The sequence below is a fragment of the Scyliorhinus canicula genome, chromosome 9 (genome assembly GCF_902713615.1).
Source record: "Scyliorhinus canicula chromosome 9, sScyCan1.1, whole genome shotgun sequence".
Classification (NCBI taxonomy): Eukaryota; Metazoa; Chordata; class Chondrichthyes; order Carcharhiniformes; family Scyliorhinidae; genus Scyliorhinus; species Scyliorhinus canicula.
In genome coordinates, this window is record NC_052154.1 from 168,977,694 (window position 1) to 169,099,589 (window position 121,896).

Consider the following 121,896-nt stretch of genomic DNA (forward strand, 5'->3'; position numbering starts at 1 on the left):
TCACTTTGCAAAAGCCTGCCAGGCCTGATCTCTCCCTAAAACGTCTAGGCCCAGCATCGCTGCCTGTCGGGGCCGCCCTCAGCTGCTGGGCCATCCGCCATGTGCAACCCGTGGGCGCTGCCATCTTCGCCACCATCTTCAATTTCGGCAGCCACGTGCGACCGATGGGAGCCACCATCTTTAACACATCCTCCAGCCGCCATCACCGACGCCTCCCACCACACGCAACTCATGGGGGCCGCCACCTTGGGACCATTTTGCAGATTCCCAGGAGCCCTGCTCACCCGACCGTTCACTGGCTACCACTACCTCCAACCGGCCTACTGACCGTTTTCCGAAGCTCGCCTCAAGCATGCTCGACCAGTCCCGGCCGCAGAAGTCTATGATGACCGCCGGATCAACGGACACGAGAAGGCCTATCATTTCGACTCCGGGAGCACAGACAGCTTCATTTACCCAGAGACGGTAAGGTGCTGCTCCCTCCCGATCTTACTCGCGACCCAGAAAATCTCCCTTGCTTCCGGATCCCATGCAGTAGAAATCCGGGGTACTTTGTCGCGATCCTTACTGTACAAGGCGTAGAGTACACTAACTTCAAACTCTACATTCTTCCCCATCTCTGCGCTGCTCTATTGCTGGGACTCGAGTTCCATTACCACCTCCAAAGCCTTACTTTAAAGTTCGGTAGACCCCTGCCCCCCCCCCTCCCCCTCACCGTCTGTAGCCTCGTGACCCTTAAGGTCGCCCCACGCTCGCTCTTTGCAAATCTCACCCCGGACTGTAAGCCCGTCGCTACTAGGAGCAGACAATATAGTGCCCGGGACAGGGCGTTTATCAGGGCGAAGGTCCAGCGACTCCTGCGAGAGGGGATCATGGAGGCTAGTACCAGCCACTGGAGAGCCCAAGTGGTGGTCGTCAAGACTGGGGAGAAGCACCGGATGGTCATCGATTACAGCCAGACTATCAACCGGTACACGCAGCTCGATGCGTACCCCCTCCCCCGCATATCTGACATGGTCAATCAGATTGCGCAGTATCGAGTCTTCTCCACAGTCGACTTGAGGCCGGCCTACCACCAGCTCCCTATCCGCCCGGAGGACCGCCAATACACTGCCTTCGAGGCAGATGGCCGCCTCTACCACTTCCTCAGGGTCCCTTTCGGCGTCACCAATGGGGCCTCAGTCTTCCAAAGAGAAATGGACCGAATGGTTGACCAGTACAGGCTGTGGGCCACGTTCCTGTACTTACACAATGTCACCATTTGCGGCCATGACCAGCAGGACCATGACGAAAACCTCCGGCACTTCCTTCACACCGCTAAACTCCTGAACCTCACCTATAATAAAGGAAAATGCTTTTTCCGCACAAGTCGCTTAGCCATCCTTGGCTACGTCGTGGAACACGGAGTCCTAGGGCCCGAACCCGACCGCATGCGCCCCCTCATGGAACTCCCCCTCCCCCACTGCCCCAAGGCCCTGAAGAGATGCCTGGGGTTCTTCTTGTACTATGCCCAGTGGGTCCACAATTATGCGGACAAGGCCCGTCCACTTATCAAATCCACCACTTTTCCCCTGACTGAGGCCCGACTGGCCTTCAATCGCATCACGGCAGATATTGCCAAAGCTGCGATGCACGCTGTGGACGAATCCACCCCATTCCAGGTGGAGAGCGATGCGTCGGACTTTGTTCTGGCCACTACCCTCAGCCAAACGGGCTTTCTTCTCCCGTACCCTCCATGCCTCCAAAATTCGACACTCCTCAATCGAAGAGGAAGCCCAGGCCATCGTAGAAGCTGTGCGACATTGGAGGCATTACATGGCTGGCAGGCGATTCACTCTCCTCACTGACCAACGGTCGGTTGCCTTCATGTTCAATAACACACAGCGGGACAAGATACTGAGGTGGAGGATCGAGCTCTCCACCTACAACTACGATATCTTGTATCGACCTGGGAAGCTCAATGAGCCCCCAGATGCCCTATCCCAGTGCATAAGTACACCGACTCCCGGCCCTCCACAATGACCTCTGTCACCCGTTTTTTTCACTTCATCAAGGCACGCAGCCTGCCTTACTCCATCAAGGAGGTCAGGTCCGTGACCAGGGACTGCCAGATCTGCGCGGAGTGCAAGCCGCACTTCTATCGGCCAGACAGAGCACACCAGGTAAAGGCCTCTCGCCCCTTTGAGCGCCTCAGCGTCGATTTCAAAGGGCCCCTCCTCTCCACTGTCCGTAACGTGTACTTCCTCAACTTGGCTGACGAGTACTAAAGATTCCCCTTCGCCATCCCGTGCCCTGACATGACCTCTACCACCGTCATCAAGGCCCTGCACAGTCTTTTCACCCGGTTCGGGTTCCCCTCCTACATCCATAGTGATCGGGGATCCTCCTTTATGAGCAACGAGTTGCGTCAGTTTCTGCTCAGCAAGAGCATTGCCTCCTGCAGGACGACCAGCTATAACCCCCGGGGAAACGGACAGGTGAAGAGGGAGAGCGCGACGGTCTGGAAGACCGTCCTCCTGCCCTATGGTCTAGGAGCCTCCCAGTCTCCCACTGGCAGGAGTTCCTCTCCGATGCACTCCACTCCATCCGGTCGTTCCTGTGTACAGCCACCAACGAGAATCCTCACGAGCGTATGTTTGCTTTTCCTCCGGGGTCTCACTCCCGTCCTGGCTGGCAGTCCCAGGGCCCGTCCTCCTCAGGAAGCATACGAGGAGCCCATAAGTCGGATCCTCTTGTCGAGAAGGTCCTGCTCCTCCATGCCAATCCACAATATGCCTACGTGTCATACCAGGACGTGTGACAGGACACTCCCTTCTGGATTTGGCACCAGCAGGTGCCCCAGCGACCACCACCATCACCACCCCCGACCCTACACCGTCTTTCCCCACCTACCTCACGAACTAGCACCCGCAGGCCCACTAGCGACCATTACCACTACCTCCGCCCATACTCTGCACCCCCCCTTCACCGACTCAACAACTGGGTGAAGAAGAGGACAACACACTCCCGGATGCGCAGGTCTCGATACCGGTGCCCACACCACAGCCGGGACTGAGGCGATCACGGCAGAAGGTCAAGGCCCCCTACAGACTTTTTTTTTTAAATTTAGAGTACCCAATTACTTTTTCCAATTAAGAGGCAATTTAGAGTGGCCAATCTACCTACCCTGCACATCTTTGGGTTGTGGGGGTGAAACCCACGCAGACACAGGGAGAATGTGCAAACTCCACACAGACAGTGACCCAGGGCCGGGATTCGAACCCGGGTCCTCAGCGCCGTAGGCAGCAATGCTAACCACTGTGCCACCGTGCTGCCCTACCCCCGACAGACTTGACCTTTAACACCACTTCATCCCCGTCGGACTCTTTTTTTTTTTTTATAAACAGGGGGTGAATGTGGTAAACCACTGTGTTGCATTGTACATGCCTGGGCTTGTCCCGGCTGGCTTCACTTGTGGCTCCTCCCCTCAGGTTCATGTATAAAAGGTGGCTAGTCTCCACCTCCGCCCCAGTTCAGGACCAGAGGCCAGGAGGCTAACTGTTTAGTGTATTAAAGCCTCAGTTACATTCATCACTCGTCATGTGCTTATTGAGGCATATCACCACCCTTGCTGTACTTTCCATTGCCATGACCTAGAATATTTTGAATAGTCTTTCTTTTAGTTTAATGTTGTCTCTTACCTGTTAGATGTCCCCAAAGCTTCCATCGCCTGCTATCTTCTTGTATACCCTCTTTTATTAGTGTAGTGATTGCATCCTTCATCACCAAGACTGCTCCTCCCCTGTACCATTTCCTCTATCTTCTAACCTAGTACATTTACTCTCCACCCGATAGTCATTTCTCGGTAATGGTCACTATATCATGCCCTCCTTTAATTTGCACCTGCAATTTGTTCCTCAGACATTTGTGTAAAGAACACTTATTTGGGCTACACACCCTTATCCTGTCCTTCTGCTCGAATATTTAACCACCACATTCCTTACTTCTCCCTCCTGTAATTAGGTTTCATCTTTTAATTTTCCCTTTACCCACGGTGCCTTCATTTGATGATCATGCTTCCCTTCAATTTGTTTTGAAACTATTACTGTACATATACTATCGTTTCCACCTGAGCCCTCCCCCAACATGTGGTATCTTAAAGTCCTTATGACCGTTCTATTTATCATTTCTGCTCAGACCCCGGGTATCAAAGTAATTCAAGTGGAACCCGTCCCAACAGTTCAATTTCCTCCTGTCTCAGTAATGGTGTCAGTGTCCAGGAGTTCTAAAACAGTTTTTCCGTTTTATTACAAACTCAAAATGCACTACATTAAAAGCAACACTGTGGAGCTATAGCTGATATTTGTTTCTGAATAACAATCATAACAGTTGGGGCGCTTGATAGTTACAAGGAAGCGAGGAAGGATCTAAAGAGAGAGCTGAGATGAGCAAGGAGGGGACATGAGAAGTCTTTGGCAGGTAGGATCAGGGAAAACCCAAAAGCTTTCTATAGGTATGTCAGGAATAAAAGAATGACTAGGATAAGAGTAGGGCCAGTCAAGGACAGTGGTGCGAAGTTGTGTGTGGAGGCTGAGGAGATAAGCGAGATACTAAATGAATACTTTTCGTCAGTATTCACTCAAGAAAAAGATAATAGTGTGGAGGAGAATGCTGAGACCCAGGCTATTAGAATAGATGGCATTGAGGTGCGTAGGGAAGAAGTGTTGGCAATTCTGGACAAGGTGAAAATAGATAAGTCCCCGGGGCCGGATGGGATTTATCCTAGGATTCTCTGGGAAGCCAGGGAAGAGATTGCTGAGCCTTTGGCTTTGATTTTTAGGTCATCATTGGCTACAGGAATAGTGCCAGAGGACTGGAGGATAGCAAATGTGGTCCCTTTGTTCAAGACGGGGAGTAGAGATAACCCCGGTAACTATAGGCCGGTGAGCCTAACGTCTGTGGTGGGTAAAGTCTTGGAGAGGATTATAAAAGATACGATTTATAATCATCTAGATAGGAATAATATGATTAGGGACAGTCAGCATGGTTTTGTGAAGGGTAGGTCATGCCTCACAAACCTTATCGAGTTCTTTGAGAAGGTGACTGAACAGGTAGACGAGGGTAGAGCAGTTGATGTGGTGTATATGGATTTCAGTAAAGCGTTTGATAAGGTTCCCCACGGTCGGCTATTGCAGAAAATACGGAGGCTGGGGATTGAGGGTGATTTAGAGATCTGGATCAGAAATTGGCTAGTTGAAAGAAGACAGAGAGTGGTAGTTGATGGGAAATGTTCAGAATGGAGTTCAGTTACGAGTGGCGTACCACAAGGATCTGTTCTGGGGCCGTTGCTGTTTGTCATTTTTATAAATGACCTAGAGGAGGGCGCAGAAGGATGGGTGAGTAAATTTGCAGACGACACGAAAGTCGGTGGAGTTGTAGACAGTGCGGAAGGATGTTGCAGGTTACAGAGGGACATAGATAAGCTGCAGAGATGGGCTGAGAGGTGGCAAATGGAGTTTAATGTGGAGAAGTGTGAGGTGATTCACTTTGGAAAGAATAACAGAAATGCGGAATATTTGGCTAATGGTAAAATTCTTGGTAGTGTGGATGAGCAGAGGGATCTCGGTGTCCATGTACATAGATCCCTGAAAGTTGCCACCCAGGTTGATAGGGTTGTGAAGAAGGCCTATGGTGTGTTGGCCTTTATTGGTAGAGGGATTGAGTTCCGGAGCCATGAGGTCATGTTGCAGTTATACAAAACTCTAGTACAGCCGCATTTGGAGTATTGCGTACAGTTCTGGTCGCCTCATTATAGGAAGGACGTGGAAGCTTTGGAACGGGTGCAGAGGAGATTTACCAGGATGTTGCCTGGTATGGAGGGAAAATCTTATGAGGAAAGGCTGATGGACTTGAGGTTGTTTTCGTTAGAGAGAAGAAGGTTAAGAGGTGACTTAATAGAGGCATACAAAATGATCAGAGGGTTAGATAGGGTGGACAGCGAGAGCCTTCTCCCGCGGATGGAGGTGGCTAGCACGAGGGGACATAGCCTTAAATTGAGGGGTAATAGATATAGGACAGAGGTCAGAGGTGGGTTTTTTACGCAAAGTGTGGTGAGGCCGTGGAATGCCCTACCTGCAACAGTAGTGAACACGCCAACATCGAGGGCATTTAAAAATTTATTGGATAAGCATATGGATGATAAGGGCATAGTGTAGGTTAGATGGCCTTTAGATTTTTTCCATGTCGGTGCAACATCGAGGGCCGAAGGGCCTGTACTGCGCTGTATCGTTCTATGTTCTAAAAGAATATCTCTTGAAATCATTAAGTTCTGACAAAAGAAACTGATAAACACATCTGTGCACGAATTTCTTTCAGAATTTTGAATTAAAATTAGGGGCCTGGTTAAATTGTGCATATTTTATTTGTCATCACCATGCAGAGCAATGTAAACTGGAAACAGAGGAGAACAGGAAAAAATATACACTGGTGCACATTTTTAAAGCATTTAATTCAAACTAGGTTTAAATCAAGAGCAGATTTATGCATTTACTCAGAAACGATTAATTTTTGGGGCACTGATATTTCAGTGGTATTCTCAGTTCATTCCCACAGCCGCATTAGCTAAATAGCAAAGTCTGTGCCAGGATTGGCCCTGCAGCATCCCAAGAGAAACATGCAGTCGTTGCTTTCTTCCTGAGAGTTTCAGTAACAATGACATCATCCTTTTCGAGCCTCGCTCGAGAGCAGCTGATGCGGAAGGACCCCAAGGACAATCTGAATGCAGATGATTCAAGCCCACCCTCACCCGCTTTTCTAAAGATCTCTCTCTTGTTTACAAGACTGTCTGGATTACCCTGATGCACAGCATCGACAATGCCAAACAACAAATACTAAATCGACTTTAATCATACTAAACACCAAGCATATGTACAGGAAGAACAAACTGTGCAACTACTTCTAGATTTATAAAGTATTCACCTTCAAAACATACCTAAAAATTGAAAGCATAACCATATTAACAGACACATTGTAGTATACAGCACAAATATTCTTTTTAAATAGACTGCTGAGGCCTACAGTAGCATTTTTCATAACAAAAAGTTTATTCAGAAAATAACATACCTCCACACTGTTGTAATACTCATTTATAAACAAGTAGTGTTAGAAATGTAAAGAACATTTTCATTTAGCCAATCGATTGAAGGCAAGAAAAAGAACACTATTAAATGGCCTCCTTTGGTGCTGCTACTAGTCGATAATTCTATGTTCTTGGTACAATAACTGAGCAATACAAGAGCTCTATGAACAGAAGATATGATTGACGCAAGTATGAGAATTTAAGATACTTTTTGAAATATATATCTACAAAACTCAAGACTTAAAATTTGGTGTACTTGATAAACTTTAAAGTATGGTGAAGAATAGTGTGTAACACATAATTAATATTCAAATCAGAAGTGTGTTAAACGTGATATTAATCACGAAATTAGAGAAAGCAACTATTGGCTGCACCATTTTTATATACCAAAACGCAGGAGCAAGATTAAGTGCATTTCCAATAGCTAGACTTTAATACATCAAATAGGACTTTGTTCAAAACGCTTTCAACTGCCACCAGAAGCCGTGTGAATCACTAATTTTAATGGTCAAAAGAGGAACCTGTTAACCACACACATATCGTGTTCGAATCAATGTAATACATGCTTACATTAAGATATTGAATTAATGCAATCTATATACGATGCTGCGTGTTAAACTGTGTCTTTGTTTACAGTTACATCATTAACTAACGACTCTAGATATCGCCTGAAATATAGTCGCATCCTTTTAAATCTACAAATAACTACTTCGATACATCACGTTGCTCGCCAATAAATATCTACACTAATAAAATTGCCTAACTACAGGGCTCAAAATGTCTAAACCAAGTGATGCTGTAAAATAAAGACTGGACAAAGCGAACTCCATTTGCAAGGATTGCGAACTGTCAAACGGCAGTTCAGCATCATCACTTCCTGCAACAGGAGATGACAATAAGGCTGCCTTTATCTGGGCCAAAGCTACCGAATCGTGTCTTCTACTCGGTTCCGAAATACTTCTGCCGAGTGGCCGTGTATTTTTAACGTGTCAGCAGCTGAAAAGTTTGAAGTTTCCGCTTTCCCTCGGCGCCAATCACAGTGGTGAGAGGGAGAGAGATTGTGAACAAGAGATATAGATATTTTTTTAAGAGGGAGACGCTCACCCGAGAGCTCGTCCGGCTCCAAGCCGGTCTCGATATCCAGACCAGAGATGACGAAGTAATCGGCGAAGCGGCAACCGGCAGCGGCGGTGCTGGTGGTGTTGTTGGCGGTCATGGTTGAGCGTTAGGCGGGCATCCACTGGCTCCGGATCCCCGGCTCGAGCTCCCCGTCGCCCCGGTTCGCGCGCCGCCCCTTCAGCCTGCCTTAGCGCGCGGCGCGCAACGCTCGCACCCCAGGCTCGAGCTGGAACCGTTAATACAGCGCTGCACTGCATGCCGGTCCGGGCTGTCCACAGCCGCCCACCCCCTTTAAAGGGGCGACCAGTCCCCGCCTCACAACCGAGTCTGCACCACCTCCACCCCTCACACACACACACACACACACTTCCTTCCCATCCTTCACCTCAGCACAACACTGCTCTTATTCACATCAGAGCTCATTTCCCCATCTGCAGAAAAAAAAACGTATAATGCAGATTTATACCCATTTCATTTCCCATTTGTAATTTGGCAGAAATGATTTTGTTTTTCACCCGCCAGTAGACTATCAATCGTGCCATAATTCATTGCATTGCAGATCGGGCGCGGCGGGGGGGATGGGGTAAACAACACCCTGTTATGTGTTTTTTCGTCCATCTCTGGTTCAGTGCCAACTGCAACATTTTTCTTCATCACATAAAGAATGCTTAAATGCTGATTTTTTAATTATTGCTTTGGTTTCTCGCCTTTTGGAAGCCCAAAACAGATTCAGGTTTAATGATGCTGTACTGCGCATTACTCACCATCGACCAATCTGTGCATCAGGAAGTAACGGTCAAAAGACCCAAGTTTTTATCAGAACTATCTTCATTTATCACTTTTGATATTGCTGATTTATGTATCTTGTCTAAATTAATTCGTCACGCCTTCGTGAGACTTGCTATTGCTCCTATTTCAATTCTCGCCGACACACTAGGTAAATGTACGTAGAATCAATTTAAGTGCAGGATACATGGATTAAAATTAGGGGGAGCAATGAGTCCGTGTGATTAAGCATTATTCGCAACACAGAAATAGGCTATTCCGTCCAATTAGTCCATGTCGACATTTACCCTTCATGTATGCATAATCATACTTACCTTGTTTTATCCCTTCAACCTTCCTTTATCTATCTATCCAATCTATCTTGAACGTTAACATAATATTTGCCTCAACCACTAATCTTGGAAGTGAATGTGTAACGAATTTCCTCCTGCCTTCTGATCTCAATATCTTACATTTAATCTTGCCTCCATGACGCTCAGTCATGATGCCTCAACTACTGGATTCTACCTGACTACCTCATCCCATTCTTCCATAATTTTAAACACTTATGCCATATCGTCTCATAATCTGTGCTGTACTATTTAAAAAAGATAAATTTCAGAGCAACAATGCCAGTGAACAATTCTCTTACCAAGTGAACACCATAGAATATTAAATATGATTGCAATAAGAACATTAAGAAGAATAAGGAACATATAACTGCAAACCTGTAGTCAGTCATCTGTTTCCTGTCCCTCTCCTGCCAAATACAATTCCATGTTATCGTTGAATCTAATCTTCTTGCTTGGTCCTCTGGCCAATCTATAATAGATCGTCACCTCATTATCCTCCTCTTTATTATTCTTTTGATTAATTTCCAATTTGCCCCTGATCTTCCAAATCCACCTGTTAAATGTTTACTGGCAGCTGCACTCACAGCGTGAGTTAATGGGAAATACTAAGAGGAGGGCTCAGATACATAGAAACATACATAGAAAATAGAAGTAGAAAGAGGCCATATGGCCCTTCGAGCCTATTCATAATAATCATGTTTTTTTTAAATTTATTCTCTTTTTTCACATTTTCTCCCACATTTACACCCAGCAATAAACAATTATCAGTAACGAATGCAATGTCAATACCCATATCAATAACAACGATCCCATCCTCCCACCAAACCGCCAAATATTAGCCCGCATGTTAACATAAACAAATGACAAAAAGGAATCAGGAATCACTCATAGTCACCATTAACACATACAGTCACCCTCCCCCCAACCCTCCCAGCTCCCCCACTAATGTTCAATGTAGTCTAATTCTTAAAAGTGCATAATGAATAACCCTCACAAATTGTAGTTCAAATTTGACCTTCTCAAGCATCAAGAATTCCAGCAGGTCCCCCCACCACGCCAGGGCACAGGGTGGAGAGGTTGATCTCCACCTTAACAGGATCCGCCTTCGGGCAATCAACGAGGCAAAGGCTACAACATCTGCCTCTGCACCCGTTTCCAAACCTGGCTGGTCCGACACCCCGAATATAGCCTCCGAGGGCCCAGGTCCATGAGGTCCAGTTTCACGTGCACCACTTTAGTAAATACCTAAAAAACCTCTTTCCATGGGCAGCACGGTGGCGCAGTGGATTAGCCCTGATGCCTCACGGTGCCAAGGTCCCAGGTTTGATCCGGGCTCTGGATCACTGTCGGTGTGGAGTTTGCACATTTTCCCCGTGTTTGTGTGAGTTTCGCCCCCACAAAGATGTGCAGGTTAGGTGGATTAGCCACATTAAATTGCCCCTTAATTGGATAAAATGAATTGGGTACTCGAATTTTATTTTTAAAAACCTCCTTCCAGTAATCCTCCAGCTTTGGACAGGACCAAAACATATGAATGTGGTTTCCGCCCCCCCCCCCCACCCCCCACAACGTTCACACACATCTTCTACCCCCTCAAAGAGCCGGCTCATCTTCGCCCTTGTAAGGTGTGCTCTATACACCACCTTCAGCTGTATCAGCCCCAACCTCGCACACGAGGTGGAGGCATTCACCCTCCAGAGAACCTCACACCAGAACCCCTCCTCCATATACTCTCCCAACTCTTTCTCCCCTTTGCCTTGATCACTTCCAGCGGCGCCTTCTCCTCTTCCAAAATAGCCCCGTAAATCACGTACACTACCCTCTTCTCCAGTCCCCCTGTCGTCAGCACCTCCTCCAGCAATGTGGAAGCCGGCTCTACTGGGAAGCTCTGTATCTCCTTTCTGGCAAAGTCTCGAACTTGCATATCTAAATACTTTGCTCCCAGCTCCTTCAATCCTGCAAACCGACCCCCAACCAACCATGGCAAGTTAAAACATTGAATTCATTTTATTGAAGCAGTGAATATGACCATGAAAGCTACCATTTAAAACCCAACTGGGTCCTTCAGGAAAGAGGCTTGGCAGTTCAACCTCGTCTGGTACACATGTGACTCCAGTCCATTTGATTGGTTGACTTTAAGAAACCCTCAGTACAACAAAGTATGAATGCTAAGGGGGGGGGGGGGGGGGGGTGGTTCCGTTCAAAACCAAAAGGCAGTGATTTTAAAGCAAGCCATCAGGACAGGCATTAAACGAGAAAACATGAAACAGACCAGGTATTAGCAAGTTCCTTACAACTAGGCACTCATTGGTTTTAGAACAATAAAGCAGTTCTCTATTTCAGCAGCGAGTGAGAGAGACTGTTCCTTCCCCTTCAAAGGTCAAATAATTTCTGCCCAGCTCTCTCAGAAGCATCACATTCTTCCCAAATACGGTAAAAATGTTATCAACAAAATGTCTTCACTAATTTCCTCCCTCAGCCTTTACATCAAGCAACTGCTCATCCTCCATCTCAACTCTCCTTTGAGTTCAGGCAGAACACTGTCCTTGGCCAACCCACAGGTTGCCAGCCAGCCAATCAAACCAACTTCCTCCAAAGCTGGTTCTTGAGATTCACTCGATGCCAACAGGTTTGTTTCCTCCTCTCCAAAATACAAAACTTGGAACACACTGTCCTGACTAGTAGGCTGCTTCAGCTTAAGAACTCTGTATAAAGGCACATCCTGATCATGGATCTACAGACCAAAAGTAATAACATAAAATAGAAACAAAGAGAAATCAAAAGGAACAACTCTAACATCCAACCCTTCATTACACCTTGATCTTCCTGTTCTCTAGCCACCATCCCAGGCTTGGCTCCCTGTTAGGTTAATTCTCTTGTTAACCTTCCCATCCAGTGTATCAGCTGAGTGCTAACATTTACTAAGCTCCTTCTTTTCCACTCACCTCTTCAACTGCTGACCCTCTAGACTCCAGTGGCAGATCATCTCTCTCTTTGCACATCTCCCTCCAGAATGACAGTTACTTGTTCACAAGGCTTTTGTCATCAATTAATTTATTGCTGATGATTACATTGACATTGTGGTCTGAACAGAAGCCCAGGTGAGAGGTGATGACACCTTCACCCTTAATGAAGCCTCCTTGCCTGGCTGCACTTTCCCCCACCCAGCCAGCCATGGCTCTTATCGTCAGATCACACCATAACTTTACCCCCTACTCATCTGGCACGTTGCCCTCCTTTGGGCAGCTCATCCTGTTCCATCTCTCTCACTTCTTTTTCAAAATCATCATTCTACACCGTCCTCCCAAATTTGGTAAAAATGTTTTCAGCAAAATGTCTTCACTACTTTCCTCCCTCATCCTCTACATCAAGCCACTGCTCATTCTCAGTGATTTCAACCCCCATCTCAACTCTCTCCTTTGAGTTCACTACTCTCTTATCCTCCCCAAATCTCTCCCTCCATTAAGTTTCCCAATCCATATTCAGAGCTACCACCTTAACCTTGCCAGCCCATGTGGTCTTTCTCACCCCCTCTTTTTAATTACTGATATAGCCATCTCTGATCACTTCCATGAATCATTTACCACCCACATCTTCATTCCCTGCCCCAACTCTATGTCCTCCTGTATCTGTGCCCAAGAAATCTATCCCTCAATGAATTTACAGCTGCATTTTCAAAATCCAAACAGTCTAGCCTTCACCCCTACTTTTGCCATATTTCTGGAGATACTGATTTACTTGACTGTACCCTATTCCCCAATAAAACTAATTGATGCCCTACTCCCCAATGTAAAGACCCCTCCTATTTGTTTCCTGTTTATTCTCTTATTTCCCCTTTTTCTTGCTGTTACCATTCTGATCCATGGATGAATAATGGACCTGTGACCTTAAGGCAAAGCAGCTTGTAAGGGGCCTTTGCCTTTAAATTCAAGCAGAGGATTGTAGCAACAGGAGAGATCAGTGATGACACAATGTGATTGACTCAGCTGATGGCCAATGAATTGGCCAAAAGGGAAAGTGCTCTGCCAGGTAACAGGTGGTGATTGGACATGATATATGCTTTTCAGTGTCACAAGGCTTGTTTTTTCATTTCACTTTAGATTCTGCAGGCTGAATGGAGGAATCTGACCATCTCACTCCAGGTAATTCTCACCAAAAGGCCATTGTGAGAACCACATTTCTCGAAAGAAATGGCTGTTCCAGCAAAATCCAGAATCTGATCACTCTCAATCTCCAGAAAAGGTTGATGTGAAGCAGAGACCAGAATCTGATTATTCTTGTAAGAACAGGCTGATGTGAAGCCAGAGGCCTCTCCTGGGAAAGCTGGGAGTAAGATATACTACTGAGCTGCAAAGAAGATCATTACAAGCCGTAGACCAGAGACTTTAAGCACTGCTCATACTGTGAAGAAGGTGCATTGTAGAACCCATCATCTGAAGCAAGGACTTTTGTGTTTTGACCTTAATCCTTATTATTTTCTCCCCTTCTCCCCTCTGTGTTTGTCTGTCTTGTGTGTGTGGGTAGAGGGTTGGGCAGTTAAAAGGGGAGTTAGGATTCACTTGCAGTTAACTAGTTGTTTTACTGCACATTCAAAACTCTGGTTTTGAAACAACGTCCCCTCCTGGACTCTATGTTAGATGATATCATAAATAGTAATTGTGTTTAAGCTTACAAATTTGGTGACTGTAATTTTAGGACAGCCAAGGCCCAAAGGTCTTGTGTATTTTCACATGAATTATTGGTTAAATCATTTGTGTTGTGACTCCGGGGCCTGTGGGACTGGAATTGACCGCACACTAGCCCAGGGGGCCATAACACAATAAAATTAATATTTTCTCTTACTATGGCTATTCCATGGTGGTATGGTCCTCGCCTCCTCTCTTTAAATCGAAGGGATGCAAACTTGACAGGATATTGTGGCTATCTGGCCATCCACCGTCAGATCTGGCTGGACCACTTAAAAATCTATCAGGTCCTGCTCTCAGTTGCTAAAACTGCTCACTATTCCAGGATCACCCTGGAATATGAAGGTAATCATCAACATTTTTTCTCTACTGCAAATCTCTCCACCCTCACCTCCATAAGTGAAAAAACCTCATGAACCACCTTGTCACTAAGATCGAGACAATCCAATTAATTGATTCTGCCATTGTCCCTCCCTTCTGCTAACCTACTTGGCTAAGCTTCCTTTAGTACTCACCCCTCCCCTAGCTCTGAACACAACTCTTTCTCCAGTTTCTCTCCTCCTCTGCGTGTCCTGTGTAAGCTTATCTCATTCATGAGACCCATCTGCTGTTCCCTTGATCCTATTCCCACTTAACTACTGATCACCCAACTTCCCCTCCTGGACTCTATGTTAGATGATATCATAAGTAGTTCTCTGCGTTCTGGCGTCCCTTTCTCTTTTAAATCTGTTGTCATTACCCCACTCCTCAAAACTTATTCCTTGACTCTACTGTCCTCACAAATTACCGTGCCATCTCCAAACCCTCTTGCCTCTCCAAAGCCCTGGAACATGTTGTCATTTCCCAAATCCATTCTTGGAGCTCTATGTTTAAACCCCTCCAATTAATTCTTTGCCTTGCCACAGTACTGAATTAGCTCTTATCAAAGTCACATGTGATATCCTACATAACTATGACAATGGTAAACTTTCCCTCCTTGCCCGTTTCATCCCGTCTGCAGCCTTTGACAAAGTTGGCCACAATATCCTCCTCCAATACTTCTCCACTGTTGTCCAGACTGCTCTCACCTGGTTTCATTCTTATCTATCTAATTGGAGCCAGAGTTACTTGAAATGTCTCCTCTTCCTTCTCCCGTACAGTCCGTTATCTTCGGTGTCCCCCGAGGATCTATCCTTGGTCTCCTCCTATTTCTCAACTATATGCTGCCTCTCACAATATCATCTGAAGGCACAACATTAGTTTTCACATGTACATTGACAAAATTCAGCTCTACCTCACCACAACCTCTCTCAACTCTTCCACTGTTATCAGGTTGTTTATCTATCTTTGAGTATTGGCTGAGCAGAAATTTCCCTAGTTACTGACTCCTTCCCTCAACCTGCCAACATTTTGAACCAATATGTTCTTAACTTTGGTGTGATATTTGAACCTGAGATGAGCTATTCATGGTAGCACTGAGACTGCCTCTCCCCACCTCTGTAAAATCACCCGCCTTTGCCCCACTTCAGCTGATGTGCTACTGAAATCCTCATTCATGCCTTTTTTACCTCTAGACTTGACTATTGCAATGACTTCTGGTTTATATCCCACGTTCTGCTTTCCATAAACATGAGGTTATCCAAAACTCTACTGTTAATGACTTTACTTACGCCAAATCCTGTTTGCCTGTGACCCTTGTGATAGCTGGCCTATCCTGGGTACCAGTTAAGTAATGCCTGGATTTTAAAATTCCGATCCTTGTTTCCAAATTTCTCCGTGGTCTCACTGCTCTCAATCTCTGTAATCTCCTCCAGCCTCACAACCTTCCGAGATATCTGTCATTCTCCTAGCCTGTTGTGTGTCCTCAATTCTAATTGTTTGCAGCAAGTCCTGTTCCACAATCAGCTCTGTGCCTGCTGGCATACATTGGTCTCTGGTCAAGAAATGTCTTCATTTTAAAATTCTCATCCTTGTTTTCAAATCCCTTGCCACTCATCATCTCTGTAATTCCCTCCAGCCTCACAATACTCAAAAATATCTGCACTCCCCTAATACCTGCCTCCTATAAATTAGCAAATTGAATTGCTCCACCATTGCTCACCTTCAGTTACCTCAGTCCCAAGGCTTGGAATACCCTCCCTACATTTTTCACAACCTGCCTAGACTGTATGCAGAACAGTATTTTTCACTGTACCTCGGTACAGTTGACAATAAATCTAAACCTAATCTAAATCTACACTTCTCTGCTTCTCCACCTAGCTTTCCTCCTGAAGTCATTTATTAAATCCCGATTCTTTGACCAAGCTTTTGGTCATCTGATAATATCTCCTTATATAGGTCAGTGTCATACTTTGCTTTATAATGCTGTTGTGAAGTGTCTTGGGACATTTCATTACTTTAAAGGTGCTGAATAAATATAAGTTGTTGTTGTTATTCATGTGTAGGAGCACAGAGTGAGACTAGGGCCGTGCGACGATGATCAAGTGATAAGTTGGGAATTTAGTACAGTTTGGAAATCTCTTGTAATTTCTTCGTAAACTATAATTTTGATTAACAGTCAGACTCTGATTTGGAACTATAAACTCCAAGTTAGTTAGTATTACAATCCCAGACCAGACCCTAACAGTGGCTAGGATACTAGACCGAAACCCCAATATTTTAGTTTATTTTGTAAGACTGTACTGAAAGAATGATTCACTCCGGGAGTGATTGCATGAAAAAATAGGACTTTGGTATTTAAAAAGAAACTTTATTATGAGTACAATATTAAACTCTTTAAATTCACACACAAAAAGAACAGTTTACAATTACCCCTGAACACTACTACTCAATTCCCCATTAAACAACAGGAAAAGAAACATACAGCTCTCAATCCAGCTTAAAAATCAGCAGGGCATAGAGTAATACTTTCTCTTTCGAACAGATTTGGACCCCAGTTAGAATCCCTGCAGACTCTGGCTGAATATCTTCAAATAACTGCTTCAACTGGATTGTTTCAGGCTCTTCCTTGTCTTCAGACAAGACTGTTCTGTTTTAAAATATTATTACTCTGTTCTAAACTATCATACCAGGAAAGAAAACGGTCTTTACTCGTGGTCAAATAAAAACATGGGTTGCCAGATCTGACTTCAACTCTCCTCCCAAAAGTTTTCTCAGAAGATTCTCTCTCGCTTAGCTCCACCCAGCACTGACATCTTCTCCCCAAGCTGAAAAAGCAATGAACTTTCCAGGGACTGAAAGCACATTAACTCCACAGGGACTGCCCCCAGTCAAACCACAGTGCCTTAGCCCAGACTGAAAAACATATTTCTCTGTTAATTTCACCTTCTGGCTTCTAAACGCTCCAGGGACCTGCAAAACAGAATCCTTTTTAAATAAACCAGGACCACTGTAGTCAATAACACACTCACCCCAGGTTTTTAACCCTTAAATTGTCCAATACATTTATTCTATTTTTTAAAAATTTTATTCTCTTCCTTTTTCACATTTTCTCCTAAATTTACACTCAACAATAAACAATAATCAGTAACGAATGTAATGTCAATCCCCATATCAATAACATCAATCCCATCCTCCCACCAACCCCAGATATTGGCCCGCATATTAACATAAACAAATGACAAAAAGGAATCAGGAATCACCCATAGTCACCATTAACACATACAGTCACCCTCCCCCCAACCCTCCCAGCCCCCAACCCCCCTAATGATCGATGTGATCCAATTCTCGAAAGTGCATAATGAATAATGCCCATGAAATGTAGAACCACTCCATCCTTCCCCTCAGTTCAAATGTGACCTTTTCAAGCGTTGAGAATTCCAGCAGGTCCCCCCGCTACGCCAGGGCACAGGGTGGAGAGGTTGATTTCCACCCTACCAGAAGTCCAATACATTTATTATCCAATTTTCCTAAAATCTTCCGGTCATCACTTAGTTTAACATAAACTTCCTGGCTATGGCAGTTGTCTGTAAATAACCTGAAAATAGTTGCCTGAATAGGTGTTAAGTACTGTATCAGGAAGCTGTCTTAGCAGTTGTAACTGGAGTGTGAGTCATCAGCCCTCTATAAAAGCAGACCGGCTTTGGTACTGCAGAGTGCGAGCACAGAGTGAGACAAGCACCGAGTGCATTGAGGAATGAGTGCTAAATTGGACATTTGCTACACGTTCATATTCATTGCAGAGGGTAAAGGAGGTGTTGCTTTTTGTATTATTTTTCAGCCTCCAGTAGCTGTTGTCTCCAAGCTGTGTGATTTGTGATAAATTAACAATCAGTTTACCCATTAAATAAATAAGATTAAGCAGACATGACAGGGATGGTGGTGTGCCATGGCTGCAACATGCGGGAATCTATGGAATGTATTACAGTTCCAGACAATCATATCTGCGGTGTTTGTGGCTTGAGCAACATTGACCCAGACTCCCTGAACTGGAGTCAGATTTGCAAACATTGCAGCCAATCAGGAAATTAGGAGATATTCTGGATTGTGTTCCAGAAGACAGTCACTCCTTAGGTTAGGTAGAACGTTATAGTTGGTTAATGATCAGGGTCAGGAGAGTGTGATGGTGAGTCGGGTAGGTATGAAAATCCAGCAGGTAGTCATAGAGGAATCTCAACCCTTCACTTTGACCAACTGGTATGACGTGAAGGGAAGGTCCAGCTGGTGTGGCCTCTTAAAACTGAATAGCTAGGATGCCACTAGAGTAGTTTTACATAAATTAGTTCATTAAGGATTGAGATTAATTATAGGAAGTGTACTGAGTAATCATTACTAACCGTTAAACATGTATTTTTAGGACATAGTAGTAATAAGTAATCAAACTCTGGCTACAAGCGGTGGCCACAATGCATGATGGGATTTAGGCTAGCTAACTTGACCATGTTTTTGAAACACCAGAGATATGCGATCAGCAAATTACTAGTAAACACAAGTTTTTATCAGTGTCCTCCGATATCCTCTGGAAGTGAAAAGGAAGTCACTTTTGATATCCTGGATTTCCGAAAAAATCCTGGAGTAAAGAGGATGCCAGTTCTGCCATCCTGGCCCTCAGCAGGATGCTGAGATGGGGAAAAAACAACTTAGGATGCTGAGATTGGCGTCAAGCCTTTTTGTAAACACAGCTAACAGGGTGAGGCTCAATCATGGGCTGATCGCAATTTTATTGGATTAGGTTTAAACATGACAACTTCAGGGAATGGATCGAATCCAACTGGGGTGGGCTATTGATATTTGGAAATTGTATAATTGATTTTTTTTTTGTCAGTGTAGATAGATTTTGGCATTATCCAGATCTCATCTCCGTGTACACGTAACCAAGCTTGGATGAATAAATAAGCCATCTTATCCGGATTGCAGATATGTCTGTTGCTCTCTATACTGAGTTGAGCCACAGGGAAGAATCCTGCGTGGAAGCTGACTCAATACGCAGGTCTTGAAACCGTTCCTACATGAGGTGCTTGAAACCTGTGTGAATAAGAAGTACCACAGAACAAATGAACAAACTGGCCATGGCATAATGGTGCAGGATACCATTCAAGTGGGGGTAGTGAATGTGATAGTGATAGTGGACAGTATGGACAGGAGAATAGACCCTGTTCTCTATAGCCATGACAGCGAGCTCCAAGGGTTGTATTGCCTGGATTAAGGGCATCCCCTCATAGTTGGAACCAAACTTGGAGTGGGATGTGGGGAATCCAGTTGTCATGGTCCATGTAGGAACATAGGTAGAACCAGGAATGGTTTACTGTTCAGAGTGTTTGTTTGAAAAGGAGAGTCCAAATTAAAACACAGAAATGTGTCAATTGGCAAATGGTCAAATAAATTAAAGAATTAAATGGGTGGGTCAAAGAGTGGTGTGGAAAGAAAGGGTTTTGATTCAAAGGGCCCTGGCACTTGGGAAAGAGAGAGTTTTCTGTTGGGATGGTTCCACTTAAATCAGGCTGAGACCAATGTTCTGGTGAATTATTTAACTAGGGCAGTGGATGGGTTATAAACGTACAAAATGAGGTGCGGGGATGAGTTCAGAAGAGAGATTTAGAAATCCAAAGAAAAAAGTGAAGGCAACAGAACAGTGCAGCAAGGCAAGTAGAAACAAGCAGATCAGGACAGAGAGTTTAACAGTAATTGTGCATCAATGATTAAGTAACAGTAGTAAGAAGGAAATGTTGGAATGTGCAAAGCTTCCACAATATGATATATAAACTGGTTGGCCCAAATGGAAATAAATGGTTTAGTTCGAATCACCATTACAGAAACCTAGTTACATGGCGACCAAGGTTGGGAAATAAATATTCCAGAGTATTCAATACTTTGAAAAGATAGACAGAAGGACAAAGGAGGAGGAGTAGCCCTAGTAGTAAGGGATGACAAAGGCACATGAGTGAGGAAGGATCATTGTTCAGAAGATTATGAAGTACAATCAGCGTGGGTGGAGATTAGGGACAAGCAGAGCCAGAAAGCATTGGTAGGAGGAATTTATGGGCCCCCTAACATCAGTTATACTGTTGGACAGAGCATTAGACAAGAAATTATGGGAGTGTCTAACAAAGGAAATAATTGTTGGGAACTTCAATTAATCTTCATATAGACTGGATCAATCTAATTGACAAGAGTGGTGTAGTAGCGGAGTTTGTTTTTTTAAAATTTAGAGTGCCCAATTCATTTTTTTTCCAATTAAGGGGCAATTTAGCAGGGCCAATCCACCTACTAGGCGCATCTTTGGGTTGTGGGGCGAAACCCATGCAAACATGGGGAGAATGTGCAAACTCCACACGAACAGTGACCCAGAGCCGGGATCAAACCTGGGACCTCGGCGCCATGAGGCAGTTGTGCTAACCGCTGCACCGCCGTGCTGCCCGCTGTCGAATATTTTCCTGACAAGAGAATCCATTATCCTGAGAATTGTGTCTGGCGAATCCCACTCATTATCTAAATGGTGAGTGATTGCAGAACTCTGAGATACAGAGGGATCTGGGTGTCCGAGTGCATGAAGCACAAAAGGCATTGCTTCTCGGCCTTTTGGCTAAGATTGAGCGTGAGGGCAGGTGTAATACCTGGATCTGGTATGTCTCGCTTGTGGGAAACAATGAAATGGATTCAATTTGAATTGTTTTTTGGAGCAGGCAAGGAGATGGGGTTTGCCCCTGTCCACTCTGCGCCTTGACTTTGTAACTCTGATACAGGAATTTTAAAAATGAATCACAAAAGGCTAGTATGCATGTGCAGCAAGTAATTAGCAAAGATAATAGAATGTTATCACTGATTGCAAGGGGAATTGAATTCAAGAGTAGGAAAGTTGTGCTACAGTTATATAGGGCATTGGTGAGACCACACTGGAATACTCTATGCGGTACTGATCTTATTTGTGGAAAGATGTAAATGTATTGGAAGCAGTTCAGAGGTTTACTCAATTAATACCTGGAATGTGCAGGAAGTATAACGAGGAAAGGTTAGACAGGCTGGGACTGTATCCACTGGGGGTTAGAAGAGTAAGAAGCGACTTGAGTGAAACATATATGATCCTGTGGGCACTTGACAGGGTGGATGTGGAGAGGAAATTTCTTCTTGTGGGAAATTCTAGAACTAAGGCTACTATTTAGAAATAACAGTAAGAAGTCTTGCAACACCAGGTTAAAGTCCAACATGTTTGTTTGAAACACTAGCTTTCGGAGCACTGCTCCTTCCTCAGGTGAATGATTCACCCCAGTCCAACGCCGGCATCTCCACATCATCTCTCCATTTAAACCGTGTACCGCAAAGTGGGCAAGTTCACACTTTCTCACTTCTGCCACATATTTGCCCACTCAGGTGAACCTGAGGAAGGAGCAGTGTTCCGAAAGCTAGTGTTTGAAGCAAACATGTTGGACTTTAACCTGGTGTTTTAAGACTTCTTACTGTATTCACCCCAGTCCAACGCCGGCATCTCCACATCATTTAAAAGTAAGACAGAGATTACAGGTTTTTTCTCTCTCCGAGAGCTGTGAGAATTTGGAATTCTCTTCCTGAATAGGTGGTTGAGAAATCTTTGCATATCTTTGAGGCAGAAGTGAATAGATTCTTGATATGCAAGGGGATGAAAGGTTATGAGGGGTAGGCAGGAATGTGAAATTGAAGTTAAATTTAGATCAGCCACGATCTTATTGAATGGCAGATCAGGGTCAAGGGGCCTAGTGGCCTACTCTATTCTTAATTCATATATCCATCAGTCAATTTTAAATGTATTTTAAATTTTCATTAAGTTCTAGTATCTCAACTGTGTGTGCTGGATGAAGTACACTATATCAACGCAGACCAGGAATTGAACTACAGCCACATAATTTGTTTAGCTCAGTGTTATAACAGATGGGGCCATTTGAAACCATTTTATTTATAGCTTTTTGTATTTGTTACATACCACACAACAGTTCATTACTAAATATTCTTTCTTTTGGTACGGAACAGTTTGAATACTTCCACAAATACTCACTCACCGATTTTTACTGTCTGCTTGAGAACAATTAAATTACAATTGAAGTAAGAGACTGTCAATTTTTACAGTGGCGCAGCAATTTTTAGAGGTAGAAACACATAGGTGAGATGACCTGTGAGCCAAAAACAGTAGCTAGGAATATTTGTAATTTGTCTGTGAAATCTAGAATTAATTTTAAGAATGTTTGAAAAGGACTCTTAAACGTTAGCATCAATTGTAATTTTCTTGGATAATAATTTTCTTGGTTCACGTGATCAGTCAGCCCTTGACCTGGAAGAAGTACCAACAAGGAGGAAGTTGAGAAAGAAACCATGCAACACAAAGGAGAGCTACAAACAGAGGAGCTGGTGGGTGAAGGTGATAAATGCACAGGTGCAGACACAAAGATGAAGCAGAAAGAGGCAGAAAGACGAACATCGCCCTCAGGAAGTGGTCACTTTTTTGGTTTGGGAGGAAAGGATACAGGAGCTCTTGAAGATAATGTGCAAGCTGGCTAGAAAGATCTAAAGCCTGGAAAGTTGTGTGAGAAACTCAGAGATTCTAACGGTCTAGGTGTTTTCCCATAACTGGGTGTAATTAGTTGGTTTTCTGAAAAATAACTCTGGAAAGCTGAGCCATCAGGACTACCATGACTAGGGAGAGAGAGATTTGGGATGTGCGCCTTGCTGATAGTAATCTTACCCATAAAACTCAAAGGTAAAAATTGTTGGTGGATAGGACACCACCTACTGCATGAATACAAAGTAGCATTGTGGTGAATGTAACTTAGTAATTCACACTGTATTTACCAATACCATTGTAAGTGCAGTAGCGTTATCCGACCACTAGGGGGAGTAGCTCTGGGAATGCTCATGAGTTTGTACAGGGCTCCACCCTTGGCTCCACCCACGACTCCTCCCATTGCACTTGCTGTATAAATAACCGTGTCCAGAGCCAGCCTGCAGTTCATCGAGAGTTCAACGGGTAACAGGCTGGCTCTGTAGTAAGTAGATTAAAACCACTGTTCATATCTTAAAGCACGTGTCTAGTGAATTGATGGTTCCACCAATTTAATATACTTAAGAACAGTCAGGATCGATCATCGAATCAACCCTCAAGCCTGGACGCCTGGAACTCGACCCACTGGATGCAGAGGCAAAAGAAATCTTCTCCCACTGGCTGGCGTGCTTTAAGGCCTACCTGGCAGAAGCGAGCACAGCTGAAACAACAGAGGAACAGAAGTTAAGTCTACTGCACGCGAGGGTGAGCCACAGAATCTCTACGCAACTAAACTCGGCCAGTTCATATACTGCAACGCTAGCGATACTCGATAAGATGTATGTAAGGCCCATTAACGAAGTTTACGCACGCCAGGTGTTCACGACTCGCCGCCAGCGGCCTACTGAATCCCTCGCCGAATTTTTAAGAGAGCTCAGTAATCTATCAAATGACTGTAACTATCAAGCGGTTACCGCGGCAGAACATAGAGAACTTGCTGTACGCAATGTTTTTGTAGCGGGCCTCAGGTCTAATTATGTGCGCCAACGACTGCTGGAAAAGGGGGCCTAAGACTTAGAAACAACTGTGGAAATTTCTACCACGATTGAGGTCTCCTTCCGCAGCCTCACCTCGTTCCCCACGGACCCCGCGACCCAATCATGGGCCCCCGACCAGCCAGAATCAGCACCCGCGGCAGCACTGCCCGGCACGCAATGCAACCTGCAGCAGCTGCGGGCGGAAAGGCCACTAGGCAAGAGTGTGCCTTGCAAAAAGGGCCCCAGCTTCCAACTCCCCAGCGGCACGGAGTAATCGGGGCCCGAAACGCTGCAGCCTATGCCCCGACCCCGCCCCCTCCCGCCACGTGCGATCCATGGGGGCTGCCATCTTGGCAAACCTCCACCACGCGGCCGGTCATGTGCGACTCATGGGGGCCGCCATCTTGGACGCCATCTTCCTCGCCGCCCGCCACGTGCGATCCACGGGGCCGACCTGCATCTCCACGCTCAGACAACTCATCAGAAGAGTACGACTACGAACTCAGAGGGCAGTCATCACGGGGCCACTCCAGCACAGCTGATCGAGCCGCCGACTACCCGCAACTCAGCGCAGTCACTCTGGACCAATCACGCCCGAAGCATCTGCGAAATTCGATGGCAGAGGTCCAAATCAACGGGTACAACACGCCATGCCTTTTCGACTCCGGGAACACTGAGAGCTTCATACACCCAGACCTGGTAAGACGCTGTTCACTCCCCATTTTCCCCGAGCGGCAAACTATCGCGCTCGCTTCAGGCTCCCATTCTGACCAGATCCAGGGGCGCACCACCGCAACAATCACAATCCGAGGCGCTAGCTACTCAAAATTTCAACTCTACGTTTTGCCCGACCTCTGCGCGCCACTCTTATTAGAACTAGATTTTCAGTGTAACCTTAAGAGTCTCACCCTCAGCTTCGGCGGGCCCCTGCCCCCACTCACTATCTGCAGCCTCACTACGCTGCGAATCTCCCCCCCTCCTCTCTTCGCCAATCTCACACAGGACTGTAAACCCATAGCCACTCGTAGCAGGCGGTATAGCCTGTAGGATAGGGTATTTATCAGATCAGAGGTCCGAAGGCTTCTCAGTGAGGGGATTATAGAGGCCAGCAATAGTCCCTGGAGAGCTCAGGTGGTGGTCGTTAAGACCAGGGAAAAATTCCGCATGGTTGTCGATTATAGTCAGACCATAAATAGATTCACGCTCCTCGACACGTATCCCCTCCCCAGGATTGCCGACATGGTAAATCAGATTGCCCAGTATCGGCTCTTTTCCACGGTGGATCTGAAGTCTGCATACCACCAGCTCCCAATCCGCCCGGAGGACCGCCACTACACGGCATTCGAGGCCGATGGCCGCCTCTTCCATTTCCTCCGGGTCCCCTTCGGCGTCACTAATGGGGTCTCAGTGTTCCAACGAGCAATGGACCGATTGGTGGACCAGTACGGGCTGCGGGCCACATTTCCGTACTTGGACAATGTCACCATCTGCGGCTATGACCAGCAGGACCACGACGCCAACCTCCACCGTTTTCTCCAGATGGCACAGAAATTAAACCTCACTTCTAACAAGGAGAAATGCGTTTTCCGCACAACCAGACTAGCCATCCTCGGCTATGTCGTGGAAAACGGAGTCCTGGGCCCAGACCCGGACCGTATGCGCCCCCTCTTAGAACTCCCCCTCCCTCATTGCCCCAAGGTCCTCAAACGGTGCTTGGGCTTCTTCTCCTACTACGCCCAGTGGGTCCCTCAATATGCGGACAAAGCCCGCCCACTCTTTAAGGCCACACGATTTCCCCTGTGAGCTGAGGCACGCCAGCCCTTCAACTGCATCAAGGAGGACATCGCCAAAGCAGCCATGCGGGCGGTGGATGAATCCACTCCATTCCAGGTTGAGAGCGACGCCTCAGAGGTAGCTCTAGCAGCCACACTAAATCAGGCAGGGAGACCAGTCGCATTTTTCTCCCATACCCTCTCTGCTTCAGAACTCCGACACTCCTCAGTCGAGAAAGAAGCACAAGCCATTGTGGAGGCTATTCGTTACTGGAGGCACTACCTCACAGGTAGGAGGTTCACCCTCATCACCGACCAAAGATCAGTTGCCTTTATGTTTGATAACTCGCAAAGGGGCAAAATAAAAAATACTAAAATTCTTCGGTGGAGGATCGAACTCTCCACCTATAGCTACGATATTAAGTATCGACCCCGGAAGCTCAATGAGCCTCCGGATGCCCTATCCCGCGGGACATGCGGCAGCGCGCAAATTGACCAACTGAAAGTCATCCACAACGACCTCTGCCACGCGGGGGTCACCCGGCTCGCCCACTACATCAGAGCCCGAAACCCGCCTTTCTCCAATGAGGAGGTAAAAGCGGTCACCAGGGACTGCCCGATCTGTGCGGAGTGCAATCCGCACTTCTATAGACCAGACAGGGCCCACCTGGTCAAGGCTTCTAGGCCCTTTGAACGCCTCGCGATTGATTTCAAACGGCCACTCCCCTCAACTAACAAGAACGTTTACTTTCTAAACGTCGTAGATGAGTTCTCCCGTTTCCCATTTGCTATCCAGTGCCCCGACATGACCTCCCACACAGTCATTAGGGCCCTGCATAGCATCTTCACCCTGTTTGGTTTCCCCAGCTACGTGCACAGCGACCGGGGTTCGTCCTTCATGAGCGACGAGCTGCGTCAGTACCTGCTCAACAAGGGCATTGTTTCGAGCAGGACTACCAGCTACAACCCCAGGGGGAACGGGCAGGTGGAGAGGGAGAACGCGACGGTCTGGAAGACCGTCCTACTGACCCTCCGGTCTAGAAAGCTCCAAGTCTCCCAGTGGCAGGAAGTCCTCCCAGACGCGCTCCACGCTATTAGGTCCCTCTTATGCACAGTGACCAATCAGACCCCTCACGAGAGGCTCTTCATATTTTCCAGGGGCACTACCATGGGGTCTCACTTCCGGCATGGCTGAGGACACCGGGCCCGGTAATCCTGAGGAAACATGTCAGGGCACACAAAACCGACCCCCTTGTTGAGAAGGTGCGCCTGCTCCACTCCAACCCCCAGTATGCCTTCGTCGAGTTCCCTGACGGCCATCAGGACACATTATTCCTCCGGGATCTGGCACCCGCCGGATCCAGCGCCCCCTCTACCCCCACAGAAGGACCCCTCACCCTACACCCCATGCTGCTGCCCCCTCGCGCTCCCGAGCCCACAAGCTTGCTCCACCAGTTCCGTGCACCCGCGCCAGCCAGACCCCAGCGCCCCCAGTCCCCGGTCGAACCAGAAGAGTATGAAGCTCGGACACAACCCTCCCTGGAGTCCGCCATCGTACCCCAGCACACAACACCCATCCAGCCACCTCAAGAGGCTGCAACCCCGGTGCTCTGCAGATCACAGCGGACAGTTCGACCACTGGACAGACTTACTTTGTAGATCACCACCCCCGCCAGACTTGATTTTTTTGCAGGGGGTGAATGTGGTGAATGTAACTTAGTAATTCACACTGTATTTACCAATACCATTGTAAGCGCAGTAGCGTTATCTGACCACTAGGGGGAGTAGCTCTGGGAATGCTCAGGAGTTTGTACGGGGCTCCGCCCATGACTCCTCCCCCTGGACTTGCTGTATAAATACCCTTGTCCAGAGCCAGCCTGCAGTTCATCGAGAGTTCAACGGGTAACAGGCTGGCTCTGTAGTAAGTAGATTAAAACCACTGTTCATATCTTAAAGCACGTGTCTAGTGAATTGATGGTTCCATCAAGCATATTGTGGAACTGTGTAATTGTGTAACAGCACGAGCCTGGGTGCCATGGTAACGGCACCGTTGCCACTCTCCCCCAAGAGGGTTACCACGAGCCCGGTGGTGGCGGCGACCCTAAGAATCTGGGGACAGTGGAGACGGCATCGGGGGGAAACAGGGGGCTCGATGGAGGCTCCACTGGGTGGCAACCATCGGTTCATCCCGGGGAACACGGATGGGGGATTCAGGGGATGGCAAAGGGCGGGCATCAGCAAATTGAGAGACCTGTTTATTGGCGGGAGGTTTGCGGGCCTGGGGGAACTGGAAGATAAATTTGGCCTTCCCCAGGGGAACATGTTCAGATACCTGCAGGTAAAGGCGTTTGCTAGGCGACAGGTAGAGGGATTCCCTTTGCTGCCCTCGCAGGGGACGATGGACAGAGTGCTTTCGGGGGTGTGGATAGGAGAGGGGAAGGTGTCTGACATCTATAAGGTAATGCAGGAGGTGGAGGAGTCGTCAGTGGAGGAGCTGAAGGCTAAATGGGAGGAGGAACTCGGGGAGCAGATAGAGGACGGGACTTGGGCAGATGCCTTGGAGAGAGTCAACTCTTCCTCCTCATGTGCGAGGCTTAGTCTCATCCAATTTAAGGTGCTGCACCGGGCCCACATGTCCGGGACTAGGATGAGTAGGTTCTTCGGGGGTGAGGACAGGTGCACCAGATGTTCGGGGAGTCCTGCGAACCACGCCCATATGTTCTGGGCATGCCCAGCACTGGAAGAATTCTGGAAGGGGGTGGCGGGGACGGTGTCGAGGGTGGTTGGATCCAGGGTCAAGCCAGGGTGGGGACTCGCGATTTTTGGGGTTGGGGTGGAGCCGGGAGTGCAGGAGGCGAAAGAGGCCGGGGTCCTGGCCTTTGCGTCCCTAGTAGCCCGTCGAAGGATTCTGCTACAGTGGAAGGATGCGAGGCCCCCAAGCGTGGAGACCTGGATCAGTGACATGGCGGGATTTATAAAATTGGAAAAGGTCAAATTTGCCCTGAGAGGATCAACACAAGGGTTCTATAAACGGTGGCAGCCTTTTCTGGACTTCCTGGCTCAGAGATAGGTAACTGGGTCAATAGCAGCAGCAACCCGGGGGGGGGGGGGGGGGGGGGGGGGTGCATTATTGTAGTGTTTATTCTGTAACTTTATAGTGTGTTAATTTGCGTTGTTGTTAAAATGCTGGGTTGTTCATGGGGATGGGGCGAATGTATATGATTGTTAATATTATTGTTATTTTCGGTATTTTACTAAGGTGCGTTATTGTTGTATAAAATCAAAATTTCTCAATAAAAATTTTTTTTTTTTTTTTAAATTGTGTAACAGCAAATTTGTGTGGGGAGTGATGTGAATGGTTGTGTTTGCACAAGACTTTTCTTTGTTGTAGTGATCAAGTGAAATTTACCTTTTTATTTGAAGTATCATTGCCTGTTCATTCATGTTTAATTTACATTGATTCAGATTTATTTCTGTTGATGTAAAGATTGCAAAATGTGAAAACGTATTGGTAATTCCTCCTTCGAGAGTAATTTGGTTACTTTAGTTTACAATTCCCCACAGGGATCATAATGCAGGTTTGACAGTTTTTGAAACATAGTAGATTGTTTCTTTTATTTTTTTGAAATTTTTCCTATGATATATTTTGAAGAAAACAAATAGTAGAATGGAAACAGCAAGGAAACGTCATTGTGTCAGAAACAACTAGATTGTTGTGTTCTCAGATTTCAGTAGGATTAAAGGAAAGGGACTCTTGTTCGGTAAATACGTTTGAGCTTTTCATATCTCAAAACGGTCTTACTCTTGACAGTCGGACTTGAATCAGGTTAGGCAACAAACAATGACTGTCAAAAACATGCAGGAATTAAATGAATGCCAGACTCCATGCTTGCAATAAAGGTGCTTCCTGACAATGCAGCACTACCTCATGATTCACACCGGCTGCTTCTATTTTCTAGGAACAGGTGTAGGCTTATCATCTTCAAGCCTGTTCCACCATTTAATTTAGATCATGGTTAATCTATAACTTAACTCTATTTACCTATTTGTTATCCCTTAATACCCTTCCCTAACAAAAAAACTATCAATCTCAGTTTAGAAATTTTCAATGACCTAACCTCCACAGTGTTTGGAGGAGAGAGTCCCAGAGAGTTTTCTGCTGCACTTATATAACTAGAAGTGATTCCACTTTGCAGATATTGCCTCAGGCTCTCAGTGCTGTGCACAGTTTGAATTCCAAGACATTGAAACAACACTGAAGCAATTGTGCAAGATCAAACTTGCATATAAATAGGTTTTAGGTTATTGCTTGCTACCAGATCTTCGCTAGTGGCTGGAGAAGATGTAAATAGTTTAGCAAGTAAAAAAACTGCTTTGGCCACAGAAAGAATGGAATTTTCTTTTTTTTTTAAATATTTTAATTAAAGTTTTACATTTTTACACTACATTCATTAAAGATAGATGAAATGGTTAACATTCACAAGTTGTTCTTTTTCGGTGTGTGACATTGAGTAGATTGGGCCTATGCTCTCTATCATTTAGAAGAATGATCGGTGATCAGCTTCAAATTTATCAGATTCTGAGGGCCTTTGACAAGGTAGATGTTGAGAGGTGGTTTCCCCTCACTGGAGAGTTCAGAACTAGGGAACCTAACCTCATGATCTGGGACCGACCATTTAAGACTGTGAGGAAGAGTTCCCTCACTTGGAGGGTTGAAATTTTGAAATTCTGTGAATGCTCAGGAGCTGTTCAATACATTTGGGCTGGGACTTTCTGGCTCCACCGTGACTGGTTCCCCCATGGCAGATGTAGCGAGCCATTCAAATCTCCGTTGACTTTGGCAGGGCTGAAAAATCCTGCCTCTAGGCAAATTAAGGGGTATGGGGATTAAGAGAGAAAGTGGAATTGAGGGAAATGTCAACCATGTATTAATGAATGGTGTAGCAAGCTCAAGAAGCCATATGGTCTACTCATGTTCCTATTTCTTATGCTACTTTGATGATATTAGATGAAGTGGTTAGCACTGTTCCCTCAGTGGGCTGGTTTAGCACACTGGGCTAAATCATTGGCTTTTAAAGCAGACCAACGCAGGCCAGCAGCACGGTTCAATTCCCGTACCAGCCTTCCTGAACAGGCGCCGGAATGTGGCGGCTAGGGGCTTTGCACAGTAACTTCATTTGAAGCCAACTTGTGACAATAAGCAATTTTCATTTCATTTTCATTTTTTTCATTTTTCACACTGCCAGGGACCCCACTTCAATTCCAGCCTTGGGTTACAGGCTGTGTGGAGTTTGCATGTTCCCCAGTGTCTGTGTGGGTTCCTCTGGATGCTCCAGTTTCCTCCCACAGTCATGTGCAGGTTAGGTGGATTGGCCATGCTAAATTGCCCCTTAGTGTTCAAAGATGTGAAAGTTAGGTGGGGTTAAAGGGATAGGGTGGGGGGGGGGGGTGAGTCTAGGTAGGGTGTGCTTTCAGAGGGTTGGTGCAGACTTGATGGACTGAATGGTCTCCTTCTGCACTGTATGGATTCTATGGAGAAAAAAAATAATTCAGGAGAAGATTATGTGGAGCATAATACTCCCGTGGACATGTTGAGCTGAATGGTCTGTTGTTCCACAGTGCCAGGGACCCAGGTTCAATTCCTGGCTTGGGTCACTGTCTGTGTGGAGTCTGCACGTTCTCCACATGTCTGTGTGGGTTTCCTCCGGGTGGTCTGGTTTCCTCCCACAAGTCCCGAAAGATGTGCTTGTTAATTGGATTGGATTGGATTGGGTTTGTTTATTGTCACGTGTACCGAAGTACAGTGAAAAGTATTTTTCTGCAAGCAGCTCAACAGATCATTCAGTACATGGAAGAAAAGGGAATTAAACAAAATTCAAGAAAATACATGAGAATACATAATAGGGCAACACAAGATATACAACGTAACTACATAAGCATTGGCATCGGATGAAGCATACAGGGTGTAGTGTTAATGAGGTCAGTCAATAAGAGGGTCATTTAGGAGTCTGGTGACAGTGGGGAAGAAGCTGTTTTTGAGTCTGTTCGTGCTCTCATACTTCTGTATCTCCTGCCCGATGGAAGAAGTTGGAAAAGTGAGTAAGCCGGGTGGGAGGGATCCTTGATTATGCTGCCCGCTTTCCCCCGGCAGCGGGAGGTGTAGATGGAGTCAATGGATGGGAAGCAGGTTCGTGTGATGGACTGAGCGGAATTCATGACTCTCTGAAGTTTCTTGCAGTCCTGGGCCGACCAGTTGCCATACCAGGCTGTGATGCAGCCCAATAGGATGCTTTCTATAGTGAATTGATCATTCTGAATTCTCCCTCAGTGTACCCGAACAGACGCCGGAGTGTGGCGACGAGGAGATTTTCACAGTATCTTAATTGCAGTGTTAATGTGAACCTACTTGAGACAACAATAAAAATTATTAAGAGACAGAAACTAGACACCATAGATTTAAGAGCAGTAATTTTGATCTGCACCAACTTCAACAATCAAACATTCACACAGTCATAATCTGGAAGTTTATGCCCAACCATCAGCATTGACCTAACCTTACTAAAGCAAAATGTAGTAGATGCCGGAAATCTGAAATAAAATGAAAAAATGCTGGAAATATTCAGAAGGTCTGGCTGCATCTGTGGAGAGAAACAGAAATAATGGTCCAAATTGTCCATGGAGTGGCAATCACTGTCAGGTTGTCATTCCACTCCTTTTTAGTTACCCTTGGCTGGGAATGCACATTTCTCACCCGGACGGAAGTGTTGGGCACTGTGGACTTGTGAAGCTGACATATGCCACCAACACTGAAGAAGGTTCAACACTATTTTATTAACTCTTATAAAATACTAGACATACTATAACTGTGGGTTTACACGATGCTAGTTTAACTAGAGACCTGTGCCTGTTCGAACCAGTTGAATCTCTCAGTACGTGGTGTGAGTCTGTACTGTACTTGATGAGCTCTTGTGCTTCTGAGAGGCAGCATCCAGAATGAGCGGGAAAAGTGATGCCCTCTGTCTTTATATTGCGTGTGTTCTAACTGGTGATTGGCTGCGGTGTTTGTGCATGTTGATTGGTCCTAGTGTATATCCATCAGTATGAAAATGAAAAATGAAAAATCGCTTATTGTCACGAGTAGGCTTCAATGAAGTTACTGTGAAAAGCCCCTAGTCGCCACATTCCGGCGCCTGTCCGGGGAGGCTGAGCACAGAGCTAGGGCCGCCGTCATTGACTCTCAATTTTGCGACATTTCCCACCATGAGTCTGACATCCACGCACTACTGAGTTGACTGTGGGAGGTCATTGTGATGGTGGCTACATTTATAGGCAGGATGCTAAAGCGATTAGCTGGATGCTGCAGGAGAATGACAATGACTAGTAGTGAGAACAGAGTGATGCTCCTCTCATCCTCAGCGGTATGTCTGCTTGACAGAGGGCTGAATGCGACCTGCCAATGAACATGGGGCCCAGAGACGCTGGATGATAAATCTCATCTGCTACTGCCTCCTCCAAGGTCAGGGGTCCTCGTGTTTATTTCCACCTATATACGAGATGGACAGACTTGGACCACGTTTTTGGCCCTTGGAATCCTCATTACTGGAGAATATTGTCAGACAGGAGTGACCTGATCATTAATGTGTGTGTGTGTGTGTGTGTGTGTGTGGGGGGGGGCATATGAAATGAAAATGAAAATCGCTTATTGTCACGAGTAGGCTTCAATGAAGCTACTGTGAAAAGCCCCTAGTCGCCACATTCCGGCGCCTGTCCGGGGAGGCTGGTACGGGAATCGAACCGTGCTGCTGGCCTGCTTGGTCTGCTTTAAAAGCCAGCGATTTAGCCCAGTGAGCTAAACCAGCCCCTTTGTCTGCACCATGATATACTGGTGTATATTATGACACGGACGTCTTTTTTTTAAGATAATTTTTATTGAAATTTTTACAAAATATAAACATCACAACTATATTAACAAAACAACCGCGGTAACAACCCAAGAACAACACCCACCCATCTTCAAACGCAACTACAAACAAAAGAAAAAACAAAAGAACACCCAAACAACAAAAGGGAAAGAAATAACACCCGCCACATCCCCCAAACCCATGTACACAGTTCTCCCTCCCACCGAACCAGACCCCCCCCCTCCCTCTCCCCCCCCCCCCCCCCCCCCCCCCCCCCGGGTTGCTGCTGCTGCCAGCCTATTTCCCTACCGTTCCGCCAGGAAGTCCAGGAAAGGCTGCCAATGCCTAAAGAACCCTTGTACTGATCCCCTCAGGGCAAATTTCACCTTCTCCAATTTAATGAACCCCGCCATATTATTGATCCAGGCCTCCACGCTAGGGGGCCTCGCATCCTTCCATTGGAGCAAGATCCTCCGCCGGGCTACTAGGGACGCAAAGGCCAGAACACCGGCCTCTTTTGCCTCCTGCACTCCCGGCTCCACTGCAACCCCAAAAATTGCGAGTCCCTAGCCTGGCTTGACCCTGGATCCCACCACCCTCGACACCATCCTTGCTACCTGTGGTGAATGTGATTCACACCGGATTATAATCTGTATATACATGTGTCTATATTGTAAGTGCAGTTGCACTACCTGTCCTCCAGGGGGAGTAGCTCTGGGAATGCTCGAGTTGTACGGGGCTTCTCCCTTGGCTCTGCCCAGGTGTCCTCCCCCGGAAGCTGCTCTATAAAGATCAGTGCCACATGGTCAGCCGGCCAGTTCACCGAAAGTTCAATGGCTAATAGGCTGGCTCTGTTGTGGGTATATTAAAACCGCTATTCTAATCCTACAAGCATGTGTCCATAGAATTGTTGGTTCCAACAATTTAATATACTCAGGAAACAGTCGAAGAAATCATGGAAGCAGCCCTCAAGCCCGGACGCCTAGAACTCGACCCACAGGGTGCAGAGTCTAAGGAAATTTTTTCCCACTGGCTGAGATGTTTTAAAGCCTACCTGGCAGAAGCCAGCACCGCTGGAACAATGGAGGAACAAAAACTCAGCCTACTGCACGCGAGGGTAAGCCACAGAATCTCCACACAGCTAAATCCGGCCGGTTCTTACAATGCAGCGCTGGCAATATTGGACAAAATGTACGTTAGGCCCATTAACGAGGTTTATGCACGCCACGTGTTTACGACTCACCGTCAGCGACCTACAGAAACGCTAGCTGAGTTTGTAAGGGAATTGAACATTCTTTCCAATGACTGTAATTATCAAGCCGTTACCGCGGCTGAACATAGGGAGCTTGCTGTGCGGGATGTTTTCGTGGCGGGCCTTAGGTCTAACTATGTGCGCCAAAGACTGCTAGAAAAGGGGGCCCAGGACTTAGACACTACTGTGGAGGCTGCTACCACTATGGAAGTTTCCTTCCGCAGCCTCACCTCGTTTCCCGCGGACCCCGCGACCTCATCAGTCCCCCCAAGCCTGTGCCGCACGGCCCCCCAGCTACAGCGCTGCCCCAGCCAGCTACTCGGCTGCTTCAGCCTGCCATTTCTGTGGCCAAAGCCAGCACCCGCGGCAGCACTGCCCGGCCCGTAACGCGACCTGCAGCAGCTGCGGGCGAAAAGGACACTATGCCAGAGTGTGTCTGCCGAAAAAAGCCCCAGCCTCTAACCCTCCCACGGCTCAAAGCACTCGTTCCCTGAATTCACAGGCCTGCAGGCCCCGAAATGCTGCAGCCTGTATGCCGACTCCGCCCCCACCCGACATGTGCGACTCATGGGGGCGGCCATCTTGGCAATCCTCCTCCATGCGGCCGGCCATGTGCGACTCATGGGGGCAACCATCTTGGCAATCCTCCTCCACGCGGCCGGCCATGTGCGACTCATGGGGGCGGCCACCTTGGGATCCATCCCCTTCAAACTCTGAAACTCACCTCGACGACTACGAACTCAGAGGGCAGTCATCACGGGGCCACTCCAGCACAGCTGATCGAGCCGCCGACTACCCGCAACTCAGCGCAGTCACCCTGGATCAATCCCGCCCCAAGCACCTACGAAGTTCGATGGCGGAGGTCCAGATCAACGGGTACAGCACGCCATGCCTCTTTGACTCCGGCAGCACCGAGAGCTTTATACATCCAGAGCTGGTAAGACGCTGTTCGCTTTCTATTTTTCCGGTGAGCCAAACTATCGCCCTCACTTTGGGCTCCCACTCAGTCCAAATCCAAGGACGCACCGTTGCTACGCTCACAATTCGAGGCGCTAGTTATTCTAAATTTAAACTTTATGTCCTGCCCGACCTCTGCACGCCACTCTTATTAGGCCTGGATTTCCAGTGCAACCTCAAGAGCCTCACCCTCAGCTTCGGCGGGGCCCTGCCCCCACTCACTATCTGCAGCCTAACCACGCTGCGCATCTCCCCCCCTCCACTCTTCGCCAATCTCACTCCAGATTGCAAGCCAGTAGCTACTTGCAGCAGGCGATACAGCCTACAGGATAGGGTCTTTATCACATCGGAGGTCAGACGGCTGCTCAGTGAGGGGATCATAGAGGCCAGTAATAGTCCCTGGAGAGCTCAGGTGGTGGTGGTCAAGACCGGGGAAAGATTTTTCATGATCGTCGACTATAGCCAGACCATAAATCGCTTTACGCTCCTAGACGCGTATCCCCGCCCCAGAATTGCAGATATGGTTAATCAGATCGCCCAATATCGGCTATTTTCCACGGTGGATCTGAAGTCTGCATACCACCAGCTCCCAATCCACCTGGAGGACCGCGACTACACGACATTCGAGGCCGATGGCCGCCTCTTCCATTTCCTCCGGGTCCCTTTCGGCGTCACTAACGGGGTTTCGGTGTTCCAATGAGCAATGGACCGAATGGTAGACCAGTACGGGCTGCGGGCCACGTTTCCATATCTGGACAATGTTACCATCTGCGGCTATGACCAGCAGGACCACGACGCCAACCTCCACCATTTTCTCCAAACGGCACAGAAATGAAATCTCACTTATAACAAAGAGAAATGCGTTTTCCGCACAAACAGACTGGCCATCCTCGGCTACGTCGTGGAGAACGGAGTCCTGGGCCCAAACCGGGACCGCATCTTAGAATTCCCCCTCCCTCATTGCCCCAAGGCCCTCAAACGGTACTTGGGGTTCTTCTCATACTACACCCAGTGGGTCCCTCAATATGCAGACAAAGCCCGCCCACTCTTTAAGGCCACACGATTTCCCCTGTCAGCTGAGGCGCACCAGGCCTTCAGCTGCATCAAGGAGGACATCGCCAAAGCAGCCATGCGGGCGGTGGATGAATCCACTCCCTTTCAGGTTGAGAGCGATGCCTCAGAGGTAGCTCTAGCAGCCACTTTAAATCAGGCAGGGAGGCCCGTTGAATTTTTCTCCTGTACCCTATCCGCTTCAGAACTCCGACACTCCTCTGTCGAGAAGGAAGCACAAGCCATCGTGGAGGCTGTTCGTCACTGGAGGCACTACCTCGCAGGTAGGAGGTTCACCCTCATCACCGACCAACGATCGGTTGCCTTTATGTTTGACAACTCGCAAACGGGCAAAATAAAAAATGATAAAATCCTTTGGTGGAGGATCGAACTCTCCACCTATAGTTACGATATTAAATATCGACCCCGGAAGCTCAACGAGCCCTCGGATGCCCTATCCCGCGGGACATGCGCCAGCGCGCAGATCAGCCGTCTGAAAGCCATCCACGTTGACCTCTGCCATCCAGGGGTCACCCGGCTCGCCCACTACATCAGAGCCCGAAACCTGCCTTTTTCCAACGAGGAGGTAAAAGCGGTCACCAGGGACTGCCCGATCTGTGCAGAGTGCAAACCGCACTTCTATAGACCAGACAGGGCCCACCTGGTCAAGGCTTCTAGGCCCTTTGAACGCCTTGCGATCAATTTCAAAGGGCCACTCCCCTCCACTAACAAGAACATTTATTTCCTCAACATCATCGACGAGTTCTCCCGATTCCCTTTTGCCATTCCATGCCCTGATATGACCTCCCACACAGTCATTAGGGCCCTGCATAGTGTCTTCACCCTGTTCGGTTTCCCCAGCTATGTGCACAGCGACCGGGGTTCGTCCTTTATGAGCGACGAGCTGCGTCAGTACCTGCTCGACAAGGGCATCGCCTCGAGCAGGACTACCAGTTACAACCCCAGGGGGAATGGGCAGGTGGAGAGGGAGAACGCGACGGTCTGGAAGACCGTCCTACTGACCCTTCCGGTCTAGAAAACTCCAAGTCTCCCAATGGCAAGAAGTCCTCCCAGACGCGCTCCACGCAATCAGATCCCTCCTCTGTACAGCTACAAATCAAACCCCTCACGAGCGACTCTTCATTTTTTCTAGGGGCACTACCACGGGAGTCTCACTTCCGGCGTGGCTGAGGACACCAGGCCCGGTCCTCCTGAGGAAGCATGTCAGGGGGCACAAAAGTGACCCCCTTATTGAAAAGGTGCGCCTCCTCCATTCCAACCCCCAGTACGCATTCGTGGAGTTCCCGGACGGTCGCCAGGACACAGTATCCCTTCGGGACCTGGCACTCGCTGGATCCAGCCCCCCCCTACCCCCGCTGAGGAATCCCTTAGCCCGTTCCCTATGCTGCCGCCCCCTCACGCCCCCGATTCCGCAAGCTGACCCCACTGGTTCCACGCGCCAGAATCAGCCCGCCCCCAGCGTCCCCAGTCTCTGGTCGAGCCAGAGGTGTATAAAGTTCGGACGAGACCCACCCCGGAATCTGACATCGTACCCCAGCTCTCAACACCCACCCAGCCACCACAAGAGGCTGCAACCCCGGTGCTCCGCAGATCGAAAAGAACAATTCATCCACCGGACAGACTAACTCAGTTAGCCACCACCCCCGCTGGACTCGATTTTTTTCACAGGGGGTGAATGTGGTGAATGTGATTCACACCGGATTATAATCTGTATATACATGTGTCTATATTGTAAGTGCAGTTGCACTACCTGTCCTCCAGGGGGAGTAGCTCTGGGAATGCTCGAGTTGTACGGGGCTTCTCCCTTGGCTCTGCCCGGGACTCCTCCCCCGGAAGCTGCTGTTTAAAGATCAGTGCCACATGGTCAGCCGGCCAGTTCACTGAAAGTTCAATGGCTAATAGGCTAGCTCTGTTGTGAGTATATTAAAACCGCTATTCTAATCCTACAAGCACATGTCCGTAGAATTGTTGGTTCCAACACTACCCCCTTCCAAACCTCCCCCAGCGCTGGGCACGCCCAAAACATATGGGCGTGGTTCGCTGGGCTCCCCAAGCACCTAGCACAGCTGTCTTCGCCCCCGAAAAACCTACTCATCCTTCTCCCAGTCATGTGGGCCCTATGCAGCACCTTGAACTGTATGAGGCTAAGCCTCGCACAGGAAGAGGAGGAATTCACTCTCTCCAGGGCATCCGCCCACATTCCCTCCTCAATCACCTCACCCAGCTCCTCTTCCCATTTACCCTTCAGTTCCTCCACCGAGGCCTCGTCTACCTCCTGCATCACCCGGTATATGTCCGAAATCCTCCCTCCTCCAACCCACATCCCCGAGAGCACCCTGTCCCGCACCCCACGTGGGGGCAGCAAGGAGAACCCCTCCACCTGCCACCTGGCAAACGCCCTCACCTGCATGTACCTAAACATGTTCCCCGGGGGGAGCCCAAAGTTCCCCTCTAACTCCCCCAAGCTCGCGAACCTCCCCTCCACAAACAGGTCCCTCAATCTCCTAACCCCTACCCTATGCCAGCCCAGAAATCCGCCATCAATGCTCCCTGGGACAAACCGATGGTTCCCCTGTAACGGGGCCTCCATCGAGCCCCCCACTTCTCCCCGATGCCGTCTCCATTGCCCCCAAATTTTGAGGGTAGCCGCCACCACCGGGCTCGTGGTATACCTCGTTGGAGGGAGCGGCAACGGCGCCATTACCAGCGCCTCCAGGCTCGTGCCCACACATGACGCCACCTCCATCCTCTTCCATACTGCCCCTTCCTCGTCCATTACCCACTTACGCACCATCGCTGCGTTGGCAGCCCAATAGTACCCACAGAGGTTGGGTAACACCAGCCCCCCCCTATCCCTGCCCAGTTCCATGAACATTCTTCTCACCCTCGGATTCCCACACAAATCCCGTGATACTCCTGTTGACCCTCCTAAAAAAGGCCTTCGGGATAAGGATGGGGAGGCACTGGAACAGGAACAAAAACCTCGGGAGCACCGTCATCTTAACGGACTGCACCCTCCCCGCCAGTGACAGCGGTAACATATCCCACCTCTTAAACTCCTCCTCCATCTGCTCCACCAACCTTGTGAGGTTGAGCTTGTGCAGGGCCCCCCAGCTCCCCGCCACCTGGACCCCTAGGTACCTGAAGCTCTTCCCTGCCTGCTTCAGTGGGAGCCTACCAATCCCCTCCTGATCCCCCGGATGCACCATGTTCTGGAAAATACAGAATGTGTCATTTGAAACATAGAGGTCTGCCAATATCTGATCTGGGAGAGTGCAGGGAAAGATCCCACAAGAGGTTGGTGGCAGCTGAAAAGAGCAGAAACTGTGGCCAGCTCTTCTGTCAAAAATGCAGTCAATTTCAGTCTGTCAGAATTGTTATTACAACCTGCAGCAGGAGAAAGGGAAAAAGAAAAAAACAGAGTTTGCATACATTTCTTTGTGTTGTTGAAATATGGTAATGGACTGCCCCTTTAAGCCCCGTAGTCCTTTCCCTATCGGAGGTCCCGATCTCCCGCCAAAAATAAAAGCGCGGGCTTTCCTCGCTCCTCCCCCCACATGCAAGGCAGCAGACATCGGGAGAAAAGCAGAACGCGAGGGAGCAGCAGCTGGAGAGGTCAGAACGGAGCTCAGAGGAAGGAGGACAGAAAACAGAGAACCAGCATCAGGAGAGAAGAGGAGGAGAGAGAGAGAGAGAGAGAACTCGGTTATGGGAAAGGCAAAGCAAACAGCTGATTGTAAACGGCAATAGATTTAAAGAAGGCTAGGATTTAAAGGTAAAATGTTAAGTTTGGGTCTGAAGGTCCCCAACCAACCAGACAACATCCAAAATCACTAATCTGTTTACCTTTCTGTAAAGGAAGTGATTACAACTTATAAAAAAAAGTATGTTAATAATAAAATAATTTAACCTGAAAAAGTGGTTATTAGCTTACTTCACTTCCTTAAAAACGCAGGACCCAGGACATCAATGCTATTAAGGGGTAAGTAGGTAGAATTCTTCGGTGAAGGTATGGGTTATACCGGGGGATAACTTGGAAGGAGAGTTTGACCTGAATCGCACCCACAGAAGCCTGTATCGGAGTCAGGGAGTGAGAATCCCTGTTCACCATTTTAGAATATTGGCCCTTTTTTTGGTATAGGGGGAATTCTAAGACAGAGTGGTGAATTTACAAAAACATGGCGCCCAGCGTGGAGGCCTAGAATATTAGAAGTTTCTAGGTAAATAGGGGCTAGAATATTAGAAGTTTCTAGTTCCCAAGAAACGGTTGGAATATTAGAAGTTTCTAACCGGCACAAAGGCTAGAATATTAGAAGTTTCTAGTCTATGTGTGAGTCAAACTTTACCTGCCGAGTTTAGTTTGGAAAGTCATGTGTGATTGGCTTTTGTAAGGATATTCTGTGGATCGAGGGGACTGAAGATCAGGTTGAGTGTGAAAATCAGTAGACTAGAAGATACTGACCCTGAGAAAAGTCTGCAAGACATTTTGGTGACAGCACTAAAATCTTGCATCCATTACTGGTAAAAGGGGCTAAAAAATAAATCATCCTCAGGGTAAGGCAGATTGTGCGGACATTTTCTGGAAAATAGGGACGCTTATCTTCAGAAACCAATAATCAATCGACCCTTAACTAAAGCAGGAAGATAGTGCCTTGGTCAGCCTTGGATAGGGCCCAGAAAGGGTACTTATCCTTAATTTCAGAGTGCACCTGAAAGGGACAACCAGGAACAGAAAAAAGATCCGAAAAATGGCAATTAGGGTAATTCTCATGCCCTGGGATACGGTCAAGAGAAATGTAGAAATGAAACAGGAATGGAAGAAATTAAAAGAGCAAAAGAAATCCGGAAGTCCTGGAGAGGGCATTTCTGGGTTAATCAAATGAAAACAGAAGGTACAAATTAAAGAATAGGGCCCTCTCCACCCTTGATCTGTTCATTTGATTTTCAGATGGAGAAAATAAATAACGAACCAGTTCACAAGAAGGAAGAGAACTACACTCCAGAGAGGAATCTTTTAGACAGGATTGGGGGGAAACTAATGATATAATTGGCTACATATTTGAGGGAATTAAATGACAGAACCCGGAGGAAAACTTTACGGGTTAGAAACAAATTAGAATATCAAATTATAACTGGACAGTGAAACCTCCGGTCAGACATCTCTAACTGGACATTAGCTGATGGGTGATCTGCGGTCTCCATGGAGTATGTACTACGCGGTGGAATTATTAAGGGTCTCGGCAGATAGCAGCGACTGACGAGGAACCCCAATATGATAAATGACAATAGTTTAAGAATTTTAGTAGCTTGATACTACGGCGGGAAAATTGATACCAATGCAGCAAAACAATATTGCATTGAAGAGCTGTAATCGTTATTATAAAAAAAAAAATTAAATTTTCATGTAAATTGATAGGGACTGTTATATATATATGATAAGGGGGGTATGTGTGTCGTTAAATAGCTTGATCCGCATTTCTAAACTGTGTGAATGTTTTAATAGAGGGTTAGTTTAGTGTGTTTTCTTGATTTAACTATATAGTACATTACAAATAATATTGATGTTGTTTATATGCCATATTTAGTATGTAATAATTATTGTTCCCAAAGCCAAGAAGGAATGTTTCGATATTGATATTAAATTGTGATAACAGTTGAAAATATATAAAGTGGTAACACACAGTCTATTTGTGTGGTTAGGTAATGAATAAGGTGTTAAGATAAGATAAGATTTTTTACTATGTATATAACAATAGGCAGAATTTGTTTGAAAAAAAAAGACGGTTCAATGTGGTTTTGCAAATGCGGTAATGAAAAATATACACTTTGTTAGAAGGATATTCTCTCATGTAAACCAGAGGCTGGCAGACTTACATGATTCACGACAATGTTAGACATTAATGGGGAAGTTAGGAATACAAGCAGGATCAATTGAACATTTAAAATTAATAAGACAAGGGGATCAGTGGGTGGTACATGATATCACAATTACCCCATTCCAATCAGAAATGGAAAACAATTTGGACGACGGAAAAATGGGGCACGTAACAGCCAGTGATGGACAAAAGATCTGTTTGGTTACTGATGAACTGAGTTGTGTGCTGTTTCTAAGGGACATGAGGAAGCTTATACGGTGCTGCTATCCCAAGGAAGTAAAATGCTTTGGAGGTAGTGGAACACACGGAAAGCTATTGTGTTACCTTCCTGAGCGGCTATGGCTATGGTTCACGGTAATTGGACTGGAACGGAAAACGAGACTCGTATTGACACTGGTCTGTGATATGCATACAAATGACAAAGATCGGGGATGTATGTTAGTACAATTGGATGGGGGGACAATAAACCTAATTATAGTAATGTTTCAAATGTCAAGACGGGGTGTTCTGGAAAATACAGAATGTGTCATTTGAAACATAGAGGTCTGCCAATATCTGATCTGGGAGAGTGCAGGGAAAGATCCCACAAGAGGTTGGTGGCAGCTGAAAAGAGCAGAAACTGTGGCCAGCTCTTCTGTCAAAAATGCAGTCAATTTCAGTCTGTCAGAATTGTTATTACAACCTGCAGCAGGAGGAAGGGAAAAAGAAAAAAACAGAGTTTGCATACATTTCTTTGTGTTGTTGAAATATGGTAATGGACTGCCCCTTTAAGCCCCGTAGTCCTTTCCCTATCGGAGGTCCCGATCTCCCGCCAAAAATAAAAGCGCGGGCTTTCCTCGCTCCTCCCCCCACGTGCAAGGCAGCAGACATCGGGAGAAAAGCAGAACGCGAGGGAGCAGCAGCTGGAGAGGTCAGAACGGAGCTCAGAGGAAGGAGGACAGAAAACAGAGAACCAGCATCAGGAGAGAAGAGGAGGAGAGAGAGAGAGAGAGAGAACTCGGTTATGGGAAAGGCAAAGCAAACAGCTGATTGTAAACGGCAATAGATTTAAAGAAGGCTAGGATTTAAAGGTAAAATGTTAAGTTTGGGTCTGAAGGTCCCCAACCAACCAGACAACATCCAAAATCACTAATCTGTTTACCTTTCTGTAAAGGAAGTGATTACAACTTATAAAAAAAAGTATGTTAATAATAAAATAATTTAACCTGAAAAAGTGGTTATTAGCTTACTTCACTTCCTTAAAAACGCAGGACCCAGGACATCAATGCTATTAAGGGGTAAGTAGGTAGAATTCTTCGGTGGTGAAGGTATGGGTTATACCGGGGGATAACTTGGAAGGAGAGTTTGACCTGAATCGCACCCACAGAAACCTGTATCGGAGTCAGGGAGTGAGAATCCCTGTTCACCATTTTAGAATATTGGCCCTTTTTTTTGGTATAGGGGGAATTCTAAGACAGAGTGGTGAATTTACAAAAACAACCACAAACAACTCACTCTTGCCCAGGTTCAAAGTATACCCAGAGAAACCCCCGAATTCACTAAGAATCCTCATCACCACCGGCATCCCCCCCCACCGGGTCCGCCACATACAGCAACAGGGCGTCCGCATAAAGCAACACTCGATGCTCCTCCCCACCCCGCACCAGGCCCCTCCAGTTCCCTGACTCCCTCAGCGCCATGGCCAGGGGCTCAATCGCCAACGCGAAGAGCAAGGGGGACAGGGGGCACCCCTGTCTCGTCCCCCGGTACAGCCGGAAGTACTCCGACCTCCTCCTATCTGTGGCTACACTCGCCATCGGGGCCTCATAGAGCAGCCTCACCCACCGGATAAACCCCTCCCCAAACCCAAACCTCTCCAACACCTCCCACAAATACTCTCACTCAACCCTATCAAAGGCCTTCTCCGCATCTAATGCCACCACTATCTCCGCCTCCCCTTCCACAGCCGGCATCATAATAACGTTGAGGAGCCTTTGCACGTTCGTATTCAACTGCCTTCCCTTCACAAACCCCGTCTGGTCCTCATGAATGACCCCGGGCACGCAATTCTCTATTCTTGTGGCTAGGATCTTTGCCAGCAGCTTAGGGTCGGCATTTAGCAGCGAAATCGGACTATATGACCCGCACTGCAGAGGGTCCTTGTCCCGCTTCAGGATCAAGGAAATCAGCGCCCGTGACATAGTTGGGAACAAAGCCCCCCCCCCCCCCCCCCCCCCCCTTGCCTCGTTAAAGGTCCGGACCAACAGGGGGTCCAACAGGTCCACATATCTTTTATAAAATTCCGCCGGAAACCCATCCGGCCCCGGCGCCTTCCCCGACTGCATGCTCCCTATCTCTTTAACCACCTCCTCCAGCTCGATCGGCACCCCCAGTCCTTCCACCTGCTCCTCCTTCACCCTCGGGAATCGCAGCTTGTCTAAGAAGCGCCCCATTCCACCCCCCTCCACCGGGGGTTCCGACCGGTACAGTTCCCCATAGAAGTCCCTGAAGACCCCATTAACATCTACCCCCCTCCGCACCACCTTCCCAGCTTTATCCGTCACTCCCCCAATCTCCCTGGCCGCGTCCCGCTTTCGGAGCTGGTGTGCCAGCATCCTGCTCGCCTTCTCCCCATATTCATACACCGCCCCCTGTGCTTTCCTCCACTGAGCTTCCGCCTTTCTGGTAGTCAATAGGTTGAATCTGGCCTGAAGGCTACGCCTCTCCCCCAGCAATCCCTCCTCTGGAGCCTCCGCATATCTCCTATCCACCCTCACCATCTCCCCTATCAGTCTCTCCCTCTCCCTCTGCTCCCCCCTCTCCCTATGGGTTCGGATGGAGATCAATTCCCCTCTAGTTATCACCTTCAATGCCTCCCAGACCTCGGACCTCCCCGTTATCGTTGGCCTCAAGGTACCTCTCGATACACCCCCGAACCCTCCCGGCCACCTCATCGTCTGCCAGCAGCCCCACCTCCAAGCGCCAGAGCGGACGCTGGTCCCTCTCCTTCCCCAGCCCGACGTCCACCCAGTGTTGGGCATGATCTGAAATGGCAATGGCGGAGTATTCCACATCCTCTACCCTCGAAACCAGCCCCCTCCTCAGGACAAAGAAATCAATCTCGAATACGTGGGAGAAAAACGAGTACTCCCTGGCCCTTGGCCTCGCAAACCTCCAGGGATCCACCCCCCCCCCCCATCTGGTCCATAAATCCCCTCAACACCTTAGCCGCCGCCGGCCTCCTGTCCGTCCGGGACTTGGATCGATCCAATGGGGGATCCAGTACCATGTTGAAGTCCCCCCCATGATCAGGCCCCCCACCTCCAGGTCCGGAATGCGGCCCAACATGCGCCGCATAAACCCCGCATCGTCCCAATTTGGGGCATAAACATTCACCAACACCACCCGCTCTCCCTGCAGCTTACCATTCACCATCACATATCTCCCGCCACTGTCAGCCACCACATTTAACGCCTCAAACGACACCTTCTTCCACACCAGGATCGCCACCCCCCTACTCTTCTCTTCCAGCCCTGAGTGAAATACTTGGCCCACCAATCCCTTCCTCAGCCGAACCTGGTCCACCACTCTCAGGTGTGTCTCCTGGAGCATGGCCACATCCGCCTTCAGCCCCTTCAGGTGCGCAAACACCCAGGCCCGTTTGACCGGCTCATTCAGCCCCCTCACATTCCAGGTTATCAGCCGGATCAGAGGGCTCCCTGCCCCCTTCCCTGCCGATTAGCCATACCCCCTCCCTTGCCCACCCCCGGCCAGCGTCCCACGCTCTGCCAGTTCCCCACGGCGGCAACTCCCCCCCTTCCAGCACCCCCTGCATCCTCGAGCTCCTTCCTGACCGTTTCAGCAGCAACCCGGTACCCCCCCCCCTCCCCTCCCCCAGGCTAGGACCCCTCCTAGCCGCGCCCCTCCCTCCATAGCACTCCCGTGAGCCAGCTAACTTCTGCTGGACCTGGCAACTCCCGCCCTACCTCCGACTCCTCCCCACGTGGGACTACCCCACCTCCATCGTGCCAGTCAACGGGTCCTCCTCCACCCCCCCCCCCGCTCTTGCGCGGGAAAAGAAAACAGCCAGCAACGACCCACGCTTCTCAGCCCCGACTCCGCCCCCACCATCTCCCAGTGCGGGAAACCCGAAAAAAGCCCACGCTTTCGCCCTGCCCAGCCCCGCCTCCTCTAGGGCAACTCCCATTGCCAGTCCCCCCCCCCACCAGCTCCCCGAACTCCCCGTTTACCCCCCTGCCCGAACCCGTCCACCAGACCCACACAGAAAAACCCATACAGAAAAGACATATCGACATCACCCCACCCACCCTAAGGCCCACCCACATCTTACATTAAACCAAGCAAATACAAATACAGTATTATACAGCATCCCCCATCTTAGACCCTCAGTTTGAGTCCAATTTCTCGGCCTGCACAAAGGCCCTCCGGGGACTCAAAACATGCCGAACTTCACGCTCCGTCTGTGGAGCACCGCATTCGTTCGGTTAAACCCGGCCCTCCACTTCGCCACCTCCGCACTCCAGTCCTGGAAGATCCGCACCTCCGTGTTTTCCCACTTGCTGCTCCGCTCCTTCTTGGCCCACCGGAGCACACACTCACGATCCACGAACCGATGAAACCGCACCAACACCACCCGCGGCGGCTCGTTCGGCTTGGGCCTCCTAGCCAGAATTCTGTGGGCCCCCTCTAACTCCAGGGGCCCCTGGAAGGACCCAGCCCCCATCAGCGAGTTTAACATAACAACCACATAGGCCGCCAGGTCCAACCCCTCCAGCCCCTCCGTGAGGCCCAGGATCCGCAAATTCTTCCGCCTCGAACGGCTGCCCAGCTCCTCGAACCGCTCCTGCCATCTTTTATGGAGCGCCTCATGCATCTCCACCTTCCCCGCGATGGCCACGGCCTCATCCACCCTTTCGGAGGCCTGCTTCTGCAGCTCCCGGATCGCGGCCCCCTGGGCTGTCTGGGTCTCCATTAGCTCTCTGGTGGTAACCTTCAAAAACTCCAGCAGCTCCACCTTAAGCTCCTGGAAGCAGCGCAGCAGAGTCACCTGCTGCTCCTGCGCCCACTGCCTCCACTCCTCCGGGCCACCGCCGGCCGCCATTTTGTCTTTCTTCCCCTGCTTTTCCAGAGGTGCTTTCTCCATTTTTCTCGTTACCCCACTCCTGGTCCGGACCATTGGACCGTAGGGGTCGACTCCTGTCCTCTTCCCACGTCGGGATTTGCCGATAAAGTTCCGTTGGGGGCCCTGAAAAGAGCCCCAAAGTCTGTTTTCAGCGGGAGCTGCCGAATGTGCGGCGTAGCTCCGCATTGCCGCCACCGGAAGTCATGACACAGATGTCTGACCATTCAGGGAGGGTAGTCGGCGGGGGGAGGTGATAGGGGAGGGGTAGTGGTCAGGGGGAGAATAGATGGTGGGCAGAGGGGGTGTCAGTATCATAGTTACCCAGAAGTTAGAAGTGGTGTTAATCATTCTAATGTTGCCTGGGTGACTATTCTAATAATAATTTTTATTGTCACAAGTAGGCTTACATTGCAATGAAGTTACTGTGAAAAGCCCCTAGTCGCCACATTCCGGCGCCTGTTCGGGTACACAGAGGGAGAATTCAGAATGTCCAAATTACCTAATAGGAGGTTTTTTGAGACTAGTGGGAGGAAACAGGATCACCCGGAGGAAACCCACACAGACACAGGGAGAATGTTCAGACTCCGCACAGACAGTGACCCAGCCGGGAATCGAACCTGGGACCCTGGCGCTGTGAAGCCACAGTGGTACCGTGCTGCCCACCTCCTCTAATAGAGTTGCCACTATCCAAACTCTCTGATTTAAATAGGGGTTCCAGTGGTTCCTGGCGCTGGGTAGTTGACCAATGGAAGTTGAAACTTACTGGCAGTTCCTGTGCAGTTCTTGCTGTGGGACATCGGCGGGGGGGGGGGGGGGGGGGGGGGAGGGGATATGAGCCAATGTTTCAGGTCAATGCCCTTTCATCAGAAACGTGGGCTAACCTTTTAACCTTGACCTAATATTGTTAGAACTGAATTTTATCTATTTACAAACCTTGTTATTAGAAGAATATTTTTGATGTCTGAAAGTCAATAGATAATTTACATACATAAGAATAGAACACGTAATTAAGCTGTTCTATGATGCATATTTCAAAGTTGCTAAATAGATCTTAATTATTTGTTGTAAATGTTAACGTTGCATGAAATACTGTTATAGACTTGCTAAAAATAACACTATGTTCAGTCCTTTGACAACAAATAATTATAACTTGGGCACTTTGAATGGTTCCAGAGCACAGAAGTTGAATTGCTAGTTTTTTGGTATACTTAAATTTTGGATGTTTTTAATTAATTTTCCATTTTTCTCTGAAGTATGGCCTCCAGAGTAAATCTGCTAGCACCCATGGAACCATATTCCAGTAATAGAAAATAGTCCAGCCGTCTGGGCACTGTCCGTGTGGAGTTTGCACATTCTCCCCGTGTCTGCGTGGGTCTCACTGCAACAACCCAAAGAGGGTGGGTGGATGGGCCACTTTAAATTGCTCCTTAATTGGAAACATTTTAAAAAAGTAATAGAAAAAATGATTTATATAGGGCTGCATTTTAACTCTGTGTAAGTGTGAGTGTTTTGTGTGAGTTAAAATCGTGCCATAATCTTTCAGCTTAATTACCAAAGGAATTTAAGAAATTACATGCAGAAAAATAGAAAATGAAATATTGCTGAGACATGTAGTATAAATGCAGGTTTGTTTTACACTAGTTCATTCACCATTCTGGGTGCATCAACACGCAACTGGAAAACTCTTCAATCATGAAACTACCATTGTAACATCAGGAGCAAAGGATAAGATCAGATTTCCCTGAACTGACCAGTCTCACTTGGTAGCCTGCTATAACCAGATGGCAAAATGAATCTTTCGTGGAGACTCTTAAATAATGTTGCCAATCACTGTACTGGCTGTATATTCTTTACAGGCTGTTGAAGTCTTTTAGTCGTACTTTAGCGGTCTCTTCACCCTCTCAATTGCAATTTCCATTGAACACTTTCCCTGTTATTTTCTTTTCTCACCCAAACATATTAGTCAAACCAGTTGGGCTCGCAGGACCATATAGAACACAGATACCATGGACGTTGTCCTTTTATATTTATCCCAAAATTCATAGTGAGTATTCCCATCCTCATGTCAACAGTCAAGAAACAGAGGTAGTTTTAAATAATATATATTTGTATATGTGGGTATTTGAAATAAGGCACAGCTTTAAGTAAAGTTAAATTTTAAGTTTCTGTATTTGAAAATGTTAATGTCTTCAGTTTGGTTAGGTGCATGTAGGGTAATGAGTGTTTATGATGTGAAACTAAATAGAGTTCAATGAAAGATTAGCCTGTTGCTTAGCAACCAGGAGACACCCTAGGTTAGAAATAACTTTTGAGTTTAGTTTTAAGCTAGACCCAGAAGAAGCTGGACAAGACGAGGGAATAAAGCCGTTGAAGCGATAGTTAACATGGCTGATTAGATTGTGTCGAAGTTTGAATGCACGTAGCAATCCAAGGCAGGGAAATACTGATAGAAGAGACTGAAATCCTGGAAGTGGATTCTTGGTGAAGGCTTGTGTGAGAGAAGATTTCAAAATGTGTTCTTCAAGAGTGGAGTTTGGAACCATTTGTGTGAGGTCAGAGTTCCAGTGAGACCTGTTGGCTCACAGTGTGACAAGCATCTGGGGATATTTGATGAGAAATCCACTGAAGTTGTTTTGGGTGGCATCTGCTTAGTTTCAGTATGGCATGTTTGACCACAGTTCGGCTGTTTGTTTACATGGACTGTTAGTACTGAGAACATAATAGTATAAGATATACTTTGGAACTTGTATTATCCTTAGAAATCTGAGCACATTTGTGAAGATATAGTTGGGTGAAGGTATATATCATATTACAGTCAATTGTTTCTTCTTTAATAACAGTTTTATTCTTTTGTTAAAAGATAATTGGCAATCCTGCAGCTCCGTTCACCCAATTCTCGAAACAAAATATAAAAATTATGATTTATTGAGCCAAGATTCCATTCTGGGACCTGACTATTCAATAGTAATCAGCTGGGATCATAACACAACAAACTACAGACTGCCAAACTGAGACAATGCATGATCATAACAATTTGCAACTGGCGATAAATGTAATGTTCTTTGTTAGGAAACAAAGGTAGGTTTAAGTGATTTATATTTGCCTTGGTAAACATTAGAAATAAGGTAGATCTTAGATGGTTTGATGTGATGTTTCTGTCCCTGGAGGGGACCTATAGTTAGATTCATGTTGGACAAAGGATGTTTGTATATGTGGGAATTAGTTAAGCTCCAGCATGAAGAATAAATATTTTTGCTTAGCAACTAGAGAATCTGGTCAGGAAAAAAAACTTTCCTTGTTCTTTAGTTTTAGCTGGAAGCTCCATCAGTTTTCAGATAAACATCCAGAAAGGGAGCAGCTCCAAGAGCTCTGCTAAAAGCAGTGGTTTTAGAAAGCAAAAGTGGGAACATCTTTCTCAGCTTTGCTAACAGACAGTCGAGTATTGATTATCTGAAGAGCAGGTGTTATGCAAACTAGAGAAATTAGAAGAGGTTTCCAGGTGGCCTGAGGTTAAAGGTACAAGAACAAGAGGAGACAGAGCTCAGAGGAATGCTGAGATGCCAGAAAGACATTTGAAGTGATTTTCAGGTTTGTGAGATTGTACTGCAGCCATGAATTGAAATATCTTTGGGAATCGGTGGCTGAACCTCAAGTGTGTAAGAGCAGTCAAGGCAAATAAATCCCACGAGGGGTTGCGTAAAACCTGTAGCGATTTTGTTGGGAGAAGAAGAGTGGAAGCACAGCTCAAAAGAGTTCTTTGGAAAACGTGTAGTGGAGTTCAGAATGCCACTTGCTTATGGAAAGCCTTTTTACGAGAGAAAGGTTTTAAATCATGCTTTGCGAGTGCAATTTGGAACCTCTCATGTGACAATTATCTGGGGGATTCTCAGAAGAAATTCAGAGACACTAGCTTGGGTTCGGTGTGGAGTGTTTGACTGCAGCCAATCTGTGTGTTTTAAAAAAGGACTTTGTGTGCGAATGAAGCTATTGTAGTTTTATATGCATTGAACCATCTGTGTTAATCTTAAAATGTGTGTGTAATTTTAAACCTAAGGGGGCGTAATTTATTAGGTCATTTCAACATTATGAATTCTCCCTCTGTGTACCCAAACAGGTGCCGGAATGTGGCGACTAGGAGCTTTTCACAGTAACTTCATTGCGGTGTTAATGTAAGCCTGCTTGTGACAATAAAGATTATTATTTTAAAATTATTATAAAGGAGTATTGTATTTTAATCCTTTTTATTTTTCATACATGTTTGTTTTGGTTGTTAAAACTAATAAGCGGTCCTGAGATTCTGTTCCGTCACATTTGGTTAAAAAAAGTTCAAAGTTACTGTCTATTGAGCCATGGTTCCATTCTGGGATCTTCTTGTCCAGTTATAACATCAACTGTGATTGTAACATCTTAAACTAGCCTTGGATACCAAACTGATGTTTGAGTATATTAAAATAACAGTTGGTTTTGTGACAAAATATCAAAATGGAGGATGATATTCAACAGAGCTTCAAAGAATACTTCAGAAAGAGTATTTTGAGGTGGCACCTGATTGGAAGAGAAATTATCCCGACAGAAAGAATATGTAAGGCTATTCCTGAAAATGATCTAAAAACTTAATATAAATGTAGAGTTGACAGAGAATTCCATAGAAAATTATCAATTCAATCTGAAGTAAGTCTGGGCTGCAGATAAGTAAATAGTGAAGACTGAGGCTCAAACATATGGGGCGAGATTCTCCGTCCCTCCGCACTCATTTTCTGGTGTGGCACGCGGCAGCAGGATCTTCCATCCTGGCAGCCGGCCAACGGGGTTTCCCATTGTAGGCACCCCCACGCCGTCAGGAAATCCACGGGCGTGAGTGCATTGCCGGCAAAGCGGAGGATCCCGTCGACGGAGAATCCTGCCCATGTTTTTTAATTCATTCAATGCAGGGGTGGCACAGTGGCAACAGTAGTTCGCACTGCTGCCTCACAGCACTGCTGCCTCATAGCGCCAGGGACTCAAGTTCAAATCTGGCCTTGGGTCACTGTCTGCGTGAAGTTTGTACATTGTCCGTGTCTGCGAGGGCTTCTTTCAGGTGCTCCAGTTTCCCCCCATAATCCAAAGATGTACGGGGTAGGTGGATTGGCCATGATAAATTGCCCCTTAGCATCCAGGGATGTCCCGGTCAGGTTGTGGGGTTGCAGGTATAGGGCGGGGTATGGCTGGTGGACATGGGTGGAATGCTCATTTGAAAGGTAGGTGCAGACTTGATGGGCCTAATGGCCTCCTTCTGCACTGTAGGGATTCTATGATTCAAAGCACAATAAGCTCAGGGATCAAGACATGTTATTGGCATATTCAGATGGAGCTTTCCCTCCATCGAAAATACAATATCCCAGATCAGTTTTGTTTTTGCTGACATACTTTGGGTCCGAGTCAGGCAATCATTCAATTTGAAAATTCTCAACCTTGTTTACAAATCCCTACTTGGCTCAGTGACTTTCTATTTCCGTAACCTCCTCCGGTCAAAAACCCATCAGAACTCTGCTCTCCTCCAGTTCTAGCCAATTGTGCCTCCCCAATTTTAATCATTTCACCATTGATTTCCATGCCTTCAGTTGCCAAGGCCCTAATTTCTGGAAATCCCTCCCTAAACCTTTTTTTTCTTCTTTAAGACACTCCATAAAACCAATATTTTGCAGCACTCCCATCCCCACCCAAAAAACACTCCAGCAGCCCAGTGGTGACAGCCACCCTCCAATCCTGGAACCAACTGCGGCAGCAACTTGGCCTGACCAAAATGTCGAACAGGGCTCCCATCTGCAACAACCATAGGTTCAAACCAGCACTGACCGACGCCACCTTCAAAAGGTGGAGGCAGGACGGGGGGACACTGACAGTCAGGGACCTATACACGGACGACAGGATCGCAACACTGGACGAACTGACAGAGAAATTTCAGCTAGCTGGGGGGAACGAGCTACGGTACCTGCAGCTCAAAAACTTCCTACGAAAGGAGACAAGGACGTACCCACAACCGCCACGACAGACACTACTGGAAGACCTACTGGACGCAAGTATCCTAGAGAAAGGGAACTGTAGTGACATGTATGACCGACTGGTAGATAGGGACGACACCGTACTGGACGCAACAAGGAGGAAATGGGAGGACGACCTGGGGATGGAGATCGGGTGGGGACTCTGGAGCGAAGCACTGCATAGGGTCAACTCCACCTCCACGTGCGCAAGGCTCAGCCTGACGCAACTAAAAGTGGTACATAGAGCCCACTTAACAAGAACCCGTATGAGTAGGTTCTTCCCGGAGGTGGAAGACAGATGTGAACGGTGCCAAAGAGGCCCGGCCAACCACGCCCACATGTTCTGGTCTTGCCCCAGACTCGTGGAGTACTGGACAGCCTTCTTCGAGGTAATGTCCAAAGTGGTGGGAGTGAGGGTGGAGCCATGCCCGATAGTGGCGGTCTTCGGGGTTTCAGAACAGCCAGATCTATTCCTGGGGAGGAGGGCGGATGCCCTTGCCTTTGCCTCCCTGATCGCCCGCCGTAGAATCCTGTTTGGCTGGCGGTCAGCAGCACCGCCCAGAGCTGCGGACTGGCTGTCCGACCTCTCGGAATCTCTCCAAATGGAGAAAATCAAATTTGCCATCCGAGGGTCGGACGACGGCTTCCACAGAACGTGGGAGCCATTCATGCAACTGTTCCGGGACCTATTTGTGGCCAATGTACAAGAGGAAGAATAGTCGGGGGAAGGTAGCGGGAGGGGGGGGGGGGGGGGGCTACAGGTTCGTTACGGGGGTTCGATGGCTAGCTAAGGCCCAAAACCAAGCTAAATAAACATGTTGAGGGGGGGGGGGGGGGGGGGGCGCAGTTACTACTACGAAGATGCTTACCTGTAAATATGTATGTTAATTTTTGCGTGTTTGTTTTTGTTTGTTTTTTTTTTGTTTCTCTCTCCTAACAATTTGTAATTTGTTCAATATAAAATACGAAAACTGAATAAAAACATTTATAAAAAAAAATAAAACCAATATTTTCATCCAAGCATTTGGTTATCTTTTTTACTATGTCCTCAAGTGGTGTCAAATTTAGCTTGATAACACTCCTGTGAACTGCCTGGAACCATAATAGCTGAATGAGTGCCCACCAACAGGAGTGTGGAAGGATTAGGTGACTGGGAGAAGTCCATAATATTGGAGTAGATGGCAAATACGTGGATGTACGGCAGGCAAAAAATATATGGCCACGGTTTAATTCATAGAAATCATAGAACATTTCCAACACAGGAGGCCATTCAACCCATCATTCCATGCTAGTTGTGATGAGCTACCCAGTCTAATCCATCTTTCCCTCAGAAGGTCTGTCGCTTTGCAAGTAGAGGTCTATAGCTCTTTAAATAGACATTCAATTATTTTTTTAAATGTGGAGGGAGTTTTGACCTCAATTACCCTTTCAGGTAGTGAGTTCTAAGTTCCCATCACTCTCTGGATGAAAAAAATATTTCCTTATCTCCCCTCTAATCATTCTACCAAATATTTTAAATTCAAGCCTTCTTGGTTTTTGTTCCCTCTGTTAAGTTAAACAAGTTCTCCCTATTCACACCATTTAGGCTCCTGATAATTTTATGCACCTAAGTTAAATCACCCTCATTCTCCTCTGTTTGATGGAAAACAACCCCAGCCTAGCTAATCTTTTCTCATAGCTAAACTTTTCCAGTCCCCATAACATCCTTGTAAATATTTACTGTACCCTCTCCAGTGCAATCACATATTTCCTGTGATGCAGTGACCAGTTAGATACACAGTACTCAAGCTGTGGTCGAACTATTGCTGTATACAGTTCCAGCATAACCTCCCACCTCTTATATTCTGTGCCTTGGCTAATAAATGAAATAATTCCATATGCCTCCTTAACCACCTTATCAACCAGTCCTGCTATCTTTAAGAATCTGTGGACACACACTCCAATGACCCTCTGTTCCTCCATACCACTCAGTATCTACCATTTCTTTTGATTTCCTTGATTTGTTGCATCTCCCAAATGCATTCCCTCATATTTTCCAGATTGAATTCTAGTTTCCACTTTTTTGCCGAACTGAGCAAACCATCTATAACATCCTGCAATCTGGAGCTTTCCTTCTCAGCATGATAGCACAGTGGTTAGCACTGTTGCTTCACAGCTCCAGGGTCCCAGGTTCGATTCCTGGCTTGGGTCACTGTCTGTGCAGAGTCTACACGTTCTCCCCATGTCTGCGTGAGTTTCCTCCGGGCGCTCCGGTTTCCTTTGCTTCCTGCCACAAAGCCGATTTATAAACCCAGTTTTCCACTTTCTCTTGGATTCCAAGGGCTTTTGCTTTTTTGACCAGCATGACATATGAAACCTTGTCAAACGCCTTGCTAAAATCCTTGTAGACCACATCCACTGCGTTGCCCTCAGCAATCCCACTTGTCACCTCCTCAATAAATTCACTCAAGTTAGCCTGATATGACCATCCTTTAACAGATTCATGCTGACTTTCCTTGATTAATCTACGGCTTTCTAAGTTAAGCTTTATGCTGTCATTGTACAGGAAACCAGTGGGGTTTGGAATGCTGGTGATGCAGAATGCAATTTTTAAAGATACATTGAAGTTAGTGGGGGCTAGATTATGGAAATACTTTTTCAATCAGAGAGTGGTGGGATCTGGAACTCACTTCCTTAAAGGGTGATGGAGGCAGAGACCCTCATAACATTTAAGAAGTATTTAGATGTGCACTTACGATGTTAAGACATACATGGCTATGGGCCAAGTGCTGGGAAATGGGATTGGAATAGTTAGGTGGTTGTTTTTGACCGGCGCAGACATGATGAGCCAAAGGGCCTTTTCTGTGCAGTCTACCTCTATGATTCTACCACATTAATAGCACAACAAAAGTACTTAACTGGCTGTAAAGTGCGCTGCGACTTCCTGAGCTCAAAAAGGTGCAATGGAAATGCAAATTCATTAATTTAGTGATCTGGGATTGTATTCGACAAATTGACTTCGAAGTGATTCAGACTTGAACTGGGGTTGGATTAACAACGGGGATGAGTAAAGGCAGAAACAAGTCAGTGTGGGACGGAGTAGGCGTTGAATTAGTGGCAGGTATGTTAGGGGGGTGGAAAGTTAGTAAAGGATGCCGTCTTCGTAAGTGGATGTAAGGGAAGACAATTAACTAGGGTATCTAACGGGGCAGCACGGTGGCGCAGTGGTTAGCACTGCTGCCTCACGACGCCGAAGTCCCAGGTTCAATCCCGGCTCTGGGTCACTGTCCATGTGGGGTTTGCACATTCTCCCCATGTTTGCGTGGGTTTCGCTCCCACAACCCAAAGATGTGCACGGTAGGTGGATTGGCCACGTTAAATTGCCCTTTAATTGGAAAAAATGAATTGGGTGCTCTAAATTTTTTTAAAAATTAGGGTATCTGACAACAGGAATAGTGACTACTTGAATTTACTACTGACGCTGCTTTTATTGAACCATACCACAGCAGCGGGCAACATACCACAGCAGCGGGCAACATACCACAGCAGCGGGCAAAACCCTCAGGAAAGGAGCAAAAAAAAGAAAAAGAAACAGTATACGTTATGATTCATGTACTTTATAGAGATGTGAAGTTTTTCAATGCCATCTATAAAATCCATGGCGGTAGATACGTTTTTTAGGAAGTAAATTCAATGTTAATGACCATTTTTTCCCTCAGTAAATCAGTTTGAGTGACATAATTACAGGACAAATATATAATTTAGGAGGCAGTACTCATTTTCTTAGCCCAAAATAGATTGACCTTCCAAAACTATCACAAAACAAAGCTGTAAACATTTCTAATTTGATCAGCCTAACACCAGAAAGAAACTGAAATCTAGAATTTTGTTGAGCTCAGCAAACGTTATACTGTTGAAGTTATCTGGCTGATTAATTGCTTTGATTTTTCAAAAGGCTTAAATATTTAATAGCTTTGTACGAAAATACAAAATAAAGAAAAGAATGGAAAATGAAATTTAGAACAGCAATATGGCTATAAGGAAAAAGTTAGAAACAATGGATTTTGGAAATGTCACCTTGATTGTCTCTGGTCCTCACAGTTATACCTGCCAGCCTTTATCAGAGTCTACAATGCTATCTCTCAAATTTCTAGAATATTGACAACACTGGACAAGTTACTTCACCATAGAATCATAGAATTGTTACAACACAGAAAGAAGCCATTCGGCCCGTTGTGTCCCTGACAGCTCTCTGCAAGATCAACACACCTAGATTCAGTCCCTTGCCTTTTCCATGTCTGCATCTTATTTCTCTTCAGATAATTATTCAATTCCCTTTTGAAAGCCACGATTAAATCTACGTCCACCATACTCTCAGGCAGTGCATTCCAGATACTATCTGCTCGCAGCATAAAACCTTGGAGAACATATACTCCAGAGGGTTAGGATCAAACCCATTATTCTTGGGCCTTTTGCTTAGAACCTCTGTATTATTCCCCAATGGTTCACTGAAGCTGCACAGATCGAAATGTCCCAAGTTTCATTCCCCAACTGTGATGATTTTAGTTAACTGCAGTTGAGGCATTATAATTAACTTCATTGTCTCCAAGCCAAAGGCTAATTTACAGTTCGTGGGACACAGGAACATTGGAATTAGGAGCTGAAGTAGGCAATTCAGCCTGTCAAGCCTGTTCCACCATTCAATCAGATCATGGCTGATCTCTTCCTCGTCTCAAATTCACTTCCCCACCTATTGCCCAGATCCCTTTAACCTGTTTTTTAAATAAAAAATATATCTCTCTCTTTCTTAAAACCGTTTAATGATTCAGATTCCACCACATTATGGAGCAGCGAGTTCCACAAATTCACCACCCTCTGCGAGAAATAATTCCTCCTCATCTCAGTTCTAAATCTACCGGGCTGGATTCTCCGATTTTCAGGCTTGTCCTGATGCCTGTGTTGGAACAGTGGGGTTTTACCACTGAAAAAACAGAGCAAAACGGCCACCGATCCTCCGTTTGGCGGGGGGCTAGCAGGCAGGCAGCGTAGAGCACCTGGCTCTAGCTGCCGACACGGCCAGCGAATTGCTGGGTCCATTGCCGCGCATGCGCACGGCGGCAGCCTGCAGCGGCCGCGCCGTGCAACATGGCGCCAGCTGTGCGCAGACCCAGCCTGTCAAATAGTGCCCCCCCTTTGGGCGGCTTACGAACCCTGAACCACCCCCCAACTGTGCTCCAGCCTCTGCCAAAGCCCACCCCCCTGCCCGCGGACCGACTCTCCCCAGACTGTGGCGGCACTGGACTGCAGCTATGCCAAGTTCCCGGTAATTAATAGTATGAGAGACCCACGGCGTCGGGAACTCAGCCGGTCAGGGGCAGAGCATCAGGGGGAGGGCCTCCTGCAACATCCTGAGGCCTGATATGGCGTGCAGCGTACTTCTAGAGGGGGCTTTGGAGGGGGCGGAGCATATTTGTGCCGCTGCCCCTGATTTCGGTGCGAACGTTGATTCTCTGATCGATCGCCAAAAAAATTTCGCGGTCGGCGGCTAGAGAACCTCACTCACTGCCTCTCAACCTGGATTCGTGACCTCACATTCTAGATTTCCCCACAAGGGGGAACATTTGGTCTACATTTACTTTATCAATCCCATTTAGCATTTTATATACCTCCGATCCCCTCTCATCCTTCTAAACTCCTGCGAGTATAAGCCCAAACTGTTTAATCTCTCTTCATATGTTAACCCTTTCATCCCCGGAATCAATCTTAGAGAGCTCAAAACTGGACACAATATTCCAGATGTGCTCTCACTAACACCATATATTTCTCTATTTATATACTCCAGTCCTTTTGCAATAAATGCTAACATACCATTTGCCTTTTTAATTACGATGCTGTACCTACATACCAACTTTCTGCGATTCATGAACAAAGTCACCCAAATTCCTCTGCCCAGATGCATTTTGAATCTGCTTTCCATTTAGATAATAATTTGTCTTTCTATTTTTACAGCCAAAATGGATCACCTCACACTGTAAAATCTTTATCTCCTCTTCACCGCCTGCTTTCCCACCTATTTTAATAGCATCCACAAATTTTGTTGTATAACACTCTGTCCCTGCTTGCAGATCGTTAAGATTATTAACAGTTGAGGTCTGTGGCACACAGACCACTGTGGTACCCGCTAGTTACAGTTCACCAGCCAGAGGAGGGCCCATTTATCCCACCCTCTGCTTTATGTCAGTCAGCCAATCCTCAAATGAATCGAGTACTTAGAACATAGAACATTACAGCGCAGTACAGGCCCTTCGGCCCTCGATGTTGTGCCGAACTGTGAAACCCCTCTAAAGTCCTTCTGCACTATTCCATTATCATCCATATGTTTATCCAATGACCATTTGAGTGCGTTTAGTGTTGGCGAGCCCACTACTGTTGCAGGCAGGGCATTCCACACCCTTACTACTCTCGGAGTAAAGAACCTACCTCTGACATCTGTCCTGTATCTATCTCCCCTCAATTTAAAGCTATGTCCCCTCGTGCTAGACATCACCATCCGAGGAAAAAGGCTCTCACTGTCCACCCTATCTAATCCTCTGATCATCTTGTATGCCTCAATTAAGTCACCTCTTAACCTTCTTCTCTCTAACGAAAACAGCCTCAAGTCCTTCAGCCTTTCCTCGTAAGAACTTCCCTCCATACCAGGCAACATCCTTGTAAATCTCCTCTGTACCCTTTCCAATGCTTCCACATCCTTCCTATAATGCGGTGACCAGAACTGCACGCAATACTCCAAATGCGGCCGCACCAGAGTTTTGTACAACTGCAACATGACCTCATGGGTCCGAAACGCAATCCCTCTACCAATAAAACCTAACACACTGTACGTCTTCTTAACAACCCTCTCAACCTGGGTGGCAACTTTCAGGGATCTATGGACATGGACACTGAGATCTCTCTGCTCGTCCACACTACCAAGAATCTTACCATTAGCCCAGTACTCTGTCTTCCTGTTATTCCTTCCAAAATGAATCACCTCACACTTTTCTGCATTAAACCCCATTTGCCACCTGTAAGCCCAGCTCTGCAGCTATGTCCCTCTAACTTGTAGCATCTTTCTGCACTGGCCACAACTTCACCGACTTTAGTGTCATCTGCAAATTTACTCACCCATCCTTCTATGCCCTCCTCCAGGTCATTTATAAAAATGACAAACAGCAGGGGCCCCAAAACAGATCCTTGTGGTACATCACTAGTAACTGGACACCAGTCTGAACATTTCCCAGCAACCACCACCCTTTGTCTTCTATCAGCTAGCCAATTTCTGATCCAAACTGCTAAATCACCCTGAATCCCATGCCTCCGTATTTTCTGCAATAGCCTACCGTGGGGAACCTTATCAAACGCTTTACTGAGATCCATACACACCACATCAACTGCTTTACCCTCATCCACCTGTTTGGTCACCTTCTCGAAGAACTCAATAAGGTTTGTGAGGCACGACCTACCCTTCACAAAACCATGTTGACTATCTCTAATCAAATTATTCCTTTCCAGATGATTATACATCCTATCTCTTATAAACCTTTCCAAGACTTTTCCCACAACAGAAGTAACGCTCACTGGTCTATAGTTACCGGGGTTATCTCTACTCCCCTTCTTGAACAAGGGGACAACATTTGCTATCCTCCATTTTCTGGCACTATTCTTGTAGACAAAGATGACTTAAAGATCAAAGCCAAAGGCTCAGCAATCTCTTCCCTAGCTTCCCAGAGAATCCGAGGATAAATCCCATCCGGCCCAGGGAACTTATCTATTTTCACACTTTCCAGAATCGCTAACACCTCCTCCTTATGAACCTCAAGCCCTTCTAGTCCAGTAGCCTGTATCTCAGTATTCTCCTTGACAACATTGTCTTTTTCCTGTGTGAATACGGACGAAAAATACTCATTTAGCACCTCTCCTATCTCCTCGGACTCCACGTACAATTTCCCACTACTGTTCTTGACTGGCCCTACTCTTACCCTAGTCATTCTTTTATTCCTGACATATCTATAGAAAGCTTTAGGGTTATCCTTGATCCTACCTGCCAAAGACTTCTCATGTCCTCTCCTGGCTCTTCTTAGCTCTCTCTTCAGAGCCTTCCTAGCTAACTTGTAACTCTCAAGTGCCCTAACTGAACCATCATGCCTCATCTTTACATAAGCCTCCTTCTTCCTCTTGACAAGTGTTTCAACTGCTTTAGTAAACCATGGTTCCTTCGCTCGACCACTTCCTCACTGCCTAACAGGTACATACTTATCAAGGACACGCAGTAGCTGTTCCTTGAACATGCTCCACATTTCCATTGTGCCCATCCCCTGCAGTTTTCCTCTCCAGCCGATGCATCCTAAGTCTTGCCTCATCGCATCATAATTGCCTTTCCCCCAGATATGGCTCTAGCCTTGCAGTATATACCTATCCCTTTCCATCACTAAAGTAAACATAATCGAATTGTGGTCACTATCACCAAACTGCTCACCTACCTCCAAATCTGACAACTGTCCTGGTTCATTACCCAGTACCAAATCCAATACGGCCTCACCTCTTGTTGGCCTATCTACATACTGCGTCAGGATACCCTCACTTTACCCCCAAACTTTACCCCCAAACCCCTGCAATCTCATCTTCTGGTTCAGTCTTTTATGTGGCACCTTATCAAACGCCTTCCGGAAGTCTATATGTACCACATCCACAGGTTCCCCATTATCCACCGTGCTGGTTACATCCTCAAAGAACCTCATGCTCACCTTCATTTCTGGGGCACCCCCCACCCCGAATCTCATGCCCTTCCCGACCCACCCATCCTCACCCCACAGAATGCAAAGGCGGGAACCACAAAAATACACAAATTGATCACTTTTTAAACCGGCAAGTCTAAGTCATCAGATAATTCATCCATACTTTTGGATGAAGATGAATGTAGATTGTGCAGCTCAGTACTTCGAACTTTTAAAAGTAAAATGACAAACTGAGTTTTTTGCCTAGCTTCGTACCTTGCCTTGCCTTCAATTTTCTGCACTTTTGACATCCAGATACACAGTGTCACTTCATATTGCGAGAGAAACTAATCTTGATTTGAATGCAGTGTCTGAAAGAGCAGGGGCGGAATTCTCCATCCCTGCTGCACCCATTATCAGGTGTTGCGCATCCCCGCTGGCAGCATGATTCTCTGTCCCACAGCCAGCCAATGGGGGTTTCCCATTGTGCGCACCCCACGCCATTGGGAAATCTGCGGGCACGAGTGCGCTGCTGTGAAATGGAGGATGCCGCTGACGGAGAATCCAGCCCCAGATGTTTTCACAGTTAATCCCATGTTTTTAATCAGCTTTAATTCAAGCTCTGCAAAAATTGAAATGAAAAAATTGAAAATCGCTCATTGTCACAAGTAGACTTCAAATGAAGTTACTGTGAAAAGCCCCTAGTCGCCACATTCCGGCGCCTGTTCGGGGAAGCTGGTACGGGAATTGAACCATGCTGCCAAGGGCCTGCCTTGGTCTGCTTTCGAAGACAGCGGTTTAGCCCTGTGCTGTGAAGGTTCAGGTTGTGAAGCCGAAGGAGATTACAGAGATAGGGCAAAGCAATGAAGGGATTTGAAAGCAAGGATAAGATTTCAAAGTCAAGACCGGAAAGCAATGTAGGTCAGTAAGATTAGGGTCAATGGTGAATAATTTGTACATAAGAACATACATTGAAAAGGTAACCGTTAATTTGAGAGAATTGAATATCAGAGAAAATGCTTTGCAGTATGTCACACTTATTCTATTTATGAGGCTCAGCAATATATGCATAGCAGGTTACTGTATATTAGAAGGAATGCTGTACATCATATATATAACCATATTATAGAAATTGCATCTATCAGTGAATGCTTTATATCACAGACGTTTCTGTGCATTGCAGAGATCCCTTAGTGAGCTTGCTCTATGTTAGAGAGATTGTTGTATAGAAAACAGAATGCTGTATATCAGAGAGAGTGACGTGCACCAAATGGAATGTGCTGTACATCAGATACAGTGTTTACATCAAAGTGCAAAATATATATCGTTCCGATTTCTGTATCATACAAATTGCCATATTTGAGGGAATACTGTATAAGAGATTTTTGTAAACCTCAAAGAATGTGATGTATGCGTCCCTCCAACACACAATCGATGGCCTGGGGAAGAAAATGGAGGCGCAGGAAAAAAGAATCTAGGACCCCAAGAGAGACCCCTTGATGGACCAGTGCCAGGACTTTTGCTCTGGAGACAGAGGTGAAAAGGTTGGTGGCGGCCCAGGGGAGTCTGAAGGGGAAGGTCGAGGACCAGGAGAACAGGTCCAGTCGGTAGAACATTCGAATTGTGGGCCTGCCAGAAGGCATCGAGAGCAGAGACCCGACAAACAATGACCCAAATGCTGGGCAACCTAGTCGGGAGAGAACTTGACAGGGCACATGGTCGCTCAGGACGAAGCCCAAAATAGGGGAGCAGCCGAGAGTGATTATAGCAAAACTGAACCGATACCAGGATTGGGAAAGGATCCTGTGGTGGGCCAGGGAATCGAAAGCGAGCTCGTGGGAAGGAGACAGAATCTAAGTCTGCCAGGACATTGGTGCAGACGTGGCAAAAAGAACTGAGTTCAATGGGGCAAAATTGGCGCATGACCAAAGTGAGGTGTGATTTGGCATGTTATTCCCGGCCAAAGTAAAGAACATTGCTTCTGTTAAGCAAACGATTTTGTGCGGACTAACGACCTGGACAGAGAACAAGCACGGCAGCGATGAAGGGGTGTCAAGAGGAAGATTGCTGAAAAGAGACAGAACCAGACACTATAGTCTTTGTGTTTGCGTGAGACTGTACTGCCTGATTCTGAACAGAAAGACTGGGTGCTGGGGAGAGCGAGGACAGGGAAAGCAGGTGAGGGGGCGGAGAGGGGAAACAGTCAGGGAACACAGGCAAAGGACTAGATCAGCCCTGGGAGGGGACCCACTGTACTAGCAGGGAGGGCTAGCACACAAAGACAGGCAGTAAGAGGGGCCGTGGCACACCTCTCGGGAGAGGGAGTGCCTGGCCAGATGGCATATGGAACAGAACGGGGAAAAAGAGTTGGCAACTTTTATAAATTTTGAGTACCCAATTATTTTTTTCCAATTTAGCGTGGCCAATCAAACCTAACCTGCATATATTTCAGTTGTGGGGGTGAAACCCACGCAGACACGGGGAGAATGTGCAAACTCCACATGCAGAGTGACCCAGGGCCGGGATTCAAACCCGGGTCCTCAGCGCCGCAGTCCCAGTGCTAACCACTGCACCACGTGCCGCCCCAAGACTTGTCAACTTGATTGGCTTGGGATGGCAGGGAGCAGGAAATAAGATGGAGCCGCAAGCAGCCACTTTGGAAGGTCCAAAACGAAGGGAGACCCCGGAGTTCAGGGGCGCACTCACGTGGCATACACACAGTTGGCAACCATGTTGGGTGCCCCCTGTTCAAAAGGAAACCCCGGAGCACAGGGCTCGACCTCATGGTCGAGGACGGCCCCCTAGCAAAGGGAAGCCCCGGAGTGCAGGGACGCGTCCACCAGGTGAGTATGGTTGATCCCGCAGGACCAGGGGTGGTGTCAGAAATCCCTCCCAGGATAGTCACCTGGAATGCAAGGGGACTTAACTGTCCAGTGAAAATATCCAGCGTCTTCTGCCATTTAAGAAGCCTGAAGGCAGACAATCTTCCTGCAGGATTGGATTGGACTTGTTTATTGTCACGTGAATCGAGGTACAGTGAAAAGTATTTTTCTGCAAGCAGCCCAACAGATCATTCAGTACATGGGAAGAAAAGGGAATTAAACAAAATTCAAGAAAATACATAATAGGGCAACACAAGATATACAATGTAACTACATAAGCATTGGCATCGGATGAAGCATACAGGGTGTAGTGTAAATGAGGTCAGTCAATAAGAGGATCATTTAGGAGTCTGGTGACAGTGAGGAAGAAGCTGTTTTTGAGTCTGTTCGTGCGTGTTCTCAGACTTCTGTATCGCCTGCCCAATGGAAGAAGTTGGAAAAGTGGAAAAAGAGACACACAAAGAACAATACAGCACAGGAACAGGCCCTTTGGCCCTCCAAGCCTGCGGCGATCACGTGCCCTATCCAGACCAACTGCCTGTATCCTTCTATACCCCGTCTGTTCATGTGCCTATCCAGATAAGTCTTAACGGTCGCTAATGTATTTGCCTCAACCACCTCACTTGGCAGTGCATTCCAGGCCACCACCATTTTCAGTGTAAAAACGTCCTCCGCACATCTCCACTAACGCTATTCCCCCTCACCTTGAAACCTTGTAATTTTCAATTCTGCCTTGGGGAAAAACATCAACTGTTCACCCTATCTATACCCCTAATAATTTTATAAACTTCTCTCAGGTTGCCCCTCAGCCTCCATCTCTCTAGGGAGAACAATCCCAGTTTAGTCAGTCTCTCCTCATAGCTAATACCCTCCATACCAGGCAACATCCTGGTAAACCTTTTCTGTACTCTCTCCAAAGCTTCCACGTCCTTCTGGTAGTGCGGCGACCAGAACTGGACACAGTATCCAAATGTGGCCTAACCAACGTTCTATATAAGGGCAACATAATTTTCGAGCTTTTATACTCTATACCCCGTCCTATGAAGGCAAGCATGCCATTTACTTTCTTTACCATCATTTCCACCTGTGCTGCCACTTTAAGGATGTGGACCTGCACGCCCAGATCTTTGAGTCTGTATGCTTCTGATGTTTCTGCCATTTATTTTATAGCTCCCACCTGAATTGGATCTACCAAAATGCATCACCTCGCATTTGTCATAGTTAAATTCCCTCTGCCATTTCTCTGGCCAATTTTTCAGCCCATCTATATCCTGCTGTATACTCTGACAATCTTCATCACTATCCGCAACTCCTGCAATCTTAGTATTATCCGCAAAGTTGCTAATCAGACTCGCTATGTTTTCTTCCAAGTCATTTATATATATTACAAACAGCAGAGGTCCCAGTATTGATCCCTAACGAACACCACTAGTTACAGACCTCCATTCGGAAAAACACCCTTCCACTGCTACCCTCTGTCTTCTATGGCCAAGCAAGTTCTGAATCCATCCAGCTAGTTCACCCCTGCCCCATGTGATTTAATATTTTGCACCAGCCTGCCATGAAGGACCTTATCAAATGCTTTACTAAAGTCCATGTAGACAACATCCATAGCCCTGCCCTCGTCAATCATCTTTATCACCTCCTCAAAAAACTCAATTAAATTAGTGAGACATGACCTCCTCGTACAAAACCATGCTGTCACTAATAAGACCATTCACTTCCAAATGTAGATAGATCCCATCTCTGAATCTTTTCCAACAATTTCACTATCACTGACGTCAAGCTCACTGGATTATAATTATCCAGGTTATCCTTGCAACCCTTCTTAAATAACAGTACAACATTAGCTATCCTCCAATTCTCTGGGATCTCATCTGTGACCAACGAGGACACAAAAATTTCTGTTAGAGTCCCAGTGATTTCATCAATTGTCTCCCTCCGTAATCTGGGATAGATGCCCTCTGGCCCTGGGGATTTGTCTACCTTAATGCTTTTTAACACACCCAGTACTTCCTCCCTCGTAATAATGACCTGTTCTAAAGTGTTTACACATCTGTCTGAGACACCACCAATCAACGTGTCCTTCTCCTTTCTGAATACCAATGCAAAATACTCACACCCGAGGGAAAAGGACAGACTGCTGGTAATAAAGGGCTGGGTGAGACAGATGTACCATTCATGCTACGGGACAAGGGAGAGGGGCTAGGGAAATAGCCATACTGATTAGTAAGAGCATGAGGTTTAGAGACCAGGACAGCTACGGACCAAGAGGGACGGTACGTCATGGTCAGCGGTGTCCTAGACGGGGAACCGGTGGTACTGGTAAATGTGTGCGCGGGTCCAACTGGGATGACACACTTTGTAAATAAGACCATGGCGGAAATCCCTGACATTGACACACACCGAATGATTAAGAAGGCGACTAACTGCATACAGGACCCGCTGACCGACCGATCAAACTCCAGAATGGGGAAAAAGACAGGCATGGCTAGGGAACTGGGAACATTCATGGAACAGATGAGGGCGGTGGACCCATGGCGGTTCCTGCACCTGGCGAGAGTTAATTCTCATTCTTCTCACCAGTCCACAAGGTATACACCAGGATCAAATTCTTTGCAGTGGGAAAATCGGTGCTTCTAGGAATAGTAGGAGTGGAATTCTCCGCGATAGCCATCTCCGACCACGCTCCACACTACGTGGATGCGAGGTCAGAGTCAGGCCGTGCCCAACGCCCCACATGGAGTTTGGACACAGACCTCCTGGCCGACAAGGCCTTCTGCCAGAAAACATCACAGACCATACGTGACTAACAACCAGAACAGGGAAGTCTCACCTTCCATGTTCTGGGAGGCACTAAAGGCTGTGATCAGAGGGGATCGCTACAAGGTGGGCAGAGACAGGGAAGAGAGGGCGGCCAGGTTACAGCTGATTGACTCCATCCAGGAGGTCGACAGAAAGTACTCCAAGGCCCCGACCGTAGAGCTTCTGGCGGAGGGGAAATAGCTACAAATGGACTTTAACTTGCTCTTCACTAGGAAAGCAGTACACCAACTCCGCCAGACACAGAGGTCCTTCTACAAAGACAGAGAAAAGGCTGGCCACCTACTGGCTTACCAGCTGAGAAAGCAGACAGCCATGAGAAATATAGCACAGTTAAAAGACAGCAGAGGCAGACTGGTAATGGAACCAAGAGGTCAATCGGACATTTGAGACCTTCTACCGAGGGCTGTAGATATCCCCAACGGGGATGAACAGTTCGATGGACTGGACATGCCAGTTGTGGGGTAAGACGGGCTGGGGAGAACTGGAAACACCAATAGATCTGGGAGAAATCATGGAGAACATCAGCTCCTTGAAGGCGGGGAAGGCGCTGGGACCTGATGGGTTCCCGGCAGACTTCTATAATAAATTCACACCAGCCCTGACCCCCACATTAAGGGACATGTTAGTCAACTTTCTGGCGAGGGGCACCCTGCCTCCTATGCTAACGCAGGCCACAATATCGCTTATACCCAAAAAAGACAAAGACCCAACGGAATGCGGCTTACAGACCCATTTCATTGCTGAATGTGGATGCAAAGATGCTTGCAAGGGTACTGGCCAAAAGGCTGGAAACTGTATGACAGAGGTGGTCGCAGAGGACCAGACGGGCTTTGCCAAGGGTAGGCAGCTTACTGCAAACATCAGGCGGCTGCTGAATGCAATAATGATCCCCCGGGGAGAGAATACCAGAGGCAATCGTCTCTCTGGATGCAGAAAACACCTTTGATAAGAGTCGAATGGAAGCACCTCCTCGAGGTACTGGAGCGGTTTGGGCCAGGAGCAGGATTCACCTCCTGGGTGAAAATCCTGTACAACGTGAGCATTCAAACCAACACCACCAGCTCTGAAGTGCCTCTGTGCAGCTGGAGGTAAAGGCAGGGATGCCCACTGTCCCCACTCCACTGTTTGCCCTCGCAATTGAACCCCTGGTGATCGTTTTGCGATACACAAAAAGCTGGAAGGGCATCCAAAGGGGAGGCAGAGAGCACAGAGTCTCAGTCTATGTGGATGACCTGCTCGTCAATATCTCAGAACCGCAGGAAGGCCTGAGAGCAATCATGCAGCTCCTGAAAGAGTTCAGAACCGTCTCGGGTTATAAACTTAATCGGGGCAAGAGTGAGGCATTCCCGGTGAACCCAAACAGGGAACGGACAGAGCTGGAGGGACTCCCATTCAAATTAGCCAAAAACAAATTTTGCTACCTGCGGGGAGGGTGCAGGCGATCAAAATGAACATTCTGTCAAGGTTCCTTTTCCTGTTCAGATCAATACCGACCTTCATCCCAAAGGCCTTTTTCCAAATCATAGACAAAATGATCATGGCATTTGTGTGTGAGTTGGGGGTGGGGTGGGGGGAGGAGAGGGTGCAGAGCCCAAGAGTCCCCAAATCAACACTGCAGAGGAGAAAAGACTTGATACTTCCAAACTTGTAATTGTACCACTGGGCAGCTATGGCAGAGTGAGGGGATGGATATGGAATGGGTTCGGATGGAGGAGTCCTGCTGCAAGGGAACGGCCCTCCAAGCCCTCGCCATAGCAGCACTCTCACCACACCCTCCCCCCCGACGAAATACACATCCTGCCCAGTGGTGGTAGCCACACTAAGGACGTGGAATCAGATGAGGCAACATTTCAGTCTGACCGAGATGTCCCCAATCTGCAGAAACCACAAGTTCCCACCAGCCATGCTAGACACCTTCTTCAGAAAATGGAGACAGGACGGAGGGACACTGATGGTCAGGGACTTCTACATGGGGGACAGACTGGCGACACTGGGCAAACTGATGGAAGAGCTGGAACTACCGACAGGAAGCACTTTCACTGCAAGGAGACAGTAGGATACATCAGAGTCCTGGGAACCACATTACCAGAGGACCTGATAAACACGGACAGTAAGGAAGGGGGAAACCGTGGGAAAATCTATGTACAGCTACTGGACAGGGCGAGACTGCCACTGGACAAAAATGGGGAGACGAACTGGGGACAGTGGGCAGGGGACTCTGGAGTGAAGAACTGAGCAGGGTTAACTCCACATCCTCCTGCCAAGGTTCAGTCTTATGCAGTTCAATGTGGTGCACAGAACACACCTGACCAGAACCCGAATGAACAAGTTCTTCCCAGAGGTGGAAATGCGAATGGTGCCAGAGAGGCCTGGCCAACCACACCCACATGTTTTGGGCCTGTCCCAAACTTGGAGGGTTGTCCCAAGGCAATGTCCAAGGTTGTGGACTGAGGGTGGAGCCGTGCCGAAGAGTGGTAATCTTCCTGATATTCAAACAACCAGAGCTACACATGGGAAAGAGGCCGACGCCCTGGCTTTCACTTAGCTAATCGAACGCCGAAGAATCCTGCTCAGCTGGCGATCAGTAGCACCACCCACAGCTGCAGGCTGGCTGGCAGACCTGGCGGAGGTTCTCCATTTGGAGATCAAATACACTATCAGAGGGTCGGAGAAAGGCTTCCTCAAAGCATGGGGACAATTCGTCAGCCTGTTCCAAGACCTGTTCGAAGCCAACAGCGATTAGAGGAAAAAGTGAGAGATGGGAGTAGACAGACAGGAACACACAACTCTGGGGGGAGGAAGAGAGGAGGGAACTCAGGGGAACTACAGGGAGAAGTACAAGGAGAGGGGGCAGATGCCCCACGCCCAAAACCCACAAGGCAGGCAGCAGAAAACATAAAGGGCAGGAGGGGGGGAGGAGGGGAGAATAGGAGGTAGGGACAGAACACCCTGAACAGAGAAGGGGATACCAAGGAGGGGCTGGGGGAGGAAAGCGTACACAAGACACACAATATCGATATGTATACAAGAACCACACGAGCTGTAAATATTAAATGTAAAGTATTATTGCGTATAAATTGAAAATACCAATAAAAGTATTTTTTTAAAAAAAAAGTGTACATGCAGAGTGCCTGCTCACCGCTGCCACTTCTGGCCGGGAGACTTTACACAGCCTCATTTCCTTCTTATTTAAAAGGCGGCAGTGGCAGCCATTATCAATACAAATGCAGGCAGCAGCATTAGGCGCTTTTCCCATGATCGGATCAACCGTGGCAACGGCATGACCCTTCTGACACCGACCTGTATGCCGTAACCGGACTTTGAAACAGCCTGCTCTACGTGACTGCAGTGTTGTTTTATTTTCCATTTCAAATTCACTGTTCATCTTGTTAACTTCCAATACTCCTAACAGTCTGAGGGCCCAAACACTCCTTCTAGGTGATGCAGCATTTCTCTAGCACTTCCTTCAATTTGGTCTCCTATAGGTTGGGGTGACTAAACGTAGACTGGGTGATTCTTTTGCTAAACACCTTTACTCCATCCGTAAGCATGACCCCAATCTTCTTGTTGCTTGTCATTTCAACTCAGGATCTTGCGTTCATGCCCACCAAGACCAGCTGCAATGCTCCAGTGATGCCCAATGCAAACTGGAAGAACACACCTTCTGATGAGGCACTTACAGCTACCTGGGCTCTACATTGAGTTCCACAACATGAACTTTCCCCTCTATCTTGAACCATGCCCCACCCCCTTTTGTTTTTTGGTTCCCTTGGCCTGATCTAACACAGCACCACCTCTCCCCCACCTTAAGAAGTCTTACAACACCAGGTTAAAGTCCAACAGGTTTGTTTCAAACACTAGCTTTCAGAGCACTGCTCCTTCCTCAGGTGGACTGGAGTCCAACGCTGGCATCTCCACATCATAGCTCCCCCACATACCACCTGTTGTTCAGCTTTGCTCCCACTAAGCACTGACTTTGTTCTCCTATTAATACATCTGCCATCTTACCTTTTTTCACTATTGGCACTCTTCAGTTCTTAAATGACACTGACACCATTAACACTCACTTCGTTTCATGTCCATGACACTTTTGTCAAACTCTTTGTTCTGACCTAACCCTGTCCTTATTTTCCTGCCCCACCTCCTCCAACATGTAACTAATTACATTTCTACCTCTCTCTCAGTTCTGAAGGATGATGTGACTCAAAACTTTCTATAACTTTTTAATTTGTTTAGGGGATGTGGACGTCGCTGGCTTAACCAGCTTGTCCATCTTTGGCCTGCTGCAATATTCCATTGATGCCCAATGCAAAGTGGAAGAACTGCTCACCTGTTTCTCTCCACAGATGTTGCCAACCTGCTGAGATTCTCCAGCATTTTGTTTTTATTTATTATTGATGCTCCAAAGTGACTTTGATGTGATTTGTAATTGTTTGAGGATCTCACAGGTCTTGCTGTGGCAGGTAGTTAGTGAGAGGGGGTAAAGTATAAGATTCATGCTTCAGTGGCATAGAAATAAGATGTTTATTCATTGTTCATTTTAAAACCTACCTGGAAAAACATTTATTCCACTACTCAGGATACATAATTTATGTGATACCTTGATGCAAGGTGGACAGTTACTATTTATCTACATAAAAAACATTTACTCGATGCTGTGTTTTCATGAATAGAATTTAGACGAACAGAGCCCAAAATGAGCTGCTAAAATGTTACTTACTTTTGTCAGAATTAAAGATCATAAACCCATAAAGCTATTAGATAAACAGGAAATCCACAGAGAATGAGTACATAGACATTTAATTCATGCTTTGAATGATTATTCCTTCAAGTGCTTCTGATAAAAAATCTATGCAATAGTAAGAGACAAGTAGATAACAGTAGATGGTTCAATTCATTCAAGCTTTCTTTTGAAACCAAATATAAAAAATAGGCATGAGGCAGGTTATTATAGTCAACATATTTCTTGATCAATATATTTTTTTTTAGTGTCAGGATATTTTAAACTGTACCTTTTTCTTTTGAGTTCACAATAAGACAACAAATGATTACAGTGATAGAATGCAAGCAAGGTTTCATCTTGTACTTCCTCTCTGAGATGAGCTTGCCTGGGGTTGTGAAATTGTCGGAAACGTGCAAGCCGACCTTCCACATTATTCACGTGTTGCCAAACAGTAAAAGCAAGATGCTCTTATATTTTAAGACACCTGCTTATTAAGGGTCAAGGACACCGAGATGGGTTTCACCACAATATAAAAACAGCTCAAGGTTGGCACTGACTGAGAAATTCAAAGGCCAGATATCAAGCTCTTGCATGTAAAAATAGCAATTTAGATTATTCAGGCAAGTGATTGAAAATAAATGCCCGGAAGTACCCAGAAACCTTAACTTGACAGCAATATTTCAGTGCTCAGGAAGGAAATAAAACAACATATGATAATATTCATAATTTTCTTGGCACATCATGAGATATTGCACCATATCAAAGCAATTGCATACAAGTCTTTAAGTAATTCGGAAGCAAAATGGAATGTTGGCCTTTATTCAATGGGAGATGGAATAGAAAAGCAGGCAAGTCTTGCTTCAACTGTTAGGGCATTGGTGAGACTGAATCTAGAGTACAGTGTACAGTTTGGCCTCCTTACTTAAGGAGGGATACATTTACATTGGACGCAGTTCTGAAAATAATTATTATCACAAGTAGGCTTATATTAACACAGCAATGAAGTTACTGTGAAAAGCCCCTTGTCGCCACATTCCGGCACCTGTTCGGGTTCACAAAGGGAGAATTCAGAATGTCCAATTCACCTAACAGCACGTCCTTGGGGACTTGTGGGAGGAAACCGGAGCACCCAGAGGAAACACACACAGACACGGGGAGAACGTGCAGACTACGCACAGATAGTGACCCAAACTGGGAATCGAACCTGGGGCCCTGGCGCTGTGAAGCCACAGTGCTAACCACTGTGCTACCGTGCCTCCCAATGAAGGTTCACTGGGCTAATTCCTGGGGTGAAAGGATTGCGTTATGAGGAAAGATTGATGAGGTTGTGCCAATACAGGTACACTATCTCAAAACTAGCAACCAGATTTTGGATTGTGCCTGTTTTCAGGTTGGGCGGTTTGGGCAGGCTCAAGGGTCACTCGGATCACAAGGCTCGCAAGGCTGATGGCTAGTCCGTGTGCAACCACATGAATGCAGCATCTAGCCAACCAGCCAGTCGGTTATTTTACTGTTGTAATAATAATAAAAAAAAGTCATGCATGACAGCTTAAAAATTGTTCTAATTTTTGGACCTCGCCAGTTTTAGGATAGCACGGTTTGATTGTACTCATCTGAATTTAGAATAAGGTGATCTTATTGAAAGATTAGATTTTGAGGAAGCTTGACATGGTAGACATTGACAAGGTGTTCTCCCTTTTGGGGAATCTAAAACTAGAGGACACCGTTTAAAAAGGAGTCACCCATTCAAGATAGAGATGAGAAGAAACTTCTGTTGAGTTTTTGGGATTCTCTTTCTCAGAGAGTAGGGGAGGCTGAGTCATTGAATGTATTCAAAGCTGAGTTAGACAGATTTTTGATCACAAAGAAGTCAAGGGTTTTAGGGATCAGGCAGGAAAGCGGAAGGAAGGTCACAATCATATTAACCACAATCTTATTGAATGGACAGGCTCGATGGGCTGAATGGCCTATTCCTGCTCCCATTTATGATCTTGACCTTTTATCCACACTGTGCTTTTTTGAGTTTGTGGCGTAACACTTCAAGACCAATTGCCTACTAATCTTCATTATAACAAAACAATACCAACAAGGGCTTTTCATTCATTCACGTCCAGGCTACAATAAAACTACTAATTATAGAAAATTAAAACGTTGCTTATTCTTCTCCAATTCAGTGCCTGAACAGGTATAGTGATCAAGGGCTACCTTGAAACTCTGCCCATAATTCACAATTCTGATCCATTTGGAAGTGACAATCATCAAAAGCACAACATTGTTCATTCTAGAACGACATCTGGTCATACCAGATTTGCACTCAAATTTCCTTGCAAGTGGTGACATACACAGAAGTACCTCTACATCTGCCACAATCAACGTAGAATTTGAAATGCAGGTGCTTTTAACTTCAATATCGTCTCAAAAACCCTGGTTTTAGAGAAGTCTTGTTAGCCGAGCTGGTGTTTTTTGGGGGTAGACATTTAGTCAGAAATTATTTTTCCTCGTTACAGAAGCCAATGAGCTCGTTTTGTATTTCAAGCAGTCGGATATTTTGTTTTCAACAATTGCAGTTTTAAAAGCAATGAATGGGATGATGATTGATGTTGTGTAAGAACTATAAGTCAGAAAGAACTTGGACATTGCTTCGATAGAATATTTGGTTTTTTTATGTGATCCAAAAAGACTTTGTTAATTAGTGATAATTCAGGTTCACTGTTCGAGATATACAAGACAGCAGAATTATACTGCTAACTGTTAAGCATCAGTTATCTTCTGTGATCCTATTTCAAACTACTTACTCCATAGGGGCCCTTCAGTTATATCTTGATGAAGCACAGAACATTCACCCTTCCCCCATAGGTGTTGCCAAACTGCAACTTAGTATTTTCCAAACAACAACGGCCTGCTGTGGATTTCTTTCCTCCCCTACATCAGTGCACAACTGCCCCACCCCACCACGCTGCCAACTGTGACTCTGAGGGGCGATATTAGCCTCTACTTATTATCTCCTTCAAATCACTAAACTATCAATTCACCATGGGGCATACCTTATTACATTTATGATAATACTAGGTGTTCAGCATCACCATGCCACCTAGAGGGCATTTTATTACTAACAACAGTACAGAACAGAAACAATAAAAACCATTTTCAAAAAACATGTACAAATGTCTACAATGCACTTGAGGCATTATGTTTCTTGTTCTGATTGATCTTTACAGAAACTTATTTATTAGAATATAAAGCCATATCATACCACTTTAAACAACAAATAGCACACTGAGTAAATACAGAAATAGTAAAACAGCCTTCATCTAATCAAATAATTGCACAACAATGTTAAAACAGTTGATATTATGAAACCATTTAGGAGTCAAAAGCATGTATGATACAAATAATCAGATGCTAAGAATGTGCGTGTTTATTGCAGTGTTATTGTTCTTAATACTGTTACAGGCATAAGATTGCAGACTATTTTTTTTATAAACGTGAAGGGCCCTGCACAAATGCTTCCAACTACATGCAACCACTGCACAGGTTGTGTTTAGAACATGAAAGGCTGTGGAAATGAGCTGAATGTAATATATCTGGATTTGGGAATGGCTTGCTGTTATTCCATCATGTGCTCAGCCCAGCTCATTACATTCAGCAAAAAATTTTGTTGTGAAGAATAAATAGAAAAACAGAAACGCCATATATATTTCTTCGAATCAACATCCATTATAAGTGACCTAGACAATGGGAATTAAAAGGGAAACTGAAAATGTTATGATCAAAGAAATTATGCAAGTCACATTTTTGGAGTGGGCATATTATTAGAAAAACTAAAAGCAATTAATTTATCTCTGAAATATAACCTTTACTACAATCCCACTTAGTGGACATTCACTATACCTCATGTAACTGAAGGTAACAAAGGCAAATTTTGAGACAAGATGTAAAATTTACTTTGGTTATGAAAACGTTTCCTTCAGTTTTTTCTGAAAAAACACTGGAAGGAGGGAGACTATTGCCAAAATCATGAGAACGAAGACAGAATTCCAGGAAACAGCCTCTCCTGCCGTGGTAAGTTGGTAAAGGGTTGTGCCAGCTTTAATAGCCACAAATGATGGAGGGGCTACACCTGAAGGGAAACAAAAAGGAGTTGTTCAAGATTTTCTTTAGTAGCCTAGAATATTCATGTCATTTGAACATTGCGTTAACATTTTAATGGTTTGGGTTATTTTGATTAACATTGTTTCAATTCTCCCCAAGAGTACAGTAAGCCATGCAAGTCAGAAGTCATCAACGTCCCTGCTGAATTAACAAATCTCAGGTAGGGCAGTGTTAAAGAACACCAAGCAAATTCCGTATTTCTAAGACATGATGGCAGAAAACCTAGTGTTCTTAATTTTTAACCAAATGCTAGAATGTGAGATAAACGTCTAGCACACGGCACAGAGGACCCGGGTTTGATTCCGGCCCCAGGTCACTGTCCATGTGGAGTTTGCACATTCTCCCCATGTATGCGTGGGTCCCACCCCCACAACCCAAAGATGTGCAGTTAGGTAGATTGGTATGCTAAATTGCCCCTGAATTGGAAAAAAAAGAATTGGATACTCTAAATTTACTTCTAAAAATATATTTTTTAAAAGTCTGGCATGGCCACAAGATATGGCTTAGTCCTTTGAAGTCCACATTCAGCTCGTATTACATTGCCTTTGACACCAAAATTAACCAACTTGCCTTATTTCTGTTTGAGGATATAAAATTTAAAAATATTTGCTTGGCTTTCGCCTTTCCATACTTTATCACTTCCTTCGAACTCAAGGAGTGGACATTGGCTTTCCAGCAGGTGTGTCAAAATTGGGTTCCCTTTGGCTTGTAAATCAGGAAAGTGACTCAGGTGCATCATTTTGCCGAGGGTCACAAGAATTGCTTTATTGTGCCAATTAATTCCGAGACCAACCCACCCTTGAATGGCTTCAGCAATATGACCACTGCACATACACAAACTACCAGCTCCACTTTCCTGTATAAATACAGGCAAAAGAGACCCCATCCACTTTCAAATCAACCATCTCCAGAATCCTCAGTGTAAAAAGCATTCAAAGAGTAACATGCATTATTTAAAGTGAAGGGTAGAACCGGGCAGAGAAAAGCATGACAGAACAACTCTTCCCACTTCTTGGCTGGCACCTTCTCCTCAAAGAATTGCTACAGCACAGGAGGCCATTTGGTCATTCATGCCTGTGCTGGCTCTCTAGAAGAGCAATTTACCTAGTGCCACTCCCCTGCCTTCTCCATGCAGGCCTCCATATTCTAACTTTTCAGAAAATAATTAAATTCCCTTTTGAATGCCTCAATAAACCTGCCTCCACCACACTCAGGCAGTGCATTCCAGATCTCAACCACTCACTGAGTGAAGTTGTTTCTCTTCATGTATCCAGTGCTTCTTTTGCCATTACATGTGTCCTCTTGGTTCTTCCACCAATGGGGACAGTTTTTCCCTATCTACTCTGTTCAGACCTCTCACAATTTTGAATAACTGTCAAATTTCCTACGCCGGCACACTCACCAAAATTGCACATCTTTGGACTGTTGGAGGAAACTGGAGCATCCAGAGGAAACCCACGCAGACACGGGGAGAACATGCAAACTCCACACAATCACCCAAGACTGGAATTGAACTTGGGTCCCTGGTGCTGTGAGGCAACAGTGCTAACTACTGTGCCAGTGTGATTTTTAAAAAAAATTATTTATTTATTTTTACACACTCCTTTATACCTTCACATCTTTCCTAAAATGTGACACCCAAAACTGGATGCAGTACTCCAGCAAAGCTGAACCATGTTCTATACACGTTTAACAAAACTTCCTTGCTTTTGTACTCTATATTCCTCCGATTCAAGCCTAGGTCACTGTATGCTTTGTAAATCAGCCTGTCCTGTTTACTTCAAAATCTTGAGCACATATACACCCACGTCCTTCTGCTCCTGCAACCCCTTTAGAATTGCAACCTTTATTTTATATAGTCTCGCCACACTCTTCCTAATAAAATCAATCGCTTCACATTTCACTGCATTGAATTTAATCTGCAACTTGTCAGCCCATTCCACTAACCTGCCTATGTCATTTTGAAAGTCTACACTATCCTCCTCCTAGTTCACAATGCTCCACACTTGTCATGAAGAGTTGGGTGACCCACAAATCTTGAAATTATGCCCTATACACCAAGATCCAGCTCATTTAGTATACATCAGGAAGAGCAAAAGATTCTAACACCAAGCCCCGGGGAAATCCACTAAAAACCTTCGTCCAGTCTGAAAAACATCCATTAACCACTACTCTTTGTTCCCTGTCACTTTGCCAGCTTTATGTCCAAGTTGGTAATGTCCCTTTAGAAATGAAAAATGAAAATCGCTTTTTGTCACAAGTAGACTTCATATGAAGTTACTGTGAAAAGCCCCTAGTCGCCACATTCCAGCGTCTGTTTGGGGAGGCTGGTACGGGTAATAGCTTATTCCATGAGCTATAACCGCTCACAAGTCTGATGTGCAGCACTTTATTAAATACATTTTGGAAGTCCATGTACGCCACATCAAGAGCATTACCCTCATTAACCTTCTTGTTACCTCATCAAAAAGTCCAGCAAGTTAATTAAACATGATCCTCTCTTAACAAATCCACATTGCTGTTCCTTAATTAACCAAGATTTGCCAAAGTGAGTATTAAAATGTTGGACCATAACAGAAAATACTGGACAATCACAGCAGGTCGGACAGCGAATCTGGATGACTCTTTGTCAAAGCTTTTGTCATTAAAATGTAGGTATGATTGTATCAGAAGCTTCCCCACCAGCAAAGTTAAACTAACTGGTCTGTCGTTGCTTGGCTTATTTTTACACTCTTTGTTGAATATGGGTGTAAAATCTGCAATTCTCTGTCCTCTGACACCACCTCAGATTCTAAGGAAGACTGGAAAATTATCGCTACTGCCTCTGCAATTTCTGCTATCATGTCCCTCAGTATCCTTGGATGCATCTTATCTGGTCCTGGTGCCCATCCAATACGGCCTCCTTATTAATTTTAAATCCTTCAAGTGTCTGAATGACCTCCTTTTCATCATGATCTGGGCTGCTTCATTCTTTAGTATTCATTTAACAACTCAGCTATGCCCCCTGCCTCCATGTGTAACTTGGTTCCCAGTTCAACCCCTCTCCTCCTGCTACCACCTTATTACTATTTATAACAGATAGAAGACTTTTGTATTCACTTGTGTTAGCTGTTTGTCTCTTTTCGAAATCTCTTAAAATCTCTTAATGCTTCTCTTATTTGTTTTACTCTTCCACCTCCCCTCTGAACCTTCTATACTCAGCTTGGTTCTTGGTTGTTTTGTCCACCTGACATGTCATCAATATACTTATCTTCATTGTAATCTCTATCTCTTTAATCATTCAGAAAGCTCTGAATGTCAACTCGACGCTTTCCCCTTTGTGGGAACATACCTCAGCTGTTCCGTTGCCATTTTGACTGCCAACCATTGATTCCAATTTATATGGACCAGATCCATTTGTGCCCCACTGAATTGGCTTTCCCTTATTAGTTATTCTTAGTCTGGATTGTACATTGTCCTTTTCCATAGCCAACCTAAACCGTATGACAGAATGATAACTGTGCCCCAAATGTTTCCCACTTGACAGTCGAAATGCTTGGCCCAGCTCATTCCCAAGAACCAGGTATAGCAGTGACTCATTGGACTGTAAACACTGGAAAACTTTCCTATAAACGCTCGAGGAACTCTGCCCCTCTTTGCCCTTTACAACTTTGTACAACTATGTACATCTATCCCAGTCTTTATTCAGTTCCCCATTACAACTACTCCACAATTCTTGCACCTTACTGTAAATCCTTGCAAATGTGTTCCTCTACTTCTTTCCCACGTATTGATAGCTCAGAGACTGCCCAAGAAATGTAATTGAACCTTTTTCATTCCTTAGCTCGAACCAACTATATTCTATCAGTGACACCTTTTGGGACATGCTCGCTCTCCAGAACTACAAAGTCTTCAAACAACAGGATGTTAATCCTACCAGAAGGATGTGGAGGCTTTAGAGAGGATGCAGAAGAGATTTACCAGGATGTTGCCTGGTATGGAGGGCATTAGCTATGAAGAGAGGTTGAATAAACTTGGTTTGCTCTCACTGGAACGAAGAAGGTTGAGGGGCGACCTGATAACGGTCTACAAAATTATGAGGGGCATAGACAGAGAGGATAGTCAGAGGCTTTTCCACAGGGTAGAGGGGTCAATTACTAGGGGGCATAGGTTTAAGGTGCGAGGGGCAAGGTTTAGAGGAGATGTGCGAGGCAGGTTTTTTTTTTAATACACAGAGGGTAGTGGGTGCCTGGAACTCGCTGCCGGAGGTGGTGGTGGAAGCAGGGACGATAGTGACGTTTAAGGGGCATCTTGACAAATACATGGAAGTGTAGAAGATTTTAGCTTAGACGGACAGCATGGTCGGTACAGGAGTGGAGGGCTGAAGGGCCTGTTCCTGTGCTGTACTTTTCTTCGTTCTTTGGTTTGTTTGTAATACTCCTCCCCCTTTCTTTTTTCCTGAAAACCCTGAATCCAGGAATATTTAATACCTAGTCCTGCCCTCCTTTGAGCCAAGTATGTTATAGCTACAATATCTTAATTCCAATCTGCACTTATAACTCAACAATCTTACTTACCACGCTGTGCATTGACAGGCAAACCCAGAAACCCCAACTTAAGCTTTATTATTTTCTCCTTTATTATGAAACCACCTAATCACTTACAATTTTCTATTCTCTACTCTACTCTGTCGCTCCCAGTTTCTCTGCACCTTGGCATTCTTCTCTGGTATTACCTCCTGACTTTCACATCCTTGCTGAGTTAGTTTAAACTCTCCCCAAAAGCACTAGTAAATCACACCACAAAGAAATTGGTCCTGGCTCTTTTTAGGTGTAACCCATGTGGACTGTACAGGTTCCTCTCCCCCATAGTTGGCCCCATTGTCCTAAGAATCTAAAGCCTGCATGTGCATATTCCGATCTGTATTGCTGTAATGTTATAAAATGTAAACTATAAAACCTGCATGCTCCTTTCTAGTTTGCTTTGAGAATTCACTCTTGTGATTGGCTACTTAGCAACATCATTGTTGGATGTCACAGACCCCCCTATATTCGATGCCAATATGAAATCAACATCGGAATAGGTGAAATCCACGCGACAGAGATTGTTTCCTGCAAGACTGCTGACAGAAAAATCCGTGACCGTTATAGTTAAAAATAAGTTGAGAATGGTGGAGGATAAAAATTCACTAGCCTATCAATGTTGCAGTTTGAGATGAAACGAAAGTTTGCATTTATGAACAGGAAAAGAAATGAATAAAACAATATAGAGTTAATTTAACTGTGATATTTGTAGAATGTGTATTCATGTATATATCTCCATGATCTGTACACGGGAATGACGTGTCAATAGCACAGGAGTTCTCACCATTTTGGTTATAGTCATGGCGCACAAGAGCTGCTGCAGATCTTATAGTAAGCTGTTTAAGTTGTAGTACTTTGTCATCATTCGTACACAACCCAGCAAATTTACAACATTGGTTATTTGAACCCTGTTGATCACCCAGGTTCCACAGTTTAGGTTTTGCTTTATTCTAATGTAGATCCAATGGACTGGAAGTTCACATGCAGCTTTGAGAAGGACTCTGGCACCAGACACAAAACCACCTCCATCGTCCAATAAAACAAACAGCGGGTCTGTGGAGTCCATTCCAATAAAAGTCTCTTTGAAACTTTTAAAATCATCTTGATCGTCGCATAGGAAAAAGTATATTGGACAGTGTACACGATCCTCGCAAAAATATACCACACCATTGGCAGGCAATTACCATTTTCAACAAGGGAGAATCTAACCATCACACCTTGGTGATCAACAGCAATATCATCGCTAAATCCCCCATCATCAACGTCCTGAGGAATTACTATTCACCAGAAATTTAACCAGACCAGTTAACGGAATTATATAAACACTCTTGACTCCTGAAAACCTGTTCACCATCTACAAAGCACAAGTCATGAGCGTCATGGAATAAAGTCTCTGGATGAATGCAGCTCCAATAACAATCAAGACGCTCGACACCATTCAGGGCAAATTAGCCTCCTTGATTAGCACCCCATCCATCACCAACCAACAGTGGTGTGCACCATCTACAAGATGCACTGCAGCTAAAACCAAAGCTCTTTCAACAGAGCCTTCCAAACCTGTGACTTGCACCACCTAGAAGGACATGGGATACCACCACCTGCAGGTCCCCCTCCAAGCCACACACCAACCTGACTTGGAACTATATTTAAATCTTGGAACTCCCTTCCTAACAGCACTGTAGCCTTTAACAAATGGATTGCAGCGGTTCAAGATGACAGCTCACCACCACCGCTCAAAGGCTTTTATGGATGTGCAATAATTGGTGGCCTTGCCAGTAACAATCACATCCCAAGAATGAATAAAACAAAAACAGAAGTATAAGAGTTGAGAAAGTTGATGGAGTCTCCAGCCACAGGAATTGGTCTTTCTCTATTTACTCCCATGTAAGCACATCAGAACGTTAAAACACTCAACCAAATCACTTCTTGATCTTCTCTGCTCTAGGGTAAGTAGTCCCAATATCCAAAAGCTCTCCAACTATAATGTCCCACCCCTAGCATCATCATCATGGTGAATCTACACTGAAAAGTCACTATTGTCTTAATGTTCCTTATATAAGGATGTCCAAAGCTACACATAGTGCGTTGACCTAACCACTGTTTTATGTAAATTGATCACATTTTTAACCATGTACTCTATACCCCTATTTATAACACCAAATAATTTTCTCTATGTTGACATGCAACCTCAATCATGCTCAAGAATCTTCAAACCAAGCTACTGAGCAATCCATGCCAATGGAATTTCTGTTCAGTCAAGACAGAGTACACATTCTTTAACCTCGAGATATTGCACATGCCTAGTCCAGAAAACTCTGGTGTAAACTGACGAATGCCAAGACTCAGGGATCTCGCAGCTGTTCAGGGATGTTGCAGGTATTGAAGTTATATCATACGGACAAGGTTTTCATTGTTGTCCCAGCCAAGACCAGATAACTAGTTATGACACCAGCTGCAGGTCTATCCATCCAGATTTTATAAGTGAATCAGGGCAGAGAGTTCATACTCAACACAACCACTGGAAACACGGAACTGGCTGAAATTTTCCACTTCCACCAGCAGTGGGAATTATGGTTGGTGGGGACACATGGGATTAGCATTAAAATGCCATCTCACTGGCATCCCCCTCCAAATTAAGTTCAGGTTACGATTGTTGATGAGTGACGTTCACCTGGCGAACTCACCTCCCAAATGCTGTGACAAGGCCAAACAGGGGAGGTAGGGCTGGGGGAGGATGGAAATGGCAGTGTCTGGGAAGTGGACTGGGGGAAAGATATGTAATTGGGGACAGAGGAAGGATCAGCGATGTTCAAAAGGCAATGCTGGAGGTGCCCTTGTATGTCCTGGAATGTGGTTGCTCACATCTGTCAGATTTTCTAGTATGAGGTGTGGACTAAGTAGGAGTAGTGCAGAGCTCCTGGCCTACAGTGAGTGAGTACTTGTCTGGGTGTCCCTTAAATAGGGCACCAGGACGTTCGACCTCATGAAATAACAACAGTGAGATGTTACAACTTCCTGGCAGCCTCCACCACGAGATTCGCTGAGCTCCTCATGGATGCATTAATTCATTAGCTGAAAAGCTGAAGATCACACATGAGCAACCGCTCCTCCACCTAGCAAGAATCATGCTGATTTTCCTGTCCATTGCTGCACTTATTCTCCAGAATGGAAAATTCTGCCCGGTCATGAAGAACTTGGTTTCACTCTTCTGTCATTACACGTCACTTTTGGGCCATCTCAAATTGAAAGAAAGGTTACCTTTCCCAACCTACCATGTGGAGAACAATCACTACTTTGTCATTAAAGAACTCAAAGTGCAAGTTTAAGCATTCAATAGAAAGAGAACCCATTAATACCAGAAATGTGCAGTAGATTGAGCAGCATAATTTAATAATTCCCCCCAAAAATAGATTGAGCATCCTTGCTTAGAAATCAAATCAATAGAATTAAAACAAAAAGACTCCCCATGAAAACACACAGACTTACCTAAAAAGGTGCCAATGAAAAAGACACCCAGAGGTACGTTTATTACAGGACTGGTAATGTTAATGAACCAGTTCGGCAGGAAAGGAGTAATTCTCAAGAAAATTATATAATTTATAAGATGCTCCCTGTGCTTGTCAACCTGTAAGAAAAAGTTCATAAAAACACATGCCAATTAGGCACAGTTTGAACAATTTGCAGTCCACTGCATTCAGACATGATTACTTCTCTTGCACTTCTTTCTTTAAAGATTAGCAAGTTTATACAGTAATAGACTTAAGTTATATATCATTACAACATCACACACAACATTTTTGTAGATTACATTCCCAATTCAACGTTTGCTCATGTCTCGACAGATCACACAGTTGAAATGGTGACCTCTCCTGATGACATCACTGGAAAATGCATGAAAGAATAACCAAATAATTTCACACACCCATTTTATTTCCATGAGGAAGTTTCCATATTATGTGCATTCCCCTTCACCTGCAATAGCCTGGGCATCAGTGGCCTTGGGGCCGCACTTGGAATATTGCGCACAATTTTAGTCGCCACACAGAAGGATGTGGAGACTTTGGAAAGGGTACAAAGGAGGTTTACCAGGATGCTGCTTGGTCTGGAGGGTGTTAGCTACGTGGAGAGGCTGAATAGACTTGGACTGATTTCATTAGAACGACAGAGGTTGAAGGTGACCTGATAGAGGTCTACAAGATTATGAGGGGCATGAATAGAGTGGATGGGCAGGCACTCTCTCCTAGGATGGAGAGATCAGTCACCAGGGGGCATAGGTTTAAGGTCCATGGGGCATAGTTTAGAGGAGGAGTTTGAGGCAGGTATTTTACACAGAGGGTGGAGAGTGCCTGGAACATGTTGCATGCGGAGGTTGAGGAAGCAGATGCATTAACGGTGTTCGTAAGGCATCTCAACAAGTACATGGATAGGATGGGCATAGAGGAATACGCACAAAGCAGTGCTGAGAGTTTTGGTCAAGGGTGGTATCATGACCGGTACAGGCTTGAAGGGCCGAAGGGCCTGTTCCTGTGCTGTATTGTTCTTTGATCTTACTGCTCCCACATGCTGCTGTAGGGCAGGGCTGGAATGTTTCCTGCTCTCTTTCCTTCCAATCTTAAGAATGATATTTGACCTAAAGCTGACAGATAATTTTAAATAGTATTTTTTCTTTTTAAGTAATTTTCTTTTTAAACTATCCTTATTATCAGTCCCAATGACTGTTTTCAAGAGGATGGAAGACCAGCCTATACCAGAGTGTCACTGGCGTCTCCCCCAATCTTCTAAGAGGTGGCCTGAGAGACCATCAGTCATGGCTCACATTTTAACCATCCCTTATTCTATCCTTGAGATGTTGTAATTTTTAATTATACCTGCCTTATACAGGCCGTTTATTTCAGATAGTAAATTTATTTCTGCCGTTCAATGTTAGATCTCCAACATTCAGCACCATCTACTACCCTAACTTGAGAGCATCCTATTGCTTTAATAACTCTCCATTAAAAGAAAAGGAAAAGCAAATCATGTAGATACAGGTTGCAGTTTGCCTCAAATGGAGATCAAAGCAATAAATTCAGTTGTCCAACTAAAATTGACTCGGCATGAATATTCACAGAGTATATTCTTTCTAAATTTGAAGGATTTCCTGTATCTTCAAAATACTGATTAAAATAGCATGAGTCAAATATATTAAACAGGAACAAATTTTAATTTCCAATCATCTCTGTTAAACTAAATAAACTATGCATTTTGGTATTGATACCTCATCACCATGAATAAATGCTGACATTAAATTTTCCATTAGCTTTGCCTAGAATGGCAGACCTGAGATTGTCAGCGAAGTAAACAAGGCAATGCACACTAGCAGAAGTCAACAGGATTAATGCTCATGGGAAACAACCATGAAACAAAAATAGAAAATGTAAAAAAAAACCACGATAGGTCTGTCAGTATCGGTGGAGGAAACAGATAAGTTTTCACTTTGGATGTAGTCCCTTTGCAGAACTGAATTGATCTGCTATATTGACCCGTAACTTCCACTCTCACAGGACTTACCTTAGCTGGGATTCCAAAAACCCTGTCCTAGCCAGCCTTCCTCACTCAGGCCGAGTGAGACAAGAGCAGCGAAGCGTACCTCTGGCAGCATCGTCGTGGAGTAGCTGGGGTGCAGAGAGGCAAGTCTGCCATAAAGGGGAGGTTTAAAGGGACAATATAACGGGTCGGAGTTGGACCAGTAGGGTGGGGTGGGGGGGGTGTTTGGAGTGGGTCAGGGGGGAGGGGGGGGGTCAATCGGTCGGATCACACTGGGGAAGGGGGGGGGGGGTGATCTGATGGATCCTCGGGGCAGGGTCTGTTTTCTTTTTTTATAAACATAGTTGCTCTGGAGTCAGAAGTTATTTTTTCCCCCTAACTCTTTCAGAGTAACCATCAGGGTAAAGCTGGTAGAACCATCCAAAGTTAGCGATTTAAAAGTGCTTCTGTTGGATGGTTCCCAGCCCAGTGCAATTGTCCAGAGGGAATTAGCACCTCTGGGCAATTGCCAGGTAAACCCTTACATGGAAACTTCCTGGAGGGATCCGCAGCCCATCATTGGGTTACCCCTAAATGCGACACAGGGGAACCTGGAAGTGACAGGCAACTATTTTGGGCCTAATTCCACTCTCAATTTAGTTGTTTTAGAATGTAATTTCTCCTGCCCCTTTTTCCTGATTATATTAATACACGTTCATTTTTTTCAATTCAAAGAGTCCAAACCTGAAATGTAAGCTTGCGTGTACTCGCCACCAATGCTGACTGACTGGTTGTGTGCTTCTAGTGTTTTGATTCTGTTTCAGATGTTCGGTAACAGCAGTATTTTACTTTTTAAGTTTTTGGCTGGAGGGGATCAAGCAACTTCTTAAAGGACAATAATCTATTTATTTTGTTCTTTGGCCTGTATATCTATATCTAGCAGTCAGTGGGGAATACAGCAGCCCAGATAAAGAGCCAAACAATAACCTTTGATGCAGTTGTGCAAATCAAGTGCTTGAAGATCAAGTATATGCTAAACAAAATGCCCCACAACATAAATTACTGCAAACAGTATCTGGCATTACAAAATCACTAAGAATCGCACATCAGTTGCTACATTACTAAGCATTCCCCTTGTAAATTACACATTGATTAACATCACTCAGTGATTAACACTCAGTGGAATCCCTTAAGTATAAATCACTGAAAAGGAGAGGAATGTTACCTGTTGTGACCATTTTGTTGCCCTGTCCGTCAAATATTTATAAACAACTGGTCGTCCAACTAAATAGGAAAGCATGTAGCAGAAGGAAGCTCCAACCCCAGAACACTGAAATGATTGGACAAAAACAGAATCCACATTGAATTAATAATTTCAAAAACAGGGTTACTTCACAAATGTGGTTACATTTCACTGCCTACAACTCAAAGGGTTGTCAACTTGCCTGCGCTACAGGAAGCATTTAGAAACACAGGAACAGAAGTAGGCAATTTTGTTCCTTGAAACGGTTTTGCAAACGCCTGGGTAAGATATTCCCTTTCCTCCCCACTAGCATGAATCTAATCACCAATCCCAGAAAAAAATTCTCACTACTAACGAGTTACACAAAGTTTAGAAGGCGGCCATTCAGCCTGCTGTATCCATGCAAGAGAGCAAATAGAAAAAAAAACACAGAAATTATACACCTGTCATAAAAGCAAACTGAGAATAAACTGCTACCCTCAATCGTAATAAGTGGATTAAAGGGGGACATACAAATACTCATTTCGTGCTAAACATACAATGCAACAGTAGTATGAGGTTATATATGCATGTAGCATTTTAAAGAATTCTAATCCTTTGATGGTTTGTGCTTAATTCCATTATTTACCAAATTGCTATGCCTAAACTTTGTTAGTTTCATCAATAGTAATGTTTCTAAATAGTCAAAATAAATTCTATCTGCAAATCCAAGCATGAAAAAAAAATCATCTTCAACAGATAAAGGACAGCAATATTAACGAGATTTAGCAAGCAAAAGGTCTTTCTCTTTTTTCCCCCCAACAAAATCTAATGGCTGACAAGCTGCTATTAATACATGGAATTTATATCAGCCCCATCAGTTTGTTAAGTGCATGTATTGCTGGCTACAGGTCAAATGTTAAATTGCCCAAGCCTACTTAAAAGCAGCTGCTGGGAAGCCATGTTTATAGGTCATGCAGACCAAGAAAGCCCCACATGACTTTTGATCACATGTCTGTTCAGAGTTGGCTCTCAATCATGAAAATGGCCAGAGAATTACAATCAACCTCGTAGCCCTGAGGGGGGAAAAATAATCAGGATTATTCTTAATTTGCTGTTGGAAAATGCAGAATAATTTGGAAAATGCATGAGTGAACATTGCATAAGGAAACATTTGGATTTAGCTATGATTTCACACAGTGCAATTAAATCAAAGTTCATTTTTCATTTGGGAACAGAAACAATGACTACTTGGGGCAGTCTGCTCTTTTGGAATCATACTCCTCGAGTCACTCCCTTGACGACAGATGTTGGGGCAAGAAAAAGAAGAAACATCACCCAGGATGACTTTCCTGTATCAACTAGAAGGGTGGTAATAAGAGGACAGTAAGAAGTCTCACAACACCAGGTTAAAGTCCAACATGTTTGTTTCTAACACTAGCTTTCGGAGCACTGCTCCTTCCTCAGCTGAATAAAGAGGTATGTTCCAGAAACATATATATATTCTAGACAAATTCAAAGGTGCCAGACAATGCTTAGAATGCGAGCATTTGCAGGTAATTAAATCTTTACAGATCCAGAGATAGGGGTAACCCCAGGTTAAAGAGGTGTGAATTGTCTCGAGCCAGGACAGTTGGTAGGATTTCGCAAGCCCAGGCCAGATGGTGGGGAATGAATGTAATGCAACATGAATCCCAGGTCCCGGTTGAGGCCGCACTCATGTGTGCGGAACTTGGCTATAAGTTTCTGCTCGGCGATTCTGCATTGTCGTGCGTCCTGAAGGCCGCCTTGGAGAACGCTTACCCGGAGATCAGAGGCTAAATGCCCTTGACTGCTGAAGTGTTCCCCTACTGGAAGGGAACAATCCTGCCTGGTGATTGTTGTGCAATGTCCATTCATTCGTTGTCGCAGCGTCTGCGTGGTCTCGCCAACGTACCACGCTTCGGGTCATCCTTTCCTGCAGCGTAGGAGGTAGAAAACGTTGGCCGAGTCGCACAAGTATGTACCACGTACCTGGTGGGTTGTGTTCTCACGTGTAATGGTGGCATCCATAATTGATGATCTGGCACGTCTTGCAGAGATTGCCATGGCAGGGTTGTTGTGTCGTGGTCACTGTTCTGAAGGCTGGGTAGTTTGCTGCAAACAATGGTTTGTTTGAGGTTGCGCGGTTGTTTGAAGGCAAGTAGTGGGGGTGCGTTCAGAACAGCGACCACGATACCACACAACCCTGCCATGGCAATCTCTGCAAGACGTGCCAGATCATCGACATGGATACCACCATTACACGTTAGAATACCACCCACCAGGTACGCATGCGTACTCGGCCAACGTTGTCTACCTCCTACGCTGCAGGAAAGGATGTCCCGAAGCGTGGTACATTGGCGAGACCATGCAGATGCTGCGACAACGAATGAACGGACATCGTGCAACAATCACCAGGCAGGAATGTTGCCTTCCAGTCGGGGAACACTTCAGCAGTCAAGGGCATTCAGCCTCTGATCTCCGGGTAAGCGTTCTCCAAGGCGGCCTTCAGAATGCGCAACAACGCAGAACCGCCGAGCAGAAACCTATAGCCAAGTTCGGCACACATGAGTGCGGCCTCAACCGGGACCTGGGATTCATGTCGCATTACATTCATACCCCACCATCTGGTCTGGGCTTGCGAAATCCTACCAACTGTCCTGGCTTGAGACAATTCACACCTCTTTAATCTGGGGTTAGCCCTATCTTTGGATCTGTAAAGATTTAAATACCTGCAAATGCTCGCATTCTAAGCATTGTCTGGCATCTTTGAATTTGTCTATATATGTTTCTGGAACATACCTCTTCATTCACCTGAGGAAGGAGCAGTGCTCCGAAAGCTCGTGTTTGAAACAAACCCGTTGGACTTTAACCTGGTGTTGTAAGACTTCTTACTGTGCTCACCCCAGTCCAACGCCGGCATCTCCACATCAATAGGAGGAGTAGGGCCGATTAGTGACCAAAAAGGAGATTTAAACAGAGGCAGGAGACATGACTGGCGGGTTAAATGAATACGTTGCATCCGTCTTCACCAAGGAAGCAGATGCTACCTGGGCCAGAGGAAACGCTGTCCACCTGAAGGGCTCAAAATTGATAAGGAGGTTGTATTGGATAGACCGTCGGTACTTAAAGTTGACAAGGCACTGAGACCGGATGAGATGCATCCAAGGATATTGAATGAAGAACAAAGAAAAGTACAGCACAAGAACAGGCCCTTCGGCCCTACAAGCCTGCGCTGACCATGCTGCCCGTCGAAACTAAAATCTTCTACACGTCCGGGGTCCGTATCCCTCTATTCCCATCCTATTCATGTATTTGTCAAGTCGTCACTGGTCCCTGCTTCCACCACCCACTCCAGCAGCGAGTTCCAGGCACCCACTACCCTCTGTAAAAACTGGTCTCATACATCTCCTCTAAACCTTGCCCCTTAAACCTATGCCCCCTAGTAATTGACCCCTCTACCCTGGGAAAAAGTATCTGACTATCCACTCTGTCTATGCCCCTATAATTTTGTACACCTCTATCAGGTTTCCCCTCAACCTCCTTTGTTCCAGTGAGAACAAACCGAGTTTATTCAACCTCTCCTCATAGCTAATGCCCTCCATACCAGGCAACATGAAGCGAGAGCAGAAATTGCAGTCGCACTGACCATTACCTTCCGGTCTTTCCCCGATTCAGGGGAGGTGCCAGAGGGCTGGGGAATTACAAATACACAGCCCTTGTTCTGAAAAGGATAAGACCAGCAATTTAGTTTAACTTTGGTGGTGGGGAAGCTTCTAGAAACAATTATTCGGGATAGAATAGTCACATGGAAAAATACTGTGGATTAGATAGAGCTAGCATGCATTTCTTAAGGGAAAATAGTGTACAACTAATTTGCTGGAGTTTTTTGAAGAGGTGACAGAAAGGGTCAATGAGGATAATGCCGTTGATGTGGTGTAAATGAACTTCCAAAAGGCATTCAATACAGTGCCTCATGATAGACTTGTGAGAAATGTCAAAGCTCATGGAATAAAACTGACAATAGCAACGTGGATACAAAATTGGCTGAATAATGGGAAACAGTGAGTAATATTGGTATTTTCTGGGCTGAAGGAACGGTTACAGTGGAGTTCCCCAGGGGTCGTTATTACCCTTGCTCTCCCGGATACATATTAATGATCTAGACCTTGGTGTGGAGTGTACGATTTAAAAGTTTTTGGATGATATAAAACTGGTAAATATTGCAATCCGCAAGGAGGACAGTATTGAACTTCAAAGGGGCATAGACAAGTTAGTAGAGTGGGAAGATTGTGGCAGATAAAGTTCAATGCAGAGAAGTGAGGTAATTCATCATGGAGAGAAAGTATAAAGCAAAGGGTACAACTTAAGGAGCAGTGGGACTTGAATGTATATGAGCATGGGTGGCAGTACAGGTGGACAGAGCAGTTAATAAAGCATACGGTAACCTAGGCTTTATTAACAGTGGCATAGAGTACAAGAGCAAGGAGGTTATGCTGAACTTATAAAAGACACTGGTTAGACCTCAGCTGGAGTATTATGTTTAGTTCTGGGTACCACAAGAAAAATGGGAATGAATTGGAGAGAGTGCAGAAATAGTTTCCAAAAATATTCCAGGGATGAGAAACTTCAGTTATGAGGATAGATTGGACAAATTGGGACTGTTCTCCTTGGAGAGGAGAAGGCTAAAAGGAGTTTTGATAGAGGTGTTCAAAATCATGAGCAATCTGGACAGAATATTTCGGTAGAAATTGTACCCCCTCGTAAAAGGATCAAGAATGAGAGGGTACAGATTTAAAGTGATTTACAAAAGAAGCAAATGCAATCGGAGAAAAACAAAATCCACACAGCGATTGGTTCGGGTCTGTACTGCACTGCCTGGAAGCGTGGTGGAGGCAAATTCAATCAAGGCTTTCAAGAGGCCTCAGATGATTATTTGAATAGAAACAATGTGAAGGTTTCTGTGCCGAATTGCCTACTTCTGCACCGTTACAATTCTGTGATAGATGAGGGATGTTTAGTGACTCACCATATTGAACATTCAGTTCTGGGACAAGGAGCAGAGCAATCTGAGGGTACTGATAACAAATCACTACAGCAGCAATATGTATTAATAAGGCCAGACCATTCAGAAAGCAAAGAAAGCACTGTGGTTCACTTCTTGAGGTGAAAAGCAAAGAAATGGTGTTAATCTTGGTTAGAATCTTGGGTAGATCATACGTAGTATTGTGAACGGCTGTGATCTCCCCATATTATAAAAAGATGGAGGCAATCGAGGAGGTGTGATTTCCTGGAATTATACCAAAACTGAGAAGTTTTCAGGAGAGGTTGAACAAGCTGGGGCACTCTTGGATACAAAACAGAAGTCTGAATAATGACATGATAGAGATCTTTTCAGATTCTGGAAATATTTCATAGGGTAAAGTTATGGGGGAAACTGAAGCTAGGTTATTATAACCAAAAAAGATTATTAATACATGATTCATGAATAAATGTCACCTCAGTCTCCTATGTTCCAAAGGAAACCTCCACTATCCAATCTTTCTTCTTGCAAAAAATCTCTATTCCTGGAAATATCCTTTGCAGGCTATCTGGTGTGAATTAAATGTGCTGACGAGATCTGTACACAGTACCCTAGCTGCGATCCAACTAATGTTTTATACAGTTCTAGCATGTGAGAACAGATGTTCCATGTTATCAACAATTAATTTACTCCATTTTCTTATCAGCTTACCAGACAGACGAGGAACAGTGCTAAAGGAAACGGGTACAAAAACCCTGAGAGGATGCTAAGAAATATGGAGCCGGGTATGGCAAAAGTCTGTAAACTGGAAGAATAAGGTCAAGGATTATTTTGATGAGAATATGGTCTGCTGTGCAACAAAATCTTTAATTCACACAGCTGCTTTATAATATATATTGTACTTTTTAAAAAATCTTTTTTTTGGCTTTTCTCATATTTATAAACAGTTGTTACTTACATACATTACATTTTTCTTGTCCACACTAATTTGCTTTATTTTACAGAGGTTTGTTTTGTCCTTCATTTGACTGCCCTCTGGATCGGTCTATGATTCCCCCCCCCCCCCCCCCCCCCCCATTGGTTTCAGCACCATTCCTCTTCTCTTGTGGTTTCCCCATTAACGGAATCTGGTCTGAGCTGTTTTGAACGGGGGCCCCTTCAGCTCTCTCCCTCCCCCTTTTGGGTTCACTGGGAATGTCTCGCTTTTGCCCAGGTTAAGTTTGTAGCCCGCGAAGATTCCAAACTCTTTCAGTATTTGCAGTATTGCCTTCTGTCCTTCCTGTGGATTCAAAACATAGAGGAGCAGGTCATCTGCATAGAGTGAGACTCTGTGCTCTCGGTCTCCTCTCCAGATTCCCTTCCAGCTTTTTGCGTCCCGCAGGGCTATCGCCAGGGGTTCGATCACTAGTGCGAACAAGAGTGGGGACAGGGGCAGCCCTGTCTTGTTCCTCTCTGTAGCTGGAAGTATTCAGAGCTGGTGGTGTTAGTTCGGACACTCACTTTGGGAGCGTTGTACATGAGCCTCACCCAGGCAGTGAATCCCGCTCCTAGCCCAAACCATTCCAGTACCTCGAGGAGGTAGTTCCATTTGACTCTTTCAAAGGCCTTTTCTGCATCCAGGGAGACGATCACCTCTGGTGTTCGCTTCCAGGGGGGGGGGGGGGGGGGGGGGGGAGGAGGAAAGAAGAAAGAATTATCACATTGAGCAGCCGTCTGATGTGAGCTGTGAGCTGCCTACTCTTGACAAAGCCCGTTTGGTCCTCTGCGACCACCTCTGGTACACAGCCCTCCAGCCTTTTGGGCAGGACCTTTGTGAGTATTTTCGCATCCACGTTCAGCAGTGAAATGGGTCTGTATGATCCACATTCTGTCAGGTCTGTATCTTCTTTTTTTTATCAATTTAGAATACCCAATTATTTTTTCCAATTAAGGGGCAATTTAGCGTGGCCAATCCACCTAACCTGCACATCTTTGGGTTGTGGGGGCGAAACCCACGCAGACACGGGGAGAACGTGCGAAATCCACACAGACAGTGACCCAGGGCCAGGATTTGAACCTGGGTCCTCAGCGCCGTAGACAGCAATGCTAACCACTGTGCCACCGAGCTGCCCCAGGTCTTTATCTTTTTTGGGTATTAGTGAGATTGTGGCCTGCGCTAGCATTGGGGGAAGGGTGCCCCCTGCCAGCGAGTCCGCGAATATGTCCCTTAGGTGTGGGGCCAGGACTGGTGCGAATATTTTGTAGAAGTCCGCCGGGAACCCGTCGGGTCCCGGAGCCTTCCCCGCCTGCACGGAGCTGATGCTCTCCATGATTTCTCCTAGGTCTATTGGTGCTTCCAGCTCCCCCCGTCTGTCTTCCCCCACAACTGGGAGTTCCAGTCTGTCTAGGAACTGTTTCATTCCCGCATCCCCGTCGGGGGGCTCGGAGGCGTACAGTCTCCGATAGAAGGTCTCACATTGTATTTTTAAATATCCTGTAACTGTCTTTACACATTCACCATATCAGCAAGAACAATCACACATTGTTTCCCTGTTCTCAACAGGAATGCTTTTAGTCATCTGATGATATTGGAACAATGACCTGAACATTGAACAAATCACAAGTTAGAATTCGGCATGCAAGTTAAACAACTAGCCACAACCTCATCATGAAGTGGAGACAATTAAATTAGAAGATTTTAATGAAATTTGAGAATCTCCAAAGTAATCAATTCATTTGTAGGTAATGTGTGGCAGTTGCTCAAGATGAAGGTACAATAGATATTCTTGTACCTCACACAAATTTGCTGGTAGTCAATAAACATCATAAATATTTATAGAGTGAGAATTGCATTCAGGTTAGATCTATACAAAAGTCACTTTTGTGCAAGTCCTACTCGAACGACTCAAATCCAAGCTGAAGGAGTCCTGGACGTTCGAGATGCAGTCTTTTGATTGAAATACTAAACCGAGCTCTTCTTAGGTAAATGTAAAAGAGCCTTTGCAGGGGCAGCGTGGTGGTGCAGTGGTTAGCACTGCTGCCGCATGGCACTGAGGAGCCGGGTTCAATCCCAACCCCACGTCACTGTCTGTGTGGAGTTTGCACGTTCTCCCAGTGTCTGCATGGGTCTCACCTCCACAACCCAAAGATGTGCAGGGTAGGTAGATTGGCCACACTAAATTGCCTCTTAATTGGAAATTTTTTTTAAAAAGAGAGCCTCTGGCTAATATTTATGCCTCATCACTAAAACAGATTCTGATCATCATCCCGTTGTCATTTGTGGGGCATTCCTGTCTGGAAATTGGCTGCTGCATTTTCCTATATTAATACAAAAGCTGTACTTCAAAATGAATTTATTGTCTGTAAAGCACTTTGGGACATCCTGGATTCATAAAAGGTGCGACATAATTGCAAATTCTTTCCTTAAAAAATTGTGCCAATCTTCCAGTTAAAGGGAAGAGATTCTGTAACAAGACCCTTAGACTCTCATTCCGACAAGCAAATATATCTGAAACTACATTTTAACTCACGTTATCACATAAGCAGTATCCAACAATCATAATAGTCATGTCCTGGGCGGGTGGTGGGAGAGGGAGAGTCATGTCCTGGGCGGGTGGTGGGAGAGGGAGAGTCATGTCCTGGGTGGGTGGTGGGAGAGGGAGAGGGAGCCCAAACACAAGCCATGTTCGCCAGCACTGGCTGCATCCCACTCCAAGGCAACTGTCTGAGGCTGAACATAGACTTTATCCAACCTCGTTGTCCTGTTTAATCCACATATGAGCTTCCGCCCCATGTCCACTCTATTATCACAGCTACCTACTTCCACCTCCTCCACCTTGCCTCAGCTCAGCTGCTGTTGAAACCTTTATCTATGCCTTTGTTACCTCTAGTTTCAACTATTTCAATGATCTCCAGCCACCCACCCAATCTGTGCCCTTCATAAAATAAGCTCATTCAAATTTCTGCTGCCCATATCATAACTCAAACATCCCATTCAATCATCACCCCTATATACAAGACCAACAGTGACACTCAGTCTGGCAAAGCCTCAATTTAAAAATTCATTCTTTTTTTCAAATTCATCCATGGTCTTGGATTTCCCTATTTTTGCAGCATCCTCAGTTCTACAAACCTCCGAGATGAGATATCTACACTCCCCCAATTCGGAACTCTTGTCCATTCCTGATTCTCATCACTCCACCATTCGAGGTCATGTCATTAGCTGCCGAAGCTTCAAACTCTGGAAGTCCATTCCCAAACCTCTCTGCCCCTCTCTCCTTTTAATGTGCTCCTTCTACCTACCTCCTTGACCAGGCTTTTGATCATCTATTCTAATATCTCTTGTGGCTCAGTGCCAAATTTTGTTTCATAACATCCCATGAACATTCTACTGCAAATGCAAGTTGATACCATTAAACGAAGGGGAAAAAGCTACTGCGCCAGAATTCTGATGAAACTTGCTCTTTGGTCACTGTTGATTTAACCAGTTTGTCAGGCTGCTGCAAATGGACTCAGTGCCATAGTTTAAGGAGGGAGAAATGAAATCAGCCAGTATTACAGCTTTTGATTATTTTCTTGCAATTCATGTTGAAAGTGTTCATGTGGTTTTGTTGCCATTAAATAGCCCACTTGCGTTCACAGGCTTAGACAAATAATGGGAAATAGATGGACAGGGCAATCATTTTATCCAGCATGAAGATGGCATTCCTCAAACTGTGAAAACACTCTGGAGCAAATGTTAAGCTGCATGTACAAGTTAAAGCACAGAAGTTCTTCAAAGGCAAAGTAGAAAAATAAAGTGTTCCGCGCAATACCAAAACAAAAAGTACTAATATTTGTCCTACTGCTGTCTTTTGTAAAAGGAAATAATCTCATAAACTAATGGATCTACCATAATTTCCATCCAGAATGCAAAACAAAAATGTTCTAGTGACTGGCTACAAGGACCCCATGCTAATTTTCACAAAGTCTATTAACAGGGAAATATGGTTTTCGAACATTCTGCAACCGTGAAGTCATCTTATTTTTTACACAGAAGGCAATGTGAACCTGCTTTCAGTTCCCTTCACAACTACTTCCGAGCATTGAGTAGTTCACCATAACTACTTCGCCTCATGCTAAGAATCACAAGTGCAGCACAGATGGACTCTTCTGATTTTTTTTTCTTGTGTATGTGTCTTACATCTGTTCCAGGTCTCTGGTCAGTGACACTATCAAAACCAAGAGCACATTATCCAAGCTCAAACCTAAGTGTTCTTCCATAGTTCATAGGATACAAGCACATTGCACAACTCAAAAAAAGAGTGGAATCTATTTAATAAAGTAAAGTAGTGCGCCACCTTTTTAGTATGCAAACATGGTGCTGATTTCAGGTAAAAGGATACAAAATATATGTGGTAAAGTATGCTACCAATACTTGTACATAGTAGGTGTCCTTGTATTTGGAAAGAACCTTTCCCAATGCCTTAGCATCATCCATGTCTTTAGGAATTACAATGGTCTTCCGCTCCTCTCTATTGAAGATCAAAACACAGAATGACAAGGTTAACAAAATTTTAAGACAAATATTATTTGAATGCTGTTACTGGACAGAAAATATTTAAAATGCACCTTAGTTTCTTTTGAAAGATTTCCCACAGTACACCATTTTTTGTTTGATGATCAGTTTCACCCTCTACATTCTTTGAATCACATCTATGAATAATCTTTGTTTCATTTGATTGACAAAGACGGAGATGTGTGAGGTGGTGGTGCTGGGATGGGAAATGAAAGAGACACTGCTGCCTTTAATAGGAGCAGACCTAATTCTTTCTAAGGCAGAACTGTACAGGAAGGGATGAAGAAGAAAGAGTGATAGTGATAGGAGATTCATCAGTTAGGGGAACAGACAGTCATTTCTGCAGCTACAAGATGGTGTGTTGCCTCCCTGGGGCCAGGGTCAGAGAGGTCTCTGAACGGCTCCAGGGGACCCCAAAGGGAAAGTCTGATAAGTCAGAGGTAGTGCTACACATTGGTACCAACAATATAGGTAGAATGAAGGATGAAGTCTTGAATTAAGAATTCAGGAGCTAAATAACAGATTAAAAAGCAGGACCTGAAAGATTGTAATCTCTGGATTATTCCCTGTGCCGGCAAATACAGAAATAGGAGAACAGGCCAGATGAACGTGTGACTCAAGAGTTGGTGCCAGTCAGTCGGGGAAGGCGCCGGGGCCGGATGGGTTTCCGGCGGAATTTTATAAAAGGTATTTGGACCTGTTGGGCCGCCTGTTGGTCCGGACCTTTAACGAGGCAAGGGAGGGGGGGGCTTTGCCCCCAACTATGTCACAGGTGCTGATTTCCTTGATCCTGAAGCGGGACAAGGACCCTCTGCAGTGCGGGTCATATAGGCCGATTTCGCTGCTGAACGCCGACGCTAAGCTGTTGGCAAAGATCCTGGCCACTAGAATAGAGGATTGCGTGCCCGGGGTCATTCACGAGGACCAGACGGGGTTTGTGAAGGGAAGGCAGTTGAATACGACCGTGCGTAGGCTCCTCAATGTCATTATGATGTCGGCCATGGAAGGGGAGGCGGAGATAGTGGTGGCAATGGATGCGGAGAAGGCCTTTGATAGGGTTGAGTGAGAGTATTTGTGGGAGGTGTTGGAGAGGTTTGGGTTTGGGGAGGGGTTTATCCGGTGGGTGAGGCTGCTCTAAGAGGCCCCGATGGCGAGTGTAGCCACAGATAGGAGGAGGTCGGAGTACTTTTGGCTGTACCGGGGGACGAGACAGGGGTGCCCCCTGTCCCCCTTGCTCTTCGCGTTGGCGATTGAGCCCCTGGTCATGGCACTGAGGGAGTCAGGGAACTGGAGGGGCCTGGGGTGGGGAGGAGCATCGAGTGTCGCTGTATGCGGACGACCTGTTGCTGTATGTGGCGGACCCGGTGGGGGGAATGCCAGAGGTGATGAGGATTCTTAGTGAATTCGGGGGTTTCTCGGGGTATAAGTTGAACCTGGGCAAGAGTGAGTTGTTTGTGGTGCATCCGGGGGATCAAGAGGAGGGGATTGGTCGGCTCCCATTGAAGCAGGCAGGGAAGAGCTTTAGGTACCTAGGGGTCCAGATGGCTGGGAGGGCCCTGCACAAGCTCAACCTTACAAGGTTGGTGGATCAGATGGAGGAGGAGTTTAAGAGGTGGGATATGTTACCGCTGTCACTGGCGGGGAGGGTGCAGTCCGTTAAGATGACGATGCTCCCGATGTTTTTGTTCCTGTTCCAGTGCCTCCCCATCCTTATCCCGAAGGCCTTTTTTAGGAGGGTCAACAGGAGTATCACGGGATTTGTGTGGGCGCATGGGACTCCGAGGGCGAGAAGAGTGTTCCTGGAACGAGGCAGACTGAAGTGTTCTCAGTGTTGCTACCACCACTGGACTGGTTGAGTGCTTTGCTGGCGAGGATGGGAGCGCTGTCGTGGCGTGGGCTCGGAGGGTTGTTTCTGGGCAGACTCCCCCTCCATCCTCACCCATTCAGTTTTTGGTTCCTTCACTTTGGTGCATGAACCGCCATGGGTCCACTGCCCCATCTGTTCCATAAACGTTCCCTTTCCATGCCTGTCGTTTTCCCTGTTCTGAGGTTTGATCTGTCCATCAGTGGGTCCTGTACACAAAATTCAGTGATGTTCCAGTTGGGCACGTACACGTTTACCAGGACTACTGGTGCCCTGTCTGGAACACCGATGACCATGGCAGACCGTCCCCCTTGGTCTGTAACCATCTTTGTCACCGTAAACACCGTCCACTTGCTCATCAAAATTGATACCCTCCTAGCTCTCGTCCCATAGCAGGAATGGTAGGTCTGACCCACCCAGCCCTTCCTTACCCAGTCGGTTCTTCTCTCTCAGATGAGTGTCTTGGAGGAAGACTATGTCAGCTTTCAGACTTTTCAGGTGGCAAAGACTCTAGGTCTTTTCATTGGGCTGTTAAGTCCCCTAATGTTCCAGGTGACTATCCCGATGGGGGCTTTCTGTTTCTCCCCCCCCCCCCCCCTCCCCCCTTCCTATGGGTCAACCATACTTACCTGGTGGATGCGTCCCTGTACTCTGGGGCTTCCCTTTGTTAGGGGGCTATCAAAAATGGCCACAGTCACCGTTCTCACCACAAGGCTGGATTCCTGCACCCCGAGGTTTCCCTTTTTCCAGAGCACACCAAACATGGCCACCAACTGTTGCGTACGCCAAGTGGGTGAGCTCCTGCACGGAGTTTAGGGACTCTCCAAAGCAGCTGCTTACGGTTCCATCTTTCCAAACTTGACCTGCTGAAGCCAGTCTAGAGCCCTTCCCTTCCTTATCGCTGTGTCCCTCCCATGGTCTCGATTCCCTCTCTGCCCTCCCACGCCCCACCCGTGAACCCCCTTTCTATCTGCCTCCCTACCTCCCCACCCTCTCTCATGGGTGGCCATGCTTTGTGGGTCCGCTGACCCGCTTGCTCGCTGCTCATGCCTTTTTCCGCAATTTCTGGCTTCCCGGGCTACTGCTTCCAGGCATCCTTTTCCTCTCGGTTGTCTTTGTGGATGAGGGGATGTGTGGGTCCGATTTTCCAGGCTAAATGTGGCCAAAAGTGCCTATTTTGCTATGTTGTGGTGGAGAGCCACCTGATGTGCGACTGCTCAGCACGTCCCTGTCACCAGAAGTCGCGATTTTTAAAAAATTAATTCATGGGATGTGGGCATGGCCGGCTGGGCCAGCATTTGTTGCCTATCCCTAATTCAGGGGACAGTTAAGGCCAGGTCAGGTAAGAATGACAGATTTGCTTCGCTAAAAGGACATTAGAGAACCAGATGGGTTTTTAAGACAATTGATAACAGTTACACCAAATAAAAAGTTAGACCTTTTTTTTTAATTGAATTCAAATTTCACCATCTGCTGTGGTGGGATTTGAACCCGGGTCCCCAGAGCATTACTCTGGGTCTCTGGTTTACTAGTTTAGTTAAACTACCACTATGCCATCACTGTTCCTGCATGATGCTTTCTGAGAGAAACTTTGGAAGTGAAAAGATGTCTCTCTTGCTTGCTGAAGTGGAAGAACTGCTCTATTGTTTTGAAAGGAGTGAATGGCCGGCACATCCTTTGCTGTGAACCTGAAATGATGCTGAGTCTGCAAAGTAGACAACCTTGTCAGAGAAAACTATCTCAAGCCTAGAAGAAAGTACCAAAAATGAAAGCCTGAACTTCAGAAAGACATTGATTGGAAGTCATCCCAGTGCATCAGAGAGCCTCATCTTTTTATTTTTGTTTCCTTTCCACCATCCTTTCCCTGCTGTGTTGTTTGTCTGGGCATGTGTAGAGAGTGGGGCAAGTTAGGAACATGGGCTTGGGAAAGGGATAGTAGATAGTCAGTTACATTTTATGTCAGTTTCATTACATACAAAGGTTACTTATATGTTTTAAAGTTACAAACCCGGTAACTGTAGTTTATTGGGCTCAACCAAGGGCCTTAAGTATTTCAAATGAAGATACTTTCACCTGCGTTGCGACTCGGAGTCAAATGTGGCTAGAATTGACCATGCACTAGCTAAGGTGTTGTGACAACAGTGATTTGATAATTGATTTATATATTGTCTATATCTTTTAAAATATTCCAAAAGGGGCTTTACAAAGGCAGGGAGTGAAAAATACACACGTATGTAATTGAACCAACATTGCTTCAGGGTAGATGACCAAATGTTTGGTCGAAATAATTTTGGGCAAGTTAAAAAAAAACAAAGAGAGCAAAGGGTTTCAGACAGGATTTTTAAGGTGAAAGGATTTTGGGTCTGTCACCAAAGAGAAGGGCATAGTATATACCAAAATGCAGATTTGGAAGACTGATGGTAGTGGACATGGATTTAAGCCTGGAGAAATTCAGAGATAGATAGGCTGGTGCCAACTCATGGAGAGATTTGAAGATGAGGACAAGGAATAAAAGGTATTGTTTCAGGATAGAGTCGATGTTGGATTAGTTAATTGAATTTAATTAACTTTGATTTTTCAGAATTTAATTTTCAACATACATGTTTCATACTATGGTGTGCTAAATTCATACTGTGTACATTGGTGAAAATATGTACAACTGAACATGCATCACTTAAAAACCAGAGTAAACTAGGAAAAAGCGGTAAAATACAGGAGTAGACAGACAGTTGGATATTATTGAACATTTTATCATGGAGCACAGTTCCAAAACAGCTCTCTGCTAAGTTCCCTTTTTGATCATTTTTCATGTTTGAGCCATAATAATAAGCTGTTTAAATTGCAGGATCACCGTAACGTTTTGTGTGATTATTCTCATCCAACATTCAAAGAACCTTACCAGTAGGGGTCATTGAATGGAAATCAGAAGAATGCCAGGTCAATTTTTATCCTCCTTGGCATACCAAGGTTGACAGTAGTAATCAGAGCTGCTGGAACTCAGCACAAATCAAGAATCCAAGCGGAGATATTATGAATCTAAGGTGGCGTAATTATCCAGTGAGCAATGAAAAGAACTACATCATCTGATGTTAAACAATTCTTGCAGAGGATAATTTTTAATGTGTGTGATAACAATATTAAACTTGTTTGCACTGCATACAGCACAATCCAAGACAAAAGTGTGTGTCTTCTGAGAGTTGCTCTATGCTGATGATGCCACAGAACAATCCACACCAAGGAACACCTTCAGTGGCAAATAGTCAGACTCTCACTCCTGAAAGGATTTCGATGTCTTATGTCTGAAAGGAATTTAGTTTGACCATCAGCATCAGGAAAGGATTGCCATGGTCCAAACATTACAATACCATGAAACAGCATTGATAATGCAATGCAGGAGGTTGTGGATAGATTCATATATCTAGGCTCCACAGCCATCAGCAATCTGTTATTTGACGCATGTGCATTGGAAAAGCTGTAGCTGTTATGTCCAGCTGAAGTTGCATGTGAAACAACACCAAATTATAATTCTACCAACTCAATGTCCTCAGTGTACTCCTCTACAGTTGAGACCCAGCAAGAGAAAAGGCTGAACAGTTTCCATTTTCACTGTGTCAGATGTATTCTTGGCATCTCTCGAAGGGTCAAGTTCTCCATCTCAGAGGTCCTGGAGCGTGTTAATTCCACTTCTTAGACAGTCTCTCTGTCGAGGATGATTTATGTCCACACCAAAAATTAGTTTTCAGGTGACTGAGGAGTCCAATGCGTGACATACTGTCTGTCACAGGTGGGGCAGGCGGACGTTGGAGTTTTTTTTAAATCATAGAATTTACAGTGCAGAAGGAGGCCATTCGGCCCATCGAGTCTGCACCGGCTCTTGGAAAGAGCACACCACCCAAGGTCAAACCTCCACCCTATCCCCACAACCCAGTAACCCCACCCAACACCAAGGGCAATTTTGGACACCAAGGGCAATTTTGGACACTAAGGGCAATTTAGCATGGCCAATCCACCTAACCTGCACATCTTTGCACTGTGGGAGGAAACCGGAGCACCCGGAGAAAACCCATGCACACACGGGGAGGATGTGCAGACTCTGCACAGACAGTGACCCAAGCCGGAATCAAACCTGGGACCCTGGAGCCGTGAAGCAATTGTGCTATCCACAATGCTACTGTGCTGCCCAAATTGTTGTGGGTGGGTGGGGTGCCCAGGTTCCATGACTCACCTTTCACTTCACAATTGGTTTCAGCTTGCTCGTGCTGATGAAACTCCAGGTGCTCAGCTCCTTCCAGCTACTTTTCCGTTACTTTGAGTGGTCTTGGGCCAGGGATTCCCAGATGTCGGTGGGATGATGCATTTTTTTCAAGGAGGCTTTGAGGCTGTCCCTGAACCATTCCCCCTGTGCTCCGAAAGCTTGCAGCCGCAAAGATCTGAGGAGTGCACTTGTTTCGGAGTCTTGTGCCAGGCATGCGGACAATATGGCCCGCTCAGTGGGGCGGATAGAGCATATTCAATGCTTAGATACTGGGGATGTTGACCTGAGCAAGAACATTGACATTGGTGTGTCGAATCCTGCCAATGGATTTGCAGACTCTTCCAGAAGCAATACTAGTGGTACTTCTCCAGGGATTTTGAGGTGCCTATTGTCTGTAGTCCATGACTCTGAGGCATGGGTGCTCCGGTTTCCTCCCACAGTCCAAAGATGTGCGGGTTAGGTGGATTGGCCATGCTAAATTGCCTGTAGTGTCCTAATAAAAGTAAGGTTAAGGGGGTGTTGTTGGGTTACGGGTATAGGGTGGATACGTGGGTTTGAGTAGGGTGATCATGGCTCGGCACAACATTGAGGGCCGAAGGGCCTGTTCTGTGCTGTACTGTTCTATGTTCTATATAGGTGGGTGGGTATCACGACTGCTCTGTAGAACATGAGCTTGATGCTGGGTCTGAGGTTCTGGTCTTCAAACACTGTTTCTCTGGCAAACAAAGGCTGTGCTGATACGCTGAAGGCAGTGTTGAACCTCGCTGTCGATGTACGTCTTGTTGAGAGTAAAGCTCCCAAGGTATGGATAATGGTCTATGTTGTCCATGGCCTTGTCGAGGATTTTGATAATTGGGAGGCAATGTGGTGTAGCAACGACAGGTTGGTAAAGAATCTTTGACTTATGGATGCTTTGTGTAAAGCCCATGCTTTCGAACACCTTGGTGAAGGTGTGGACAATGGATTGAAGGTGTGAGCAGATGCAAACATCATCTGCATACTGTAGTTTATTGGCAGAGAATGGTAAACCTAGGATCTGGCCAGCAGGCAGAATTTGAACAGATTCCCATTTGTTCTGTAGTTTAGCTCCATTCCAGCTTGCTGAGGGGGGAGATGGAGCATTGCAACAAGGAAGAGCGAGAAGAACGTTGGTGCAGTGACACAAGGAGAATTAGCTTGTTGTCCGTTGGGACTGGGGCCAAGGATTGTTTGAGGCTGGAGTAAAATCTCTCTTTGGACTGGCCTCTAGCCTCCAGTGTCGGAGCGTATGCACTGAGAATAGTAATGCGCAGGTTCTGGGCTAGAGTGAGCCAAACTGTCATGTGGAGTTTGGTTATCTTAACAAGGGGAGTCTCGGAGACTCTAAGCCATTGACACCTGTGATGGCCCAGTCATGCTCATCGGATGAATAATCGGCCATATTTCCAAAGACCTTCTGTACAGTGAACTGACCAGTGAGTCATGGCTGACTGGACATCTATACCTGTTACAAGGACACCTGCAAATGAGATATGAAGAAGGCAGACATCGATACAGACAACTGGAAGACAGCCGCTGATGACCAGACCTCTGGAGAGTGACTGTTCAAAAGGACATTGGAAGAGGCAAGAACAGAAAGTTCACCTGGCTGAGAAGAGGGTCCAGTGAAAACAGAGGCCAGTAAATCTTGCATCTTCTCAGCCTATTGCCTTCATCTGCAGCAAATGCAGCAAAGAATGCAACGTCAGAATGAGGCTCCTGAGCCCAGCAGGTAATGTTTAGCACAGAGCTTTTTTTTGTTTAAAAAAATTTTTTTTTCTTTAAAAAGAGTACCCAATTCATTTTTTTCCAATTAAGGGGCAATTTTGCATGGCCAAACCACCCAGCCTGCCCATCTTTTTTTTGGGGCTGTGGGGGCGAAACCTACACAAGCATGGGGAGAATGTGCAAACTCCACACGGACAGTGACCCAAAGCTGGGATCGAACCTGGGACCTTGGCGCCATGAGGCAACAGGGTTAACCCACTGCGCCACCGTGCTATCCTACGTTTAGCACAGAGTTGACTACCAAGGCGTAAACCATCGTCTCACCAGACAGAAGGCTGCCAGAGGATTCAACAGGAAGATGACCTACACATTGGAATAAAGATACACAAGAAATGCTCTTGAATTCTCTTTCAAGGATTTCACATTCTACTGCCATTAACAGATGTTTATATAATTATTGTTCCGCAAGAGACAGGATGTTGGCAAATTACTGCCTGAACCACAACGTATGTAAATTATGGTAAATACGTATTTTGGCCATGTAAAGTTTATAATGAAACGTGAAAAACACAAATAAAAATATTTTAAAAAAATATTCAATTAAATTTATTTTGGCCAGAAACAGTGATACCAAGCATCTCCATTCTGGTTAAGTACCGCAGTGATCAAAACTCAAAATCGCAGAACTGCAAATGATTCAGATTGATTTTACATATAGTATCACTGTGTAACTATCCTCTATTCCCAGTCTTTTGCATGTGAATTTACCCTGCCTTTAATTAGGAGATCTTTCTCCAGTTTAAAATCATAAAATCTATTTGCCGTGGTGCATAGAAACTCTTTTTAAATAGACTATGTAGGCTGCTTGCAGTAGTGCATTATTTAAACAGTTAAATCGACTAAGTTTGGGGTAACATACATTGTTTGCCTATACTGATGCAAAATAAAGGTACAATCCAGAACAAGATTCTGGTGTGCTGTTGACCAGTTATGTCTCAACAAATTCAACAACAAAAATATATACAATACAAAGAAAACTACAGCACAGGAACAGGCCCTTCAGCCCTCCAAGCCTGCCCCGACCATGCGTGTCTAACCTCAAACCTTCTACACTTCCGGGGCCCGTATCCCTCTATTCATGTATTTGTCAAGATGCCGCTTAAACGTCACAACCTCCTCCAGCAGCGAGTAACAGGCACCCACTACCCTCTGTGTAAAAAAAAAAAAACTTCCCACAGACATCTCCTCTAAACTTTGCCCCTCGCACCGTAAACCTACGTCCCCCAGTAATTGACCCTTCCACCCTGAGAAAAAGCTTCTGACTACCCATTCTGTCCATACCCCTCATAATTTTGCATACTTCTGTCAGGTCACGCCTCGACTTCCGTCGTTCCAGTGAGAACAAACCCGGCTTATCCAACCGCTCGTCATAGCTAATGCACTCCATGCCAGGCAACATCCTGGCAAACCTCTTCTGTGCCCTCTCCAAAGCCTCCACATCCTTCTGGTGGTGTGGCGACCAGAATTGAACACGATATTCCAAAGTGGGGCATAGAAACTCTATAGCAGGGGTGGGCAAACTTTTCCGTGCAAGGGCCACATTCAGAAATTCACAATTTTAAAGGGCCGCATAGTATATTAAGTAAGATAATTACTTCACCCGGTTATGATTCTGGGCGCCTCATATAGAACACAGAACATAGAACAGTACAGCACAGAACAGGCCCTTCGGCCCTCGATGTTGTGCCGAGCAATGATCACCCTACTCAAGTCAACGTATCCACCCTATACCAGTAAGTAACGTATCCACCCTATACCAGTAAGTAACCCAACCCCCCCCCCCCCCCCCCCCCCCCCCCATTAACCTTAATTTTTTTAATTTTTTTTTTAATGACTTGATCTTGGTGGGCCGCATAAAGTCCTTTGGCGGGCCGCATGCGGCCCGTAGTTTGCCCATCCCTGCTCTATAGTAATTTATTTTGTTCTTTTTGTAGCACTCAATGACTACTGCACTTGCCTACAGAAAGAGCACACATGAAAAAAAATAACTGCATGAAGCTTTGGAGGCATTTTAACATGCCACATGCTTAGGCTTCCTTTCAATTATATAAATACTTACTCATCAAGCTCTGGAAAATTTCGGTATACCAGGTACATAACAAAAGCAGCCGAGGAGAAGGTAGAGAGTAGAATAAAGATAGACATCCGGGCTGATCCTCCCTCCAACGGTGCTTTCCCTAAAAGTACAAAACTTTATGATTAGAAAAATTCTGAAACATTAAAATCAACTGACATTCCAGAAATAATTTCCATGACAATATGGAAATTAAAATATAGATCTATCAATATATTAAGTCCTATGATTCAATTTGGACATGCCCGTGTAACAATTCTCTCACACCTCACAATGCCTAGATGTTTTATCTTATAAACGCAAAATGCGGAGAACTTATATTTACTTAGCAGAATTAACAATTTTTAAAACTATTTTTACTCTCCTTTTTCACACTTTCTCCCAAATTTACACCCACCAACAATAATCAGTAATGAATGCAATGTCAATCCCCAAATCAATAACAACAATCTCATCCTCTCACCAAATCCCCAAACAGCATATTAACATAAACAAATAACAAAAAGGAATCAGGAATCACCCATAGTCACCATTAACACATACAGTCAGTCCTCCTGCCCCCAACCCTCCCAATGTTCGATGCAATCCAATTCTCGAAAGTGCATAATGAATAACGCCCATGAATATAAATATTTTAAATATAAATTTGGAGTACCCAATTCATTTTTATCAATTAAGAGGCAATTTAGCGAGGCCAATCCACCTACCCTACACACAGAATCATAGAATTACTACAGTACAGAAGGAGACCATTCGGCCCATCAAGTCTACACCAACCCTCCAAACGAGCACCCCATCGAGGCTCCCACCCAATCCTCACCTACTCTTTTGGACACCGAGGGGCAATCTAGCATGGCCAATGCACCCCACTCGCCCATTTTCTTTTGGCTTAAGTCTACACTTCTGGTAAAACATTTCTTCCTGGTTCAGCGAGATAACAAAACTTTAAGAAAATATCTGCAATTTGCCATGGCTCTAAATTTTAGATGGAACAGACCTCCACGGCTTGGATCACAGATGGAACTGGCCTGTTTGACTGTTGGATGGAGAATTACCCAGTTTCCACACTGAGTATTTCCCTCTGTGGATTCTGCTGTCTACCTCGCTCAAATACCTTGTCTTTAGAAATTATAATTTTTATAGTCCCACTGACATCTGGTAAACAATATTTCTGATCAGGCCATTCACACCTCAATGCCCCTACACTCCTGCTAATCTTGTTATTTGTCTGTTATTGTATTTCCATCTCAGGTTCACTGTTAATCTTGTTAACTTCCTACATTTCTGACATGTCCCATTTTTCATAAAAGTGAAACATCTTATTTGAAAGACGCATTCATTTCTCAATTAATTCTTAGCTGTTCTACCTTATCAACTATTGCAACAGTTTAAGAGCATGCACCAACAATAAAATTATAATGCAGAGAATTTACACCCAAAAAACCGATTTATACTCAAGAGTCCCCACAGTGCAGGTGGAAGCCATTAGGTCCATCAAATCTGCACCACCTGCTAAAAGAGCACCCTACCCAGAACCACTCCCCCGCCCTATGCCCAAAACCTCACCTAACCTGCACAGCCTTGGACACTCAGGGGAATTTGTTAGGATGTTGTCATCATTGTCACAGTGAGGACAACATCTTCAGTGGGTAGAAGAGTAAACAGCCTTGAGTTAACAAGATGATGGAAAGGAAAGAGTTATATTAGCAAGGACGATGTATGACTGATGTGAATCATTTCATCTCTGCTCACTTACGTAAAGCACTGAGAATACTTAGAGCAGCAAAGGTGAAAACAAAAATGTTTCTATCCCCATCATCCCATTTCAATAAGGTAGAATCATTTTCTGTCATGAGGTGAAATCCAAATTCTTCCAGGATCTTCTGTGTCATTTCAAAACCTTCATTTGATAATTAAGCGGCCAGTGTCTCCAGAGTCTCCTCAGTTTCCTGTATTTTCCCAGCTTCATCCATTTCCTTTCCGAGTGTAGTTATTGGGTAAACTCGTACCTCAATCTTTTCAAACAGTTTTACTTGCATGGATGTAACCTTCATCTCAACACTTTTAGCCAAGAGGGTTAGAATGTCAGGATTCAGTTCAATGAGTGACTCTTTAGACATTGTATTTATTTCAGTGAGTGGAATCTCAGTTTTTGTATCAAGGTGCCCTGCAAGGATTACACTTACAAACCCAAACCTATCTTCATCCAAGGTGTCGCCCGGAGTAATTTTAAGTTTCGAGATCTTGAATGCAATAGTAGTTCTTTGGATTGTAGGAGCGAAACCCACACAAACACGGGGAGAATGTGCAAACTCCACACGGACAGTGATCCAGGGCTGGGATCGAACCTGGGACCTGGGCACCATGAGGCATAAAATTGAAAAGATGACTGCAAGGTAAGACATAGTGAGCATTCAACTCTCATTTACCAGTACTTCCCTGCATTATAACACACATGGTCTTCACATACGGATTTGCATTGGCACAATTATCAAAGCCAAACCTCAAGAAATCATCTTTATTCTGCTTTGTTCCCGATTTCAGTTCCATCTTAGGTGGCTATTCACCAGAGGTCCTGGCTCGCTGTATACAGCTCATACTAGCAAGGCTTTGTCCTGCCGTGGACTCTCCTGAGCAGCTCTCTCCAGCAGATTCAGTGGTGAGGTCCTGGCCTGTTTGCATCTCTGGCCCTCTCTTCCTTATAACAAAACTATCCATCTTAAGTTCTTCACAGTCCTGTTGCATTGCTTGCTCGCAGCTAGAAAATGGAGGGATCTCTTCTCCGTAATTTTGTGCCAAAAGCATGGACATACAATGCACGTGACGTCAGTGTACATGCCGGCCGCGTGACCTGCTCTCTGCCGCCACTTCTGGTGGGATGACTGCATAGTTTGCATTTAAAAGCTGGTCATGGCAGGCATTATTAAAAGCTAGTCGCAGTCATTGGCCACTTCTCCCGCGATTGGGAACCCCACGACCAATTGCTCTGTAACCCTCCCATGGGTCACGATCCTCAGTTTGGAAAAACTCTGGTCATAGAAATCTCATGAATACTAGGTTGGAAACACATCTTAGGATCAAATATAATATCAAGGTTGTCAACAGACAATTGCCATGGAGGCGGATTAACTTGGTAGTGAGGGAATGGAAGTTTGAAACAGGATCGAAAACAATGGCTTCAGTCTTCCCAATATTTAATTAGGGGAAATTTCTGTTCACCCAGTACTCGGTCAGACAAGCAGTGTTAATTTAGTGGAGGAGTCACACGAGATGGTGGGGAGGTAGGTGACATCAACATACATGCAAAATCGAACGACATGCCTTCGGAGATAATAAACAGGAGGAAGGAAAATTTCCCGATGCAACATAGGATGTTATTTGTGATTTTGGAAATAGCTGTTTTGATACTCTAGTACGGCGGAACCTGATTGGAGGAATTTAAGCATGGAGTTCTGGGAAAGATGGGAACGAATTTAAGAGATAATAATATGTTCCAGGACTTTGGCAGCTATAATTTGTTTTCAAATCCTTCCCAACTTAGCCATGTAAACTCCGCTAGAGAAAGAAAAACAGGAAAATAACTCATCACATCTATCAAACCTTCCAAATTCTCACACCCAATGAATTACCTTTTTGAGGTGTTGTCAATTATCTGGATAAATATGTCAGAAGTTTATACACAGCAAAAGCCCACAAACAGCAACGAGATTAATCAACATTTCAGCTCCAGAGGAATGTTAATAAGATTCTCTCTCTCTCTCGCGGAGAGCGAGCGCGCGCGAGAGAGAGAGCGCGCGAGAGAGAGAGAGCGCGCGAGAGAGAGCGAGAGCGCGGTTGTAAGAGATAGGGGTTAAATCAATGCAAGGTAAAGGAGCTAGAAAAGGGAAAGTAAAAGGTTAGGGAAGCGAGAAACAGCATTAAGAGAGGGGAAAGAAACACCAAATCAGCAACCAGTCATTAGTTAGTTGGTCATTCTGTGGTCAACGATGGTTTGTACACATTCTTGAGCTTTTGTATTGCTCTCACCTTCATCAGCAGCTGCACCTTGTTTCAAAAGCAGCTGCACCTTGGTGAAGCAGGGCTTGCCATCGTGGCAGTCCAGGGGACTCTCTTTCCAACTGTTGAGGTCAAAGCCTATCTTCTTCAAGTAGGCTTTCAGGATACCTTAGAAACGTTTCCACTGACCGCCTTGTGATCTTAACACACTCCCAAAGTACAGCACAGCGCCAGTCTAGATTAGCGGGCAGCACAGTGGCACAGTGCTGAGCACTGCTGCCTCATGGCGCTGAGGACCCCGTTTGATCCCGGCTCTGGGTCACCGTCCGTGTGGAGTTTGCACATTCTCCCCGTGTTTGTGTGGGTTTCACCCCCACAACCCAAAGATATGCAGGCTAGGTGAATTGGCCATATCTTTTTATTAAAACAGTAAAAAATATATACAAGGCCAAACGGTACAAACACTAATTTTGTGTTGGAGAAACAGGGTACCCTCCCCTCAGTACCAACGTACGGGGAGGGGGGTGGATACTCTGATTATTAAAAACAGTTCACAACACATTTCTGAAAAAAACAAATGGTACAAGCACTAAACTTTATGCTGGAGAGACCAGATACCCTCGTCTCTGTACCAACAGAAGAGAAAGGAAGGGGGTTGGTGGGGAGTGGGGGGGGAGAAAGAGTTGGAGTGTTGGTGTAGGGGGGCCCAATAGGGCACTGCCTGAACTATCTACAGAGGCAGAAAAAAAACAAAAGAACCTTCAATTATGATGTGCCAGATTCTGGGAGTTCCCCAGAGGGGGTGAGGGGCGACATAGTGTCAGGCACAAGTGAGACCCGCACCCAGCTACAGAGCATCCCGTGCACCCTGCGCTCCTGACACTGGGCAGCTGACATCCTTATAAAAACAAAAAGAACGAAAAAATCAAGTCAACCTGGTTTGAGCATTAGTTAATATGATACTTGTAAAGGTTTCACCAAATTTCCCACGGCTTAATTTAGTTTAAAATCACAGTTTCATAATTAATGTTAGATTACCTGTAGCAATCACACACTTCCTTGTTCAATATAGCAAAAGTTCACATTAAAAAATGAAATTCTTCTCATAGATGGATGACAAAGTACATTTTGCATTTTTGCGTCACTGAATTCTGTTCGTAGAATTAATAAAACATCAGGGACAATCTTTTGGCAAGCTCTATGCCACAACTGCTTGAGGTGTTATTCCCATGTCTGTTTATACACTCCTGTGACCAAGAATCTCAGCTGTTGACAGATACAGCTCATTGAGGCCATAATATTGAATGAAAACACACAGGAACCATTTCAAGTAACCATAATCAGAAGTCGATGTACAGAAATGGAGGGAGCTAAATTGCATTCCTGGAATATGGAAGACCAAACCTCCAATTGATGATCAATTCAATTGCTACTGACACCCTCATCCACGCCTTCATTATTTCTAGACTTGATATTCCAATCATCTCCTTGTCAGCATTCCATTGTTTTTATATCCGCCATAAACTTAAACTCATCCAAAACTCTGCAGACAATATCCTGACTCACAGCATGTCCCATTCATCCATCACTCATATAAGCTCACCAACTTACACTGGTCCTAGTTGAGCAATGCCCTAACATGGAAATTCTCACCCTTATTTTCAAATCCAAATTGCTGTACTCCTCTCCATCTCTGTAATCTCCTCCAGCCCTTCGAAACATCCGAGCTCGCCCAATTACGTCCTTTTGCGCTTTCCCCAATTTTAATCACGTCACCGTTAACCAAAGCCTTCGGTTGCCGAAACTGTAAACTCTGGGACGCCTTAAACCTCTCCACCTCTCTCTCCTTGACAAAGGTTTTGGCCACTGTCCTAATATCACCGTAGGTGATTCAGTGTCAACTTTTGTTTGATAACATTCCTGCAAAGTGCCTTGGGACATTTTACTACATTAAAGGCATTTTATAAACACAAGCTGTTGTTGTAGTTGATAATCTAACAATCTTGCACCTTTGTTCAATATTGCATACAGATACATGTACACCAAAATATTGCTCGTACGGATTTGGGATTCTCCGAAATGTGGATACCAGCTTGGAGCATTTGCAACACTGAAACACCAACTGTTTAATTTGATAAACAAAGATAATTAATACATTGTGAAATCAGTTAAACTAGCTCAAACTGGCTGTGCTATAGATTGTTTCATTTGTGCAGTGTAGCACAGGTAGAGTAGGCATTCGGTTGCCCAAATTGTTTCTCGGCAATGAAAAAGTTGCAGACATTTACTATTGTTACAAGGACAACAAAGCAGTTTAATGTTACTAGATTAATAATCTACATGCCTGGACTAATATTCCAGAAAATAAGAGTTCAAATCCCACCGTAGCCATTAGTGAATTTGAATTCAGTATTTTTACAGTAGATACGGAAATAAAAGGTTGGCATCAGCAAGACTAACTACGAAGGTGGTGAATTGTTACAAAAGCCCAACTGATGCAAATTATGTGCTTCAGGGAAGGAAGGCTGCTGCTCTTATCGCAATATAGAACATCAGTTTGAAAATTCATCAGCAGGGTTAAGTTCTCAGTATTATTGTACCTTGGTGTGAATTGAGATGGGCATTTTAATTAGAATTGAAATTCCAAAGATGGACGTTAGCACTATTTAACATTTAAAAACACAAGTTATTTGCGTCGCCATTTGATCACCTGCAGGCACCAGGGATGAACTGCTTTGTGATTGTACCTGGAAATGATTCTGAATTATCTTTGCCCTCGTCGTTGCGGAACAGATTTGATAAAGTTCTGTTGATTATTCTTTTTGTCTACTATGTACGTACCCTCGGCCGCAGATAAATACTTTTCACTGTACTTCGGTACATGTGACAATAAATCAAATCAATCAATCAAGTTAAATTTCTGATGTGGTGGTTTGAGGAACTGGAACTCAATAAAGGTATTTTCTTGCAATGAGCATTGGTCCTCTAAAGAGCAAGTCTGAGGAGTTAATATGAAACAAGGAAATGGCTGAAGTACTTTGTGTTTGTCTTCATTCTAGAAGACTTAGAAAACTTCTCAAGAATACTTGAAATTTGAGTGGTGAAAGGAAGGGAGGAACTTAAAAAACAATCACCATCACTGGGAAAGGTACTGGAAAAACCATTAGAACTAAAGGCTGACATGTCCCCAGGATACGATGGCCTGCATCCTAGGGCTACAGAGATAGTCAATGCATTGGTTATAATCTTCCAAAATGACTGTTTCCGTAAGGTTCCCAGTGGATTGGAACAAAGCAAATGCAACACCTTTATTTAAGAAAAGTGTGATTCAGAAATCAGAAAACTATAGGCTAGTTAGCCTAAATTCTGTCACTGGAAAATGCTGAATCAATTATTAAGGAAGTTATAGGAGGATAATTAGAAACTTATGTGATCAGGCAGAGTCAACATGATTTTGTGAAAGGGAAATTGTGTTTAACTAATTTATTAGAGTTATTTGAGGAAATATCAAGCAAGATTGATAAAGGAGTACCTGTAGATGTAGTATTCTTGGATTTCCAAAAGGCATTTGATAAGCTGCCACATAAAATGTTACTACAAAAAAAAATAAAAGCTCATTGTTGAGAATAACATATTAGCTTGGATAAAGGATTGGTGAGCTAACAGGAAGCAGAGAAAGCAAATGGGTCAGATTGCCAATATGTAACCAGTGGAGTGACACAGGGATCAATGCTGGAGTCTCAACTATTTACAATCTGTATCAGTGACTTGGATGAAGAGACCGTATGTATGGTAGCTAAATTTGCTGATGACACTAAAAAAAGAGTCTAAGAAGAGATATAGATAGTTCAAATGAACGTGCAAAAAATTTGGAAAATGGATAATGTGGGGAAATACAAACTTGTCCACTTTGGGAGGAAGAACAGAAAATCAGTATACTATTTAAATGGAGAGAGACTGTAGAACGTGGAGGCATCTAGGCGCCTTGATACATGAACCAGGAAAAATTAGTAAGCAGATACAGCAAGTCATCAGGAAGGCAAATAGAATGTTGCTATTTATTGCAAGGGGAATGGAATATAAAAGTAGGGAAGTTTTATTACACCTGTAAAGAAGCTTTGTGAGACAACAACTGGAGTACTGTGTACAGTTTTGGTCTCCTTATTTGAGAAAGGATATAACTGCATTAGAAGCAGTTCAGAGAAAGTACACTTGATTCATTCCTGGGATGAAGAGCTTTTCTTATGAAGAAAGGTTGAACTTGTACCCATTAGAGTTAGATGAATGAGAGGTGATCTTATTGAAATATGCAAGATCCTGAGGGGAAATGGGATGCATCCTCAAGGCCTTTTTCCAAAGAATAGATAAAATGATTATGGCGTTTGTATGGAGGGTGAAGAATCCAAGAATCCCTAAGACACCACTGCAGAGAAGGAGCATGGGCGGCCTGACTCTTCTGAACTTGCAATACTACCATTGGGCAGCCACAGCCGAAAGGGTGAGGGGATGGGTATGGGAACCGAGCATGTATGAGCGAGGTTGGAGGAGTCCTTTTGCAGGGGTTTGTCCCTCCGAGCCCTCACCACGACAGCGCTCCCATCCCCGCCGGAAAAACACACATCCTGCTCAGCGGCGGCAGCAACACTAAGGACTTGGAACCAGATGAGACAACACAGGCTTAACAGAGATGTCCCATTTCCCCCATCTGTGGCAACCACAGGTTCCCACCAGCTATGCTAGACGCCACTTTCACAAGGTGGAGTCTGAAGGTAAGCATGCAGGTGCAGCAGGCAGTAAAGGAGGCTAATGGTATGTTGGCCTTCATTGCGAGGGGTTTCGACTACACAACCAGCGATGTGCTGCTGCAATTATACAGGGCCTTAGTGAGGCCGCACCTCGAATATTGTGTGCAGTTTTGGTCTCCTTCTCTGAAGAAGAATGTTCTTGCTTTCGAGGGAGTGCAGTGAAGGTTTATCAGACTGATTCCAGGGATGGCAGGATTGTCATACGAGGAGAGATTGACTAGGTTAGGATTGTTCTCACTGGCGTTCAGAAGAATGAGGGACATCTCAGAGATTTATAAAATTCTAACAGGACGAGGCAGGGTAATGCAAGGAAGATGTTACCAATGGTGGGTGTCCAGAACCAGGGATCACAGCCTGAGGATTCAGGGTAAACCATTTCGCACAGAGATGAGGAGACATTTCTTCACCCAAAAGAGTGCTGAGCCTGTGGAATTCATTACTACAGGAAGTAGCTGATGCTAAAACATTGAATATATTCAAGAGGTGGCTAGATATAGCCCTTGGAGAGAATGGGATCAAAGACTACGGCAAGAAAGCAGGATTAGGCATGATCATGATAAATGCTGGAGCAGGCTCGAAGGGCCAAAAGGCCTCCTCCTGCTCCTATCTTCTATGTATCTATGTGGGACGGGGTACGCTTGTGATTAGGGACTTTTACACGGGGGACAGACTTGCAGAGAAGAGCTGATGGGGAGACTGGAACTACCGAACGGATAGCAACTCTGATATTTCCAAGTCAAAAACTGTCTCCGTAAGGAGACGACAAGGTACCCGAGAGCCCCGAGAGACACAATGTTGAAGGATCTACTGGATACAAACAGTATGGGAAAAAAGAGAACTGCGGGGACATATACAGACGACTTTTAGAAAGGGCGAAAGCACCACTGGATGGAACAAGACAGAAGTGAGGGGATGAACTAGAGACGGGAGTAGGGTGAGGACTCTCTGAAGCGAAACACTAAGTAGGGCCAATTCCACCGCCTCCTGAGCAAGGCTAAGCCTCATGCAGTTTAAAGTGGTACACAGAGCGCACCTAACCAGAATCCGAACGAGCAGGATCTTCCCAGAGGTGGTGGATAAGTATGAACGGTGCCAAAGGGGCCCGGCCAACCACACCCACATGTTCTGGCATTTGTCGGGTTCTGGACAGCCTCCTTCGAGGCGTTGTCCAAGTTGTGGGGGTGAGGGTGGATTTTTGCCAGAGAGTGCCAGTCTTCGGGTTAATCGGACCAGCCAGAACTCCATATGGGGAAGGGGGCCAACGCCCTTGCATTTGCTTCCTTAATCGCCACCCAGAGAATCCTGCTTGGCTGGCGGTCAGCAGCACCACCCATAGCTGCAGAGTGGCTGGCAGACCTGTCGGAATTTCTTCATCTGGAGAAGACAAATACACCATCCGAGGGTTGGACGATGGCTTCCACAAAGCTTGGGGGTAATTCATCAGCCTGCTCCAAGACCTGTTTGAACGCGGGCCAGGCCACATCAGAGCCCCCCCCCCCCCAAAGAGGGTTAGAACGGCACCGGCGGGACTCGGCTCTTTTCTTACAGGCGCTCGGCCCGGATAATCGGCGGGCTGGCCTTGTGGAGCGGCCTGCGACGCGTTAACCACGCCGGCGCCAATTCTCTACACTGCAGAAAATCGCGTGCCGGCGTCAGGGCGGCGTAGCCCATTCGCGGGGATTCTCCGGCCCGGCGCAGGACTGGGAGAATCCCGCCCATGGTGTTATTGGACAGCACAGAAGTACAGTGGTTAGCACTGCTGCCTCAGTGCCAGGGACGCGAGTTCAATTCCAGCCTCGGGTGACTGTGTGGAGTTTGCATTTTGTCCCCTGTCTGCGTGTCCGGTTGCTCTGGGTTCCTCCCGTAGGGGAGGAACAACATGTATGACCCGCACTCCGACAGGTGTTTGTCCTTTTTGGGATCAGCAATATTGAGGCCTGGGCTAGCATGTAGTGAGTCATTGAACATCTCCCACAAATTTCTTATAGGAGTCCACTGGGAATCCATCTGGACCCGATACCTGCCCTGACTGCATGGAGTTGATACTTTCCATTTATTTCCCCTTTCCATTTATTTCCCCCAGTGCTATTGGTGCTTCCAGTCCCTGTTTTCTTTCCTCCCCCACGACTAGAATGTCCAGTCTGTCAAGAATCTGTCTCATATTCAAGTTCCCCTATGGGGGTTCAGAGATGTACAGCTCCCGGACGCAAGTTGGAAAGGCCTTGTTGATCTTGTCTGAGGCCGTGGCTAGTCTGCCCTTTTTATCTTTCATCTGCACTATTTACTCGTGGCTGTCTGCTTTCTCAGCTGGTGAGCCAGCAGGCAGCTGGCCTCGTCTCCATGCTCATAAAAAGGTCCCTCGTGTCTGGCGGAGTTGGTGCACTGCTTTCCCAATGGAGAGATCAAATTCCATTTGTAATTTTTTCCACTCCACCAGTAGTTCCACAATTAGAGCTGTGGAGTACCATCGATCCACATCCAGTATGGAGTTGACCAACTGTAGCCTGGACGTCCTCTCCTTTTTGTTCTAAGCACCCTATATGTGATTATTTCTCCCCTTATCACCGTTTTCAGTACATCCCAGAACATCCCTATTCTGGTTGCAGATCACGGACACTACCTTGAGAAATACCGGTGCAGCAATGCCTTGGGACTGAGATGATTGACTTCCAACAAGCATAACCATCTTGTGCTTGTAAGGTGAATTGGACATTCTGAATTCTCCCTCAGTGTACAGATGCTGGAGAGTGGCGACTCAGGGATTTTCACAGTAACTTTGTTGCAGCATTAATGCAAGCCTACTTGTGACACTAATAAAAGATTAAGCATACAACTGGCTTAACCATCAATCACCAGAGCTGGTCAGAACACATCAACAATCATTGGGCTTCACTCAACTCTGCCAAAACTAAAAGTGCATTGGGATATTTGGAGGTTATGAAAGCACTATATAACTTCTATTCTTTTCCATCTGCACACTGGCCCTTTGCAACATAATTTGCAGACATAGTGTAAACTTTCAGTGGCATCCAGCTTGACGTCACCAACATCTCTCTTGACCACTGTACTGTCAAGACTCTCCTCTCCTCTCCTCCAGCTAGCTAGACAATTGGGAGTTCAAAGCCGTCATTTCAGCTATCATCATAAACTCCATTCCCTAGTCACGGTTTCCTGTTCGACCCTAAGCTAAGCTGCTGGCATCAGGGAAGCTGTCAAACATTCACTCAGACCTCAGCAACCTCCAGACTCGACTATTCCAATTCTCTCCAGTCCTGTTCCCAGAGACGGAGAGATCTTGTGGCCCCACCTTGAGCCCAATTCCATTTACCCGCAGACCAATATGGACCGTGACTGCCTCGCGTGTGCCCCCCGGGCGCACCTTTTCCCCCTCGTTACCTTGAGCAGCCTCGCCGTCAGCCGCGGTGCCCAGCGGCGCCGCCGCCTCCTCCTCCTGGGGAGCATTGTTCAAAATCACGCCGGATCGCCTCACGACTTCACCAGTCCTCTTTATGGCCATTTCCCTGCGCTGCAAAGACCGAATCCGCCGGTGGACAAGAGACAGATACCAGTCACAGTCCAGCACTTCTGCCCTTTCACCTTTCACACAACACCACGCATGTGCAAGAGCGACCACCTTCTGCGCAACGGACGTGTCAAGCGCTCTAGCGCTGCTGTGGCCTGGCGGTGTAACTACTAGTGCACCGTCTGTGTCCCCCCCTGTTCAATCCTGCATTGAGGTCTGAACTTCTGTCTGCAACCAACAATTAAACCAAGGCTTTGACGCTTTAAAATTCACTTGATTTCATAGCAACCAACTATATTTGAATTACTTATGTGGTTTATTTATCGTCAACGCCTGGCAGACGCTTGCTCAGAAGAGACCTACTTGGAGGAACCTCCCGATGGAAGGGACACAATTCTTCATGAATACCAGACCACAGG

The 121,896-nt window shown here is 45.7% G+C and overlaps 2 protein-coding genes across 2 annotated transcripts in view; both read right to left on the bottom strand.

Annotated features, from left to right (window-relative positions):
• Positions 1-8,462, bottom strand: part of LOC119971886 (DENN domain-containing protein 5A-like) — a 387,311-nt gene extending 378,849 nt beyond the window's left edge. The window contains 1 exon segment of the mRNA XM_038808165.1: positions 8,222-8,462. Within this exon segment, the coding sequence (XP_038664093.1) occupies positions 8,222-8,333 (112 nt within the window). The 5' untranslated portion in view covers positions 8,334-8,462.
• A 64,456-nt stretch (positions 8,463-72,918) lies between these two features.
• Positions 72,919-121,577, bottom strand: tmem41b (transmembrane protein 41B). Its single transcript, XM_038808166.1, has 7 exons — positions 121,351-121,577; positions 109,139-109,256; positions 98,982-99,110; positions 94,330-94,423; positions 88,578-88,682; positions 85,334-85,472; positions 72,919-77,253 (listed from the first exon to the last, which is right to left on the bottom strand). The coding sequence occupies exons 1-7, from the start codon at positions 121,469-121,471 to the stop codon at positions 77,084-77,086; spliced, it is 876 nt and encodes a 291-aa protein (XP_038664094.1). The 5' UTR covers positions 121,472-121,577; the 3' UTR covers positions 72,919-77,083.
• Positions 121,578-121,896: the final 319 nt, after the last annotated feature.

Bases quoted from the DNA above. Each gene is read 5' to 3' on its own strand.
- tmem41b (XM_038808166.1), bottom strand. From the start codon at position 121,471: ATGGCCATAAAGAGGACTGGTGAAGTCGTGAGGCGATCCGGCGTGATT. The intron at 94,424-98,981 runs GTATCCTTTTAC...TTATTCTTCCAG, and splicing joins TACTTTACCACATATATTTT to TTTACAGACTTTTGCCATAC. The intron at 77,254-85,333 runs GTAAGTCTGTGT...GTTTCCCTTCAG, and splicing joins TTTCATTGGCACCTTTTTAG to GTGTAGCCCCTCCATCATTT.